The 127,388-nt window shown below is 43.4% G+C and overlaps 7 protein-coding genes, 2 long non-coding RNA genes, 7 other non-coding genes and 1 pseudogene across 16 annotated transcripts; 7 read left to right on the top strand and 10 right to left on the bottom strand.

Annotated features, from left to right (window-relative positions):
• Positions 1–4,553: 4,553 nt before the first annotated feature.
• Positions 4,554–8,813, bottom strand: LOC145527118 (uncharacterized). Its single transcript, XR_014069504.1, has 4 exons — positions 8,541–8,813; positions 7,828–7,966; positions 6,217–6,300; positions 4,554–5,781 (listed from the first exon to the last, which is right to left on the bottom strand). It is a non-coding gene; the product is annotated as an uncharacterized LOC145527118 (long non-coding RNA).
• TRNAF-GAA (transfer RNA phenylalanine (anticodon GAA)) lies at positions 4,762–4,834 on the top strand. The gene has a single exon. It is a non-coding gene; the product is annotated as a tRNA-Phe (tRNA).
• Positions 8,814–8,822: 9 nt separating the features above from the next.
• Positions 8,823–12,779, top strand: LOC145527117 (uncharacterized). The gene is made up of 2 exons (XR_014069503.1): positions 8,823–9,938; positions 12,651–12,779. It is a non-coding gene; the product is annotated as an uncharacterized LOC145527117 (long non-coding RNA).
• Positions 9,168–9,240, top strand: TRNAK-UUU (transfer RNA lysine (anticodon UUU)). Its single transcript has one exon. It is a non-coding gene; the product is annotated as a tRNA-Lys (tRNA).
• Positions 10,003–10,075, top strand: TRNAF-GAA (transfer RNA phenylalanine (anticodon GAA)). Its single transcript has one exon. It is a non-coding gene; the product is annotated as a tRNA-Phe (tRNA).
• On the bottom strand, positions 11,255–11,327 carry TRNAK-UUU (transfer RNA lysine (anticodon UUU)). Its single transcript has one exon. It is a non-coding gene; the product is annotated as a tRNA-Lys (tRNA).
• Positions 12,780–16,472: 3,693 nt separating the features above from the next.
• TRNAL-UAA (transfer RNA leucine (anticodon UAA)) lies at positions 16,473–16,555 on the bottom strand. The gene has a single exon. It is a non-coding gene; the product is annotated as a tRNA-Leu (tRNA).
• A 396-nt stretch (positions 16,556–16,951) lies between these two features.
• TRNAR-UCU (transfer RNA arginine (anticodon UCU)) lies at positions 16,952–17,037 on the bottom strand. Its single transcript is given in 2 exon segments — positions 16,952–16,987; positions 17,001–17,037. It is a non-coding gene; the product is annotated as a tRNA-Arg (tRNA).
• A 282-nt stretch (positions 17,038–17,319) lies between these two features.
• Positions 17,320–17,392, top strand: TRNAV-UAC (transfer RNA valine (anticodon UAC)). Its single transcript has one exon. It is a non-coding gene; the product is annotated as a tRNA-Val (tRNA).
• Positions 17,393–17,753: 361 nt separating this feature from the next.
• LOC145527116 (olfactory receptor 4D11-like) lies at positions 17,754–22,398 on the bottom strand. Its single transcript, XM_081544571.1, has one exon. The coding sequence runs from the start codon at positions 19,803–19,805 to the stop codon at positions 18,798–18,800; it is 1,008 nt and encodes a 335-aa protein (XP_081400697.1). The 5' UTR covers positions 19,806–22,398; the 3' UTR covers positions 17,754–18,797.
• Positions 22,399–31,892: 9,494 nt separating this feature from the next.
• On the bottom strand, positions 31,893–36,676 carry LOC145527115 (olfactory receptor 4D9). The gene is made up of 2 exons (XM_081544570.1): positions 36,627–36,676; positions 31,893–35,099 (listed from the first exon to the last, which is right to left on the bottom strand). Exon 2 carries the CDS (start codon positions 34,338–34,340, stop codon positions 33,405–33,407), a length of 936 nt encoding a protein of 311 aa, XP_081400696.1. The 5' UTR covers positions 34,341–35,099; positions 36,627–36,676; the 3' UTR covers positions 31,893–33,404.
• Positions 36,677–43,992: 7,316 nt separating this feature from the next.
• On the bottom strand, positions 43,993–44,928 carry LOC145527114 (olfactory receptor 4D10-like). The gene has a single exon (XM_081544568.1). The coding sequence runs from the start codon at positions 44,926–44,928 to the stop codon at positions 43,993–43,995; it is 936 nt and encodes a 311-aa protein (XP_081400694.1).
• Positions 44,929–58,967: 14,039 nt separating this feature from the next.
• LOC145526979 (olfactory receptor 4D11-like) lies at positions 58,968–59,903 on the bottom strand. The gene has a single exon (XM_081544079.1). It carries the CDS (start codon positions 59,901–59,903, stop codon positions 58,968–58,970), a length of 936 nt encoding a protein of 311 aa, XP_081400205.1.
• Positions 59,904–66,988: 7,085 nt separating this feature from the next.
• On the bottom strand, positions 66,989–68,949 carry OR4D6 (olfactory receptor family 4 subfamily D member 6). The gene is made up of 2 exons (XM_081538099.1): positions 68,928–68,949; positions 66,989–67,965 (listed from the first exon to the last, which is right to left on the bottom strand). The coding sequence occupies exons 1-2, from the start codon at positions 68,947–68,949 to the stop codon at positions 66,989–66,991; spliced, it is 999 nt and encodes a 332-aa protein (XP_081394225.1).
• A 9,403-nt stretch (positions 68,950–78,352) lies between these two features.
• Positions 78,353–79,306, bottom strand: OR5A1 (olfactory receptor family 5 subfamily A member 1). The gene has a single exon (XM_081538110.1). It carries the CDS (start codon positions 79,304–79,306, stop codon positions 78,353–78,355), a length of 954 nt encoding a protein of 317 aa, XP_081394236.1.
• A 14,675-nt stretch (positions 79,307–93,981) lies between these two features.
• On the top strand, positions 93,982–95,839 carry LOC145525305 (olfactory receptor 5A2-like; annotated as a pseudogene).
• A 19,596-nt stretch (positions 95,840–115,435) lies between these two features.
• LOC145527447 (olfactory receptor 5AN1-like) lies at positions 115,436–116,374 on the top strand. The gene has a single exon (XM_081545490.1). It carries the CDS (start codon positions 115,436–115,438, stop codon positions 116,372–116,374), a length of 939 nt encoding a protein of 312 aa, XP_081401616.1.
• The last annotated feature ends 11,014 nt before the right edge of the window (positions 116,375–127,388 follow it).

Here is a 127,388-nt window from a genome sequence, read left to right as displayed (position 1 = left end):
TTTCTCTGCAAAGTTCAAGGAGGGGAGAAGGTGGGCAAAGCGTTCGAAGGGGCTTGGAGGCCTCGGAGGAGGGCAACGCCAATTCCTGGCCTGAGGGAGCAGCCCCTGTCTGCTGAGCATGTGTTTCTGTGTCCAGGGTCCTGAGATTGGAGTGCTCAATGTTGCCTGGCTTCCACAAAACAATTTTTAAGACGTTCATGTTACAGCTGTCACGCTGAATATGAAGATGCTCAGAAAATAATTTACTCTAGGTCACATAGTTGATGGGTTAGTCACGCCACTGGAATTCCAAGCTGGGTTTGTTTAACCCTGGAGTTTGCGACCTTTGCAACCTTGTGTTCTGTGAGACACTGGGTTGGAAGGCAGCCGGTAGCTAAGTCATTTCTTCCTCCTGGACTATACATCATGAAGAAATGGGTATCCCTCTTTCCAGAAGCTTCTTAATGTGGATAATACCATGTGGGGAGTCCTACCTGAAGGAAGGAGCAGTCTTGAAGTTCTGCCTCCTGATGCCTTCACTTCTCAAGGCTCTCATGCCCACAACATCAGTTGCATTGTCAGGGTTTATTTTTTCGAGCCTGGTTCTTGGGAAGGCCACTTACCTGGTATGAGTCGTCTGCCGATTCCCATCACTGGGCTTGGGGTGAAGGATCAGCAATGGGTTTTTCTGGCTGCTACAACATGGTAGCAGACCCTTGACATTTGTGAGAGCTGCATCCCGCAATCTTGAATAGCATGTGGTGTGTAATTTCCTCCAATAGGGGCAATTGAATGTACCCAAAACATTTCAACATCCCTCTTTATTTTTTTGACTTATTATTTTGTATTGGGGTATAGCTGATGAACAGTGTGATAGTTTCAGGTGAACAGTGGAGGGACTCAGCCATGCATATACATGTATCCATCCTGGGCCCCCCCAAATCCCCTCCCATCCAGGCTGCCACATAACATTCAATAGAGTTCCATGTGCTGCACACTAGGTCCTGATGGTTTTCCATCATAAATAAAATAGAGCAGTGTGTCCATGTCCGTCCCAAACTCCCTAACTGGCCCTCCCCGCACCGCTCCCCACACAACCGTAAGTTCATTTTCTAAGTCTGTGAGTCTCTATGTTTTGTAAGTTCATTTGTATCATTTCTTTTTAGATTCCACAGGTAAGGGATGTCATATGATATTTCTCCTTCTCTCTCTTCACTCAGTATCACGCTGTCTAGCTCCATCCTTTCAACATCCTTCCTTCAGTCCTTTAAGAGGCTACTGTGACATGATGGGCTGGGATAGAGATCCCCAGGAGTCTACCTTCCTCATGATGCAAACTTACGTATGACTCAGCAAAATGATAAATTACTGCATCTGTCAGGGAACTCTGCTCAGTCACTTAGTCGTGTCCGACTCTTTGTGACCCGGTGGACTGTAGCCTGCCAGGCTCCTCTGCCCCTGGGCTTATCCCAAGCAAGGATACTGGAGTGGGTTGCCATTTCCTTCTCCACAGGGAGCTCTGAAGTCCCACAAAAACGTTAAACCTCTACATTTCAAGGATCTGCTCTACTTTCAGCAAGACAAATGAAAATCAACTTATAGTCCTAAAGGGAAGTATAGAAAAATCATCAGAATGTATTCACTATATCTATCTTGTGAAACTCTAAGATTGTTATAAAAACTTGAGAGTTTGCTTCTAAAGGTTTATAAAGCTGTTGCCCAGTGATGTGCCCTGCCCGTGGGTGGGAAGCGTTCCCCATGCCTTCCATGGTTTTCCGTTCCAAAGGTCATTCTCCTCAGGGTTTCCTCCCTACTGGCTTTTCAGGTAAAGCGCTCCTCTTGGGGGTTCACCTTGATTCCCCAGGGGAAGCCAACAAGCTGATCAGATGCAGTTTCCTTAAAGGTGAGAACTAGAGTTCACAGATTCTTTATAAATGGCCTTGTGGAAGTCACACCTGAGTTTGATCCGGTGATTTTAGAACTAAGTTAATAAAGAACCAGATGTTCGGGCTTCCCTGTTGGCTCAGACAGTACAGAATCTGTCTGCAATGCAGGAGACACAGGTTCAATCCCTGGGTCGGGAAATCCCCTGGAGAAGGGAATGGCAACCCACTCTAGTATTCTTGCCCGGAAAATTCCACGGACAGAGGAACCTGGCGGGCTACAGTCCATGGGGTCGCAAAGAGTCGGGCACGACTGAGCGACTAACACACACCAAAAAACCAGTTGGCTCCGAAATAGATATGGCTAAGTATGTCTTCATTCATTCATTAAACACTGACTTCCAGCTTGTTACATAATATACATTAGGGATAACAACGAGCCCAGATAAATGGACAATTACGATCCAGGTTGATAAATGGCACTGTAGAGAGGCAACACGCCCTCAGGGAGTAGGGAGCGGGGGATAAAGACGGCAGGGAAGCCATCCAGAGCTGGGAGAAAGTGTCTGAGCGGAGTTGCAAATTAGAGGAAGAGCAAAGTATAAAATGCTCCATGGACCAAAACCAAGGAAAGCATCCTCAGTTTGGATGGCTACATGAATGGCTGGAATTTAGGGTCAAGGAGAGGACACTGATTCAGCGATGGAGAGAGGTGAGTCCCAAGTCACGGAAGTCTTTGTATACCACATAAAGAAGTCTTGGTTTTCGTTTCAGTGAGGGTATCAGAGAAAGATCTGTAAGCAGGATGATAAGTTCCAGTGTGGAAAATGAGTGATAGGTAGTCAGATAAATTAAGAGGCTGGAGAAATTGTGAGAATGAGAGGTGCAGGAATTCCAGTAATATTGAACAGGAATGAATAGCACTTGACCATGACTATTGGTGGAGAGCAGAGGGAAGGAGGAAGGAATCTGTCTTTTTCTGGCTCTGGAAATGTAGATGGAAGGTGGTAGCAAGCTAAACAAGTCTCGAGGGAAAGATGGGTTCACTTTGGGCATTCTGAGTTGGAGGAGCCTGTGGAGAGGTTAAGGAAGAAATTTAAAACATGGGCCCAGATTCACTTTGCTGTACACCTGAAGCTAACACAACATTGTAAATCAACTATATCCAAATAAAAAAGTCATAGGTCCAAATGTAATGGCTCCATTTTTGTGAAAACTGAGGAATGAGATGCTGAGAGGCTGCACATTGACATCACCTCCAAGTTAAAAAAATATAAAATTCTGAGCCTCATCTGCGGAGACTCTTATTCAGTCAGAGGTCAGAGCTCGGACTAGTGCAATTACATATATATGTAATATATGAGTGCGAAGAGTCAAAAATTATGAAATGGGAGAAGGTGGAATAAATCAGCATATTAGGGGATATTATTAAACTACAGCTTGCTTCTCCGAGTTTGAGAAAGGCCTGAGTCAATTCCACTTTTTGACAATGTCAATACGTTTCAAAATTTTTAAATGCCAAGATGAGATTACAAAAATTGAGGTTTTGTTGTTCAGTTGCTAAGTCATGTCTGACTCTTTCCGACCCCATGGACTGTAGCACGCTAGGCCTCACTGTCCATCACTATCTCCCAAGAGTTTGCTCAAACTCATGTCCATTGAGTCACTGATGTTATCTAACCATCTCATCCTCTGCACCTCCTTGTCCTTCTGCCCTCAATCCTTCCCAGCATCAAGGTCATTTCCAAAGAGTTGGCTCTTTGCATCAGGTGGCCAAAGTATTTGAGTTTCAGCTTCAGCATCAGTCCTTCCAGTGAAAATTCAGGGTTGATTTCCTTTAAGATGGACTAGTTTGATCTCCTAGCAGTCCAATGGACTCGCAAGAGTCTTCTTCAGCACCACAATTAGAAAGCATCAATTCTTTGGTGCTCACCTTTCTTTATGGTCCAACTCTCACATCCATACATGACTACTGGAAAAACCATAGTTTGACTACAAGGACCTTTGTCGGCGAAGTGATGTCTCTGCTTTTTAGTACTCTGTCTAGGTTTGCCATAACTTTTCTTCTAAGGAGCAAACAACTTCTAATTTCATGGCTGCAATTACCATCTGCAGTGATTTTGGAGCCCAAGAAAATAAAATCTCACTGTTTTCACTTTTACCCCATTTATTTGCCATGAAGTGATGGGACCAGATGCCATGATCTTAGTTTTTTGAAGACTGAGTTTTAAGCCAGCTTTTTCACTCTCAGCAAGAGGCTCTTTAGTTTCTCTTCATCTTCTGCCATAAAGGTGGAATCATCTGCATATCTGAGGTTGTTATTTCTCCTGGCAATATTGATTTCAGCTTGTGATTCATCCAGCCTCTCATTTCACATGATATACTATTCATATAAGTTAAATAAGAAGGGTGACAATATACAGCTGCAACAAAATTGAGGTACACTTTAAATATGTAGGTTTAGCAAATCAATGCTTTTAACATACAGATACTATGACCCTAGGTATAATATTTCATCGGGAGGTAATATTGAAAATTTACATTGGAAATCTTTACAAACGGCCTTCCTGTCTGTTCTCTTCCATATATGTCTTGAGACCACTTTGACAATATCTGAAAAATTCCAAATGTTCATAACTTTTGGCTTTGTGAAATCTGCCTTCTCACAAGAGAAACAAATACAAAAGGACAGTCATTACAGTATTGTTTTTAATAATGAAAACTGAGGGAAAAAATAAAAATGTGCATCATTAGGAATTTGATTAAGTAGATTGTGTCATATCCACACAACCAATACTACGTAAGCATACCTCCCGCTAAATGTATATCCAAATCCTTCTTTTGCTACAATGGAGCAGACATTTCATTACAGATACAAGGAAGCCACTTGCCGGAAGTTGCCGAAATAGCTCAGTTGGGAGAGCGTTAGACTGAAGATCTAAAGGTCCCTGGTTCAATCCCGGGTTTCGGCAATGGTTTTAGGCCTCACCACCAATGGATGTTCCACGAATACCCTCCGTTGTTTGCATTCTTGTACCCCTCTTTAGTGAGGGGGGCCTCATTTGCCCTTGGATGGACAGGAAGCACTGGTCCCTACCTGTTTACTTTTAAGCTGGTCAATATCAAGTCAGTGTCCCTTCCCCGCCCTTAAGTCCCTGAGGAACCAGCTCTCCCCATGCACCACGGGCCCTTCGCTTTTTTTAAAATTTATTTTAAATTAGAGGATAATTGCGTTACAATAGTGTGCTCCTTTCTGCGGTCAGCTGTAGGCAGACATGTCCCTCCCTCTTGAACCCTCCTCACTCCCACGCACCCCTCCAGGCGTCCCAGCAAGGATTTGAGCTCCCTGCCTCCCCAGCCAGTTCCCACTGGCTCTCTGTTTGACACGTGATAATGTATATTTTTTTCAACGTTACTCTTTCACTTCATCCCTCCGTCTCCTCCCCCACCGTGTCCACTCGTCTGTTCCCTCTGTCTGCGTCTCCACGGCGGCCCTGCAAACAGGTTCTTCAGTACCATCTTTGTAGAGTCCACACACACGCGTTAACATACATTTGGTTTTTCCTCTTCCTGATTTACTTCACTCTGCATAATAAGAGCCAGGCTCTTCCACTTCATTCCCTTTCTAGTTCATCCCGCCTTCCTGGTTCGAACCACACTCCGCAGCTGCGGCGTTCCAGTCTTCCTCGCGCGTCGCGGGGCGGGTGGCTCCTGGCTCTGCAGGCAGGTTTTGTGGGCAGGGAGCAGCCACGTGCGGGGTGGGGAGCTGTCCTCCGCGGTGGCCACAGCCCACGCCCTCTCTCTGCCAAAGAGATCCTCAACTGCAGCTTGGTTTGACGACACAAGGACAGCTTTCGGTGATGGTGGCAGTGGCCGGGTGAAGTGGGGTGAGGGGTGGGAATTCCTTTCTGGTTTATGTCTGCAGTGGGGTTACCAAATCAAATACAGGGCGCCCAAGTGAATTTAAATGTCAGAGAAACGATGACTATTTTTAGTATAAGCATGTCCCAAAGATTGCATGGGACATAATAATTATATACTCGTTATTTTTCTGAAATTCAAATTTAACTGTATTTTTGCTAAATCGCAAACCGCTGTTGTCCATCACATACCCACACTGCTCTGAATTGGATGCGCCCTCCCACCCTCACCCCCACGCCCACACCGAACGCGCCCCTGCAAAGACACTCAGAAACTCTCATCAGGAGGAACTGGATTTCAGAAAAGACTGGTAGTTTCTTGTTCTTAACAATTTGCAGGTTTCAAAGGGCATCAGTTGATTTGTTCTCATCACCACCAGACAAGACCTCAGGTGGGGATCACTAGGAAACACCCCAGGAATCAGCCATCTTACCTGGTTCCAGGTTTCCAGTGCTGCCCACACTGGTCTGGGATGGGGGCATCAAGGAATGGGAGATTTGAAAGCTCTGGACTGAATCTTGAAAACAAACAGAAATCATCGAAAAATCTGTTGCGATAATGAGCCACTTCATTCAAGGCAGTGCAATGGAACATACAAGTAAAAGCGTTAGCTGCTTCAGTCGTGTGCGACTCTGTGCAACCCTATGGACTGTAGCCCACCAGGCTCCTCTGTCCATGGGATTCTCCAGGAAGAACACTAGGTTGCCACGCCTTCCTCCAGGGGATCTTCCCGACCCAGGGATGGAACGGGGGTCTCTTACTTCTCCTGCATTGGCTGGAGGTTCTCTGCCACTAGGGCACCTGGGAAGCCCCACGGACCACCCACTCTCAGGCAAGTCTCTGTTTTTTGCCAGCTCCCAGGCTGAGACACAGGGAGAGAGGCAGGAGGCCTACACCTCACATTCTGAAAACCCAAGATGTGATGAAAGTCAGCATGGAGGACCTGGAATTTGCTCTCCCCTTTCGGTTAACCTGTGCCGAGAGAGCTGCTGAGGAGCTTCATCCCCCAAATCTTTGTGCTTTGGGGTGGAAGGATGCATTTTGATAAGGGACTCTGAAAAAGTCAATGATGATCAAAAGAAAGGGGAAAAAACGGTGGATTAATGTCAGGCAGAACAAACTTTGCATGATTTATGTCAGCGTGTGTAATGGTGGATTTGATGTGTCAATAGAGCTAGCTCTGGTACATAAATGCCAGGTAAGATGGTGCTGTGAAGGTATTCTTTAGATGTAATTAACATTTAAATCAGTAGACTCTGAATAAAGCAGTGGATTACCCTCCATAATGTGGGTGTGCCTCATCCAATTATCTGAAGGTTTAAGAACAAAGATTGGGGGTTCCTGATGGAGAAGGAACTCTCCTCAAGACTGGAACATTGAAAACCTGCCTGAGCCTACAAATGGCTGCCCTGCTGAAGTTGGCCTAGAGACTGCAAAATCAACTCTTACCTGAACTTCCAGCTTGTTGGCCAACCCAGCAGATTTTAAACTTGCCAGACCCCACACTCCCCTGAGCCAATAAAATAATAGTTGCTCAGTCCTGTGTGACTCTTTGTGACCTTGTGGACTGTAACCTGCCAGGCTCCTCTGTCCATGGATTTTCCAGGCAAGAATACTGGAGTAGGTTGCCATTCCCTCCCTTCTCCAGGGGATCTCAACCCAGGGATCGAATCTGGATCTCCTGCATTGCAGATTCTTTACCATCTAAGCCACCAGGGAAGCCCCAATAAAATAATATCTCAATCTATCCACTGGGACGGCAGGCTTTAAAGTGTTACACACAGGTAAGATGGAAGGGTGAGATAGTTATTATTGCTCCTGAGAAAAAAGTGCTCTGAACAACGTCAACCACCTCGGGACCATGAGGGTGGGCATTATATTCCTAGGAAATGTTGGGCCTTTGCCTTAAAAAAGCAAACTCTTCCCAGTTTCTAGCCTGAAGAATCTCTTCGGGAAGTATGTAGACAGAAGCAAGAGGCCCAGGGAAGACAGGTGTTACTTGCCTGCATCACCAACCTTGAAAGCCTGGCACACTCCTACTCACCTCTCAAGGCATAGTTCTAATTCTCCTTGCACGCCAGCTGGCAGGTCCTTCTCTCCTTGACTTCTATGCATTCCTCTGTGTTACCTGAGAACTTCTATCTTGCTGTATTAAAGCATTAATTACATGGCCCCAAAGGTCCCTAGACAGCATAATAGAAAGTGGAGGCATTACTTTGTCAACAAAGGTGCCTCCAATCAAAGCTATGGTTTTTCCAGTAGTCATGTATGGACGTGCGAGTTGGACCATAAGGAAAGCTGAGCACTGAACTGATGCTTTTGAACTGTGGTGTTGGAGAAGACTCTTGAGAGTCCCTTGGACTGCAAAGAGATCCAACCAGTCCAACCTAAAGGAAATCAGTCCTGAATACTAATCGGAAGGACTGATGCTGAAGCTGAAACTTCAATACTTTGGCCACCTGATGTGAAGAACTGACTCATTTGAAAAGACCCTGATGCTGGGAAAGATTGAGGGTGGGAGGAGAAGGAGATGACAGAGGATGAGATGGTTGGATGGACCGACTCAATGGACAGGAGTTTGAGCAAGCTCCAGGAGTTGGCGATGGACAGGGAAGCCTGGCGTGCTGCAGTCCTTGGGGTCGCAAAGAGTCGGACACGACTGAGCGACTGAATCGAACTGAAATGAAAGGTCTGCTCCCAGCTCTATAGTGGACCCACACCGCAGGGGAGGGAACAGCAGGGATGGGGGGCGGTCACCAAGAGCCTCCCAGGGCGCCGCGTAACGAGGCCCACAGGACCGAAAGGCCACGAAGGGGTCTGTGGCGCCGAATCAGGGCGTGTACGGAGGGACGCGGGGTGGCTTGGCTCCCGGAGCCCAGGGCGGGGGCGCTCCGTGGCTTCGGCCGGAGCCCAGAGCGTCGCCCTCAGGTAATCCGTTTCGTGGGCCCAGGACGGGGACGGGAAAGTGCCGCGTGGCGCTTCTCGGGCGAGGAATTGGCTTCACCCTGCCTCGCGCGCGGAACCGCGGCCTTCGACCCTGCGCGCTCCAGGGCGAGGGCGCCGCGCAGGGTGGGGGCCCTGAGGGCGGGATTCTCCCGCCTCGGGGCTGCGCAGGTCTCAGGAGGCCCGTTTGCCGGGGGGTGTCTACAGAAAGGCGCACCTCTTCTGTTTCAGTGGAGAATCTGCCTTCGGCTGCCACAGAACCACCTAGTCGCCTTCCTTCCGTCCTCCCCACCCGGCCCGCGCCCCGCTGCGGGGCCTGCTGACTGGAATTGGAATCGCGCTGCAGGAGGAAGCCGGAAACGCCCGGAGCGTCTGTCCCACAGTGCTAAGCGCCAGCCTTGGTACCGCTTTCATTCACCAGAGAGCGCATTTTACTCGTGAGCCCGGATAGCTCAGTCGGTAGAGCATCAGACTTTTAATCTGAGGGTCCAGGGTTCAAGTCCCTGTTCGGGCGCAGATTCAACTTTTTTTCTAAAAAAAAATCCGAATTTTTGAAAGTGAGAACCAGCTTTAGGAGCCTCCGTTTGTTAGGCTGTTTCCTTTAGAAAAGGGAGTGAAATGTGGCGCGTGTACGCTGCGAACCCAGTCGCTTTCGGGGGGAACTGCCCGGCAGACCCCGCTGGCCCTGGGGCAGAGGCCCCGCGAGATGCGCCGTGCGTCGCGGACGCTCTAAACCCGCGGGTTTCCGGGCAACCGCCGGCCGGCGGCGCGGCTCCGCTCCTGAGGCCGACGGCGCCTCGGGAAGGCCGGGTCTCCCGCAGTGGCCGCCGCCCTCCGCTCTCACCCAGACCTTTGGAGCGTGGTAGTCCTGCTTCGGTTGTGGATGCTTTGAGGGCAAATTAGTTACTTCATTTAAAAAATACCGTGTTCTGCCACCCAGACGGCGGGGGCGGCGCCTGAAGTGACCCGCGTCGATGACGCGCTGGGCACCCGGCGGGCACTTCGTGGGCGGCTGTCTGTCCTCTTGTTGGCGTCCTGGGGAGAGGCCGGGAAAGCCTTAGGGGACGAGAAAAGGTGGCCTGCGACACGGCAGGACGTGAATGTTCCTCAGGCGACAGGAATGCGGTTTCTTCTTCATTGCCCTGGAAAGCTCGGAGCTGAAAGCGGCGCACTTTGGAAGGTGAAGTTGGCAACTGAAAAAGTAGATGAGAGGCGAGTCATTTTACAATTTTTCTTATAAATTTTCCTCAACAGGATTGAGGAGGCAGCCAACCTCGCCGAAGTAGCTCAGTTGGGAGAGCGTTAGACTGAAGATCTAAAGGTCCCTGGTTCAATCCCGGGTTTCGGCAGGGCTTTTGCTGACCCGTCCTTGAGTGGGTCTGGGGTCTTTTCCTTTCCTTAATGACTTACCAAAGGCAAGCCACCACACACAGTGAAGATGCTAAGACCTTAAACCTTTAAGCGGGGCACCCGGAGCCCAGGAGCCCCCCACCCCTTCCACAGATTATGGAATGACCTGGACCCAGTCCCACAGTCACTCCACTTAAACACTGTTGGATGTTGGGTCGCAGCATGTGGCCTGACTCATTTATGATGTGGTCAGCTCAGGTCTACAGGTGGAAGGTCTTGGGTTTGATGCCAAATATAACCACGTTGGGCTTGCAAGTTTTTCTTATCGGAAGCAGACATGAAGACAGTGTTCAAAAACGTTTCTCTACAACAAGACTGGCAAATCAGGGTCCCACCAGTGCGTTAGAAGTCTGGCCGGGATGGTTCCCGACTGGAGAGGTGATTTATAAGCAATGTCACAACCTAAAATATTTCTTGCAACCTCAGGTTTTCTCACCTCTCCTCATAAACAGTCGGAGAAGGCAATGGCACCCCACTCCAGTACTCTTGCCTGGAAAATCCCATGGATGGCGGAGCCTGGTAGGCTGCAGTCCATGGGGTCGCTAAGAGCCGGACACGACTGAGCGACTTCACTTTCACTTTTCACTTTCATGCATTGGAGAAGGAAATGGCAACCCACCCCAGTGTTCTTGCCTGGAGAATCCCAGGGACGGGGCAACCTGGTGGGCTGTCGTCTATGGGGTCGCACAGAGTCGGACACGACTGAAGCGACTTAGCAGCATAAACAGTGCGTGAACTCTTACTGCTCAGCGCGAATGTTTGCATTATTTCCTGCCAGGAGCATTACCACCATGACTCTGAGGACAGGGATGCAAATGTCTTGGTTATGTGTTTATTGATGTTCTGAATATAAAATAATATTACATGTTAGTGTTAAGGAAAAACTATCCAAAGACCAAGTATCTATCATACAAAGGCTGTAAAAGACTGAGGTTGGGAGAGAAAGTTACCGGGCACTTTCCTCCCCTTTCACTTTCTTCTGCAAAATCCACTCCGGTTTGGCCTGCCTGCCGGGTTGTAAACTCCCTGAGGAACAGAATCGAGTGTTCTGCACAACCTCACTCTTAGAGAGTGGTGTGGACACATTCCAATTTGTTTCAGGATTTTAAAATAACCTCCGCCCGAACAGGGACTTGAACCCTGGACCCTCAGATTAAAAGTCTGATGCTCTACCGACTGAGCTATCCGGGCTCTTGAAAGTACACCCTCTCCTAGTCTTTCCACAGAAAATAGACCGCGTTGCCATTCCTATTGAATTAAAATTCTGAGTCTTTTTGTTGATTTAGTGAGTGGTGAAACTGCAAAATCAAGTTCCAGCAGGCGCTTGGTGGAAGTCTTTTCTGATCCCACCACAGACAGACTATGAAGAAAATATTAATAAGTGCCTGCCAACCCCTGCTCCGACCAAAGCAGGACTCTCACCCCTTGCATCCTAAAGGGAACATCCCAGGAGGAATTCTTCTGATTTAGGACCCTGGGCGGGCCTCCTGGTGAGCAGAGGCTTTTTAAACTCAGCCTTGGTCTGTGAAGAGCCCCAGAGCATCTTGTGGGTGGAACCTTAGGAATGATTGATTAGGCTTCCTGTCTTTATTCATCAGAACCTATCCAGGACCAAGACACGGTGCCCGTCCTCAGTGAGGCGGGAAGACACGCGAAATAGATGGCAAGCGCTTGGGTGATGGGAAGCCGGTCAACAGCAGAAATTACGGGTCCTAACTAGTCTTCCAGCGGGTGATAATGCCCAGCTGAGCTGCCAGTGGTGTCTGGGGGCCTGAAGGCTCAGGAAGACAATTCTGAGCAGAGGGAAGGGCAGAAGGGAAAAGACCTCTGCTAGTGAATCTGAACGTTTTCCTTGAAGCTCTCATTGGAAGGTTTTGATCAGGCTGAATTTTATATTTTTAGGAAGTCCTATCGGAGAAGGCAATGGCGACCCACTCCAGTACTCTTGCCTGGAAAATCCCATGGACGGAGGAGCCTGGTGGGCTGCAGTCCATTGGGTCGCTGGGAGTCGGACACGACTGAGCGACTTCACTTTCACTTTTCCCTTTCATGCACTGGAGAAGGAAATGGCAACCCACTCCAGTGTTCTTGCCTGGAGAATCCCAGGGACGGGGGAGCCTGGTGGGCTGCCGTCTATGGGGTCGCACAGAGTCGAACACGACTGAGGTGACTTAGCAACAGCAGCAGCAGCAGGAAGTCCTATTACCCTGGAGGCAACCCATGTTGCCTACCATTCTGTCAAACACTGAATGTTGCTGCCATCAAGCCATCAGTCAGCGCAGCTTCCCTGTTGGTGCGCTCTAAGGGGAATTCAGAATGCAGAACCAATGGGATATTGGCCCTAGATAGTTAAGAGGCATGTCAAAGGGATAATTTCAATGAGCCGAGATCCTTGCATCATCCCATACTTAGAAAGGCACTAAAATAATTAACTTGAGGTGTCTGTTTTTCTGTGTTTAGCTGTAATCTTTTGATGTTCAATTACATATTTGTTTGTTTTTTTTTCCCCTCTAGAAAAAACTTCTATACATCCTGGGTCCCGCCTTACTTTCTTTGGAACAGTTCCTCAGAGCTGTCTGAGAGTCTGCTTCTCTGGCTATAGTCTTCAGTAAGGTTCTTGAATAAAACATAACTCTTAAGTTGTAGGTTGTGTGTGTGTTTTCAATTGTCACTAGTAGGCCCATTATTTTCTTACTCCTGCTCCTTCATCGCCATTCACTGAGGCGTTGGACAAGATCCCTTGAAAGAGAAAGGAAGGGAAGGGAATCCTGTGGGAGTCGAGCCTCATAAGGGTTTTAGCTGTCCCTGGAATTCGGACACTCGCTCTGTCGGGTAAGAATAATTGCAGTTCTCTTATGGAGAAATGTGTCAGTGTAACCGAGCAGGCTCCTCGGGGGCCTTCCTGGGACACACCCCTCCCCCCCCACTACAAGTGCAACCTGTCTCTTGTTTGTAGAAAAGGTTTCGTCTCCCAGGCCTCCCAAAGGCTAGCTCTAGAGGTAAGGATTGGAAAAGTGTAAACATACAGTAACAAAAGCTAGCAGTTGGGCCAGGACTTTTTATTCAGTCACTCAGTCGTGTCCAACTCTATGCAACCCCATGGACTCCAGCACACCAGGCTTCCCTGTCCTTCACTATCTCCCAGAGTTTGCTCAAATTCATGCCCACTGAGTGGTGGTGTTATCTAACCATCTCATCCTCTGCCGCCCCCTTCCTGGGCCCGGAGAACTGGTGACGATGGAAAGAGATCAGCCACATAAACCACAGAATCTTTAGTTCCTCCCGAAGGACACAGATAACAGTATCTGATGCACATTCCTGAGGTGATTTGCAGATGCTAAAACCACCACCAGAGGGAAAAAGCTAACTGCACAGTGACCAGACAGTAGCCTTGACACAAACGACTCCATCTTGAGCAGTACTGAATCTGTGGCTTGCATACTTCTAGAAATTCGCCTCAAGGAAGTGAAACCAAACTGACCCTGGAGTTGAAGATTAGCTGTGATTAAAACAAGACGAGTCCAGCCAGACCACAGCATTACTCAGTTTGAGGTGACTGTCAGAGCTGGCTGTGCTGTTCTGCACACAAGCCCCACCTGCTCACCCCAGACACTTCCTGGTTTTTCCCTGTAAAATCTTTTTCTCTCCAACTGAAAACTTGGAGATGGTTTGGGGGACACCAGTCTTCTGTCTACCTAGGTTTCTGGCTTCCTGGATAAAGCTGCTTTGTTTCCCACCAGTTCTTGTGTCTCTTGAACATTGACTTTTGAGTGAGAGCAGCTAAACTTGAGTTCATTTCCAGCTCCTGCTGGTAACCTCAGGAACTATGAGCAAAGTTTAAAAAGTAATCCAGCATGGAAAGATATTCATGTTATGTTGAACAAAAATGACAGAAGGTGCCAAACAATATGTATGATATGTGTGGGAAAGTCAAAGGGTATGTATAGGAATATACATCCTTTAAATGTATATATTTGAATATATATGTATCAAATATATGTATATATTAAATATATATTTATATATTTGTTATTTGCATATACATAAGAGATGTTTAAGGATGGAAAACAATCTAATAAAAATGACCACCTTTTGAGGAATGGCTTTGAGGTGTGTGTTTCCTGTAAGTACATCTGTATTGTTGGCTAAAAAAAACAAGCATGTATTGTTTTCAATAATAAAATAAATGAAGAAGAAAAAATGTATCAGATTATTCTATCCTTCAGAGATCACATAGGCAGTCCTTCAGATCAAAGCGTCCCTGATCCTGTGTTTCCTACAGACCCCAGCAGAGAAAAGTGAAAAGTAAACTTTCCTCCTGGTAGGGGCTGGGTCACCCTCTGTGCCTCGGGGTTTTGGAGGGGAGTTACTGGTGTCCAGGAGGAAGGACTTTTTCCCTGTATCCTTCTTAGTTCTTCTGGATGGTCTAAGAATTAAATTGATGAGACATGTTAACAGGAGAAAATAAAAGTTGAATAACATGTATACATGGAATGGACCCAGAAAATCAGTAACTTGCCAAAATGTCTGAAACTCTCACCACAGATATCTTCAGCTAAAGCCAAAAGAGGATGCTAGGGGTAGTGGTTTGGGACCTCAAAAGGGAAGAAGGCAACTGACATGGGGATGTAAAAGCAAATATTTGATAAACCAATTTTTGCTGGGCCATGCAGAGGCCATGGGTAGGACAGAGACGACTTTTAATGCAGAGCCTTTGCTAGGTTTTTCCCGGTCTACACACCTGTTAGTACTCTAGCTGCCTATGGTGATAGCTCCCTGCCTGGAACAAGTTCTCCATCGCCTTTCTTCAGGCAGTTAGGGAGATGGTCAAAAGTCCCACTTTCTTCCAGAGTATTTTAGATCTCAACTGTTTTCAGCTTTAAACAATCCGTGTGCCAAAGACACATTTTGAGGTGGTGAACTTGGCTCCCCTACACTGGTAGTGAAAAATCACCGGTGAAATTAGGAGCATCTTTCCCAAATGAAGATGTGGATCCCTACGAATCATATGACAGGGCTTTAACCAAGAAAACTAAAAGCAGCTCCCCCCACCCCCACCGCAGGAGTTCCCTGTCTGATGAAGTCAGTCCTCTGAGGAGCTGGTGAGCTTTTGGCATAACCTCAGCTTCTACCACAACCCCGGTTTCAAAGTTGAGTATGGCTTTGAATGAAACTTGGGGGAGCATGAAGATCTGTTTGCTGTTCTCCTAAGGCAGACTAGAGGGACAGGCACTGAACACGGAGAACCGAAGTCTCAGACGGCGTAACATCAAGTGTTGATGGTGTGGAACTGGGTTGCTTAGCACAGAGAGACTTAACTGGAGCTGTGTGCAATTACATTTAACAAACTGTAGTGTTTTTTCCCTATGCACTATCCCTCCATCTCTTCATCCTCCATCCTGAAATGCCACCGTCTTCCCACTTCCTAAGTTCTTTGGTTTGGGAAGTTCCCTCCAATCCTTAGAGTCAGGGATCTTGCGTGTCTTTGCCACAGAGATCCCGGCTTGATCCCTTCCAGAGGGAGTCCGGGCCTGAGGACTCCTAGACCAGCGGTATTGCTGCGCCCACCACAGGTAGGCTCATCTTCAACCCCTGCTGACTGGGTCTGTCTTTCCTCCTGGAATGATTCAGCTGTGATTCAGGAACGTTGCACATCTCCAAGGCCTAGGTGAGTGGCTGGCACCACGCGAGCTCTCAAACACTGTGGAATGAATGAGCGCAGTAGTTGCGTGAGGGTCAGAGGTCAGGGAAGGCTTTCAGTGGACGAGGAAGGGCAGAACCGGTCCTTGGAAGCTTTTGTCTGCTGGCGGGAGGGGAGAGACCATTTACGTCAAGGTGAGTGATTTCCACAGTCAAATGGAACAAGTTTGTCCTGAAAAAGTTCTGTGGCCCTCTATTGTGCCAGCCCACTGAATTGTGCATAGCGCTTACCACCATCTGGAATTCTATTTATTTGCTGGTTTCTAAACCATCCCTCTCTCCCCTCTCTCACTCCCCTCTGTAAGCTTGCTGGTAAGGACCTTGTATATCTGTTGTTGTTCATGTTATTTTTTGTTTATTTTTTCAATCTTCGCATTCCCACAGCCTCGGCGTTTAGAACGGTATTTGGCACATACCATGATTTTAAATGGTGACTGTTTCAAAAAGCGAACGTTTTTACTGCACGGTGTACCTCCTGCCCCCTTCTCTACTAAGCGGCATAGCTTCACGCGGACGTGTACTTTTTAACTTTCCAAGCCGTAAATTCTGAAGTTATTGCTACACTTTCCAGGTCTGCTACAAATCTCTCAGATTAAAACGTCATCGCCCCTCAGGCTGGAAAAGCAGGACCCATTGTACCAGAAGTGGGGTTCGAACCCACGAGGATATAAATCCATTGGATCTTAAGTCCAACGCCTTAACCACTCGGCCATTCTGGTACCTGTCAAGTAAGTCTTATTTTTACGCAGATTGAGTCATATGAAGCTACTGCTAAGTTGTAAAACAATAAAAAATTTTATTCCTTTTTAATTTTTAATAAATTAAATTTTTTATTCCTGGTGTAACAGAACAGCAAGGGAATGGGAGTGGGGAGGGGACGCTCAGTAGCTTTCACCACGACCTGCTAATTTCCTCAGATCGAGTTACCAGAAACTCTGGCACCACATCAAAGCGACGGGCAAGACTGAAGAGGCAGGACTCCCAGCGGACTCACGCCTGAGGCCATCACAGCGAAGTGGGACGGGACCCTTTCCAACGTGGGCGAAGGTCACTGGACTTGGTAGGTGATGTGTGTGTCTCCCTCCGAGCTCTTTCCTCATTTATCAAAAGAAAAGCGACTCTGGTGGGACTCGAACCCACAACCTTTGAATGCCTCCGTCTGTCTAGAAGTCCAATGCGCTATCCATTGCGCCACAGAGCCCGGTGCTCCGGCCCCCTCCGCGCAACTGACATCAAGGCAGAGCGGCGGCATCTGGGGGCCGCTGCGGGCGCGTCCCGACCCGCTCTCTGTCCCGGACAAGTGGGGGAGCCCGTGCCGCCGAGGACAAGTGTGGACGGGACTTGCACTGGGAAGTCTGAGGTCCGTCCGAAAGCTTCCCTCCGCGGGCCATCACCGGCCTCCACCCTCCGTCCCGCGGACTGTGCCGAGGAAAGTCTCTGTGCACAGTTCTGTACTCCATCCTAACGGAGGAACGCAGCGCGGGGTTCCATAGTGTAGCGGTTATCACGTCTGCTTTACACGCAGAAGGTCCTGGGTTCGAGCCCCAGTGGAACCACGAGGCGGGGGTCGCTCTCTTTTAGAGGCATTTTAAGTTGAAATTTCTTGGTGCCAGCCGCAGCTTGAGTTTTAACCCGGGAAGAGGCTGACTGCGACTCCCAGCGGTGCTCGGCGCCGCACTCCAAGTGCAGGCTCTCGCCTGGGTGCCCGCGCAGACGGGCCGCCGAGGCTGCCCCTTCGTGGCGCTTCTAGGAGCGTGCAGGCAATCCCGCCCGCCTCAGGGCGTCGCGCGCCGCTGCGCCTGCGCGCTCGCGCCTTTCGGAGGGTCTGCCTCCGGGTCCCTGAGGGGGCTGCGGGCGTCGCGCGCCGCTGCGCCTGCGCGCTCGCGCCCGCTAGTAGATCTGCTTCCGGGTCCCTGAGGGGTCCACGGGCGGCTGAGTGCGGACCGGCGTCATCCGCCCTGCTCCGTCCACACCTGCTTGGCCGCGAAGGACATCCCTACGGTCCTCTCCCTTGTTTGTTCATTACTTCACGTCCGCTGACCTGCTGCTTCATTTACTTAAGTTTACAGTACTTGTTGAAACATTGCGTGCTGATGGTCGTGGACTTGGGCAAACTCTGGGAGACAGTGAGGGACGCGGAGGCCCGGCGTGCTGCAGCCCCTGGGGTCGCGAAGAGTCGGAGACGACTGAGCGCTGAGCAGTAAGACGCTGGTGCTGGAGAATCCACATCAGCCCCTCTGTTTTCACAGTGTTGTTTCCCCCTGGCTAAGAATTTCTCTTTGACCAAATTGTAGCCGGCCCCCCTGAGCCCTTCTCTTAAATAGCCAGTTTATAAGGCTTGAAGAGACAGTAACAACAATATTGCTTTTAGTGAACTGTGGTGTTGGAGAAGACTCTTGAGAATCCCTTGGACTGCAAGGAGATCCAACCAGTCCATCCTAAAGGAAATCAGCCCTGAATATTCACTGGAAGGACTGATGCTGAAACTGAAGCTCCAATACTTTGGCCACCTGATATGAAGAGCTGACTTACTTGAAAAGACCCTGATGCTGGGAAAGATTGAAGGCAGGAGGAGAAGGGGATGACAGAGGATGAGATGGTTTGATAACATCACTGACTCAATGGACATGAATTTGAGTAAACACTGGGAGATAGTGAAGCACAGGGGAGCCTGGTGTGCTGCAGTCCATGGGGTCACAAAGAGTCGGACACAACTTAGCGACTGAACAACAACAACATCATGAGCTAACGGCTTTTGGATTTGAGACTTAAGTTGCAGACAATCTCGCCATGACAAATCCTTACTGAAACAATTATTTCAGACCATGTTTATTAGAAGATTTTGCCATAGGGCAAAGAGGGCCTCATCTGGCCTCATGATGGTCTGTTGATAAGGGTCTTCTACTGTGTGTGAGAAAATACTTTTCAGTTCTGACTCTTCCATTCTAGACTGCATGGTATCTATTCCTTTTCAGAAGGTCCAAGTCTCCTCTTCAGTCTCTTCATGGCTGCCTTCATCTCCTGGTTCCTCAGGGTGTAGATCATGGGGTTCAGGACAGGAATGATGACAGTGAAGGTGATGGAGACAGCTCTGTCCATGGGGAGGGCGGCGAAGGGCCGGGCGTAGACGTAGATGCAGGGCACAAAGTGCAGGGTGACCACCGTGATGTGGGCGGTGCAGGTGGAGATGGCTTTCCTCCTGCCCTCCCCAGAGTGAGACCTCAGCATCGTCAGGATGACTGTGTAGGACACAAGCAGGAAGACGAACCACAGGGTAGAGATCAAGCCATTGTTGGAGATCATCAGGAGCTCAAGGGCAAAGGTGTCAGTGCAGGCGAGTTTGAGGACCTGGGGGACATCGCAGTAGAAACCATCCACAACGTTGGGTCCACAGAAGGGGAGTGGGAGCAGCAGGGAGATCTGCACGATGGAGTGGACGAAGCCCCCCGCCCAGGAGGCCGCAATGAGGGCCGTGCATCGCCCCCGACTCATGATGGTCACGTAGTGCAGGGGCTTGGAGATGGCCACGTAGCGGTCAAAAGCCATCACCGAGAGAGAGAAGATGTCTGCACCCCCGAGGAGGTGGAAGAAAAACATCTGCGTGAGGCAACCACGGAAGGAGATGGTCTTCCTCTCTGAAAGAAGGTCCACCAGGACCTTGGGGGCAGTGATGGAGGAGAAGCAGATGTCCAGGACCGAGAGGTTGCGGAGCAGGAAGTACATGGGGGTCTGGAGGCGAGAGTCGCAGCTCACAGTGACCATGATGAGGAGGTTGCCCAACACGGTAGCTGTGTACACCAATGATAACAAAAGAAATAAGACCCGGCTCAGTTCTCGGGACTGGGTCAGTCCTTGAAAAATAAATTCTTTCACCCTTGTATAATTTCCCTGCTCCATTGGGTCATGTTTTTTCTTCTTTCTCAACTTCCTGGAGAGAAAACAGAAAATAGAATATAGAAAAGATATCATTAAAAACCAAAGGGCTGTGAATTATATGACTGGACTGCCTTGGGTGTTATTCTTGTGGTTATTATCCTTTTGGGGAAAGATGCCAACTCCTGTAGGTGGTGTTTTTTGAGTTATCTCAGAGCAAAACAAAGAGTGGGTTTTCAATGGGTGTAATTAATTAAAATCTTTTCATACTCTTCATGGGGTTCTTGAGGCAAAAATACTGGAGTGGTTGGCTATTCCAGGGGTCTTCCAGCCATGGCACACAGAAGGGGAAAAAGTGGAAGCAGTGACAGATTTTACTTTCTTGGGCTCCAAAATCACTGCAGACAGTGACTGTAGCCATGAAATTAGAAGATGCTTGCTCCTTGGAAGGAAAGCTATGACAAAACTAAACGCGTATTAAAAAGCAGAGACATCACTTTGCCAACAAAGGTGTGTATACCTAAAGCTATGGTTTTTCCAATAGTCAAGTACGGATGTGAGGGTTAGACCATAAAGAAGGCTGAGCAGGAGGAACTGATGCTTTCAAACTGGTGCTGGAGAAGACTTTTGAGAGTCTCTAGAACTGCGAGGCAATCAAACCATCCTAAAGGAAATCTACCCTGAACAGTCATTGGAAGGACTGATGCTGAGGCTGAAGCTGCAATACTTTGGCCACCTGACATGAAGAGTCAGCCCCTTGGAAGAGCCCCTGATGCTGGGAAAGATTGAAGGCGGGAGAAGAAGGGAGCATCAGAGGATGAAATGGTTTGATAACATCACTGACTCAATGGACACAAATCTGAGCAAACTCCAGGAGACAGTGAAGGACAGAGGAGGCTGGTGTGCTGCAGTCCAAGGGATCAGGAAGAGTAGGACATGACTTAACAACTGAACACCAACAAATTAATTAAAACACCTTAATTAGTATGTTATCAAATTCTTATTAAAATTTTTGCAGTCTCATCATTTTTTTCTTGAAAAAACTTCTGAGTGCTTTGAGAAGTGAAGAGACTAGCTTTGTTTTTGTTTTCAATGAACACACAGTATAATACATAGTCTGTGACTCTAATGGAAGCCCATAGCTTCTCCTTCATTTTCTTCCACCGGAGATAGTCTACTTGGCATAGTCTTGCCAGATTTTCATGATCGCAGTAATCAGCACTAAATAAGACCAGAAAACCAGTTTACGTTTTACTTTCTCCTTAGGACAAATAGCTTTGCAGCAGCTAATTCAATTTAATTGAGTGCATCTCGCTCTCTTTTTTTCTTCTTTCTTTCCTTCCTTCTCCTCTTCCGTCTTCTCTTCCCTTTCAGTCTTCCTTCTCTTTGCTGTCTTGTTTTCCTCTGATTTCTGTGGCCCAAGATCAGGACTTGGCAACCACAGTCTCTGCTTCCCATAATGCTCTCGGCAGACGTCACCTTTCTGGCCACTGGACCAATGCTTTTCCTTCCTCAGCCTCCCTCCCTTTCATTGTCTACATTTGTGCGTCACTTTGGTATTTGTAGAGGCTTTAGTTTTGCACAAAGAGCAAAGATGTTAGTATCACACACTGCTATATTTAAAATGGGTAACCCACAAGGACCTGCTGTCCAGCACATGGAACTTGGCTCACTGTTATGTGGCAGCCTGGGTGGGAGGGGCTTTGGGGGAGATGGATTTTGATACATGTATGTGTATGGCTGAGTCCCTTTGCTGTTCACCTGAAACTATCACAACATTTTTAATTAGCTACACCCCAATACAAAATAAAAAGTTCAAAAGAAAGAAAAAGATGGTAGTATCAGCAGACCTGAATTTGTGTGTGTGTATTCAAATTTATTTTATTGAAGTGTAGCTGATTTACAATGTATGCACATGTCTGCTGTACAGCAAAATGACTCAGTTATACACATATTTAGTCATTTTCATTATGGTTTATCACAGGCTATTGAATATAGTTCCCTGTGCTATACAGTAGGACCTGGTTGCTTATCCATTCTGCATTTTGCATCCGCTAGTCCCAAACTCCCGATTCATCCCTCCCCAACCCTCACCCTTGGCAACCACAAGTCTGTTCTCTGTGCAGCAGATCTGAATTTGAATCTAGATGCTGCCACTTAATTGGCAGGTGGCTCTGAGCCTTCATTCATCGTCAGTGAAAATGAGTATCATCGTGTTTGTTTTAAGGACTGTGGAGCTTGAGGAGACTTGCTTAATACAGTTAACCTGAGGTGACACAGACCACATCTCCCCCACGTATAATACACTTAACATTTTGCAGGGTCAGTCTTTTATACATTTTTTTTTTGAAAAACGCTGACAAAAATGCACTTCTTTTTTTTTTTTTTTCCCTTCCCCCCCCAAAAATGCACTTCTATACTTTTGTTATAAAATATGGTTCTTTGAAATAATTGCAACTATTATCTAATCTAGCATCTCAAAAGCAGAAATGTTCTGTACAATGGGATATTATTCAGTGATCACAGGAAATGAGGTACCAAGCCAGCAAAAGATGGGAATGAAATGTTATTCATAGTACCAAGTGAAAGAAGCCAATCTGAAAAGGTACTTACTGTATGATCCCACTATATGATAGTCTGGAAATGATAATATAATAAATCATAATTGAAAGATTATAACAAAATCATAATAAAATGTTATTGGCTGCTGGGGGGTGGGTGTGGAGGCTGGGAGGGATAAATAGGTGAGACAGAGGGAATTTTTGAGGCTTCCCTGGTGGCTCGGACGGTAAAGAATCTGCCGGCCAATACAGGAGACTTGGGTTTGATCCCTGGGTCAGGAAGATTCTGTGGAGATGAAAGTGGCAACCCACTCCTGTATTCTTGCCTGGAGAATCCCATGGGCAGAGGAGCCTGGAGGGGTACAGTCCGTGGGGTCGCAAAGAGTCGGACACGACTGAGCGACTAACACAAACACACACATGGCGTTTTTAGGGCGCTGAAGCTATTCTGTATGCTGCTCAGATTGGGGGTACACGACATCTTGTAAACCCATAGAATGTACAACTCCAAGGGCGGTGTTTAAGGTCGGGATCTCAAGCTTTCAGTGAGTCATGATTGGACTTTTCAAGTGTATGGCACATCTTCATCTTGCACAAGCACACATAATACCATTCTTGCTTTTCAGTAGGTGGAAGGATTTGGGTCACATATTTGAAACAGTTACTGCCGGTGGAAATTCTACACTGAAGCCAAATTTGCACTCATGATTCAGGTTAGCTTAAAATATTATAAGCTGTTACTCTAAAGAGCTTTAAGAACACTCTAATTGTCATGCTATTGTTGTTAGTGATACTTAAAAGAATTTTCAGCAAATGCTTAAAAATGCTTTAAATCATGCTTTTGGGAAGTACTGCAGTTCTTCAACACTAGGTCATTGAAGGGTAGATCTACTTTAAAAAAAATTACTAAAATCATGCAAGTACTATACTCGTCTTATGACATATGTTTTATTATTCTGTTATTATTGGCAGGAAAATTGAAATACTCAGCACTAAGTGAATTAATGGATAGAAGTTAATATCCATTATCTTTTATGGATAAAAACCATAATCTGTTTTTATGATTAACCTCTTAGCACTATTTGAACTATTGTTTGTTTTTATCGGAAAGAATAAGAATGTGATAAGTGTCTATTTCCTCCCTTTTTAAAAGTAGTGCTAAAGTATCATTGTTGTAAACACATCTAGAATATGGAAAACTGTGATTGCAACCAACTTTCTTTTCCTCATAGTGAATGATCATGTGTGGTGTGGAAAGGAAAAGTAAAATTTACTTTAGCTTTCTTAACAAAAAGAGTGAGCCCTCATGCAAACCATGGACTTCAGTTAATAATAATGTATCCTTACTGGTCTGTCAGTTTTTACCCAATGGAGCCCACTGTGTACAGTGGGAGTAATAGGGGCAACTGGGGTGGTAGTGAGGAGAGGTAGTTGATGGGAGCTCTCTGTACCATTTGTCCAATTTTTCTGTAAACTTAAAATTGCTCTAAGAAATGAAATCTATTCTTCTGACCTCCCCCCACCACGCCACCACATATACCAAAGGATAAAACAATTTAGAACATTTCTACTTTGCAAAGGAACACAATTTTTAAAACACTTATCACCAAGCTTCATTTGCCCATCCTAATTTGTTGCTATTCTCCTGTTTCCAACCCTGTTTTAAAGAGAGTATTTAGAATAAATTCTAGTTTGGGTGTTAACAGGCATCAGTCTATTGTGATTTTACCAACAACAAAACTATCCTTTACACCTTTTTTCTTTTTTTCAAATCAGCTTTGTTGAGGTGTCACTTACTTGCAATGAACTGCACACATTTAAAGGTTCGGTTTGATGAGCTTTGACATATACCTATACCCATGAAACCATCACCAAATTAGGATAAGGAATATCTCCCTCACCGCAAAGTTTGCTTGTGCCCCTGAGAACTGCAGAATTTTGGCACCTAAAGACTCTGTCCAAAGCTGCAGCGAGAGATGACCAGACTACCGCATGGCCTCTGGAGACATAAGACAGTGTCCTTAGGATGACCCCAGGCTCTCATTTAAAATGCCTGCCTGGGAAAGCACAAAGCTGCCAGGAAAATTTACTGTTCATTCCAGCCAACATCAGAGACAGGCCCCTGATCTCCCTTGCTTAGAGCATTTATGGGCCAGTCCTGGCAACTGTGACGTGTATCTCTTGCAACTTACAAGCGTCTCTTTCAAGGACCAAGAGCCATTTTTTGAATGTGATCATCATGAAGGAAGGACTCTCTGTCTTCCAGTCTGTGTAGGGGGATGACTTACATAAATGCCAGCTGGCAGACAAACGGCCTGATTGCACTGACACGACCAACTCTGCACTTTCTGGACCCTACCAAGCCCTAGCTTGTCCCCCTCCTTCGAGCCTCCTTTGATCACTCTGGGCAAATAGGCACGGAGCTTAGTCCTTTCACTGCTGTTCTCACGAACATCAGGCTGTGCTCACCTTTGACACTTCTTTTTACTTCCTTCTGTATCCTTCCCACTTTGAAGCATCCTTTTGTTCCGATGTTGTTGTTGTTGAGTCACTAAGTTGTGTCCGACTCTTTGCGACCCCATGGACTGCAGCACGCCAGGCCTCCCTGTCCTTCACTGTCTCCCAGAGGTTGCCCAAACTCATGTCCATCGAGTCGGTGATGCCATCCAACCATCTCATCCTCTGTCGTCCCCTTCTCTTCCTGCTTTCAATCTTTCCCAGCATCAGGGTCTTTCCCATCGAGTCGGCTCTTCACATCAGGTGGCCAAAGTACTGGGGCTTCAGCTTCAGTTAACGACTCAGATCTCTGGATCCCACTGTACTTCATCTCTCATTTTTCTCATTAGAACAGAACTTCACGTTGCTAACTTTTCTCCTACTCTCTTTTCTTTGAAGCTCAAGCCACACAAAGCTAATTTTCTTGGCTTACTCCCAGTGACCTATGAATCCATCAATAACTCCCCAAAGATTTCATCCCCTTCAAATGTTTTCTGTTTTTGAAAAGGCCAGTTATTTTTGTTTCAGAGTAAATATTTTAAAAGATTTTTAAAGTGATCAGAACACATGCAGCTTTTTTTTTTTTTAGATAATGCACAGAGGATTTTTTTTTTTTTTAATTTTGAACTATGGTGGGAAGTATTGTGGCTGAGAAAGAAGATACCAGCTTGGGAGATGTGAACTCTGAGGACTTCATGAAACAACAGTGGAATCTTTAAAGGCATCTAAACTCCCGAATGTTCAGCTCTTCATGAGTGAAATGGGAGCACACACTGCTTTAAGTCACTTTGTAAGTAGACAAGGTCTGCACAGTATTACACGATATTAAATGAATCCTTCGATCCGGGTGATTTCTACACCTTTGCAGCTTTTAAAAAAAATTCTTTTCACTTTTTTTAAATTACAAACATTTTTGACTGCACCATGCGACATGTGGGGGCTTAGTTCCTGACCAGGGGTCAAGCCTGTGCCCCTTGCATGGAAGCATAGTCTTAACCACTGGACTTCCTGGTAAGTCCTCTGGAGCTTTTTAAAAATAGATACACATTAAATTATTTTTTGTTTCAGTATAGTTGACTTATAATATTGTGTTAGTTTCACGTGTACAGCAAAGTGATTCAGTTTTATATATATATATATATGTAAATCGGAGAAGGCAATGGCACCCCACTCCAGTACTCTTGCCTGGAAAATCCCATGGGTGGAGGAGCCTGGTAGGCTACAGTCCATGAGGTCGCTAGGAGTCGGACACGACTGAGCGACTTCACTTTCACTTTTCACTTACATGCATTGGAGAAGGAAATGGCAACCCACTCCAGTGTTCTTGCCTGGAGAATCCCAGGGACGGCGGAGCCTGGTGGGCTGCCATCTATGGGGTCGCACAGAGTCGGACACGACTGAAGCGACTTAGCAGCAGTAGCAGCAGCAGTATATGTAAATATCTATATTCTTTAAAAATATTAGTTTCCATTATGGCGTTATAGTTTATTATAAGATATCGAATATAGTTTTCGGTGCTAGATAGTAAATTCTTGTTTATCTGTTTTAATATATGACAGTGTGCATTTGTTAATCCCAATTTATCCTCACCCCCTACCCCTGCTCTAGACCTTTGGGGCTTCAATTCTCAATTGTTTTAAATAGTGTTGCCCTCAATTATCTTGTGATGAGTCTAAGATTGTATTCTGTCTATTGCTTACCAACATTTGGATCTCAGTTAACCTATAAATCTCAACTGTGTCTTGATAGTTAACTGATGGCTGTTTTGTGGTGCCAAGAAGTGCCAGGGGCAGTTTGTCCTAGTGGTGAGAAGAATGGGCTTTGAAACCCAAATGCAAGAGATTCTGTGCAGAAGAGAGTGGTAAAAGTGATCACGTCACTGATCCAACTGAAAACTGCTGACATGCTGCTCCCACCACCACAGGACATTTGCACAGCTAAGAAAGTGAACACGGAGGGTGGGAAGATAGATGAGAATCTCTGCATATGTGTGTCTGTTTCCAACAGGAAAGAAGAAAAGAAAGCAGACAATTATGGTTTATAAGTTTCCTTTAGTTTTTGCTTTTGGCAAGAACAAGTTCAAGACTCCAAGAGCTTCTTTAGAAATAGGTCTGGGGACCAATCAAGAGGGTAACATTGACCTATATACACAACTATACGTAAAACAGACAGCTAGTGGGGAGCTGCTGTATAGCACAAGGGCTCCTCAAGGCACTCTGTGATGATCAAGAGGGGTGGGGTGGGGAGGGGACATATGTATACACATGGCTGATTCACTTTGCTGTACTGTGGAAACTAACACAACATCGCAATTATATTTCAATTAAAAAATAAAAAAATAAATGCACTACTAAAAAAAAACCCTCATAAAAACAAAATGATAACTTCTAAAGGGAATATTTTAATCTAAATAATACAATTTAAAAAGAATAATAATAACAAAAAGGGCCAGAGAAACCCATTCTGATAAAACAGGCTAGGGAATTCCCTGGCCATCCTGTGGTTAGGACTCCATACTTTCACTGTTGGGGCCTGGGTTCGAACCCTGGTCAGGAACCTAAGATCCTGCGAGGTGAACGGCTCAGCTAAAACGCAAAGCAACAATAGCAACCAAAAAGCGACATGCCCCCAACCAAAACAGGCTTAATGAATTTCATAGAGCCCCCAACTTGAGGGACTCCTCACCCCCTCAACTGTCCACCAAGCATGTGTCACCTGGGCCCTCTTGACAAGCTGACCTCTCTCTGCTCCTCAAGGACCCTTCCTGGTGCTTCAGGGCTAACTGTGCTGCGTCACTGAAGTTTTGAGCTTGAATGTCCAGCATTCTCTACCTTTCAGGAGCGTTATTACCATTCAATGTATTTCTGAAATCCACAATAAGATTTTCCAAGCTGGTAGTGCACGGGCACACAGGCACAGATGTACAGTCAGACACACAAGCCCCAAAGCACCCAAATAATGTCACTTAAAGCTCCTGAGCTCTAGCTCCTACCTGAGAAGTAGTGCTGGTCATCCGGGGGCTTACGCTGGTCCTAGGAGTCAGCGGTTGTCATGAACAGTCCCCTTTAAGGCGGACTTGCAGCTGGGGGTTGGCCGCACAGTGTCTTCGCTCCTGCTGCAAAGGCAAAGGGCAGGCTCCAAGAATCGCCTCTGCGTGGTCCTGCCACCCAGCCCTATGGTGAGGCTGTCCTGAGGGCCAGTCCCTCAGCTCCGGGCATGCTTCCAGATGTGATTGTTGAACTTGTGTAGCCAGACTTTTCTAATGGGATGCCCTTCCCTTGAGTCTTATTAAGAAATTGAACACGCACCGGAAAAGGTATGCGAACGTGCACATTTTGGTTTTGAAATTCTCCCAATGCAGGGAAGGAGTGACTCCTCTTAGACCTTCTGATTAGAACCCAAATATCTTTGCCTGAAGGGCTCATGGGGAAAGACAGAGGATTCTGCCTCTTTCAGAGATGGGAACTCAGGGAAAATAAATAGAACTCCCAGGAGGGTGTGTGTCAGCCTATTTCATTTCATTTCATTTCTTTCTTTCTTTTTTTTAAGGCAGGTAGTTTGCTTGTTGTCCTGATAGTATACATAAGCAGATGTATCATAGACACTTGGAGATGCATTTCTTCTTGTTTCCGCCCGAACTTCTCATACAAAGAAGGCATATAAACAGACAAAGGATGGGTTGGGACCATTCATCCCTAAATATTTACTGAGTGTCTCCCTTGTTCCGGTCCCTATGAGCCCCAAAACTCCATTTCCCCCTCCTCTTATTTTCAGCATCACTTTTGAAACCTTGTCTCTCACCGTATATCCATGGCTTGTCTCACTTGGACGTAGTGCACACCTTCTACTCAAAATATCTAAAGTAGATCTGATCATCGCTATCAAGAACTAAACGCTTCCCGCGCTTCCCTGACGGCTCAGTGGCTGAGACTCTGCTCCCAAAGCAGGGGTGCGGGTTCAACCCTGGGTCAGGGGATTCCACAGGCAGTGACTAATTCTTCACACCCCACAACGAAAGACCCTGAGTGTTGCAACGAAGACCTAGGAGAGCCAAATAAATAATAAATATTTTTAAAGAACTAGGACTTCTTGGTGGTCCAGCGGTTAAGAATCCGCCTGCTAACGCAGGGGGTCTGGGTTCCATCCCGGGTCTGGGTTCCATCCCGGGTCTGGGAAGATTCCACAGGCTGTGGGGAGCTAAGCCCATGAGCCACTAGTACTGAAGCCCCGGAATCCGTGCTCTGCAAGAGGAGAAGCCACAGCCGGAGAGCAGTCCTGACTTTCTGCAGCCAGAGAAAGGCCGAGCACAGCGCGCAGACCCGGTGCAGCCAGGAAAAAAAAAAAGAAAAACCTAAATCCTTCTTTCCATGTCTCTGGCACTATTATTCTCCTTGTCACAAGGACTCAGTATCTCTGAAATACCTCTGACACTTCCCTTTCCCCTGCTTTTTTTTTTTTTTTGTGGGGGGGTCTTTTGAACCCTTCCTGAATCAATTGCTTTTAGGTTTCTTTCATCATTTGCAATCATTTTTTCCTAGTTTATTTGGAGAACTTGTCAGTTCCTGCTCTAACATTCATGCTCTCGTCCAATCCCCTTGCCTTGTGTGTGGGCTGGACTTAACTTGCTTCTAAGGTTGAGACGTTGGCAAAAATGATAGCCTGCCCCTTTCCAGATTAGGCTATAAGAGACCGTGACTTCTGTCTTGCTGACACAGTCTTTTCTTCCTTGTTTGCACACTCTGATGAAGTAGCTGCCCTGTGAGAGAGGCCCACAAGGGTTAGAACCTGGGGATGACCTCCAGCCACAGCCAGGAAGGAACTGCAGCCCCCAGGCCAATGGCTCATGATATGAGTAAGCTTGGAAGCCGATCCTTCCCCGGTCGAAACTTGAGATAAGACATCAGCTCTCAGCTGATGCCTTGACTGTGGCCTTGTGACAGATTCTGTGCAGAAGATGTAGCTAAGCTGTGCCTGGATTCCCAACTCACACAAACTGCGACTTAAGAAATGTGTGTGGCCAGTCAGAATGGCTGCTATCCAAAAGTCTACAAGCAATAAATGCTGGAGAGGGTGTGGAGAAAAGGGAACCCTCTTACGCTGTTGGTGGGAATGCAAACTAGTACAGCCACTATGGAGAACAGTGTGGAGATTCCTTAAGAAACTGGGAATAGAACTGCCATATGACCCAGCAATCCCACTGCTGGGCATATACACCGAGGAAACCAGAATTGAAAGAGACGCGTGTACCCCAATGTTCATCGCAGCACTGTTTACAATAGCCAGGACATGGAAGCAACCTAGATGTCCATCAGCAGATGAATGGATAAGGAAGCTGTGGTACATATACACAATGGAATATTACTCAGCCATTAAAAAAATACATTTGAATCGGTTCTATTGAGATGGGTGAAACTGGAGCCCATTATACAGAGTGAAGTAAGCCAGAAAGAAAAACACCAATACAGTATACTAATGCATATATATGGAATTTGAAAGATGGTAACGATAACCCTATATGCGAGACAGAATAAGAGACACAGATGCATAGAACAGTCTTATGGACTCTGAGGGAGAAGGTGAGGGTGGGACGTTCTGGGAGAATAGCATTGAAACATGTATATTATCATATGTGAAACAGAACACCATTCCATGTTCGATGCATGAGACAAATGCTCAGGGCTGGGGCAATGGGATGACCCAGAGGGATGGGATGGGGAAGGAGGTGGGAGGGGGGTCCAGGAAGGGGAACACATGTAAATCCATGGCTGATTCATGTCAATGTATGGCAAAAACTACTACAATATTGTAAAGTAATTAGCCCCCAACTAAAAGAAAAAAAAAAAAAAGAAAAAAAAAAGAAATGTGTGTGGGACTTCCCTGGGTACAGGGAGTGGGAATCCAGCTGCCAAGGCAGGGGACATGGGTTCTATCCCTGGTCGGGGGAGATGCTACGTGCCGCAGAGCGACTAAGCCTGTGGGCCACGACCGCTGAACCCACACTCTGGAGCCCTCTAGCCTCAACGACTGTGCCTGCTTGCTGCGACAACTGAAGCCCCTGTGCTCTGGAGCCCGAGCCCCACAGCAAGAGAAGCTGCCGCAGAGACAAGAAGCCCGCCCACCGCAGCTAGAGAAAGCCCATGGGCAGCACAGCCATAAATAAATAAATAAAAAGAAAAGTGTGTTGTTTTAAGCCCTAAGTTTTGGGGTAATATGTTATACAGCAATAACTCACGAACATCGTACTGAGCTGATAGTCTATTATCGAGCAAGAGCTATGTGGACAATACTCTCTTTCAGGCTCGAAAGACAAGTTAAGTAACAGTGACAACAACAGAACTCTGCAGACCCCTCCGGGGTAGCGTTCTGTGGCTGGCGTTTCACGGTCGCTTCAATATACTTTCTGTGGTGCTGACGACACGAGCAGCTTGGAAACTAAGCTGAAACAACCTGAATGTTCTTTGAATTTTTCAAAGACATCCAGAATGGCTGGGTCACTACTGAATTAGCCTGTTTGTGTATATACATAGATTTATTTGCTTATGAAAAATATCGTGGAAGTTTAAAGTCAATGTTCCTGGGGTATGGGAAAAAAACACAAATGATAAGACCAAATACATGGAATGTGTGTAGAATAAACTAGAATCAGTTCAATATCTAATAGTTCCCTAAGAAAATGTCCCTACTTGGAGAAAAAATATGTATATGTCTTGATCCAAGTAATTATTTGATGTCATGGTGAAAGATAAGTAAATGTAATGGTGTCTGAATTCAACTGCTTTTCCTCACTGTGTTTTATCAGGTTGTTTTGCAGGTTGTAAATGGGCCAAGTCAGCTTCATGAACCACTTTTGCTAGGTTGCAGTCATTTGTGGGGTCCTACGCTTGCAAACAGGCTTCCCTGGTAGCTCAGCTGTTAAAGAATCTGCTCGCAATGCAGGAGACCCCAATTCGATTCCTGGGTTAGGAAGATTCCCTAGAGGAAGAGATGGCAACCCGCTCTAGTATGCTTGCCTGGAGAACCCTCATGGATAGAGGAGCCTGGTGGGCTGCAGTCCATGGGGTCGAAAAGAGTTGGGCATGGCTCAGTGACCAAGTACGTACACACGAATGCTTGGGAACACAAACTCTGATGATATAGATCTTTGATTATTTAAAAATTTGCCCAGTCATAACAGTTTTGCTCAAGGTAAAGTCAACAGAGAAGTAGGGGAAGAAAAGACATCTTTGTGAAAAGTATAGAGGATCTGGAGAACGATGGTACCAGAGTAAAGATGGAACCAGGCAGTAAGGGAGGATTTATTCTACAGGTGGATCCAACTGAAGACAAGTGTATGTCTTTCAGTTCAGTTCAGTCACTCAGTCGTGTCCGACTCTTTGCGACCCCATGAATTGCAGCACGCCAGGCCTCTCCGTCCATCACCAACTCCCGGAGTCTATCCAAACCCACGTCCATCGAGTCAGTGATGCCATCCAACCATCTCATCCTCTGTCGTCCCCTTCTCCTTCCGCCCCCAATCCTACCCAGCATTAGGGTCTTTTCCAATGAGTCAGCTCTTCGCATGAGGTGGCCAAAGTATTGGAGTTTCAGCTTCAACATCAGTCCTTCCAATGAACACCCAGGATTGATCTCCTTTAGGATGGATTGATTGGATCTCCTTGCAGTGCAAGGGATTCTCAAGAGTCTTCTCCAACACCACAGTTCAAAAGCATCAATTCTGCGGCACTCAGCTTTCTTCACCGTCCAACTCTCACATCCATACATGACCACTGGAAAAACCATAGCCTTGACTAGACGGACTTTTGTTGGCAAAGTAATGTCTCTGCTTTTAAATATGCTATCTAGGTTGGCCATAACCTTCCTTCCAAGGAGTAAGCGTCTTTTAATTTCATGGCTGCAATCACCATCAGCAGTGACTTTGGAGCCCAAAAAAATACTGGGACTTTAATGCTTGGAGGAAGACTGTCTAATATTGGAAAATAATTCAGAACATTTTTGAGTGGTGGAAATAGAACAGAACACAGGAAAGGACAATAAGAAAAAGACACTCATCTCTATAGGAGCCTGTGTATTAATAAATGTTTGCTTCAGCAGGCATTCCCAGGTGGCGAGTATGCCTGCCAATGCAGGAGACGAAAGAGACTCTGCTTCAATCCCTGGGTCAGGAAAATTAGATTTCTTTATCTCATACCTCTTTCACTTCAGTGTGGTTCTCTGTGCATTCCAAGGGTCCAGTACTCCTTCCAGCAAACATTTCTATGTATTAAGAGAATCCTGAACACAATGTCTTAGTCCTTGTAATCTGATCTGATCGTGATTTCTTAGCAGTGAGTCATAAATGTGAAAGAGATTTCTAGTGCTCACCATTTTTCCTGTCCTGTCCTCTTCTTTCTGGGAGCAGAGCTGGAGTACATTTCCCAGGCTCCCTTGCAGTTTTGGGGCTACCGGACTAAAGGCTGGAATACAGTCTACTTTCAGGACTGGCTCAAATGGACCCCTCTCCTGTATATGTATATATATTTGATCATACCAAGCAGCTTTTAGGATCTTAGTTCCCCAACCAGGGATTGAACGACTAGACTACCAGGAAAGCCCCTAATATTTATCTTTGAATTCTGGTATTATCTTGTCCTCACAGATGCTAAACCCTTTCTGAATGCCCTAGCTGTTTCTTTAGTCTCCTCATGGCTGCCTTCATCTCCTGGTTCCTCAGGGTGTAGATCAGGGGGTTCAGCAGAGGAGAGATGACCGTGAAGGTGACAGAGACGGCCTTATCAGTGGGGAGGGCGGCGAAGGGCCGGGCGTAGACGTAGATGCAGGGCACAAAGTGCAGGGTGACCACCGTGATGTGGGCGGTGCAGGTGGAGATGGCTTTCCTCCTGCCCTCCCCGGCCTGAGACCTCAGCATCGTCAGGATGACTGTGTAAGAGATGAGGAGAAAGAAGAATATGAACCAACTGACCAGGCCATTGTTGGAGATCATCAGGAGCTCAAGGGCAGCAGTGTCAGCGCAGGCGAGTTTGAGGACCTGGGGGACGTCGCAGTAGAAAGTGTCCAGGACGTTGGGCCCACAGAAGGGGAGTGGGAGCAGGAGGGAGATCTGCACGATGGAGTGGACGAAGCCCCCTGCCCAGGAGGCCACCACCAGGCTGGTGCATCGTTCCCTGCTCATGATGGTCAGATAGTGGAGGGGTCTTGAGATGGCCACGTAGCGATCAAATGCCATCACAGAGAGAGAAAACACATCTGCTCCCCCGAGCAGGTGAAAGAAGAACATCTGAGAGACACAGCCATTGAAGGAGATGGTCTTTCTCTCTGAGAGCAGATCAGCCAGGACCTTAGGAGCTGTGATGGAGGAAAAGCAGATGTCAAGAACCGACAGGTTACGGAGCAGGAAGTACATGGGCGTGTGGAGACGAGATTCCCAGGTCACCGTGACCATGATGAGGAGGTTGCCCAGCAGAGTCGTCATATAAACCAGAAACAAAAAGACGAACAAGACCCAGCTGAGCTCTTGAGACTGGGTAATGCCCAGGAAAATAAATTCTTTCACTCTGGTATAATTTCCCTGATCCATGGGCTCACAGATTCTTTTTCAAGCATATCTCTGGAAGAAATAACAGTACAGTTAAAGGATGTATTAAGAGATCTACCCTTGTCTCTTCTGTCACTTGGGTTTTGGGGTTGGCCTGGGAAGTCTGTGCAGGCTCTGTGCCTGCAATTCTGTGCGCCAACGTGAGAGAGAAGATGACCCACGTTTCCGACAGGAGCCATTTGAGCAGATTGGTTCTATCACTGTGGCCGCCGAAACACAGGTGACAGCTCTGTGAACCTATTCAGCTCTACATTTACTACAACATATGACACTTCAGATAATAAGGAGTAAGCATACATTTTAGGACACGTAAAGAATTTGGGTTCTCAAAAGACATCACTATGAGAATTAAAAGAACCCTCAAATGGAAGAACATATTTACAATACTTATAGCTGAGAAAAGCTTGACATCCAGAGTATGTAAACAACTTCTACAAATCAGTAAAAGAAGACAGATGAGCAAACCAGAAATTGGCCAAAGACAGGAAGCGAAACTTCACCAAAGGGCTTTTCCTGGTGGCTCCATGGTGGAGAGTCTGCCTGCCAGGGCGGGAGAGACGGGTTTGATCTCCGGTCAGAGAAGAGCCTGTGAGCCCCAGAGCCTGAGAGCCTGAGCAACCTAGAGCCCAGTGCTCCATGGCAGGAGAAGCCGGCGCAGGAGGGGCCGGCACACCACAGCTAGAGAGGGGTTCCTGCTCCCCGCACCTAGAGAGTCTGCACAGCAAGGAAGACCCAGCACGGCTGAAATAATAAACACACATTTATTAGGAAAAAATTCTCAACAGAGTATCCAAAAGCAGATTCAGCTTCATTAATTACCAGGGAAATGCAAATTAAAATCACAGCAAGAAACTACAGTTCATACACAAAATGGCTAAGTTAGAAAAGATGAAAAGTATCAAGTGATGGTGAAGCTATGGGGCAGTAGGAACCCTGCTGATGGGTGTAAAATAACCATTTTGCTGTTTGATTATATCTGCTAATACTGCTATCTATATCTTTATTAGCTATTTTTAAGATGGAGATCTATATGTATCTCTCTGTCATCCATCTACCTATCTCCATCTTAAGAACAATCTATTCCGTTCTTAGGACTTATGGACATATGTTATAGCACTGTTTGTAATTGCCTCAAACTGGAGAATGGCACCAATACCCGCTAACAGTAGAAAAGATAAATTGTTAAATTCACACACTGCTACGTAGCAATGGGAGTGATCTCCCTACATGTAACAACATACACGAATCTCACAAAGATGTTCAGCCAAATGATCCAGGCCCAAAAGATCCACACACTCTCATTTTGTTCATATAAAGAACCAAGATGCACAAAACTAAAGGGACAGGAAGGAGACTTTTGAGGCACTGACGATGTTCTGTTTCTTTGATCTGGGCGCTTGTTGCAAAGATACATTCAGCTTGTGTGAAAATGCATCAGACTCCAGGCTTACGCACCTTTTTTTATATGTATGTACGTTGTATTTCAGTAAAGTGTTAAAAATATAAACATATGGTAATGACTTTATAATATTTTAGTCTCATGTGTAATGGCTGAATTTCATTTCAAGGAAAATTTAATTGACTACTCGGGATGATTCCCTGGAGAAGGAAATGGCAACCGGCTCCAGTGTTTTCGCCTGGGAAATGCCGAGGACGGGAGCCTGGTGGGCTACATACGGCCCATGGGGTCCCAAAAGAGAAGGACACGCCTTAGTGACTAAACAACCACCTTTTCATAATTATTATTTTATCACAAATAAACTTATAGCCTTTACCAAATAGAACCTGAGAATCGCCTTATCTCTCTCTCACTCATTACTCTAGGTCCTCCCAAACCCTTGTCTAATGCAGCTGCCCTGCTACAGTTCCTTCTCTGATTCGGGTTTAATTCCTCTATCCCCACATCCCTACCCCTTTCGCTTTTCTAATCTTAGAAAGTCTTATAAGTTAGTCACTCAGTCGTGTCCGACTCTTTGCAAACCCATGGACTGTAGCCTGCCAGGCTCCTCTGTTCATGGAATTCTCTAGGCAAGAATACTGGAGTAGGTTGCCATTTCTTTTTCCAAATTTTAGAAAAAAATCCTTTAAAGACCACAGTTCCCAAGGCAGCATTCTTCTTTTTATTCACACAGAAAAACAAGATAAGAGCCCCCTTTTCACTTCATGGCCATTAGTACTTGTTGTTTATGTCAACAACATGGAGTGATAAGAATAATGTTATTGCGATAAGAATAAATGTTCAGGATCATGATCACACTAACTACTTACCATAACCAATGGAGAGATTGTCCTCAAAGTCTTTGGTTAATCCGGAACATAGAAATATTTTAGTTGACGACAGCATCTTATTCTAGAATCTTTCTTTCAGATATTGGAGTAATAAGTGAATGGCTTTCAAATCTTCTGCTCAGGAAACCACTGTGACAAGATTAAGAGCTTCTGTGTCAGCTCCTCTCCCTTCCTTCTTGCTCCTGTTTTTCTTCCCTATTTCTACTTTCTTTCCTTCCTCTCTATACCATTTCCATGGCTGTATTAGGGTTCTCTAGAACCCCAATACAGAACCAATAAGATCTATATTTATATCTGTATCCATCACATACATGGGGCTTCCCTAGTAGCTCAGCTGGTAAAGAATCTGTCTGCAATGCAGGAGGCCCCCGTTCTATCCCTGGGTCAGGAAGATCCCCTGGAGAAGGGATAGGCTACCCACTCCAGTATTCTTGGGCTTCCCTGGTGGCTCAGCTGGTAAAGAATCTGCCTGCAATGTGGGAAACCTGGGTTTTCTCTTTTCTTTCCTTCCTCTATATACCATTTCCATGGCTGTGTCAGGGTTCTCCAGAAACAGAACCAGTCAGATCAGTATTTATATTTGTATCCATGTATCCATGTACATATATATATATACACACGTATGCACATTTAGTGAAAGAGAGAATTATGATGCAAAATTGGCTCATGCTGCTATGGAGGCTGAGAAGTCCCTCAGTCGGCCTTCTGCAAGCTGGAGACCCAGGAAAGCTGATAGTGGATTCAGTCCTAATTCAACGACCTGAGGACTAGAGGAGCCAATGGTATAAAATGATGAGATGTCCAAACTCAAGCTGTGAGGCCAAAATAAGGGGGTCCAAGGACTTCCCTGTGGGTCCAATGGTTAAGATGCCACGCTTCCACTGCCGGGGGTGTGGGTTTGATCCCTGGTCAGGGAACTAAGGTCCCACGTGCTGTACTGTGTGGCCAAAGATAAATAATAAAATGGAAACCGGAATTTTTTTCTTTCTTAAAAAAAAAAGAAAGAAAGGGGGGTACATTTCTCCTTCCTCCACCTTTTTTGTTCTATTGGGGTCCTTAATAGGTGGGAGGATATCCACCTGGGGACGGGTGACTAATCTGCTTTACTGAGTCCCCAAATCCAAACGCTAATCTCATCTGAAACAGCTTCTGAGACACACCCAGCAACCAGGTTTAATATGAATCCCTGTGGCCAGTCCACTTGACACATAAAATTAATGTCATAATGATATTGAGTAAATGGTGACTCTAACACAGATCCTCTCCTGAAGGCATTTACAGTTAAGACAAGAAGCGTGTTGCAGCTTGTGGAATTGGCAGAAAGAAAAGTGAGGTGGTACAAAATCACGGGGATATATATGAAAAACCGTCCCACTTGGACATAGAAAATTTGTAAACCTTGTCCAAGAGGCCTGCTGGGACAGTATGACATCCTACACTCCCATTTTGGATACACCTTTGTAGATCATCTGGAGCATTTATGCAATTTGGGATTGACCACATCCTAGCTGGTTTGACCTTGGGCAGGTTACTCAATAATAGTACCAAACTCATGAGAAATACATGTGAGGTTCACAGGACGTGACTTAGAGTCAGTTCTCAGCCTGCACCACTAGAATTGATTTACAATATGGTGACAGTTGGGCATGAACTTAGGCAAACTCTGGGAGATGGTGAGGGACTGGGAAGCTTGGCACGCTGCAGTCTGTGGGGTCTCGAAGAGTTGGACACGACTTGGCGACTGTTACTAAGACCTACGTCATAAGCAGGGTTCTTCTAAGGGGGAGGTGAGACGGCATGTCTGTTTTGCAAACTAGAAGCCGTTGAGGAACCTGAGTTGCCAGTCGCTACACTGTCTCACCAGCTTCAGGCGCATGCTGCTTCCTTACACAAGCCGGGTCCCATTCGGGGTCTTGACAAACAGTGGGTCATCTTGCCACCGACCCTGTGATTCAAAACTCTCTTCCCAGCACTTTGGAATAAGTGCAAAATGCCATTTATCCTCTAGGGAAGTTTTTCTTTTCTTTTACATACGAATTTAAACTAAGGCATATGTTAAAAAAAATCAGAGGATATCACACACCTGCTTATAACCATAGGTAAGTTTATCTCTGTATGCAGTTGTAAATATAGGTATTTATATTAAAAAATCTTTACAGAAAGAAAATAAATTATAACCCTCACTTTGAAACCCAGTCATCTGGATTTTGGCCTCCGGGTGGGGTGGGTTGGGTTGGGAGTCCAGGCAACTTTCAAGGTTTCAGCATTATAGAAATGTGAGCAGAATAATGGAGCTCTGCTTTGCTAATTTTTTCTTCCTTTTTGTGAATATTTATGTTCATTTTATTGCTTCTAAAACCCATCGTGTCCATGTGAAATAAATATCATTATCATGATTTTATAGAGGAGGAGACCGAGGCACAGAAAGATTAAGTAACTTGGTCAAGATCTCACTGCTGGTAGATCCATGTCGCAAACCAAGGTTTGTCTTAATCCAAAGACTGATGCTATTAACTACCACAACTATACTTCTTCCCGGTGTTGATCAGCCCTTCTCAGAAAATCCTGCAGAGAAAAAAAGCTTTTGCAAAGCAAGTGAAAGTAGAACATGGGTGTAAGAAGGTGAAGGTAGAAGCCAGCACACAGTGAGTGAAAGGTTTGACTGAAACTAACTTACATGAGAGGATGTCATAGTGACTCGGGAAAAATGCCTAGTTTGATAAGGAGACTCTGCGTTTTTCAGAGGGACCTTCACCAAGAACCTCCATCAGCCACATAGCGTTCCAGTGCAAGGTGCAGAAATGAGTTCTCAGTAGCATTGCCTCAAGCACAAACTCCTCCTGAAAATCACAAATCTTGTGGGTCCCTACGGATGCTGTCTTTGTTCAGAGTGAGAAGGGTGCTTTGAAACTGTAAGATTATCACATTGCACTGAAACACAGGCACAGGAGGGCGCAGGTAGCGGATAAAGAAATCCAATTGGGGGGAGGGGTAAATTCAGAATTTGGGATTAATATATACACATTACTATGTATAAATTAGATAACCAACAAGGAGCTACTGGATAGCACTGGGAACTAAATATTTTGTAATCATCTATAAGGGAAAATAATCAGAAAAAGAATATATATATGTAGAACTGAATCACTTTGCTATACACCTGAAACTAACACAACATTGTAAATCAACTACACTTCAATACAAAAAGAAATACGATTTTATCTGTTTTTAAAGGTGAAAAGGATCATGAAGTTTTCTTAGGAATCACCCCCTTTGGGGACCATCCTTTGGAAACAGGCTTATCAGACACCTTAGAGCCGGCAACCTCAGGTTCCCTTCCAGCTCAGTCTCCCACTAAGGGTGCTGCCCAGGCCCTACATTGAGCTGAATCTCAGAGAATTCCCCACGTCACAGTTTTCTCTTTCCCAATATTGAAAAGTGTCTACTCTTGATTGAACCCCTGCAAGTTTTAGGAACATTACTCATATTCAGTAGCACACAAGAGTACAGATTAGTTAGCTGTTAAAACACCATACTCAAAGCTTTCCAAATTCCATTCCCAGCCAAGAAGCAGAGCTGGCCAGAGTGCATATACTGAATCAGGAACTGCTGTCTTGGAAAGCAGTTTTTCCAAGGCTGGAGAGCTGGGATATCAGCACCTTCTCAACTACCTTGAAAACAATTCAAATCTCAACATCTCACCAAGTAAAAATGTTTCATGTCCTTAGAGCTACCTGACCTTCTTCTATTTCGCAAGCCCCAATTCCCTTTTTCCTAATAGTGAAAAACTACCATTTTTCTTGGCTTCATTGAGTTTGCTTTCAATAAAAATATTCTACATACTTACACCATTTCTGAAAAGTCAGTGATTTTCCAGTTTCGGTTCACATCCACCAGCACTAATTGACTCAGTCTCCAAGGAAAGAATCGATCCTCTTATGATGCTCCAACTGCATCTTCGAAGAAGTCGGTTCTGGGGAAATTCTATGTTTCCTGGACAGCCTGCCTCAAGGCTAGTGATTTTGCTATGTTTTTCCTTCAGGTGGGAAATGGCAACCTTGGGAAGTCACATCATCTTGTCTCTTCCGTGTTGCCTTGCAGTGCCTTGGTCACCTCTATTAGTCCCCCAGCCACAGCCTCATCAAGGAATTCGCAGTGGGAATGTTGTTGGGTATGAATGCAGAAGCTAAGTGGCCAATTCAGTGCTGTTCTTGTGGGACTCATTAAAAGGTCACCAAGCCTTCCTTCTCTCTCTCCGTCTCCCTCATCCCCACTCTGACCCATCTCACAGGTACCTGCAGAGGCACCAGTGAACACCCAGGTCATATCCTCTTCTCCAGAGGAAGCACGTGAGACAGTGTGTCACCCTCCTTGGCTTAGGAAGAGAACGTCCTGTGAAAACACAGCCTGGGTCACGCAGCTGTCTTCCTCGCCAAGACTGGTCTGCTTGGTCAGCTGGGAAACTGAAACTTCAGTAAAGGGCAACAATAGAAAAATCACACCTCTGTGGCCACAGTCGGGGTGGCTCAGAGACTCTATGGTGTACATTATAGATGCACTTTCTTTTCTTGAAAATTAAGGAATTTGGCTGCAGCAGGTCTTAGTTGCAGAGGCAGGATCTTTGCTCTTCATTGCAGCATGCAAGATCTTTTTTCAGTTGCAGCCATGCAAACTCTTAGTGGCACGTGGCTCCCTGAGCAGGATCGGAACTCCAGCCCCAGGCACTGCGAGCGTGCAGGCTTAACTACCAGGGAAGTCGCAGAAAGCTAGAAATTTTAAGATGATAGCCGCTTTGAATTCAGTGTACATTCCCACCTTTTCCACACTATTGTTTTTCCTAATAATGATGAATATGGGCCATATAGGAGAAGAATGTAACAGGCTGATGGGGGACAGAATGTATGTTAGGAAGAGCAAAAAGGATCATATTAAAATGGACCCATTTGTGGTTTTTACCACAGATGGGCAAAGCAGTTTGTAGGAGATTTTTAACTATCTGCTTTATGCTTTCTAAGCTTTTTGCATTTTAGGTAAGAAATATATAATAAGTGTAATTTTAAAATAAAGTTATTTTCATTTTGGAAAAGAGAGAAGCATGAACACTAATATAAAAATAAATAAATAAAATGGATCCATTTGCCTTTGACTAAGCATTTACTATCTGCCAGGGATTGTGTTTCATATATCATCTCCTGCTAGCCATCACAGCAACTCCAGGAGATCGTGTAAGTACATTTGGATAGGTGAACTGTGACCTGTGAAGGGTTGAAGTAACTCAAGGGACTTCCCTGATGGTCCAGTGGTTAAGAATCTGCCTGCCATATGACCCAGCAATCCCACTGCTGGGCATATACACCGAGGAAACCAGAATTGAAAGAGACGCGTGTACCCCAATGTTCATCGCAGCACTGTTTACAATAGCCAGGACATGGAAGCAACCTAGATGTCCATCAGCAGATGAATGGATAAGGAATCTGTGGTACATATACACAATGGAATATTACTCAGCCATTAAAAAAATACATTTGAATCGGTTCTACTGAGATGGATGAAACTGGAGCCCATTATACAGAGTGAAGTAAGCCAGAAAGAAAAACAACAATACAGTATACTAATGCATATATATGGAATTTGAAAGATGGTAACGATAACCCTATATGCGAGACAGAATAAGAGACACAGATGCATGGAACAATTTTATGGACTCTGAGGGAGAAGGTGAGGGTGGGACGTTCTGGGAGAATAGCATTGAAACATGTATATTATCATATGTGAAACAGAACACCATTCCAGGTTCGATGCATGAGACAAATGCTCAGGGCTGGGGCAATGGGATGACCCAGAGGGATGGGATGGGGAGGGAGGTGGGTGGGGGGTCCAGGAAGGGGAACACATGTAAACCCATGGCTGATTCATGTCAATGTATGGCAAAAACTATTACAATATTGTAAAGTAATTAGCCCCCAACTAAAATAAATAAATTTATAAAAAAAAAAAAAAAAAGAATCTGCCTGTCAAAACAGGGGACACGGGGCTTGATCCCTGATCTGGGAAGATCCCACAATCCGAGGAGTGACTAACCAAGTCCGTGAGCCATGACTGCTAAGCCCACTGCCCTGGAGCTCACGCTCCACAAAAAGAGAAGCCATGCTCTGCTTCTCTGGAGGGTAAACTAACTGGAGGGTAGTCGCCGCTCACCACAGCTCGAGAAAGCCCGCTCACAGCAATGAAGACCCAGTGCAGCCAAAATAAATAACTGAAAAAAAAAAGTTAAATTAACTCAAGATCACACAGTTGATGGGTGGCGGAGGTAGGGTTTAGAGCCAGGTTTGCATGACTCTGAAGTTAGAGCTCTCAGCTGCAATGCTTTACTTTTTACATTGACCATATTTGCAGACAAAAATGGTAGTCTATGCTGCCTCTTGACAAACACTAACCGACGGAAAAATAGACAGTCTGGTTAGAGTTTTATCTTCTTTGACACCTTCTGTCTTTCTCTCTGTTTCCAGTGGGAAGAATGTAAATCCTATCTGAGTTTGGCCCTGGAAAGGTTTGCAACTGAAAAGTAGCCCTTGACTAAGGAGAAAGGGCTCCTCTTTGTGTAGGGTCCCTGAGGTCCTACCTGCCTGTGTCTAAACTTACAAGGATGTGAATCTGGCATGTCTGCTTCTGCATGAGGTGAATGCCTTGAGGCCATCAAGGGAAATCTTCCCAAGCTTCTTCGTTCTGATAGGAATCCAGGGGTGCAACCATTATGTACCTTTGAGGTGCTCACTAGCTTGGGAGCCCATATGGAGTTTAGCTCAGCAGAAAAAATTCCTTAATCTGTGATAGGCCATATGTATTCATATACATGTATTTCAGAGGCACTGATCATGAGAAGTTTCTAGAAGAGCATTGCAATTTGGCATGGACAGATCCACTAATGAAATAAATTGCGTTCATATGGTGACAGCAATGACTGAGTATCTGAAGACTTCTTTCTGGAATTAACTCGAGATGGGAGCTTGAGCAAATCACTCTATCTTTATTCTTCTATTTACTTGCCTTTTGGAAAAGGGGTTAGATTCAGTCAGTCTCTTCATCTGCCATATAGCTTTCATGATTGACACATTGTTACTTTGGTCTTTGAGTAAAAATACATCAGCTTAACCCTATAACACTGATACTTTGTGCTCACCAGAGGCTTGGGTTACCAGTAATCTACTAACTTAAATCCCAAAGTAAAGTGTTACCTAGTACAGGCAGTTGCTTTATTGACAATGTATTTGACTATATAAATATGACTCTATGGGAAAAATAATGAAAGGTGTCCTTGTAGATGAAGAAGTTGAAAAGTGTTACTCTATCTCATTACAGAAGGCCCGAGTCTTCCCCTCAGTCTCCTCATGGCTGCCTTCATCTCCTGGTTCCTCAGGGTGTAGATCAGGGGGTTCAGCAGAGGGGAGATGACCGTGAAGGTGAGAGAGATGGCCTTATCGGTGGGAAGGGCGGAGAAGGGCCGTGCGTAGACGTAGATGCAGGGCCCAAAGTGCAGGGTGACCACCGTGATGTGGGCGGTGCAGGTGGAGATGGCTTTCCCCCTGCCCTCCCCGGCCCGAGACCTCACTAGTAATAATATGACCGTGTACGATACCAGGAGGAAGAGGAACCACAGGGCGGTGAGCAGCCCGCTGTTGGAGATCATCAGGAGCTCAAGGGCAGCAGTGTCAGCGCAGGCGAGTTTGAGGACCTGCGGGACGTCGCAGTAGAAAGTGTCCAGGACGTTGGGCCCACAGAAGGGGAGTGGGAGAAGCAGGGAGATCTGCACGACGGAGTGGACGAAGCCCCCCGCCCAGGAGGCCACTATCATCCCAATGCATCGGCCTCTACTCATGATGGTCATGTAGTGCAGGGGCTTAGTGATGGCCACGTACCGATCTAGTGCCATCAGTGATAAAGAAAATACATCCACTCCTCCAATAAGATGGAAGAAAAACATCTGGGTGAAGCAGCCATTGAAGGAGATGGCCTTTGTCTGGGCCAGAAGGTCCGCCAGGACCTTGGGGGCTGTGATGGAGGAAAAGCAGATGTCGGCAACAGATAAATTCCGGAGCAAAAAGTACATGGGGGTGTGCAGACGCGAGTCCCAGGTCACCGTGACTGTGATGAGGAGGTTTCCCAGCAGCGTGGTGACGTACACCAAAAGGAGGAAGAGAACTAAGACCAAGCTCAGCTCTTGATTCTGGGTCAGGCCGAGGAAAATAAATTCTCTAACCCTGGTGCCATTTCCCAGCCCCATGGACTCATCGTCTTTCTTCTGTTTTGTTTGAAGCTCCTTCACATGAAAGTGCTCAGCTATTTATCTTGTTTTCTTCTATGAATGCAATTCAGGTATTCCTCAGGTTGCTGCATTGTTTGCAAAATGTTGAATTGTCCAAATTTTTAAGATTGCAATCAGTTGGTGATTCAATCAAATTATCATATGAGAAATCATTCAATTAATTGTCTTCCCATGAAACTAGTTTTGAAAAGAAAAAGCATTTGTGCTAAGCAGGGACATTTAATTTACATACAATTTTATTTATATCCTTTTGTTTTAAAATATTATTATCATTTTTAATTTCACCCTAATTAATTTTTTCATTAGATCTTCTCTGTTTTATTTGTATCATGTTTTTCTTTATTTTTTAAAAAACTTTTTATTTTATATTGGCATACAGCCGATTAACAACATTGTGGTCGTTTCGGGTGGACAGCAAAGGGACTCAGCCGTACATGTACATGCATCCATTCTCCCCTAAACACACCTCCCATCCGAGCTGCCAGGTAGCTCAGTCCCTGTGCTCTACAGTAGGGCTTTGTTGGTTTTCCATTGTAAACACAGCAGAGTGTACGTGTCCATCCCAAACCCCAACTATCTCTTCCTGCCCTTCTTCTCCCCTGGCAATCATAAGTTCGTTCTCAAAGCCACACATTGATTGACGTCAGGAGCTGTCTCAAGCATTTTTTGTATTCAAACCATATCTTTGTATTAAAAGAGAAGACAGTTCCAGGCATTGTGGACCCATAGTCTACAAGTTTAACATGCTTTCAGTAAATGTTCTGTTGTTGTGCTTAGTTGCTCAGTCGTGTCCGACTCTTTGCGACCCCGTGGGCTGTAGCCCTCCAGGCTCCTCTGTCCATGAGGATTCCCCAGGCAAGAGGACTGGAGTGGGTTGCCATGCCCTCCTCCAGGGGATCTTCCCAACCCAGGGATCGAACCCAGGTCTCCTGCATTGCAGGCAGATTCTTTACCATCTGTCACCAGGGAATTCCCTAAATATTCTGTTGACTTCCTAAAAAAGATACCACCTCTTTCTGATCACAGTGTTGCTGTGTAGGGGTCAGTTTCCTTTGGCTTGGCCATTTTATACAGAATTTCTTAAAATTACAGTTTATTATCTTGTGTAGGTAACTTGTCACTGTGATTTAGTACTGATGAGACAATGTAGTTAATAATTCTTTTAAAATATTTTATATTCGCTGTTGGAGCACAGACTGAAACGATGTTCAGTTGCTCGACTGTGTCCAACTCTTTGTGACCCCATGAACTGCAGTACTGCAGGCTGAAACAATGTGTAAATCCAAACCTCAAAAGATGTTTTAATATTTCTTATTGTGGTAAAAACACAAACATGAGAGCTACCCTCTTATCAAAAATTTCAAATGCAGACTTAGTTATCATTAACTTTGGCCACAGTTTTGTACAGCAAATCTCCGGAATATATTCATCTTGTATAACTGACGTGATTCTTGTTTGAATCTGAGGGAGACAATAAGAATAGTGGCCCAGTTCTGAGACGTGGTCCAGACTGTATCAGGCAAGCTCTCCTTTGCCTCTCTCCTTCTATGGGTCAAGGATAAAGGGTGGGGGATCACAGCGGGGAGAGACACTGCTATCATTAGAATGATACCTGTTTTTACATAAGATGCTATTAACTATTCTTAGGAGATATTATAATATTATTTGTTCCTCCTTATACTTAGCAAGTGACCACTTTTTGCAATCTTCAAATGCATGTAGAGAAATTGGACCATGTTGTCAAAATGTTTGCAGCCTAATGAAATGAATGATTTGTGTCAGTTGATAAGTGTAATAAATGATGAAGTGTGAAATGTGTTATGAGAAGAGAAGAAGTAGAATGGGGTGGACCAGGACATATGAAAGTGATGTCATGATTTTCGGCACTGACCAAAGGTACCATTTTTTAAAGCCAACTCCGATACTTCGGTGACTTGATGCAAAGAACCGACTCATTTGGAAAGACCCTGATGCTGGGAAAGATTGAAGGCAGGAGGAGAAGGGGACGACAGAGGATGAGATGGCTGGATGGCATCACCGACTCAATGGACATGAGTTTGAGTAAACTCCCGGAGTTGGTGATGGACAGGGAGGCCTGATGTGCTGCAGTCCATGGGGTCGCAAAGAGTTGGACACAACTGAGCGACTGAACTGACCCAAACTGATAGGGAAAGGTATTAAAAGTATTTAATATTACCACCATCCATGGGTAAATATTAATGCTATTCTTGGTTTTCATGTGGAATATATTATGAATCAATGTTTGGTTGAAAGGAAGAAGACATGGAAACAGGATAGAAAGAAACAAAGAAACAATGTCTTTTTAAAAAAACTTCAATCATGTATATATTAAAGACACACACACACACATGTATATATACACATACTAATTTTGTATAACAAAAGTGTTTGATAATCTGTCTGAAGATAAGCCGTTGGCAGAAAGGGGCTCTGAAAATCCCACTGAATGGGTCACATTTCTGTATTCCTCTTAACATAACACTATTCTTTCCAATGATTAACACCCACCTTTGCTGTTTCTGTCACTGAGAAGACCATCTTAGCTCTGAAATATTTCATAGAACTGAGAAGTATTAACATCAAACTATTTTTACAAAATCAGTAATGACATCTCAATTTCTCTATGCATAATCTTTAACCTTAGCTAGAAGTTAAAGGTCTTTACCTAATTCCTTTGATCCTGAAACTCCGTGTCTGAAGTGTATGCCATTGGGTAAGTGCAGAAAAAAATGCTGGTGGCATTAATTCTTGAAAATTTTGTTTCTGAAGGTGAAGCCCTATGGAGACTAAGTATCTTGGTGTCATTTCTCCCCTTTCAGGAGAGAAAGGGCAGATTCAAAGATTCACATCTTCAAGGTTCTTTCACTGTGTCTTACGCACAACTCCCTTAACGTCTGGCCTCATATAAGAACTGGAAAGGGAATATTGTTGGACAAGGAGGGGAAGTCAAGTGCCTCAGCGTGCTCTTGGTGATGAATTTTCAATGGGAGCTATTAAAAAGTCACCAAGATACACACACAAACATACACACATACGCGTGGACACATTTTAATTGGTGTCCAGATTATTTAGAGGCAGTAGGTGAAATCCATGCCTTTGTCCACAGCTCAATCAGAACTTTGTTAACACAAGCCAGTGACTGTTCCTTAAAGGTCCAGTTTTGCTGCGGTGTTAGGCTCAGAGGACATCATAGACAAGTGAGTTTTAATTCCATTGCCAAAAACTAGAAAAAGAAAACTGGACCTCAAATCCTTTGCTGTTCTTCTAGTTTCTGAGTCTACACGGGGTGCTTATAGTCTCATGGGTATCCTCACACAGAGAAACATGACTTAGATGATGTTTGGGGACCACACGATTTTCTTGTTTTCCGAAAGTGTACTCACATGACATCTCTGTTTCCACACAGCAAGATAAGTACATTAGTAAAGTTGTCCACACAATTATAGTAATTTAATATTAATTCAATCTATTAAATGATTTCATTTCACATGGAATGTGCTTTGTTTCTAGAATGCTGATGGGTTTGAATATACCTGCTTTTGATTTTATTTTAGTATATTAAACTAGTCTACATGATAAAAACTATATGTATACTTGTTATGTGTTTGAGATGAGTATTTTTTCCACCTTTGTAGAAATATAATTGACTTATGCCCTGGTAGCTCAGTCAGTAAAGAGTATGCAGGAGACCTGGGTTCAATCCTTGGGTCAGGAAAATTCCCTGGAGAAGGAAATGGCAACCCATTTCAATATTCTTGCCTGGAGAATTCCATGGACAGAGGAGCCTAGAGTGCTATAGTCCGTGGGGTCACAAAGAGTCGGACACGACTGAGTGACTAACATTAATGAGTTAATACAACACTGTGTATTTTTTAAGCATACACAACTTGTTGCTTGATACATTTATATACTCCAAAAATGGTTATTCTTGTTAAATAAAAACTCTATCATCTCACATATATACTAATTCTTTTTTCAGGTGAGATCACTTCAAAGTATTTCATACAGTATTATGAACTGTAATGGAAAAGACCCTGATGCTGGGAAAGATTGAAGGTGGGAGGAGAAGGGGACGACAGGATGAGATGGTTGGATGGCATCACCAACTCGATGGACATAAGCTTGAGTGTGGAGTTGGCGATGGACAGGGAGGCACGGAGTGCTGCCATCCATGGGGTTGCAGAGTCGGACACAACTGAGCAACTGAACTGAACTGATAGTGAACCAGTATCACCACAATGGATATTAGATCCTCTAAACTTATTTATATTTTAACTGAAAGTTTATACCCTTTGAACATCATCCCTTCCTTTCTTTCACCTTCAGCACCTGGCAACCAACTCTGTTTAAATTCAGATCTTTAGATTCCACATATAAATGATATCATACAGTATTTGTCTTGTCTGACGTATTTCATTAAGACTTATTTCATAAGGTCCATCCATGTTGTTGCAAATGGCAGGATTTCCTTCTTTTTATGGCTGATAATATATATGTATTTATCCACATCTTTATCCATTTATTCACTGATGGACATTTAGATTGTTTTTCCATCTTGGGTATTATGAATAATGCTACAATTACCATGGGATTACTTATACTTCTAGATCCTGATTTCATTTCCTTTGGATATATACCCAGAGGTGGAATTGCTAGCTCATTTGTAGTTCTACTTTCAATTTCTTGAAAAACCTCTATATTGTTTTTCAAAGTAGCTGTACCGATTTATATTTCCACCAAGGGTGTGCAAGGATTTCCTCTTCTCCATATCCTTGCTGACACTTACTTCATGTCTTTTTGATTATAGTTATTCTAATAGAGGGCCTCCCTGGTAGCTCAGTGGTAAAGAATCTGCCTGTAACATAGAGACCTGGGTTTGATCCCTGGGTTGGGAAGATCCCCTGGAGAAGGAAATGGCAACCTACTCCGGATGTTGAGTAATATCTCATTGTGATTTTGATTTGCATTTCTCTGATGTTTTGTGACATTGAGCACCTTGTCATATACCTGTTGACATTTGTATGTCTTGTTTGGAAAAAGATCTATTCAGTTCCTTTGCATGTTTTAAAATTGAAAATTTTTTTCCTGCTACTGAGTTGTATGAGTTCTTTATACATTTTGGATATTAACCCCTTACCTGATATATGATTTACAAATATCTTGTCTCATTCTTTAGGTTATTTTTTCATTTGTTGATTATTTGTTTTGTTTTGCAGATACTTTTTGGTTTTTTTCCCCATGGAAATGCATTTTATTGTAATTATAGCACTGTGTACATGTCAATCCCAAATTCCCAATCTGTCGCCTCTCTGGACTCTTCCCCCACTAGTAATCACATGTTTGTTCTCTAAATCTGTGAATCTGATTCTGTTTTGTAAATAAGTTCATTTGTATAATTTTTTTTTAAAGATTCCACGTATCAGTGATATCATATGATATTTATCTTTACCTGATTTACTTCACTTAGTATGATCATCTCCAGGTTTATCTATGTTGCTATTTATGGCATTATTTCATTCTTTTTAATGGCTAATTAATATGACAGCAAATATGGAAAACTAAGCAGTGGCCACAGGACTGGAAAAGGTCAGTTTTCATTCCAATCCCAAAGAAAGGCAATGCAAAAGAATGCTCAAACTATCACACAATTGCACTCATCTCACACTCTAGTAAAGTAATGCTTTAAATTCTCCAAGCCAGGCTTCAGCAATACATGAACCGTGAACTTCCAGATGTTCAGATGGTTTTAGAAAAGGGAGAGGAACCAGAGATCAGATTGCCAACATCCACTGGATCATCGAAAAAGCAAGAGAGTTCCAGAAAAACATCTATTTCTGCCTTATTGACTATGCCAAAGCCTTTGACTGTATGGATCACAATAAACTGTGGACAATTCTTAAAGAGATGGGAATACCAGACCACCTGACCTGCCTCTTGAGAAACCTGTATGCAGGTCAGGAGACAACAGTTAGAACTGGACATGGAACAACAGACTGGTTCTAAATAGGAAAAGGAGTACGTCAAGGCTGTATATTGTCACCCTGCTTATTTAACTTATATGCAGAGTACATCATGAGAAACGCTGGGCTGGAAGAAGCACAAGCTGGAATCAAGATTGCCGGGAGAAATATCAATAACCTCAGATATGCAGATGACACCACCCTTATGGCAGAAAGTGAAGAAGAACTAAAGAGCCTCTTGATGACAGTGAAAATGGAGAGTGAAAAAGTTGGCTTAAAGCTCAACATTCAGAAAACTAAACTCATGGCATCCAGTCCCATCACTTCATGTCAAATAGATGGGGAAACAGTGGAAACAGTGTCAGACTTTATTTTTCTGGGCTCCAAAATCACTGCAGATGGTGACTGCAGCCATGAAATTAAAAGATGCTTACTCCTTGGAAGGAAAGTTATGACCAACCTAGATAGCATATTAAAAAGCAGAGACTTTACTTTGCCAACAAAGGTCCATCTAGTCAAGGCTATGGTTTTTCCAGTGGTCACGTATGGCTGTGAGAGTTGGACTATAAAGAAAGCTGAGCACAGAAGAATTGATGCTTTTGAACTGTGGTGTTGGAGAAGACTCTTGAGAGTCCCTTGGACTGCAAGGAGATCCCACCAGTCCATCCTAAAGGAGATCAATCCTGGGTGTTCATTGGAAGGACTGATGTTGAAGCTGAAACTCCAATACTTTGGCCACCTGATGCGAACAACTGACTCATTTGAAAAGACCCTGATGCTGGGAAGGATTGGAGGAAGGAGGAGAAGGGGATGACAGAGGATGAGATAGCTGGATGGCATCACCGACTCAGTGGACTTGGGTTTGGGTGCACTCCGGGAGTTGGTGATGGACAGGGAGGCCTGGTGTGCTGCGATTCATGGGGTTGCAAACTGTCAGACACGACTGAGTGACTGAACTGAACTGAACTGAATATTCCATTGTATATATGTATGACATCTTCTTTATTTATTCATCTGTTGACGGACATTAGGTTGAGAAGCTTTTAATTTGATGCAGCCCCATTTATTAATTTTTGCTTTGTTGCTGGTGCTTTTGGTGTCAGATAAAAAAATCATTGCCAAGACGAAGGTCAAGGAGATTTCCCCCCATTCTCCTTCTAAGAGTTTTGTGGTATCAGGTCTTATACTTAAATATTTAATCCATTCAAGTGAATTTTTGTGAGAGATGTAAGATATGGGTCCAGTTTTGATATCATGCATGTGGTTATCCAGTTTTCCCAGCAACATTTATTGAACTGAGTATCCTTTCCCCATTGTATATTCTTGGCTTTCCCCTACCCCCACCCTATAAATTAAATGATTGCAACTGCACTGATTTATTTCTGGGTTCTTGATTCTGTTCCATTGGTCTCTATATCTATTTTTATGCTAGTATTATGCTGTTTTGATTACTATAGCTTTGTAGTATAGTTTCAAATGATAAGTGTGATGCCTCTAGCTTTTTTTCTTTCTCAGGATTGCTTTGACTATGGAGTCTTTTATGGTAGCGCACAAATTTAAGGATTGCTTTTCTATTTTTGTGAAAATTACTTTTGGAATTTTGATGGAGATTACATGGAATCAGCAGCTATCTTTGGGTAGAATGTAAATTTTGTAATATGAATTGTCCCTGTCCATTAGCATGGATTATCTTTCCATTTATTTGATTTTATTCAATTTCTTTAATCAGTATTTTATAGTTTTCAGTGAACAGATATTTCATCTCTTTGGTTAAATTTATTCCTAAGTATTTTACTCTTTTGATGCAATTGTAAATTCAGTTGTTTTCTTAATTTTTCTGATAGACTGTTGTTAGTGTATAGAAGTGATGCACGTTTTGACTTTTGTGATTTACAGTTTTATCACAATGTGACTATATGTGATTCTATTCCTCAAGTATTCTAGGATGATGTGTTATGAATCTGAGAATTTGCATTTTTCATTAGTCGTGGAAATTTCCCCGTTATATCCCATAAAACAGTGACCTTTCCTATTATTTTTTCATTCATATTATTTTTTTCATTCTGGAACTCATGTCAGATATATTATTTATTAGATTTATTCATCTTCTTTCCTACGTATCTTAACCATCCTTCTTGTGTATTCTATCTCTTTGTCAATATGTGTCCCATTTCAGGGAGTTATTCAGTTCATATTCAGCTTTCATTTCTAGAAGTTTTAATTTATTCTGTTTACAAATTTACTTTTCTCTTTTATTATCTTTTTTCTTGCTCACTTAAAAACTTTGATTTTTGTTTTTAGCTTTGTATTTATGTTGCGGTCTGTATCTGATTACTTCAGTGTTCAAAGTCCTTGAGGGTCACATTGTGCTTTGGTTGTTCTGCTTATTTATTTATTTGACTGTGTTGGTCTTCGTTGTGGCCTGCTGATTCTTTGCTGCCCACGGGCTTAACTGTCCTGCAGCATGTGGGATCTTGGTTCCCTGACCAGGGATTGAACCCTTCTTCCCTGCATCGGAAGATAGATTCTGAACCACTGGACCACCAGGGAAGTCCTTGGTTGTTTCTTTTGATTCTTGCTAATAACGACTTGTTTCTGCATGCATTTAAAATTTTGTTCTATGAATTTGTGCTCAAGCCATTTATGTGGAAATCTTCAAAGGCTTAGGTTTAGTGCGCATTCCTTCAGATAAGGGAAATATTTGTTTCTTTCAGGCAGCATAAGGCATTATTAACCCTGCATTACTGTTAATTCTTCCTTTTGGTGTTTCCTATTTCATAGGCAGTGCAAACTTGAATCTGAGACTTGTGTCAGGGTTTTGAAGTCTCAGAAGAGATGATTCTTTTTCCACACAAAGTTCAGGTTGAGGTAAACAAGTTTCACTGTGATCTCTGCTAGTGGGACAGCTTTTTATCCAGTTTACCCTTCCGCTGGTGGAGGAGTATTCAATTCTCTGGTTTTCTGCTTTATATTTGTTTTTTGTCCTGAGCCTTTCCGTTCTCTTCCTGTGGATTCGGATTCGTACGTAAGTGGATGTTTGCAAGAAGCAATGCGTGTGCATGTTTAAATCAGGACTTTGTTTCATGATATGTGCTTTTTCATTTTGCCTAAAATACCTCTTGTTACTCTTTCTCTACAGATATTGATGGTGTATTGGAAAACAATGGTGCATGTAATTTGATTTTATGTGTTACCATTGAGTTGAATTCTTTTGTTATTTTCAATAATATTTCAGTGAATTCCTTACAGAACTTGTGGTGTAGCATCTCAACATCTGAGAATAATGACTCCCTCCCGCCCCAGTTTTCCCACATTTATATGCTTTGTTATTTTCCTTGTGTTTTTGAATTGTAAATGAAGTGTAATAATTAATACTAGTGGTGATAGCATGTATTATGCTCTATTTAAGGACAGTAATAAAAACTGTTTCAATATTTAGTCATTAAGTATAATATTTGGACCTGCTTGGGTTGGAAAAACTGGACTGGTAGATTTCCTAGTGATCACTGGGGTCTTCTGTGCAATTTAGATGTAATATTGTGAACTGCTTTTCAAATATGAGTTTTCAACGTTCTGAGCAATTTTGTTCTGTGTACTATGATTTTATCTTGTGGATTGTGTCCTCAGATTTCAGAACTAAATCTTAATCTCTATCTAAACTAAAGCATACCTGTGTTCAGAACATGAAGCCTCTTAACGAAAGGTCATAACGGCTACCAGGGCTTGTAGTGATGCTCCACAGCTGCTGGCTGGATTACAAGAAGGCCCACTTTGCCTGTGGACTAGGCTTTATATTAGATTTATTTTTAAAATCAGTACCCAAATAGTTAATATTTTCAATAAGCCTTCAAAACAAAAAAAGAGATTACTGAATCCACGGGGCTGGATCTTTTAATAATATTTCATAAATCCAGATAATCTTAATCTGGTAGTTATCCTCAGTTCAGTTCAGTCACTCAGTCGTGTCCGACTCTTTGCAACCCCATGAATTGCAGCACGCCAGGCCTCCCTGTCCATCATCAACTCCCGGAGTCCACCCAAACCCACGTCCATTGAGTCAGTGACACCATCCAACCATCTCATCCTCTGTCATCCCCTTCTCCTCCAGCCCCCAATCCTACCCAGCATTAGGGTCTTTTCCAATGAGTCAGCTCTTCGCATGAGGTGGCCAAAGTATTGGAGTTTCAGCTTCAACATCAGTCCTTCCAATGAACACCCAGGATTGATCTCCTTTAGGATGGATTGATTGGATCTCCTTGCAGTGCAAGGGACTCTCAAGAGTCTTCTCCAACACCACAGTTCAAAAGCATCAATTCTGCGGCACTCAGCTTTCTTCACCGTCCAACTCTCACATCCATACATGACTACTGGAAAAACCATAGCCTTGACTAGACGGACCTTTGCTGGCAAACTAATGTCTCTGCTTTTAAATATGCTATCTAGATTGGCCATAACCTTCCTTCCAAGGAGTAAGCATCTTTTAATTTCATGGCTGCAATCACCATCTGCAGTGATTTTAGATCCCCAAAACATAAAGTCTGACACTGTTTCCACTGTTTCCCCATCTATTTCCCATGAAGTGTTGAGGCCAGATGCCATGATCTTAGTTTTCTGAATGTTGAGCTTTAAGCCAACTTTTTCACTCTCCTCTTTCACTTTCCTACTTCAGACTTTTTGTCACTTAACAGTTTTGGTGGCTCAGACGGTAAAGAATCTAACTGCAATGCAGAAGACCTGGGTTTGATTCCCAGGTGGGGAAGATCCCCTGGAGATGAGACTGGCTAACCCACTTGCCTGGAGAATTCCAAAGACAGAGAATTCCAAGGGCAGTTCCAAAGAACCTGGTGGGCTACAGTCTATGGGATCCCAAAGAGTGAGCACAAACATAATACTTCCTATATAGTTCCTGTTAATATTCCTTATTGAGGTGGTCACTTTTCTTTTTTTCAATCCCTGGCTTCTTAAGTATGTTTTGCTTTCCTGTGATGTGGGCTGATTTATGATGAATATTTTTGAGCCACTGAAATAATTGCACCTTTTCATATTTTAATCTAAATTGCAGTGAATTATATTATTTCTTTTTGAAACTAGAATAAATTCCACTTGACCTTGTTGTTATTACATAATGCATTGCTGTGGAACTTGCTAATTTTTTACAAGAATTTTACATCTATCTCTAAAGATGTGATTGGTGTGTTTATGTTAGATATATGACATTATTAGATCAATTATATGCTATTATCTAGTTTGTCAATAGGGTTATGGTATCCTTATAGAATGTATTAAGAAGTGTTCTAAAATTTATAAGAAAATTGGAATTCCTGGATCCTTGAATATTTATTGGAAATCATCCACAAAGTTATTTGGGTCTGATTTTTTTCAAAGGATCTGTCTTTGGCAATTTTTTCAGTTCATCTATAATTATTGATTTGCTAAGGTGTTTTCTCGTTTAGCCAATTTTTATTAACTATATTTTCTATGGAAATTATATGGTCTCTTCCATCCTGTACATTTTTAAGACTACATTTCAGTGCTTTGAGTCTTCTCTTCTTTAGTAGGTTACAAGTTCATAGCATGTATTTATTTGTTCCACCAAAGAAGTGTAACTCTTAAATGTGCCTGCATCTTTGGGGAATAATAGGATCTTTCCTAGAAGGGAATATCTTATCAGGTTTCCATAAGATAAGAGAAATATTTTCCTTACTTCCACGGTGAGGAATTGTAGTAGCAGTATCTTTGGTCCCTAAAGTGAGGAAACATTGGAGTTTCAAAATTTCTTTTAATACTAAGAAACAAATATAAATAATATATAAACATAATGCCCATAATAATAAATGTGTTATAGGTGGTCAGAATCTGGTTAGAAAAAGTCTGTTTTGTACTACTGAATTAATGGCAGTTTTTTTGTGCTTCTAAAACATAGGATTGGCAAAATAAAACTTGTTTGCTTTATATCTGTCTCTCTTTGGGAAAGTGTATGTGTGTATGTATGTGTGTGCATGAGACAGGGACTGATTATTTTGTATTTTTGAATATTGAGTTTGTTAAATTCTAAGACGAATCTTTTCTTTCCTTTGCATTTAAATGTCCCTGAAATTAAGAAGCATCTTAAAATCAATGAGTATGTGTAATATGGTAGCTCTTCTTTTTCACCACCTAGCTGTTATTAGAGTGGCAAATGTATTTTACAGTGGATGACACTTTCAATTAAAATATGGTAAGTGTAGTTGCTATGGAAAATACTTGAAGTTCCATCTGTGTCTCATTTCCTGAAGTAGAAACAATTCACTCGGTATGATATAGGAGCAACAGTGTAATCTACAATACGTGCACTGCATTATCTTTCTACGCTTTAAGAAATTAGAAATTGGAAAACCTACCTGGTCCTAGTACATTAAAATAAAGGGATGTGGTCCTGTATAAAGCCTAGAGTGCAAGATCATAGTACACTCAGATTCAGTCATTTCCTTTTCCTTTGGCTTCCATGAAGGAGCATCTGTTCAAGAAGTAAAGTCAATGTTATTTTATTTTTTATTTTTTTTGGCTGCGTCATACAACATGTGGGATCAGATTCCTAACCAGGGATCACACCTATGCCCCCTATCAAACCTATGCAGTGGAAGTGAGGATTCTTAACCACTGGACCACCAGGGAAGTCCCTGAAGAAGTAATGTCATCTTTAAATACTCAAAGACCAAGATTAAGTAGAATTTGGTGTCATATTCTTATATACATTCATTTCATCCCTTTCCACATATTTGAAACACTTATTTAAAGCTTTTATGAGTCAGACACTATTCTAGACTCTGAGAATATAAAGGAGAATTAGATGCACTAATTTGAAGTTTTATGGAATTTTTAAAACACAGCAATAAGGGAAATGGTAAACAGGTACACATAGGAAAAATAAAAGCATTTATTGGCTTGGATATGCATTTTTCTTCTTTCAACCAAACTTGCTTGTGCCTGAGTCAGTGTTGTGGACTGCAGGGCAGGGAGTCCCATTGGCTGTAGTTATACGTGACCACGTCACAAAATCAGACTGTGTAATTCCCAGGTCACGTCTAAGTTTGACAAAGTCACAGAGAGTGACAGGCAATGGAGATCCTTCAAAAGTAAGACCCTTTACATGTAACAGATGGTTGTGGGGGGGCTATACTGGTGTATTTTATAGATGAGCTGATTGAAAGAGTAGGCCCAAAGTTGCTGACAAAACAGAAATGATAGAGAAGAATGTTCCCAGACGGTGTTTGGTACCTAGCATGTGCTTAGTAAATAGTATTGATGCTTTTGAACTGTGGTGTTGGAGAAGACTCTTGAGAGTCCCTTGGACTGCAAGAAGATCCAACCAGTCCATCCTAAAGGAGATCAATCCTGGGTGTTCATTGGAAGAACTGATGTTGAAGCTGAAACTCCAATACTTTGGCCACCTCATGCAAAGAGTTGACTCACTGGAAAAGACGCTAATGCTGGGTAGGATTGGGGGAGGGAGAAGGGGACGACAGAGGATGAGATGGTTGGATGGCATCACTGACTCGATGGACATGGGTTTGGGTGGACTCCGGGAGTTGGTGGTGGACAGGGAGACCTGGCGTGCTGTGATTCATGGAGTCGCAAAGAGTCGGACATGACTGAGCTACTGAACTGAACTATCGTTGAACTGGGACCCAGAAGCTGTATCCCTGCTTTGTTGAGACAGAGGTCCCCATGGCTTCCTGCCTGCCTGGATGTTAGAGAGCGATCCTTTACCCATTGTCTGGACACCCATCTCTACTACAGTCCGCATCTGTGCCTGGTTTGCTGTCAATTATTCCTCAAGAACTTTGTTCTTCCCCATAACTTCATGCTGGCGTTCCTTTCCGATACAGGTGTTCCAGGTTGCTGGTCCTTTCTATCTGTGCCATCCTGGTCTAGTTAATTGTCTATGTACAGCTGAGCCCCATTATATGACAGCTAATATTTTAAGAAAATATTTCAATTATATACTTACATCTTGATCCACAGTCTATAAGGAGACTATCCCCTTTCGGAAAGCATGAATCTCCTCTTCAGTCTCCTCATGGCTGCCTTCATCTCCTGGTTCCTCAGGGTGTAGATCAGGGGGTTCAGCAGAGGAGAGATGACAGTGAAGGTGACAGAGACGGCCTTATCAGTGGGGAGGGCGGCGAAGGGCCGGGCGTAGACGTAGATGCAGGGCACAAAGTGCAGGGTGACCACCGTGATGTGGGCGGTGCAGGTGGAGATGGCTTTCCTCCTGCCCTCCCCGGCCTGAGGCCTCAGCATCGTCAGGATGACTGTGTAGGACACAAGGAGCAGGACAAACCACAGGGTGGTGACCAGGCCATTGTTGGAGATCATCAGGAGCTCAAGGGCAGCAGTGTCAGCACAGGCGAGTTTGAGGACCTGGGGGACGTCGCAGTAGAAACCATCCACAACGTTGGGTCCACAGAAGGGGAGTGGGAGCATCAGGGAGATCTGCACGATGGAGTGGACGAAGCCCCCCGCCCAGGAGGCCGCAATGAGGGCCGTGCACCGCCCCCGACTCATGACGGTCACGTAGTGCAGGGGCTTGGAGATGGCCACGTAGCGGTCAAAGGCCATCACCGAGAGAGAGAAGATGTCTGCGCCCCCGAGGAGGTGGAAGAAAAACATCTGCGTGAGGCAACCACGGAAGGAGATGGTCTTTCTCTCTGAAAGAAGGTCCACCAGGACCTTGGGGGCGGTGATGGAGGAGAAGCAGATGTCCAGGACTGAGAGGTTGCGGAGCAGAAAGTACATGGGGGTCTGGAGGCGAGACTCGCAGCTCACAGTGACCATGATGGCAGCATTTGCTAACACAGTTGTTACATAAACTATAGTTAAAAGGAAAAATAGGAGCGCACTCAGCTCTTGAGACTGCGTAAGTCCACAAAAGATAAATTCCGACACCCTGGTGTGATTTTTCAAGGCCATTGGATGACATTTATTCCTCCATGTACAGCTTTGATGCTGAAGGGCATGGCAGCCCACTCCAGCAATCTTGCCTGGAGAATCCCATGGACAGAGGAGCCTGGCGGGCTACAGTCCACGGGGTCGCAATGAGTCGGACACGACGGAGTGACTAACACACACATACAGCTTTGAAGGAAATAATGACATTACTGAGAAAATTAAGCAAAGTTTTATCTCTTATGCAGAACTTGGACATACAGAATTTAAAAAGGCTGTGTATCTCAGACTTCCCTGATGGCAAAGAGGATGGGAATCCATCTGCCAATGCAGGGGACATGAGTCCAATCCCTGCTCCTGGAAGATTCCGCCGCAGAGCCACTGAGCCGACAGGCCGCAGCTACTGAGCCCCACGTGCCTAGAGCCTGTGCTCCACGATGAGAGAAGCCACTGCGATGAGAAGCCCGAGAGAAACTCTCTGCAACTAGAGAGGAGCCCACAGGCAACAATGAAGACTCAGTGCAGCCAGAAATAAAGAAAGTGTGTTCACATCAAAAAGATAAATGAAAAAATCACATGAACTTGCTCTGTTACCTGGAAAAATCACTCGGTTCTACTTGCTTCAGCTCCCCGACTAGTACAGGTGGTAGGCTCGTTTCTCTCCTGTCCTCAGTGGGGTCTTCTGATTCTGTTCAAGTCGATTCCAGAAGTTTCTGAGGAAAAGAACTTATGGAAGGTTTTGTACGAGCAGCTGTGGATTCTCTACATCTTCATAAGTCAGAGCCACAACTATTGAGCCTGTGCCCTAGAGCCCGGGAACTGCAACTAACGAGCCCTGGTGCTACTGAGGTTTGAGCACCCTGGAGCCCCTGCTCCATGTCAGGAGAAGCCACTCCCTGCAACCAAGAGTAGTCCCCTCCCACCGCAACTACAGAAATGTCCACACAGCAATGAAGCCAGCACAGACAAAAATAAAAGTCAATACATAAAACTGAAAATAATTAACTCAGAGTTCGAGAAAAAGGCCATCCTCAGCCTTAGCTGAAGTATCTGAAACCACTGTAGAGATAGGTGGTCCCTAGGTAACTGCCCAGCTGAGATTCATCATGCTTGCTTTGTATTGAGACCAGCCTTCAGAGCCCTGAGAAATTATGTGGATAAACAAAAAACATACATTGTCTCTCATTTGCTCTGGAAGATATGACTACTTGTTGGTCTTCCCTGGTGGCTCAGACAGTAAAGAATCCACCTGCAATGCAGGAGATCTGGGTTCGATCCCTGGGTTGGGAAGATCCCCCGGAGAAGGGAATGGCTACTCACTCCAGTATTCTGGCCTGGAGAATTCCATGGACTGTATACTCCATGGGGTCCCAGAGAGTCGGACAGACTGAGCGACTTCTCTCTCTTTATTCCTTTGAAAAGTTTCAATGGTTCCCTATTGTCTACAGAGTAAAGGTCAGACTCCTCTCTTTTTCTTTTTATTGACGCATAGTTGCTTTACAAAGGTTGTGTTAGTTTTAACTGTACAGCAAAGTGATGCAGTTACACATCTACCTATCTAGTCACTCTTTTTCAGGTTCTTTCCCCTTATAGGTCATTACAGGACAGGATCAAACCCCGCTCACAGCGCCCAAGACTGTTTCCCATCTTGGTTATTAATCTTGTCTCTGTTTCCTTTGATCCTATTTCAGGTCTTTATTTCTTTGCTGATTTTTTCAGGTCTTTAAACATGATGCAAATTCTTTCTGGCCCACAACTTTTTAAAAAAATTCAAGAAGATACTTTTAATTCACTCAGTTTCATTTGCTATTGTCAGAGAAGTGGATATTCTTTTCTGACAACCCAAAAACTCTCAAATTATACAGACTTTCAAACTCCGAAAAACGAAATCAGCTCTGAATTATTCTACAACATTTAACAAACGTCTAAAGCTGAAACCTAAACGTGATGACAGGATTTTATTAAATCTTGGCGAAAGACTGTGAGTAAAACTTCAGATTAGCTTGCAAAAGCCAACACACATACAAATCAGATTTCCTCATCCCTAAACCATCGCTGAGTTTTAAATCCCATCGGGCCAGTCTTGGCTGTTACAGTGTTGGTTCCTTTAACCTGTAAATGTCAAGGTCAGTCGGCGGTAAGGGCCATGTGGTCTTAGGGAAAGAGAATAAGAGAATGAGGAAAATATTTCCAAACCTCAGAGGGCAGGTACTTGAGGAAAAAGTAAAAGAACTGCATGATGCATGCTTTTTGCCACATTTTGGATATAAACTCAAATCCAAAGTCTTCTAAGAACACTGAGCACAGGAAAAAGATGAAGTGTTTAGAGATTAACAAACAGTTTACAGATTTCAAGGGAAATTCATGCCCTCGTGGGCAAAGGAAATCTATATCCTGCAGTCTTCAACATAGAGCGTCGCTTTCAGCGTGTTAGGGGAGATTTCTTGGAGGAGGTGACGTCAGAGCTGATTTTGAAAGACTGGTATTACTAGAAGGGAAGGCCTCAAATTTTGGGTCTGTGTTCCTCTTGTTCTTCCCACCTGCCATGTCCTCCCCACTCTCATGATCTCCTCACTGATGAGCAGTGACCTTTCAGAGTCCGGGAGTCGGTGGTGGACAGGGAAGCCTGGCGTGCTGCAGTCTATGGGATCACAAAGAGTTGGACACGACTGAGTGACTGAGCTGAACTGATCTTTCAACACCCAGGTCCAGCGTATCCTCTTCTGGGAACATTTTCCTGATATCCTTTTATGACTCATAATTCCCTGCACTGACTTCTCTTCTGGCACCAATAACAGGTTATTCCATCTAATTTCTCCTGTCTGTGTCTCCTCAGTTCAGTATATTTCCTTGTTATATCTCAAGTCCATCCTGTCTGCTCAGTATTTCATTTATCCTAATGTCATCAAAGCTTCCCTTAGTCTGGGGCACATGTTAGGTGCTCAGTAGTTTTTTCTTTTTTAATTAATGAATAAACTTCACTGGTAAGTGCACATCCTGATTTACAAGCCTTGGTATCGGATTGTGTGTGAATGAGCAAAAAGGATTTAGACAAACTTAAGAAATCCTTTTGTTAATGTCTTTGACTTGGTCTTCGGGATAGAGAGATTTGTTTTCTGCTCCAGGCTATAAAATAGCTCTGTGACCTTGAGAAAGTTCTGTTGCCTCTCTGTGCCTCAGATCCTCAGTTCTAAAATGTAAGAACAGTCTAGAATGATGCACTGTTATGTACTATCCAGTGTGATGTAGCGTAAGACAGTCTTAAGAGCCTTGGAGGAGCATCAGGACTGGAATTCTACCACTTTCTCCCTTGTCACTTGGAGCCAGTCCTTTATTTTCCTGTAATTTCCCCCCTGTAAACAGGGAGGCAGCACACTTACTTCAACGGACAGCACAAGGGATAAACTGTGATCATCTGTGTGTAAAGTGCCCAGGACATAAGAGGCGTTCCAGTAACTTGTTTCACCCACCCCACCCCCTCTGCCAATCCAAACAAACAGTATCTTCCCTGAAGGGTTACTTATGAGGGGTGTGTGTGTGTGTGTGTGAGTCACTCAGCAAAATGCTATTCGATAGAAGAACAGCTTCTCTTTGAACCAACTTGTTTACTATTGTTCTAGTGAACTTGTGTGAATTAAACAAGCAGACAGAGGCTTTAGTGCTGGGTCATCAGGTGTGGAAATAAAGCTGCCTCCAGAGCAAAGACAAAAGAGACCCATTGAGTCACAGGTAATGTACAGATATGAGGCTGCCTTTGAAACCTCCATAGTTTTTAAAGAGAATCTGGGGTTAGGATCACCTTTTTAAAGGAAGCATCCATCTTGTGGAAAGAGGCTCTGTGACCCCTGTGGACAAACCCTGAGTTGGAAAAAATTCTACTCCCTTTATGCAACTCAATCATTCCATCAAATACCAACTGCTTTCTCTCTTACCATGCTGACTCCTTGTCTATAACTTCTTAGGAAGACATTCCTGCTTTCCCAATGTTTAATATTACTTTTTTATGTCCCTAAAGTTTTCAGCTATTTTTGCACTATGTTATACACCAGGTATATTTTTCACGCTCATACCGATTATGTGTAATCCACAGTGCTTCACACTCTGAAAGCTCGATGTCCTTACCTGAATCCTTCAGTATCCAAGCAGGAATCTGCATGTTCTGAGACTGAGTGGCTGGGTGTCAGTGTCTATGCTGCTGGGGAAACAGTGCGTTAGAAGGTGGAGTTCTTCTGAAGATTAGCTATTCTGAACGTCAGCCTCTTCTCTTCAACCTTCACGTTGGAAAAGGCAGCCTCGGGGAGTCATGTCATCACGGCTCTCCTTCTCCCAAAGTGCCCCTGCTGTGCTCACTAGTCCCGCAGGACCAAGCCTGATATGAGAATTAGTAAAGGGAATTTTATTGGATGTGAGTGTGGAAACAGAATGGACATTTTTCTGCTAGTGTTGGAGTTCCAGTGGGCCTCATTATACAGTTCCCAAGTCATTACTGCATGCAAGTCCACACATACACGAAAATGCCGAATTTCTACTCCTTCCAAACTCTTGCAAGACCTCAGACAACATAACTCTACATACATTAATATTGTGTGAGTCTCCAAGTTTTGGGGAAACACTTATATAAAGGTCTAATGGCAATACTTTGGCCACCTGATGTGAAGAGCTGACTCATTAGAAAAGACCCTGATGCTGGGAAAGATTGAAGGCGGGAGGAGAAGGGGATGACAGAGGATGAGATGGTTGGATGGCATCACCGACTCAATGGACATGAGTTTGAGTCAACTCCGGGAGTTGATGATGGACAGGGAGGCCTGGCGTGCTGCAGTCCATGGGGTCGCAAAGAGTAGGACACGACTGAGTGACTGAACAACAACTAATGTCATATGATTCTCAACGTGGGTATGATGCCCATGGGGGCAAAAATTGGTTCTTGTGAGCCAAAAAAATCTTGGACATTTTAGTGAGGTGTGCTTCTTCAGACAAAAAGATGTATGGTGTATATTTGGTATTAAATTTTCTTGACAGAGGGTAATTAGGAAAAATATCTAAAAAAGCTCTTTTGGGGGGCAATAGTTTTAGAAAGCTTGAGAAGCACTGGCAGTATGATTAGAATTCCTCGCCCAATGTCTCTGTCTTATAAAACTCAGAGAAAATCACAGATGTGTGGTCACCTACAAAGACCTTTTTAGCTAAATATTAACCGATCATAAACATTTGCAAAAAATTTCTGTATGTTGCAGTTTCCTCAGCTTCCTTATTTCTCTTGGCCTATTTTTTTTTTTAATTGGAGTTTAGTTGCTTTACAATGTTGTGTTAACTTCTGCTGTACAGCAAAGTGAATCAGCCACATGTATATATATATATCCTTTTTGTTACCACGGAGCGATGAGTAGAGTTCCTTGTGCTGTACAGTAGGTTCTGGTTAGTTAACTTCTCATTAATTATCTATTTTGTACATAGTAGATATGGTAGTCCCAATCTCAATTTATCCCACTTCCCCTTCCCCGTCTTGGTGTCCATAGTTTGTGGGTACAAATGAATTTATTGATCTATTTTTGAATGACTATTGGAGGCAGAAGGGTGGAATTTGATGTGAGTGTAGAAACAGAAAGGAGATTTATTGTCTCCTGATATATTCACTTTCTTGGAATCCTATTCTTGGAAGAGCGTGGTTTATAACACAGGCCCGGTGGCTATTCTTCAATGGTTCTGCATGCAATATGTTATTTTTTTTTTTTTCCTCTCCTAGTACACAGAATGGGGCTTGAGTGAGTCAAAAGTTACTTTTTAGGTAATTTTTTTTTGTACTACATGGATTTGTCCTAAATTGTCTGCATATGTAGATGCAAATTACAGTTTTGCTCCAGCTCTGAATGCTCTGTTGGGGGGGGAGTGGAAAGTGGGGATGGAAGAAAGAAGGAAGTTCAGGTTAACATAAAATAAGTGTGCATTTTGCGCAGATATATCCCCAAACTATACAAGTCCTTTTGAGATTAATTTCAGTGTAAAGAAAGTAGAATGAACCTGAGGACAGGGAATATTTGGTCTACTTCTAGATTTGTTCATGTCTGATTGAAATATGTTTCTTCTCTTTTCACTGGTGAAATATATTGAAGATTTTGTACTCACAATATTAAATCAAAAAGTGATTATTTTAATAATCAACTGGAAATAGTAGTCATTAGAGAGAAAATATATGAAATAAATACATCCACATTCTATGAGTGTGCTAAGTCGCTTCAGTCATGTCCGACTCTTTGGATCCTATGTACCATAGGCTGCCAGACTCCTCTGTCCATGGGATTCTCCAGGCAAGAACACTGGAGCGGGTCGCTCTGCCGTCCTCCAGGGGATCCTCCCGACCCAGGGATCGAGCCCTCCTCTCTTGTGTCTCCTGCATTGGCAGGCGGGTTCTTTACCACTAGCGCCACCTGGGAAGCTATCCCACATTCTATATATATATATACACATTTGGAGACATAAGAGATGCAGGTTCGATCCCTGGGTCAGGAAGATCCCCTGGAGAAGGAGGTGGCAGCCCACTCCAGGATCCTTGCCTGGAGAATCCCACGGACAGAGGAGCCTGGCGGCCTACAGTCCACGGGGTCGCAAAGAGTCGGACACGACTGAAGCGACTTGGGCGCAGGCAGCACAGGCATGTTCAGGAATAGAGACGTGGACCACACGGAACAGAGACTGTGTGCCTGGTTATGCCGGGGGTGGTGAGAACCTGCCCAGCCACAATCCTCTCAACATCGAGCACGTTTCATCCTCGCAGCAACCTTGTAAGTAGACAATGTTATTTTCATATCACAAATGGTGAAAATGAAGCAAGATATGTTGGCATGAGAGCCACAGATTATACCAAAATAGCCCTTAAGTTACTGATTTCAGCTTTACACCTCATACTTCTCCCCAGTCCTCAGTCCGAGAGCTGATGATCAATCTCATCTCTCCCTTTTGTCCTTAGAGTCTCTCTAATAGAGCTTAGTGGATGTGGGGATATACAGAAATGACTGGACAAAGAGCTAGCTGTCTCTGATTCTTAAGCTAGTAGTTTGAGAAAACCTCAAACTAGGCTCAAATTAGATTTCCAGTCTCAATCTGACGGCTCACCCTAGTTGATTGCTCTCAAAAGGCCCAAGCCTCCTCTGCAGTCTCTTCATGGCTGCCTTCATCTCCTGGTTTCTCAGGGTGTAGATCGCAGGGTTCAGCATGGGGGTGATGACCGTGTTATTGATGGACACAGCTGTGTCCATGGGCAGCGTGGTAAAGGGCCGGCAGTAGATGTAAACGCAGGGCACGAAGTGCAGAGTCACCACCAGGACGTGGGAGGTGCACGTGGAGAGAGCTCTGCTCCGGCCCTCCCCGCCGTGAGACCTCAGCATGAGCAGGGTGACGGTGTAGGACCCCAGGAGCAGGAGGAACCACAGCAGGGTCACCAGCCCGTTGTTAGAGATCAGGAGGAGCTCCAGAGCAAAGGTGTCGGTGCAGGCCAGTCTGACCACCTGGGGCACGTCGCAGTAGAAGGCGTCCAGGGTGCTGGGGCCACAGAAAGGGAGCGGAAGCATCAGAATAATCTGGACAGTGGAGTGCAAAGCGCCACCCACCCAGGAAGCCACCACCAAGCCCACCCACACCTCTCTCCTCATGATGGTCACGTAATGCAGGGGTTTGGAGATGGCGAGATATCTGCCCCAGGCCATCACAGAGAGGAAAAAAATATCCGCCCCTCCAGCGAAGTGGAAGAAAAAGATCTGTGCCATGCAGCCATTGTAGGAGATGGCTTTCCTCTCTGATAAGAGATCCACCAGGAACTTGGGAACAGTGACGGAGGAAAAGACGACGTCCAGGATTGATTTGTTCCGCAGGAGAAAGTACATGGGGGTGTGGAGAGGGGACTCCCAGGTGATGGTCACCATGACGAGGGCATTGCCCAGCACGGCTGTGACGTATACAGCTAGGAAGATGACAAACAGGAGAGGCTCCAGTTCCCGGAAGCGAGTGAGTTCCAGGAAGACGAATTCCTTCACGCTGGTGTGGTTGCTCTGGCCCGTGATGGAGAGAGAGCACGCTCTTCCAGGTCTCCCTTTGGAAAAGATACGTCAGGGTGAGCAGCATGGCGCCCTAAGGCAGCGACATCATTGATCACATACTGGGTTTTTCTTTTTTTTGTTTTGACTCGTTTTTAAAGTCTTTATTTTGTAATGGAATGTAGCCGATTAACGATGTTGTGATAGTTTCAGGTGAACAGCAAAGGAACTCAGCCCCATATAGACGCGAATTCATTCTCCCCTCAAGCCCCCTCCCATCCAGGCTGCCGCCTAACATTGAGCGGAGCCCCCTGTGCCCGACAGCTGTGGTTTAGTCACTAAGTCATGTCTGATTCTTTTGCGACGCCACGGACTGTAGCCAGGCTCCTCTGTCATGAAATTTTCTAGGCAAGAATACTGGAGAGGGTTGCCGCTCCTGCTCCAGGGGATCTTTCTGATCCAAGGATCAAGCCCACGTCTCCCGTGTCCCTTGCGTTGCAGGCAGATTCTTTACCAGGCACCACCTGGGAAGCCCTTAGTTGGCTTGGTTGGGCCCCAATTACTATTTTCAAATAATGCTGCTCTCAATATTGGTAAATCCATTTTTGTGTGCCTATGAAAAGCCAGACATAGACATACTGGGTCAAATGAGATGCTGATTTTCCAATTTTAAATGATAACTAAGATACTTTAAAGAAACAGCCTAGGGGCCCGAAGGGCAGCTGCCTACACTGAAGGACACAGGCTCCCGAGTTTGTGCCTTCTGGAAGCTTGAAACTGTGTCAGTCCAGAAACAGATACCCAATCCATTTCACTGGTATCAAAAACTATTTCATCTCTTACACTCTCACTGGGAGAATGAATTGTGTACTGGCCAAGTGCAGAATGAGGCTTCCCTGATGACTCAAGTGATGGAGAATCTGCCTACAATGCAGGAGACAAGGGTTCAATCCCCTGGAGGAGGAAATAGCAACTCACTCCAGTATACGTCTCTGGGAAATCCCATGGACAGAAGAACCTGGCTGAGCAGGCACATGCATGCACGCACATACATGCCACACACATCTGGAGGCACCGTTGTGATAGTCTTACACTGCAAGCATTGATAGTCTTATTCTTCAAGTTAAGACCTGAAACAAAAGCTCCAGCTGTGAAAGCAAGATAAATAGACTCTAAACTGTACCTCATCTGTTAAGTTCCGATGCCTGAAGAAGCTAATGTCAACTCATTATATGATACTCAATTTGTACAATAAATTATGAGCCTGGAAAAAAAGCAAACAGCCTAATGCTATTGTAATTGTGTTTGAATACTTGATTTCTTTTTGTAAGTAGATACTATGAGCTGAAGTAAATGATAATACTTTTAAACTTCTTATGGAAATGGAATACTGAAGATTTTGTCATCTTAAGAACATAAGCATCAAAAAATAAGCTAAAATATTAGAATAAAGTCTAAGTAACTTTTGTTTTATTTTGGGGAAAGAGAAGAACTTTGTAAGCATTACAAAGAAGATGATTAGACTTGGCTAATTAAAATATGAGGATGAACTGGGAGAGTGGTATTGACATATATACACTGCCACGTGTAAAGCGGACAGCTACTGGGGAGCTTCTGTGTGACAGAGGGAGCTCAGCTCGGTGCCCCGTGATGACCTGCCGGGGTGGGACGGGGGCTAGGAGGGAGGCTCAAGCGAGAGGGGATATATGTATACAGGTAACTGATTCACATTGCTGTACCGCAGAAACTAGCACAACATTGTAAAGAAAGTAGACTCCGGTAAAAAATAAGAAATTTCCATGTTTTGGAAAATAAATAAAAAACCTGAGAAAACATATGTGAAAAATATATAAAATAGGCTTAATATTTTAGATATATAGAGTTCTAATCATTTAGTAAGAAATAGATACTTTAAAACAAAAATGGGTCATGATTCAGAGAGAAATAGAGTTGGTCACACCATTCATCAACAGCACAAATTACAAGTGTAATGAGATACCACTTCTCATCTAGAAGATCAGCCAACGATGGAGAGCTCCACTGTCGGCACGGATGTGGAGGCAGAGACACCTCCATCCGTGGTTAACAGGAGTGTATACAGGGACACACTTTTGAGGTCATTCTGGAAGCTTGTGTCAAGACTGAAAATCTGCAATCTTTTGAGTCAAAAATTCTACTGCAGGAATTAATGCTAAAAAGCGAATAAACAAAATGCTTAATGTCATGAGTACAAAGAAAGGTCATCACAGTGCAGTTTAGAAGAGATTAGAATTTAAATTATTATCTGATTTATGAAATTGGTTCAATAAGTTATGGCACAATAGAGTAATTCAATATTTGCAGCCATTCAAATTTACAATGTAGATCTTTATTCTTAGACATGGTAAGATTCTTTTTTAATAAAAGGTTGAAGCACTGAATATATCACATAATGTTATTTTTATTTTTTTGGAGAAAAACTACATGCCTGGGAGAAATCTGGAAAGATGTATACCATTATCTGTGGGCAATTGGATTTTGGTAGTTTTACTTTAAAAAGATATTCTATTGTTTCCTATTTAAAGAAATGACCATAGGCTCTCTCTCGCCTTCAGGATGCCTCGTACTCTGCCTGTGGAGTATTTTCTCTCTAAATATATCCACTTCTTACCTGTCAAAAAAGAAAAAGACTGTAAAAGACTCCTAATCTTAAAAATCAGGAAAAAAAAACCCTCATACACATAATTAAAACTTGAAGTAAAAGATTTTTCCCATTAATTTGAGCTCTGATGTTATGCTTCTTATATTTTTCTTTTCCGTCTCTGTAAAATTGTCCTAAGAAAGATAACTTCTTAAGGAAAGAGGGATGGGGGATGACAGTTCTAATTATTCTTGTGGGGTGTTCTGGTTCCATGAGGCATTGGCTGGAGGCATCTAGGAATCTAGGACCCACCAAATCAGATCTCTGGAAAATGAGATCAAAGATACTTACTGCTAGTTTCTCTTTTGGATTAAGATGATTCCTTGTGCTCCTCTTAAAAAGTTTTGGACGGACGATCAGGCCCAAGATCAAGTTAACATTGAAGGGTGGCCTTTCTGTCTTGTAACCTCACAGTTGCCTTGTAGAACTCAGGTATTTAACAATTCTTTTTGAATAGAGGAATGAATGAATGGATGGTCAGTGCCTGATATGAAGTAGTCACCCAGCAAGAAACTGTTCTTTATTCATCTCCAGTCTCATCTTAAACTTCCCTCTATCACCCCTTATTCACTTTCGCTTCCTTGCAAATCAATTAAATGCCAATTCACAGGAGAGTACATTGCAAACTTCAGAGCTTTATATAATCTTATCATAGTGCTAATGTCATCACATCATCGTCTTTCTTTCCCTGCTCCAAGCTAGCTTTTAATCACTAGTTCTGTTTTTTTAAAGAAAGGGACTGCGCTGGTTACTTTCCTAAACTTTGTAGATGCTCAGTAAATGTTTTTAGAAGTTTTTAAAAAGAATTTTATACTAGTATTTCTTAAAAAAATTTTTTTTATTGAAGAATAATTGCTTTACACTGTTGTGTTGGTTTCTGCCATACAGCAGTGTGAATCAGCCATGAGCATACGTGTGTCCCCTCCCTCACGCGCCTCCCTCCCACTGCCCCCATGCCACCCCTCTGGGTCATCATGGAGCCCAGGCCGAGCTCCCTGTGCTGCACAGCAAACGCCCACCAGCTCTCTGTTTTACACACGGTCGTGCATATAGCTCAGCGCTACTCTCTCAATCGGTCCCATTGTCTCCTCCCCCTGCTGTGTCCACGAGTCCTCCCTCTACATCCGTATCTGTATCCTTGCCCTGCAAACAAGTCCTATAGAATGTTTACATACACAAAATAATCTAATTTTAATGTCTTGAGGAGCCTAATATTTTACGTGAGAAGCAACAGATTTTAATCAGCCTGAGGCTTTTAGTTCTAAATGACACGCCTGCTTCACGAGTCTCACGTGGAACATGTATGGCTGAGTCCCTTCACTGTTCACCTGAAACTATCACAACACCACTGTGTCACTGGCTTTTATTTTATAATACCAAATAAAAAGTTAAAGAAAAAGACTTGCACATGGATATTCTATTTTTCAGGGACTGGACATGGAACACTATCAAAATCATAAAATTATACATCTGCCAAGCTGCAGCTGCTTGCTCTTGTATCTTCAGGATGCTCTCACCTACCTTGCTTTAGAAAGGTGAGCCCACCAGGTTCCCCATCTTCACCCAGACAGATGCATAATCTACACTGCTCCCTGAGGCACGGGACTGGAGTCTAATGATGTAACAATCAGCACGGGGAATAGTGTCAGATATTTGTAGGAAAAGTACTTTTCACTGGAGAAGCTGGCAGTTGCAGATGCAATGGGAGTTATTAAAGCGTTATTAGGCAACATGTATCTCTATTGGAATTTTCCGATCTAACTTTCTGTTATTGCTTTCTTTGTAGTTAAACTCCACTGTAGTCTTAGAGCATACTTTGTATGATTTATGAAGAAAATAAAATGTTTTATGGCCCAGAATGTGATCTGTCCTGGTAAATGTTCCATGTGAGCTTAAGAAGAATGTGTGTTATGCTATTGGTGGGTGAAATATTTTATAATGTTAATTAGCTCCCTTTGATTAATGGTGCTCCTTAGTTCAACTGTATCCTTACTGATTTTCTGCCTATTGGATCCATCAATTGCTGATAGAAGGATATTGATATTTCCAGCTATACAGTGGATTTGTCTATTTTCCCCTGTATTTCTATCAGTTTTGCCTCTTATATTTTGACATTCTGTTGCTAAGTATATACACAGTAAGTATTGTTGTGAATTCTTTGAGAGTTGGCCCCTTTTATCATTATCATTATGAAGACTCTGTCTTTATCTCTGATAATTTTCCTTGTTGTAAAGCCTGCTTTATCTCAAATTCATATACCCATTCCAGCCTTCTTTCGGTATATCTTTCTCCTTTGCATTACTTTTAATCTATCTCTGTCTTTGAACTTAAAGCTAATTTCTTATAGAAAACATATAGTTGGTTCCTTTAAAAAAAAATCCCCTCTACACTCTTTTATTTTTATGTATTTGTTTTTATTTTGGATACTACATTATTTTATTGAGATATAGTTGACATCAGTTCAGTCCCTCAGTCGTGTCTGACTCTTTGTGACCCCATGGACCGCAGCACGCCAGGCCTCCCTGTCCATCACCAACTCCTGGAGTTTACACAAACTCATCTCCATTGAGTCAACATTCTATTAATTTCAGGTATTCAAAAATAATGATCTGATATTCGTAAATATTGTGAAGTGATAACCACAAAGAGATGGAAACCTAACACAAATTACATATATGTACAGAATTTAATTCCCACATCTTTTTTTTGCAAAGTAGACGTGATAATTAAATAGTAATCAACTTCAAGTGAGGGGTGGTGTCAACTTGGCAGAGTTAGAGAATGAAGATGTGAGAGCATAAGTGACGTCCACAAACTGCCAGAGTCGGCAACCGTTGGATCTGAAATTCGAACCTTGATCATCAAGAACTATTCACTTTGCTGATTATATAAAAGAGCAACTGTGAAGTGTCTGGCCCAATGCTCCATGAATACTAGAGAGTCAGGAAACATTAATCCTTTTACGTACATTGTGAGGAGTGGTGGAAAGCATCTTGGGGACTGATCCTTCTTCAGTTAGATAAACATACCTAAATGGATAACACAGAAGAGCTTTATTGGTTGGTGTGCAAGACCAGGATGCTTTACATATGTGACCGTATGTAATCAGCTCTTGCCAGTTTTCAATGTCTTAAAATTTGTGGCTAAGTTTGAGCTTGACCATTTGGGTTGCCAGTTTGGGTTTGACAGGTGTCTTGGCTGTGAGAATGAAATGGCATAAACTGATACCAATGTTCTTCAGCCCGAGTTGAGTCAGACGTTCGTCCGCGATGCGCCCTCTCCGGGTCTGGACCTTGCCCTCTTTTGGTGCGGTGTCTCCCTTTAACTTAGGTGCTTACAGATCTGCTTCGCTTTCCTTTTCAGATCCTTCCTGTAGAAATGACCATGAAACTTAAAGAATACCCTTTTTTTAAAAAGGAAACGTTGGCAGTTTAAAAGGGGACCAGCCTTAAACGAACAGATGACTTTCAGAATTCTAGGTAGTAAGGTGCAAACAATGTGGATGTTAGGGATCTCCCTGGTACTGAGAATATATTCATATGTGCTCAGTCGCTCGGTCATGTCAGACTCTTTGCAAACCCATGGATTGTAGCCCACCAGACTCTTCTGTCCATGGAACTTTCCAGGCAAGAATATTGGAGGGGGTTGCCAGTTCTCCCAACTCAGGGATCAAAACTGTCTCCTGCATTGGCGGATTCTTTACCACTGAGTCACCTGGGATATGCCGCTTACTAATTCTTTGGGGAGGGGTCTAAAGCAAGCAACCTCCTCAGAAAGGTTTTCTTTTAAAGTATTTTTTTTCCCTAGGAGCAAATTTTCACACACGGGTCAGGAGACTCATCAGAGGATTCCATTAGAGGAGCAGAAGCAGAACGGGGAAAATTTGGGTTGAGTTTATAGGAAGGCAGGAAAAACTAGAGTCGTGCCTGGAAAAGAAATGTTAAAGAAGTTCCTGCATCTGGCTGCGACTCAGAGCTCCGGGAGGTCATAAACAAGCCTGGATGGTACACGGTCACACGGGGCAAATACCAGCTGACGGTGGGCAGCCACTCCCAGCCGGTCTGTCCACTAACAGGTTTATATTTTCATTTATTCTTCCTCGGATACAGTCTGATCAGGCACATGTAGCTCCTCCCAGCGCCCAAGCTGCTCTCTAATGAGGCAGGACACTTGAAGCTCATTTCTCCTTCCTCTTGAGGCTGGGAGTGTGTGTTTGTGGGAAGATACTTGAGGTGAGGGGGCTTCCCAAGCGGTGCTAGTGGTGAAGGACCTGCCTGCCAATGCAGGAGGAGCAAGTGATGTAGATTCGATCCCTGGGTCAAGAGGATCCCCTGGAGGAGGGCACAGCACCCCACGCCAGTATTCTTGCCTGGAGAATCCCATGGACAGAGGAGCCTGGTGGGATACAGTCCATGGGGTCGCAAAGAGTTGGACACGACTGAAGCAACTCAGCATTCATTCACTTGAAGTGAGAAGACAAAAAGAGATTGGAGAGAGGCTGCAACTTCTAAGAATTTCTCTTCTGGAAATATCAGCCTGTTAATATCCACAGATCTAGAGAGTAGGGGAGGGAGCATCCAAGTCTATGGTGAGAAGGGCATTGAGGCAGCTGGTTCTCTACATCCTTGCAAACGATTAGCTACATTTACTCCGGGCGTTTCTACAAAGGAAAGATTTGCAAAAAATCCACAGCTTCACAAATTAATCACTCTCTGAGGCGTGAAGGACACATTCTCATTTACATTTGCCAAAAGCAGAGATAATTAATCTCGTCCCAGCCATCAGACCCTGAGATTCAGTGTTAGCCACACTATAAGGAAATATTATAAACACTATACTCTGCAAAAGCCAACATTATGAGGGACAGTGAATAATTCATTTATCAAACAAATATTTACTACGTCCCTACTATGTGCCAGACACTGTGGTAAGTTCTGAAAGAACAGTAGTGAACAAGAGTCACTACTGTCCTTAAGGAAGTTGTAGACTAGTGGAAGGGCTTCTCAGGTGGCTCAGTCGTAAAGAATCCATCTGCCAATGCAGGAGACGCAAGAAATGAGGTTCAATCCCTGGGTCAGGAAGATCCCCTGGAGCAGGAAATGGCAACCCACTCCATTGTTCTTGCCTGGGAAATCCCATGGACAGAGGAGCCTGGAGGGCTGCAGTTCATGGTGTTGCAAAGGGTTGGGCACAACTGAGCATGCACACAGTCTAGTGTAAGGTTACAAGCTGCACAAAGAGAGATTCCCAACAGCACTGTTACTGCATCGACTGGGTGAACCGTGATGTCCTGGGTTGGGGAAGAGGTGGACAGACCTTTATGGAGGAGGTGCTGTCTGAGCAGAGAGACCTGAAGGATGAGAAGCCATCTGGATGGAGGGAAGAGGAAAGGTCTTGTGCACAGAGCTTGAGGGAAAAATGTCCTGGGACAGCATGCCACCCAGATGCCGCAGTGCTGGGGGTGGAGTGAGGAGTGAAGAGCTGGAGAGGGGCAGCAAAAAGCAACAGGGACTTTGCGGTGCCTGGTAAGGACTTCAGTGTGGAGGCAGTGGGGAGCTCGTGAATATTCTTGAGAGCTAGCCTCATAAACTTAAATCAATAAAATGACAAGTGTTAAGAGGGCTAGGGACTTCCCCAGTTGTCCAGTGGTTGGGAATTCTGCCAATGCGAGGAACATGGCTTCAATCCCTGGTCTGGGAGGACCCCACGCACCACAGAGCAATTAGGCCTGTGTGCCGCAATTTCTGAGCCCACATGCTTCAACTACTGGAGCCCAGGCAACAAGAGAAAGCCGCTGCAGCGGGAAGCCCGGGCAATCCAAGTAGAGGGTGGCACCCGCTCACTGGCAACCAGAGAAAGCCCATGTGCATCAGTGAAGACCCAGGGTAGCCAGAAATCAATAAATAGGAACAAAACTCCTGAAAACAGAGAGCAATGTAGGCAGAATAATGCCCCTTCCCCCAAATGCCCAGGCCCTAATTCCAGGAACCTGCTACTACATTGTTGTTGTGTAGCTGCTCAGATGTGTCCAACTCTTTGCGACCCCATGGACTGCAGCACGCCAGGCTTCCCTGTCCATCGCCAACTCCCAGAGTTTACTCAAACTCATGTCCATCGAGTCGGTGATGCCATCCAACCATCTCATCCTCTGTCGTCCCCTTCTCCTCCTGCCCTCAATCTTTCCCAGCATCAGAGTCTTTTCCAATGAGTCGGCTCCTCGCATCAGGTGGCCAAAGTATTGGAGCTTCAGCAACAGTCCTTCCAGTGACCTCTTACGCAAAAGGAACTTTTCAGATGTGATTGAGTTCTCCGTGTTTTTTAAAATAATGTTTTAATTTTATTGTAGTATAGTTGATTTGCAAGAGTTATTAGTGTTGAAATGGGGAGATTATCCTGGACTACCCGGATGGGCCCAGTCTAGTCAAAACACTTTTTAAAAACAGTGAATGTTTCAGGCGAGAGTAGTTGTGACATCACTGGTTTTGAAGACGCGGGAAGGGGGCCATAAGCCAAGAAACGCGGGTGGTCTCCAGAAGCTGGAAAAGGCAAGGAAATGGGTTCTATCTCAGAGTCTCCGGAAAAGAAGGTGGTCCTGCTGATACTTTGATTTCAACCCGGTGAGACTCCTTGCCTACACACACTTCCTTGGTGGTCCAGTGGTTAAAAATATGCTTTCCAATGCAGCGGATGTGGATTCCACCCCTGGTCGGGGAACTAAGATTTCACGTGACTCAGCTAAGACTTCCCTGGTGGCTCAGATGGTAAAAGCGTCTGCCTACAATGCACGAGACCCAGGTTCGATCCCTGGGTCAGGAAGATCCCCTGGAGAAGGAAATGGCGACCCACTCCAGTACTCTTGCCTGGAAAATCCCATGGACTGAGAAGCCTGGTAGGCTACAGTCATGAGGTTGCAAAGAGTCAGACACAACTGAGAGACTTCACTTCACCTCTTCAGCTAAGAAGGTCTGCACGTCCATACCACAGCAGAGACCCGCCCCCGCCCGCAACTCCGCACCCCTGCAGCCCGCAGCCAAAAGACTTCCTACCTGCAGACCTATGAGATAATAAACTTACATTGTTTGAAGCCGCTAGGTCTGTGGTAATTAGTTACAGCTGTGATAGTAGACTCGTACACGCAGATTCTTCCGATAAAACGATGTGGAGGCTACGTTTTATTCTGCTTCTATGTAGGGCTCTCTCATGGGATCAGATGGAAGGTCTAGAGTCTATGAACTGAACAAGTGGAAGCGAAAGTGTTAGTCGCTCAGTCGCGTCCGACTCTCTGCAGCCCCATGGACTGTAGCCCAGCGGGCTCTTCTGTCCATGGGATTCTCCAGGCAAGACTGGAGTGGGTGGCCATGCCCTCCTCGGGGGGGGGGGCGAGGGGGAGTCTCGCCGGCTCCCAGATCAAACCCATGTCTCTTCCATCTCCTACACTGGCAGGCAGGGTCTTTTAAACACCAGCGCCATCTGGGAAGCCCCGTACGTTTACATATATCCCCAGTTTTTTGGATTCCCTTCCCGTTTAGGTCACCACAGAGCGCGGAGTGGAGTCCCCTGAGCTCTACCACAGGTTCTCCTTTTGACTATCCACGGCGGGGTCAGTACACGGAGGACAAGCGGAATGGTGAGAAAATACGGAAGGAGGCGCTTCCATTTTCAAGATGCACACAAACATGTCACCTACCTAAAGGCAGAGGCAGAGGCCATCATGAACCATTTAGGTCTCTGGCAGTTTGGAGACATACGTCTTCAGTCATGACCTAGGAAAACACTCTCTTCTTCCCCAGCATCTTCCCCAGCGCATCCTTGATCTCTCTGTTCCTCAGACTGTAAATGAGCGGGTTCAGCATGGGGATCACCCGTGAGTAGAACACAGACACCACCTTGTCTCTGCCAAGCGAGTGGCTGGAGCTGGGCCGCAGGTACATGAAAAGGGCCGTCCCGAACAAGAGAGTCACCGCCAGCAGATGCGAGGCGCACGTGTGGAAGGCTTTCCTGCGCCCTTCCGCCGAGAGGATCTTCAGGACGGTAGCCACTATGTGACCGTAGGAGACAAGAAGGATGAGGAACGACGTGCCCCCGACGACGGCCACCACGAGGAAATTCACCACCTGACTGGAGAAGGTGTCGGAGCAAGAAAGTGCCAGGACTGGTGGAAGGTCACAGAAGAAATGGTCGATGAGGTTGGGTCCACAGAAGCGGAGCCGGAACATGGAACTGGACTGGATCAGGGAGCTCAGGAAGCCACTGAGGTAGGCTCCAACCACCATGCGCGCACAGAGGCCCTGGGACATGACGGCAGTGTAGACCAGGGGGCTGGAGATGGCCGTGTAGCGATCGTACGCCATCGCTGTCAGCAGGAAGCACTCAGTTAGACCGGCGCCCACGAAGAAGAACTGAACGGCGCAGCCCACGGAGGAGATGCTCTTCCGTTCCCGGAGGAAGTCGGAGAGCATCTTGGGAGCCACTGCGGAAGAGTAGCAGATGTCGACGGAGGACAGGGTGCTGAGGAAGAGGTACATCGGCGTGTGTAGACGGGCGTCACCTCTGATCAGAAAGATGAGGGCCAGGTTCCAGGCCAGGGTCACAAGGTAGATGCCCAGGAAGGTCACAAAGAGGAGGGCCTGCAGGTGTGGATGGTCTGCAAACCCCAGGAGGATGAACATGGTCACCGATGAGCCGTTCCAGGCCCTAGTTGTGGACGTGTTTCCCATGGAGGAGGACAAGATGCAGACCTGGGACCATAATAATAACCCACAGGGCAAATGATGTCAGCAAATAATTATTAAATGCATATGAGGAAGGCAGAGTATTACAGACAGCTGCATGCGTGCGTGCTAAATCACTTCAGTTGTGTCTGACTCTTTGTGACCCTTTGAACTGTAGGCTGCCAGTCTCCTCCGTCCATGGGATTTTCCAGGCAAGAGTACTAGAGTGGGTTGCCATTTCCTCCTCCAGGGGATCTTCCCAACCCAGGGATTGAACCTGCATCTCCTGTGTCTCCTGCATTCCAGGCAGATTCTTTACTGGCTGAGCCATTGGGGAAGCTCACAGAGAATGACAACACAGACAATAACAACTGAGAATTACCACAGAGAATGACAACACAGAGAATGCAGATTCTGTCTCTCTCTTTCCCTTAGGAGGCAAATGACTTAAATATTTGCTTTTTAATATAATACAGAGTGGTTTATATGAGCTTATGCTTTGGATTCAGACTCTCTGGGTTTAACTCCTACCTCTACCATTTGGTAGCTGTGTCACTGTGGGTGAGATGGCTAACATTTCTAGACTTCAATATCCTTTTAAAATCTGTGGGACTTCTCTGTGGGCCAGTGGCTAAGACTCCACACTCCCCATGCAGGGGGCCCAGGTTCAAACCCTGGTCAGGGAGCTAGATCCCCTGTCCCACAGCTCAAGAGCCTGCATGTTGCAGCTAAGACCCGGGGGAGCCAAATAAATAAATAAATAAATAAAAATATTTTTAAAAAGGTGACAGCGCTTGCTTCACATGTTTGTTTTAAGAATAAAATAAGCCAACATGCATAAAGTGACTGGCACCTAGTAAGTCCGCAAAGAGAGTTATTATTAGGAGAGTTTTCTGTGTTCCAGGTGAATTATATCATGCCCTGACATAACTATTTACCTAACATTGTTCCAGTTTCAATATGGGAATGGAGAAACCCACAGAGGGATGGGGCTCAGCTATTTAGCTGGGAAACAATCTATAAGGCATTTTGAATATTTTTAATCCAAAGGATTAGGCCAGACCTGCATAGAAATGCTCTTAATTGTCAAATATCAGGTCTGAATATATTAATGTGGTGTCAGTCTCAAATTTGTCTTCAGTATTACCTCTCTAAGCTGTTTGTTAAGAATGTGGGCCCTGGATTTGGACTGCCTGGATTCAATTCCCGGCTTTACCGCTTAATAGATGTGCAATCTTGGGTAGGTCACTTGAACTCTCTATGACACTCTGTTAAATTAGAGATAATAATAGCTCTATCTATCTATCAATCAGAGCTTCCCAGTGGCATTAGTGGTAAAGAACCTGTCTGCCAATGCAGGAGACATAAGAGACTTGGGTTTGATTTCTGGATGGTGAAAATCCTCTGGAGGAGGTCATGGCAACCCACTCCAGTATTCTTGCCTGGAGAATCCCACAGACAGAGGAGTCTGGCGGGCTACAGTCCATAGAGTCACAAAGAGTCGGACACGACTGAAGAGACTTAGCGTGTTCGCACATCTATCAACTCTTTTACAATTGGCTGCCCCAGGTCTTTGCGCGTGCGGGCTTTCTCTGGGTGCAGCATGCTGGGCTGCTCTCCAGCTGTGGTGTCTGGGTTTCTCCTGGTGGTGGGTCTCTTGTTGCAGAGCACGCGCTCTAGGTGCATGGGCTTCCGTAGTTGCAGGATGCAGGCTCAGTAGTTGTGGCGCATGGGCTTAGCTGCCCCACAGCAGGTGGAATCTTCCTGGACCAGCGATCGAACCTGTGTCCCTTGCAATGGCAGGAGGATTCTTAATCACTGGACAACCAGGGAAGTCCCTCTATCTATCTATCTATCTATCTATCTATCTATCTATCTATTTACCATCTTTCTAATCTGATTTAGGATATTCCTGGCCCATAGTAAGCATTCTACAAGTGTTTGTTGTTGCTATTGTTTACAGCCTCAATTATAAACCATCTTCAATTATATTCTTAGAATTTCCAGTGTGTGAAGTATCTTTCAAGATTAGGGACTTCCATCTAACCCACCTTGGTACGAATTCCCATCAGTATCTCACACGTCTACATGGAATCTCAGTCTTTCCATGTCAGTCAGAGGAGAACTTCTGGCATCAGTCTCTAGGCTGAGGTCCTGTCCCTACAGGAGGCACCAGGAAAAGTGTGGTCAGAGGGTCTGGTAGCTCATGGTTAATGAGCCTTAAATGTTTGGAATATATCTTAATCCTTCTTCACATCTTATCCCAAACAATTTGGAAGTCAACCAAATTACCTTCACTATCTTTTAAGTCATATTTTCAGCCTATTCTATCTACCTCTTAAAATACAGAAAATCCAACAAATTTCATTTCTTTTTCAAAAGGACAATATTATTTTATGAATCTTAAAGCAATATATGAGAACTGCAAAATAATTTGCTCAGCAAACAACTGTGAAATACTAACCCTAAAAACCATGTGCTGTTCCTGATTGATGCAGAAAAACCTCAAAACTGGAAACTGTGACATTCTATCTCCCGAAATAACAGCACTTACACTTTGGTATATTCTTTTCATGTGAAAGTATGTATATATATGTGAACGTGTTATTATCTTGCTACACAGACTCTATAACTTATAGTTACTAGAGAAATTATTCCAGGGCAGTGGCTTCACTCTTCAGGAAATAACACTTTCTATATTTGCTCTGAATTTTTCTTGCTCAATTCAGGAGAGCTACTTCATTTTAATATCCCCAGGCTTCCATAAATCAATCCATTATCTACCCACTGCTGGTCAAGGTCTCATAGACCTTCTTCATTTTCCTCCCGGAGCTTACACAGAGAGATGCTCTTAGAATTGGGGTCCACCCTCTTCCCACTCAGTAGCTCCTGCTACAGATTTTTCAGGACCAAAATCCTAAAATTTGAACAGTGAGACCATGTCAGCTTCATCTTAGCCATCACCACGCCATCATTTGTACAGTTTGGGAGATCTCCTGCAATCCCAATCTTACCAATGTGTTTTTTTCCCCAAAGCCTTTAATTGATTAATTAATTAAATTATTGGAGCATAATTGCTTTACAGTGTTGCCTTAGTTTCTGCTGTACAACAAAGTGAATCAGCTTATGTATACATACATCCCCTTCCTCTTGAGCCTGCCTCCCACCCTCTTCCGCCAGATAAAGATGTAGTACCTATATATACATGTATATACACATGTATAAGGTGAAGTCACTCAGTCGTGTCCGACTCTTTGTGACCCCATGGACTGTAGCCTACCAGGCTCCTCCATCCATGGGATTTTCCAGGCAAGAGTACTGGAGTGGGTTGCCATTTCCTTCTCCAGAGGATCTTCCCAACCCAGGGATCGAACCCAGGTCTCCCGCATTGTAGGCAGACACTTTACCGTCTGAGCCACGGGTCACAACAACATACACATGTATATATGTATGTATATCTATATACCTATATATATTACTCAGCCATAAAAGGAACAAAACTGGGTCATTTTTAGTGATGCGGGTGGATGCAGAGGCTGCCATACAGAGTGAAGTAAGTCAGAAACAGAAAACCAAATATCGTATATTTACCAATGCGGTTTTCAGCTTTATCCTATGTTCAGAGGTTTTGCACCCATTTGTGACAGGTATGTAGAGTTCTGAGAATCAGGAGAGGATTTTTTCCTCTTGTCAAAAAGAAAGGGACCCACAACAAAGTTTAGAATAACCTGCTGCAGGTATGGAACCACCTGGAGGAATCTGGAGGCAAACAGACACAGCTCGGCTGGAGCTCTCACCCTGTTCTAAGCGGCGTCCACCGTCCGGCACGGTAGGGACCTGAGTTGAGTTTATGATGTGCTTCAGGCTGTTTGAGGGCAGCGATTCAGGTTAGAAGAAAGGGGAGTGGGATAAGGTAGTGGTTATGACACTGGCGAGGCTTCAGGACAAGTTTAATGGTTCTAATCCTGACTCAGCCACTCGCCAGCAGTGGGAGATTGAGCAGTTCTTGTAGAAATTCTGAGTCTGTTTCCTCATTTGCAAAACAAGGGGTAACAGTGGCTCCTTAATGGAGTTGTTTAACTATTGCATAAGACAATGTGGGAAAGGTTCATGGATCCTGAGACTGAATGTTTGCTGAATAAGCTGACACTGTGATTGTTATCATCAGTGAATATTCCCTGAAGACTTAAGTTATGAAACATAGCCTTTTTGGGAAACACTTTCTCCTCACATGATAGGTTAAAGTGTGCTTTTCTTGCAGAAATAAGGAATTCACTGATGGCCCATCTGGGTATATAAGAAGTGTCCAGGGTGAGACTGAAGAACTGAATAATCTGAGGGTTGATACGTCAACTGAAAGTCTGTTTTGAATGTTGCCATTAGGAGGGATGGTTGGATGGCATCACCGACTTGATGGACATGAGTTTGGGTAAACTCCGGGAGTTGGTGATGGACAGGGAGGCCTGGCATGCTGCAGTCCATGGGGTCACAAAGAGTCGGACACGACTGAGAGGCTGAACTGACTGATTAGGAGGGAAGATTTTCATATTTAGGAATGAAATTCCCCATCCCCTGAATCAGAAAGTAAAGCCAGACAAATTGAAACAAGAGGAATACATTATCCAGGGTTTTGTTCCAACATATGGATGCCTTGAATGGTATTCTGGAACATTAAATAGAAGGTATCTTAAGGGCTGTGTGAAATACTTTACCTCACTGCACTCTGTTTACGAAGAATGGCTTCCTCCCTTGGGAGAGGAGGAAAATCTCTTTCATTTTGGCAGGAAATCCTGGGAGGTTCAGTTTGCTCTGAACCTCTCATGAACCTGTGGCATAGGTATAATCAGCGCCAGGCCTGTTTTACAGAGTTTGAGGGGCCCAGTGACTTTGATTTATAAATGCTGGAGCTGCATTTCTGTGGATACCATGAGCCTTGAAGGCCGTGGTGAAGATACAGTAATGCCGTAAAATGAAAAACCTAGCACATGACATTCTGCTGTATCTGAAATGGATAAACACCAAGGACCTACTGTATGGCACGGGGAACTCTGCTCAGTGTTATGTGGCAGCCTGGATGGGAGAGAAGTTTGGGGGAGAATGGATACATGTATATGTCTATGTATATGTATGGCTGAGTTCCTTTGCTGTCCACCTGAAACTACCATAACATTGTAAATCATCTAAACTCCAATACAAAATAAAAAATTAAAAGCATAAAATAAATATATTAAAAAAAACAACCTAGCACCTGGAAGACACTCAGGAATTGATGGGATCTGGTAGAATTGATTTATGACTCAACTCATCTTTTATGAAGCATCTTCAAGAAAATGTTAAATTTTGTAACCAAATATGTATGCCAAATCTGTGTCTAACAGGGACTTCCCTGGTGGCTCAGCTGGTAAAGAATCCGCCTGCAATGCGGGAGACCTGGGTTCGACCCCTGGGTCGGGAAGATCCCCTGGAGAAGGGAAAGGCTCCCCACTCCGGCATTCTGGCCTGGAGAATCCCATGGGCTGTGCATCCCGCGGGGTCACAGAGTCAGCTCGGAATGCAAGGAAAGCAAGGCAACGGTGTCAAGGGGAACCTTAGCCGGACTAGCTTTCTGTGATCTTCCCACCATTCTTCCCTTCACTGGACAAGAGCCCAGTGCTCCATGGTCTTTCTCTTCTGGGTCTGTCTATCCTCTGAATGTACCAGTGACTGGTGGGGGTGAACGAGTCCCTCTGGATGTAAGGTGAGAATTCAAAAGGCACCCAGACTTTCATCCAAGAATTAGGACTTAGATGGCAAAATTCAAGCCTTCAGTCAAAAAAGAGAAGGAGAGTTTCAGAGGCTTGAGGTCCCTGCAGCGTTTCAAAAATCTATTACGTGTGCTGTTGCTGCTGCTGCTAAGTCGCTTCAGTCGTGTCCGACTCTGTGCGACCCCACAGACGGCAGCCCACCAGGCTCCGCCGTCCCTGGGATTCTTGAGGCAAGAATACTGGAGTGGGTTGCCATTTCCTTCTCCAATACATGAAAGTGAAAAGTGAAAGTTAAGTTGCTCAGTTGTGTCCAACTCAGTGACCTCATGGACTGCAGCCTACCAGGCTCCTCCGTCCATGGGATTTTCCAGGCAAGAGTACTGGAGTGGGGTGCCATTGCCTTACGTGTAGTCTGGCCCAATTACAGCCTTTCCAAGTTGCTTTGCAGACTGCTTATTCATAACTGGGGCCATGTTCAAGGGTATAGCAATTCTTTCAGGAACTGTAAGTCTTCTTAATTCCCTTCCTAGTTGCAAGGACTCAACATAATTCCAGAGCCCATTAAAGGAGAAGTAAGGGAAAAACAAGATTGGGGATGGTTTGGGGGAAAACAGGCAGGATTGAGAGGTCCATGGGGGAAAAACTGAAAGCCAAGAACTCTTTCCTCATCTATAATCGGCGTGCACATCGCAGATGCACTTTGAAAAGAATGCTCTGTAAGGTAAGATTAATGCGGGCATGAAGACAAAAAGTAAAAGGTGAATGGCCGCACTTACCCCTCCTTCTTGTTCTGTCTGCCATTCAGCTTAGGCTTGTCTTGCCATCTGCTCTGGAAGGCATCAAATCTTGCTTCAGGACTTGCTTCCAGTCCCCAAAGTGCTAACAGGTTTGAAGAGCAAGCTTGAGGTTGGTTTGTTCACCAAAGATTAAAAATATCCACTTATTGCAGAGAATGTGTGTTTGTGGGCAGAAAAGTAGAAGGAGAAGATATACAGGGAGAAGAGGGGGAGGAAGTAATCTTTAAGAAGCTCTTCTGGTATCAACTGTTCATGGGGTTCTCATGAAGAAAGCTGAGCGCCGCAGAATTGATGCTTTTGAACTGTGGTGTTGGAGAAGACTCTTGAGAGTTCCTTGGACTGCAAGGAGATCCAATCAATCCATCCTAAAAGAGATCAATCCTGGGTGTTCATTGGAAGGTCTGATGTTGAAGCTGAAACTCCAATACTTTGGCCACCTCATGCGAAGGGTTGACTCATTGGAAAAGACCCTAATGCTGGGTAGAATTGGGGGCAGGAGGAGAAGAGGACAACAGAGGATGAGATGGTTGGATGGCATCACCAACTCGATGAACACGGGTTTGGGTAGACTCTGGGAGTTGGTGATGGACAGGGAGGCCTGGCATGCTGCGGTTCATGGGGTCGCAGAGAGTCGGACACGACTGAGCGACTGAACTGAACTGAACTGGTATCAACTAATATCTGTACTTGGGATCATTTGGGAAGTGTTTAAAAGCTGGGGTTAGGGGTGAATTTGAGAGAGGGTCTTTTCTTTCTCCTTGGAGATGTTTTATTATATTTGCCCTGGAGGGTCTTATATTTTTTGAAAGAGAAAGGAGTGCATCACCCAGATTTACAGATTTATACTTAATTGACCTCTGGGGTGGTGTGGAGAACATATATTCATATAAATGCTCTGAAGACATTGCTTATTAAGCTCTATCCCTGTGGCCAGCTCCTCTGATCCCCCAAGGCTAATCAAGATCTCTTCTTACAAAAAAAAAAAATCTCTATTGGTATTACTTGGTGCACAAACTCAGGGTGGCTGCAGAACACAAAGGATAAGATAAACACTGCAGGAGGAAACGAGATTGCCATACATACGTCCTTAGTCTCTTCAGTCGCGTCTGACTCTTAGCGAGGCTCTTCTGTCCATGGAATCTCCAGGCAGAAATGCTGGAGCAAGTTGCCATTTCCTCCTCCAGGGGATCTTCTTGACTGAGGGATCGAACCCATACCTCCTGTGTCTCCTGCATTAGCAGGGGGATTCTTTACCCCTGGGCCACCTGGTTATGGACACTTTCATTTTATTTGCTAATCAACACATAATTTCCTAATGACTCATTTTGAGCTTGTCTTATCTAGCTATTCCAAAGAGTATAATACATTCACTTGTTTTCTGGAAGTATCATGTTCACATTATTCACAGATAATTAGTGTTCCTAATCTAATTCAGTTCAGTTCAGTTCAGTCGCTCAGTCGTGTCCGACTCTTTGCGACCCCGTGAATTGCAGCACGCCAGGCCTCTCTGTCCATCACCAACTCCCAGAGTCTACCCAAACCCATGCCCATCGAGTTGGTGATGCCATCCAACCATCTCATCCTCTGTCGTCCCCTTCTCCTCCCGCCCCCAATCCTTCCCAGCATTAGGGTCTTTTCCAATGAGTCAACCCTTCGCATGAGGTGGCCAAAGTATTGGAGTTTCAGCTTCAACATCAGACCTTCCAATGAACACCCAGGATTGATCTCTTTTAGGATGGATTGATTGGATCTCTTTGCAGTCCAAGGGACTCTCAAGAGTCTTCTCCAACACCACAGTTCAAAAGCATCAATTCTTCGGCTCTCAGCTTTCTTCACCGTCCAACTCTCACATCCATACATGACCACTGGAAAAACCATAGCCTTGACTAGACGGACTTTTGTTGGCAAAGTAACGTCTCTGCTTTTAAATATGCTATCTAGATTGGCCATAACCTTCCTTCCAAGGAGTAAGTGTCTTTTAATTTCATGGCTGCTATCACCATCAGCAGTGATTTTGGAGCCCAAAAAAATAAAGTCTGACACTGTTTCCACTGTTTCCCCATCTATTTCCCAGGAAGTGATGGGACCAGATGCCATGATCTTAGTTTTCTGAATGTTGAGCTTTAAGCCAACTTTTTCACTCTCCTCTTTCACCTTCATCAAGAGGCTCTTTAGTTCTTCTTCACTTTCTGCCATAAGGGTGGTGTCATCCACATATCTGAGGTTATTGATATTTCTCCCGGCAATCTTGATTACAGCTTGTGTTTCTTCCAGCCCAGCGTTTCTCATGATGTACTCTGTATATAAGTTAAATAAGCAGGGTGACAATATACAGCCTTGATGTACTCCTTTTCCTATTTGGAACCAGTCTGTTGTTCCATGTCCATTTCTAACTGTTGCTTCCTGACCTGCATACAGGTTTCTCAAGAGACAGGTCAGATGGTCTGGTATTCCCATCTCTTTCAGAATTTTCCACAGTTTCTTGTGATCCACACAGTCAAAGGCTTTGGCATAGTCAATAAAGCAGAAATAGATGTTTTTCTGGAACTCTCTTGCTTTTTCGATGATCCAGCGGATATTGGCAATTTGATCTCTGGTTCCTCTGCCTTTTCTAAAACCAGCTTGAACATCTGGAAGTTCATGGTTCATATATTGCTGAAGCCTGGCTTGGAGAATTTTGAGCATAACTTTACTAGCATGTGAGAAGAGTGCAATTGTGCAGTAGTTTGAGCATTCTTTGGCATTGCCTTTCTTTGGGATTGAAACGAAGACTGACCTCTTCCAGTCCTGTGGCCGCTGCTGAGTTTTCCAAATTTGCTGGCATATCGAGTGCAGCACTTTCACAGCATCATCTTTGAGGATTTGAAATAGCTCAACTGGAATTCCATCACCTCCACTAGCTTTGTTCGTAGTGATGCTTTCTAAGGCCCACTTGACTTCACACTCCAGGATGTCTGGCTCTAGGTAAGTGATCACACCATCATGATTATCTGGGTCGTGAAGATCTTTTTTGTACAGTTCTTCTGTGTATTCTTGCCACCTCTTCTTAGTATCTTCTGCTTCTGTTAGGTCCATACCATTTCTGTCCTTTATCGAGCCCATCTTTGCATGAAATTTTCCTTTGGTATCTCTAATTTTCTTGAAGAGATCTCTAGTCTTTCCCAATCTGTTGTTTTCCTCTATTTGTTTGCACTGATCGCTGAGGAAGGCTTTCTTATCTCTCCTTGCTATTCTTTGGAACTCTGCATTCAGATGGGAATATCTTTCGTTTTCTCCTTTGCTTTTCGCTTCTCTTCTCTTCCCAGCTATCTGTAAGGCCTCCTCAGACAGCCATTTTGCGTTTTTGCATTTCTTTTCCATGGGGATTTTCTTGATCCCTGTCTCCTGTACAATGTCATGAACTTCTGTCCATAGTTCATCAGGCACTCTGTCTATCAGGTCTAGACCCTTAAATCTATTTGTCACTTCCACGGTATACTCATAAGGGATTTGATCTAGGTCATACCTGAATGGTCTAGTGGTTTTCCCTACTTTCTTCAATTTAAGTCTGAATTTGGCAATAAGCAGTTCATGATCCTAATCTAATTAGTGTTAAATAATTAGTGTTCCTAATCTCAGAGTAATAAAAATTGACAGTGATAGCAAAGGTAATTGTTTATAAAAATCACCAGGCCAAGATTTTCTGAAAATAAAAAAGTCTTTTTAAAACTCTGTCCAAATTATTTGGCATTTTAATTAAAATATACAGTTAGCTCATATTTAATGAAAGTATATAGTTACTTCAGAACAATAATAATATAGATTATCATGTGTTTCTAATAAACTGGTATCAGAATATTACAGTTGGAGGTATTTCTTTGGAGACAAATGGGAATTTAAAAATCAAAATGATAATCTGTCCTATTTGAATGGCTCTTATATAATGGTTTTCATATAGGTTGTACATCACATGATCCTCACACAAATATACAATGTTGACATATTTGAACGCATCTCACAGATAAAGCATGAGCTTACGTGAAGTCAGTTGAAGGTCACAAGGCCACATAGATGAAAACAGGTGGGATTCAATCCTATGCTGTGTGATAACATTAGTCCTTTTTTAAAAAAAATCTATGATGCCCTCTCTTTGAGATTGCTGTTCCATTTTGTCTTGATGCCTCTTTTTAAGAATTAAACAATGTGATTTGTTTAAAATGGTACTGTGAATGTGAACTTGCAAATTATCTGTTCTCAATCACATTATTCTTCTCAAAATGTATTTGTTTATTAATGTTACTCACCTTTACACTATGCCCAGGAAATTCCCCATCTGACTGGTCTGGTTTATTTACCAGAACTGACGTATATGAAAGTACCGAGCTCACGTACCGAAGGAGCTCGTGGGAGAGCACTCAGAGCTTGATGGCCTCAGTGTGCACGCTCAGTCATCTCCAGCTCTGCGACCCCATGAACCCACCAGGCTCCTCTGTCCACGGGATTTCCCAGGCCAGAATACTGCAGTGGGTTGCCATTTCCTTCGGCAGGGGATCTTCCCGACCCAGGGATCAAACCCCTTCTCTTACATCTCCTGCATCGGCAGGCAGGTTCTTTACCAGCTGAGCCACCGGTAAGTCAAAATGCTGGGTTCTCGTGTGGATTTTAGGGCTTCCCTGGTAGTTCAGCTGGTAAAGAATCCACCTGCAATGCAGGAGACTCCGGTTTGATTCCTGGGTCAGAAAGATCCCCTGGAGAAGGCAACAGCTCCCCACTCCAGTATTCTGGCCTGGAGAATCCCAGGGACTGTGTAGCCCATGGGGTGGCAGAGAGTCAGACAGGCTGAGAGACTTTCACGTTCCTGCGGATTTTAGTCCCTCAGTCGCCTCTTAAAACTCGCTCTGCATTTCAGGCCCGCTCCCACGAGGTGGCAGCAGCATCCCACGGGCAGCGGTTCACCAGCCATTTATTTTGGCACCAGGGACAGGTTTCAGGGAAGACAGCTTTTCCATGGCTGGGGGTGGGGCTGTTGGTTTCGGGGTGATTATTCAGGCGCATCGCATCTATTGTGCGCTTTATTTCCATCACCTCCACCTCAGAATCTCAGCCATTAGATCGGCAGGTTGGGGACCCCTGCCATACGAGGTCTAAACTAGTTGGCATCTCTGAAAATAATGGCTTGTTAATGGATGCTTTTGTACTGCGGTGTTGGAGAAGACTCTCGAGAGTCCCTAGGACAGCAAGGAGATCAAACCAGTCAATCCTAAAGGAAACCACCCCTGAATATTCACTGGAAGGACTGATGTTAAAGCTGAAACTCCAGTACTTTGGCCACCTGATGCAAAGAGCCGACTCATTAGAAAATATCCTGACGCTGGGCAAGATTGAAGGCGGGAAGAGAAGGGGGACGACAGAGGATGAGATGGTTCGACGGCGTTATTGAGTTAATGGACATGAGCTTGGGCAAACTCCAAGAGGTAGTGAAGGAAGGGAACCCTAGCATACTACAGTCCATGGCGCTGCAAAGAACCTGACAGGACTCAGCTACTGATCAACAATAGCAATACAGTTATCTCAGTTGTAACAGTGTTGTTTGAGCTCTAAAGGTCTTCTTCTTTAGCTCTTTTGTATACATGAAAGTGAAAGTGAAAGTTGCTCAGTCGTGTCTGACTCTTTGAGACCCCATGGACTGTCCATGGAATTCTCCAGGCCATAATATATATATATTTGTATATTAGGAGTGGAAGTTTTAAATTTGTTTTAGAATCTATCCCTTAGAAGCTTATCCTGAGCCAGGAATGGAACTGGGGTCTCCTGCACTGCAGGTTGATTCTTTACCAACTGAGCTATCAGGGAAGCCCTTAAATTTTTTTAGGGCTTTTTAAAAATTGATTTTTGTTGAAGTATAGTTGCTTTAGAGTGTTATGTTAGTTTCTATTGTACAGTAAAGTGAATCTGTATATATATACATATATCTCCTCTTTTTAAATTTTCTTTTCATTTAGGTTACCCCAGAGCACTGAGTAGTTGCATATATATTTTAAAGACCTCCTAAACCTCTAAATGTCCTTTAATATTGTACCTTCTCTTTGGTTGGAGAAGGAAATGGCAACCGACTCCGGTATTCTTGCCTGGAAAATCCCATGGACAGAGGAGCCTGGCGGGCCCCAGCCCACAGGGACACAAAGAGTCGAACACAACTGAGACTAACACAATATTATGTTTGGAATGCCCAGGGAGAAGACTTTGAATCTATGTAAGTCTAATGTGTTTACTTATCTCCAGTGGAAGACATACCTATTGAAATAACTTTTAAACTCCAATTTGAGACTCAAGATCGTATTTTACCTCCAAGCACCTCTGGATTTTTCTCTGGGTTTTGCTTTGAAACACTCTAAGTATCCTTTAAAAATAGGCGAATAAAATGTTAAACAAACATGAAAGCAAATCCTATTTTAAGAGGCGAACAAACTCTAAGAGGCATAGAATCTTGGTGAGTTAAATTTTGGGTTGAATTACAAAGGAATATTTCCTAAATATTTGTAATTCTACGTGGAGTTTCCTTGCTTTTTTGTGTTTTCATACTTTCTGATGTTTGCTTAAACTGCTTTAAATTCTTTAATTTAACCATATTTGAAATTTTATATTTTAAAGTAAGGATATGAGGAGTTTATGGTTATATCTGCTTCCCTGGTAGCTCAGTTGGTAAAGAATCCACCTGCAATGCAGGAGACCCCAGTTTGATTCCTGGGTTGGGAATATCCCCTGGAGAAGGGAATAGCTACCCACTCCAGTATTCTGGCCTGGAGAATTACATGGAATGTATAGTCTATGGGGTTGCAAAGAGTTGGACATGACTTTCATTTCATTTCAATGGTTATATCTAGGTAATTAAATAAGTCAACTTTATTCCTCATTCTTAAACTTTTTATAGAGTAGCCTGACAAACATTCTGCATGTCCCTACCCTAAATTTTCCTGTCCAGTGTAGACATGCTGGTTTATAATTTGATCTTTATGCTTAACCTTTTTTGTAGATAATCATTATCAGCATAATCAGAGTTTGCATGGCAGATGAAATCTATTACCACTCTCTTTTATCAGCCTTTTTTAATTCCAAGAAAAAGTATCGGTCATAATTAGGGGTTTGCCTTCTAAATGACCCCAAATCTGAATTCAGTATCAAAACTCATTCATAGTTAGTTGAGTTTGACTCTCCTAGCCTTAGGATCTCCTGGACCAGTTTATCTTCAAGCCTAGCAAAGAATGTTTCTCTTGACAGGAAAATCTTGCCATCTCTCCTTCACAGTCTATTCTGAGGGTCACTTATCTGCTTTTCTTTGAACAATCTGCATGACTAAAAATTTCCCCTGAATTTGTTTGTTACTGTTTGTCAAGGGCTTCCCAGGTGGTGCTAGTGGTAAAGAACCCAGCTGCCGATGCCGGAAACATAAGAGACCTGGGTTTGATCCCTGGGTCGGGAAGATCCCCTGGAGGAGGGCATGGCAGTCCACTCCAGTATTCTTGCCTGGAGAATCCCATGGACAAAGGAGCCTGGCGGGCTGCAGTCCGTGGGGTCGCAAAGAGTCGGACAAGACTCAGCGACTAACACTTTTACTTTCACCTTCATATAGAATTATTTCTGTCAGCTCATTTTTATTTTCAGACTGAAGATTGCTAACTTGATCTCCATGAAACAGATAAACTTCTTTTGGTAAACCTTATTCCTATGTAAGGGCTTCCCAGGTGTCGCTAGAGGTAACGAATCTCCCTGCCAGTGCAGGAGACAAGAGACTCAGGTTCGATGCCTGCATTGGGAAGATCCCCTGGAATAGGAAATGGCACCCCGCTCCACTATTCTTGCCTGGAGAATCCCATGGACAGAGGAGTCTAGTGGGCTACAGTCCACGGGGCCACAAAGAGTTGGACATGACTGAGCACATTCCTATATAGAAAGTTTCAAAAACAAAAAATCAGTTTCTCAAAATTTCAGCCTTTTGGAGCCTGAGGAATCCTTGGAGAGGGAGCCCAATTTCCTCAGGCCCAGCAGGGGTGAAGGGGAGGGATTAACAGACTCACCCAAAACAACACATCCAGGTTGTATCAATGTTGGGAGCAGTGCCTAACATGTGGAAGGGTCGAGGAGCTGCTTTTTCATGACCACCATGACTTGGCCAATTTCAGTCAATTTTGCTGTTGCTTCCTTCTTCCTCCTCACACCCAAAGGTATGTAAATAGCCCTTGTATCCCATAATGATGCTGACTGAGCTAGTCCAAACTTTGAACTTTTTTGATTCTATGCAGTGATTTGTATAAAAACTTATTATAGGGACTCCCCTGGTGGGCCAGTGGCTAAGACTTCATACTCGCAGTGCAGGGAGCCTGGATTTGATTCCTGTCCCACATGTGGCACCTGAAGGTCCCGCAGCCACAACTGAGACCCGGGGCAGTCAAATACATAAATAAAATTAAATATTAAGAAACCTATATAATTAGAAAAAATGTCTAGTTCTAAGCATGCCTATACTAATACATGTATATATATTGCACATATACGTGTATATATATATATATATATATATATAAATCCCTTTCCCTTTAATTTTGCTACCTAAAAGAATGGATTGTTTTCATTATGGGTTGAATCTCCTCCCTCAAAATGGACATGCAAAATACTATAACCAGTTGTATTTAATTCCTTTTTTGGATTCTTATACTACATATACATAAAGTAGAAGAAATTCCTAACTTTATTATTAATCTGGGTTGATATTTTCAAGTTAGGAAGTCTAAAAAGCCATAAGAAACCCAAGCCTAAAGGAACCCTGAGACCCAGCCTTCTGTTTTTCAACTGAGAAAATGAGGAAACCAAGAGGTTAAATGACTTTTCCACCGTCTGCAGGGGGTAGAGCTGCGCATGGCACTCAGGTTCCTGACTCCCAGCCTCTCCCCTCTACCAGGCTGCTTCTCTGCCTGCCATCAAGGTGTGTAGCGCGCAGATCTTAAACAGTACAGACGGATTAGCATAGGCTGACTTGCTCCGAGAAGGCTGCCTAGCAGGTGGCTAAACTTGGTATCAACCGTGTGATATTATAGGAAATATCCACTGATCACAGGATTGCTTCCCTCCTTTATGCAGGAAGCAGGTCTGCGGCTGCAGGAAGGGGCAGCACCATTGTGACAAAATTCATCCTCCTGGGATTTTCAGGGCAGCCTCAAATGAAGATTTTCCTCTTTGCGTCGTTTCTGGGCACTTGCCTGCTCACCCCAGCCTGGGACCTGAGCCTCATTGCCCTCGTCAGGATGGCCTCCCACCTGCGCCGGCCCAGCACGACTTCCTCAGTAACCTGTCCTCCTTGGACGTCCGCTTTGCGGCCTCCACGGCCCCCAGGACGCTCTCTGGCATCACCACAGAGCAGAAAAGCATCTCCTCCGTGGGCCGTGTGTGCAGCACCTGGTCTCCTGCGGGCTGGGGCTGACTGCGCGCTTCCTTGACCGGGGCGCTGCGGTCCTCGTATCCCACACCTTTGTTTCAGAATGGCGTCTGGAGCCTACACGGGTGGTCCCTCAGTTCTTTGGTTGAAACCTGCGCGGTCTCTCAGCACGATTTCTGCGGGCCCAACGTGATCAACCACTTCTGCGACCTTCCTCCAGTCCTGGTTCTGTCCTGCTCTGATGCTTTCGCCAGCTGAAGGGGTGACCTTCCTCGTGGGTGTGGGCCTTGGGGTGCTATCTGTCCCCGTGACTCTCATCTCTTATGGTTACATTGCTGCTGCCGTCCTGACTGTCAGGTCAGCGAAAGGGAGGACCAAGGCCTCCAGTACCCGTGCCTCTCATCTGACTGTTGGGACCCTCTTGTATGGTTCTGGTCTCTTCATGTACATGCGACCTAGTTCCAGCTACTCCCTGGACGGGGACAAGGTGGTGTCCATATTCTATGCTCTGGTGATCCCTATGGTAAATCCCATCATCTACAGTCTTAGGAATAAGGACATTAAAAATGCCATGAGGAAAGCTGTGTGACCGGATTATGTAATTTCTCATGGGCATTGCTTTTTCTGACCCTGATACAATGTTTGCGATGAAGCTGTGAGCTGGGTCACTTGTTCAGACTCATGTAGTTTAGGACTAGCCGATCTGCATAATTTGTGCTCACCAGGCTTTTTTTTTTCTTTTTTCAGTATTCCTCTAACCAGTTTCCTATTGCTTATTGGAAAAAAGTTTGGCCGTTATTTATTTCTAGAAATAATAGCATTGCATAGATTGAGATTAGCAGAAAACTTCACCATGATGAAGGCTGATCAACTTGGAATATCAGAAACGAGTTTGTGTCTGTAGGTGGAAGACACTGAAAAAAATGTTAGTCCAGTATTCAAGGTGGAGACTCTTCAGGTAGGCCAGGAATATAGCATTGTAACCTGAGGAGGGGGATTGTTGTTTAGTTTCTAAGACGTGTCAGATTCTTTTGTGACCCCATGGACTGTAGCCCACCAGGCTCCTCTGTCCATGGGGATTCTCCAGACAAGAATATTGGAGTGGGCTGCCATGCCTTCCTCCAGGGATTTTCCCAACCCAGGGATCAAACCCCAGTCTCCTTCATTGCAGGCAGATTCTTTACCAGCTGAGCTACCAGGGAAGCCCTATACATTTGCTAACTGTTCTTAAATAATGAGACCTATGGTTATTAATCTAAATGTGCCATCTTTATATTTGTGGCCTTATGCAAGTTACTTACAAGCTCCATTTTCCTCACGTGTAAATGAGAATAATAATTGTATCTATGTCATAGAATTGTCGCAACAATTAAGTGAGAGTGTACGTGAAAGGGCCTTGCCAAGTGCCTGGGATGTGCTTGTGGTGTTGTTGTTTAGTCCCTGAGTCGTGTCCAACTTGTGTGACCTCTTGGACTGTAGCCACGAGGCTCCTCGGTCCATGGGATTTCCTAGGCAAGAATACTGGAGTGAGTTGTCATTTCCTTCTCCAGGGGATCTTCCCAACCCAGGAATCGAACACACATCTCCTGCATTGGCAGATGGATTCTTTACCACTGAGCCACCAGGGAAGCCCCTGCCTGGTATATGATAATATTTAACAAATGTTAGCTCATATTGTTAGCCATTTAGTCAATATTACTAGTCAATTTTGTACGAAGCAGGAGAAATTCAGGTTAATGTGCTAAAAAGAGACAAAGTACATAGCTTTATACTGTCTACTCAAATTGGGACATAATAGTCTCAGTAAAAGGCATGCCTATAATTTCTCACCTTTGCCACTTCTTTTGCGTATTAGGAAGCAGTTCTTTGGGAAGAAGAAGGAACTTAAGCTCGTAGAACTGGCCACGTGTGGAAATCCTATCACTGTGCTAATTTTTTAAAATTAATTTTGATTGAGGTTTAGTTGCTTCACAACGTTGTGATAGTTTCACTTGTATAGTAAAATGAATCAGCCGTGTGGATACATATATCCCTTCCCTTTTGGACTTCCTTCCCATTCAGGTCACCACAGAGCATTAAATAGAGGTCCCTGTGCTATACACACAGTTATCTATCTTGTACATAGTATCAGTTTGTTGTTGTTCAATTGCTAAGTCATGTATGACTCTTTGCAAACCCACGGACTGCAGCACACCAGGCTCCTCTGTCCTCCACTGTCTCCTGGAGTTTGCTCAAACTCACGTCCATTGAGTCGGTGATGCTGTCTAACCATCTCATCCTCTGCTGCCCCCTTCTCCTTTAACCTTCCATCTTCCCAGCATCAGCGTCTTATCCACTGAGTTGGCTCTCCACATCAGGTGGCCAAAGTATTGGAGCTTCAGCTTCAGCATCAGTCCTTCTAATGAATATTCAGGACTGATTTCCTCTAGGATGGACTGGTTGGATCTCCTTGCCGTCCAAGGGACTCTCAAGCGTCTTCTCCAACACCACAGTTCAAAAGCATCAATTTTTCAGTGCTCAACCTTCTTTATGGTCCAATTGTCACATCTGCCCTGACTATTGAAAAACCATAGCTTTGACTAGACAGAACTTTGTCAGCAAAGTGATGTTTCTACTTTTTAATATGCTGTCTAGGCTGTCATAGCTCTGTGCTAACTCTCTCTGCTCCCTGGACACCTTGTCTTTTCCTTATGGCCATTTTCCTCCACCTTTCTTTATATGTACTCCATTTTACTAATTCTCCTACTGCCAGAGTCAGTACACAAGCCTCATGCTTTGGATTTATGTGGAGCTGTCACTGGTCTATTATTATTTCCATTTTTTTTCCCTGAACAAAGATTCTGACTATAAGATCTTTATGAAAATGTCTTTTGTTTGGCCATATATATTTGCTAGTAATGGAAATTTTCTTTTTTCATTGAGAAGATAGATGTTTTTTCAGTTGATCCAACTACCCAGGAGAAAGTAATGCTCATTCATTAGTAATAATGAAATCTAGGGACTTCCCTGGTGCTCCAGAGGTTAGACTCCGTGCTTCCGCTGCAGGGGCTGTGGGTGTGATCCCTGCTTGGGGAACTAAGATCCTGCCTGCCAAGTGGCATGACCAAAAAAAAAAATCTAAGACAGGAGTTGGCACAAAGTTTGAATAAAGCAAAAATGGTCTGATAAGTAAACCGCATGTTAAATAAAACTTCCCAAAGGAGTGCATTCATTACAGAGTATATATGCAGATATACATCAAACAGAATATTTTTGGCTCTAAGAGAATCAGGCATTTTATAGCTATTTGAAACAGGACGAGGTACATCTGACTCCAGGGAGCAGCTAGCCAGATGGAGATAAATCTACTTTACTAAAATTACGCAATCCAGCGTGTGGTGGCCATTTCGCAACAACCCCAAATCTTTTCCAGATGGCCTGAAGTTAACCAAGTTCGGAAGAGCGGCCTGCACAAGCTGGAAGACCATTTTTAGTTTTCAGGGAGAGCAAAGCTGCCACGCTTGTCCTTGGGACAGTGGCACAGTTCTTTGTCTTGTTAAAGAAACCACATGAAAAGGCAGATTACAACTGAAAGTCTATTTGGAGAGAAAGGAATCAAAGCCAAGTGGATAATGTATATCAATGCCAGCTGCTGGGTCCAAGCAGGCTGAGACCCTGGGTTAGAGTCCTACCAGTTTTTCTCCCCAAACATTCATTTTCCTCTCTTCTAAGTGACCATCTTCCGTTTTAATCAAAATATTATTTACAGACTGATTAACTGACAGCTTTTCTTTCTTTTGGCCTAAGAAACATTTTGTCTCTAAAATGTTTCCTTCATGCATTTTAGTTACCTATCGTGATCTTATTTTGTGCTTTGATTTTTAGCATTTCCAAAAATCTGATTACTGTCCATGTGTATCACCTACATTTCTCTAATTTTTGGTAGGTATATATGATCACACACAGACACACACACACATACATGCACACGTGCGTGCGCGCACACACACACACACACACACTGACTCTCAAATTAGTGACTGATGAATTAAATGAGTTCTGATGAGATTTTAACATTTTCCCTAAATATTACTAGTCTCATGTTTCTGGCCTTAAACCTAGGCAAACCTAGAGCCTGCTTATTCTGTGATGACCTGCATGAATAAGTTCGTATTTGCATAGCCCTTCCTGTGTCCAGATAGCTGATTTGAATCTTCCTGATGGGGCTTCCCAGGTGGCGCTAGTGGTAAAGACCTCACCTGCAATGCAGGAGGCACAAGAGACATGGGTTTGATCCCTGGGCTGGGAAGATCCGCTGGAAAAGGAAATGGCAACCCATTCCAGTATTCTTGCCTGGAGAATCCCATGGACAGAGGAGCTTGGTGGGCTAGAGTCCATAGGATAGCAGAAGAGTTGGATGAGACTGAAGTGACTTAGCACCATCTATAAGAACAGGAACAGTCCGAGTCTTACATGGAAGGAGATAAACCACGTGTCTGAGAATTCCCCCATCAGTATGACCTACAGCTACTTTCCCTGAATTCTTATTGTGTCTCCTTGTCTCTAACGTCTCCCAAATAACTGGGAAAGAAAAGCCAGCTGTTAATATCTGACCTTTGCTATTTTTTCCCCACCTTTACTCTTCTTGCTTCCTTCTGCCTTTTTAATGCTGGCCCAGATCTCCTAAGTGCAATGCTGCTGATGGATCTGACCAGGAACGAGATAACCCTCTTTTCTACAAGTAAAAAATAGCCATAGCAGTTTCTTGCAGCCACGGCTCGGAACATTTAGAAACTGGACACGGCAGGATCTTGCATCAGTGTTGCCAGACTAGATGGCTGGCACCATCTGGTTGGAAGACAGACAAACCACACACTTTGGAGGGACCACACTCTAGAAATAAACAGGCCCCTGGAACCCAGGGAGCCCTCAAGGAAGAATGGAAGTTTCATCTCTCTCAAAACAAAGTTTTTCTGAAATAAAATCAGACCCAGAGAAAGAGTTGTGAGTTATTCCTGAGGAGTCTGTATTACCTGATTTGCTACATTTGTAAGGTCAGATTTCAGTAGTTTACAGCACTGTGGAGGGCAATATTCCTGAGCTGAATGAATCCAATGCAGCTTTGATGAATGAGTCAGAATCTAGAGGAAGTGAGGGACTCCTATTCAAAAATAAATTAATATTTGGTCTTCGGAGAGTAATTCTGTCCATACTGTTTTTGATAAACAAAGCTGTCCAGAGTTTGTTTCCTGGCTGACAAACATGTTGAACCTTTAAAAATTCAACCAAGTAAATACTAGGAAGGGCTATTGATGAAGCATCTTAAAGGAGGATCTGAAAGGGACCACTCTTTCATGTCCTCTTTCCATTTCTTCTTCTTTTCATTCAGTAAGCAGAGTCAGGTGGAGAGAAGTATGGGGAAGGGGATATACAACATGTGATCAAGAATGGTGTGAGAAAAAAGAAAACAGCTGGTGTCAGAAAAAGCTGAAGGAAGAGAGCTGACAAAACATTGTCTTTAGTGAATTTTTATCCGAAACAGAAGATAGCTGAGGTGTCCTTGATAAATAAGAGGCAACTAAAACTAAGGCTTGATTAGAAATGATGGACCCTGGGGTGGTGGCTGAGAAAAACGACATGGTAATCACAGGGTGCTCTGAGATTAATAAAACAGCATCGCTGGCTTATCAGTTCTCCGTGTACAGTCGAGTTTGCTGGGGTAATTTTATCTCTTCGGCATCTGTGGACACAAGCTTTGCAGTGGTTGCCATCTGAAGGCCGAGATTTCTCTGTCCTTCAGTTATGCCAGCAAAATGATTCAATGCTTCTCTCTGTGTATCTTCCTCCTGAAAGAAGACAAATGCCTCTGCAGCTTGTCCCACTTACTTGGCAAGGTGTCAGCAGTGCATCTTTGCTGTTCATTTCCTGCAAGGATATCCATATGAAAAGATGCTGTGGTCATGTTACTGACAGCATGTCCAGTTACATTGTCGTTGCCTGTTCATTTGTGCAATAATGCCTCTGAAATAGTCTCTGCCTTTCTAGAGATCTTTTGTGAGAGATTCCTGCAAAGAATATACAGGGGTCTTCCTGGATTTCTAACTTTCTGCCCACATCTGGCTGGTGATCACCACAAAATTCTATGTCTTTATCATGCCACGTATTATCTCTTGCTTTGAATTATGCCTACATGGACATGTTTCTCGGAGAAGGAAATGGCAACTCACCCCAGTATTCTTGCCTGGAGAATCCCGTGGACAGAGGAGCCTGGTGGGCTGCTGTCTATGGGGTCGCACAGAGTCGGACACGACTGAAGCGACTTAGCAGTAGCAGCAGCAGCAGAACATGTTTCTCATCTCTTGTCCTGAGCTCTGTATTCCTTACTGGATCGTTTTCAGAGGTCCCTAACATCCAGAGTCTAATGTCTGATGATCTGAGGTGGAGCTGGTATAATAATAATAGAAATTAAAGTACACAATAAATGTAATGTGCTTGAATCATCCTGAAACCATCCTCCCACCCCTGGTCTGTGGAAAAATTGTCTTCCATGAAACTGGTCCCTGGTGCCAAAAAGGCAGAAAGCACTCCAATTCAGAACACAAAACTTAAACCTGGTATTAACAGAAGGCAAGGTATGGATTACATACTCTTATAATAGATTAAGAAAATGAAAGTAAAAGTGTTAGTTGCTCAGTCGTGTCTGATTCTTTGCGATACCATGTACTGTAGTCTGCCAGGCTCCTCTGTCCATGGAATTCTCCAGCAAGAATACTGGAGTGGGTAGCCATTTCCTTCTCCAGGGGATCTACCCCATCCAGGGATGGAACCTAGATTTTCCTTTAACAAACTTGGATTCATTTGAGCTGGAAGAGACATGGTGATCATCTAGTCCAGTCACTTCAATTTGAAGCCAGTTTAGCCAAGAGATTTGCCCAAGATGGCACAGCTAACTGGTAATAGCTTCAATACAATGAACTTGATACGTAGACACACCTTGTTTACAAAACACATTCATTTCTGTACCATCTGTGCCATCTTGGGCAAATCTCTTAGCTCCACTGGCTTCAGGCCCTCACTGGGAGATGGAAGTTATTGGACTAGATGATCACCACGTCTCTTCCAGCTCACGTGAATCCAGGTTTGTTAAGGGAAAAGCTGTAATTACGAGACCATCATAGGAATATGGGGAAGAGGGGAACTGAACCTGAAGGGACATGGCAAAGCGGTGCGTGAAATTAGCAGGGACAGAGCTCCATGACAACCGTGGCCCCAGAGAGAGAGGACCTGGAGGTTTCCCGCTGCCAGGCTGTCTTTTTCCTTTCACCTCTGCCCTTAAAAACACATTTAAGAGCCTCCCCAGTGCGGGCACCTGTCTGACTGCTAGTGGACAGCCAGTTTCATGGCCCAAATTTTCTGTCCTGAAGGGCAATAGGAAAATTTTCTGGCAAAAGAAAAACAGGGTTTCAACCTTTCTCAAGAACTCTGTCTTTCTGGGTGCTGGGTCAGGGTGAGAGGGCACGAGACTGTCTTGAACTCTGCTGTCTTCTGGTTTTCACCTGTAAAATGGGGCTAAATTATCATTTAGAATCAAATGACATGTCTGTGAAGTTTAACATACTGTAAAAGTTAAATGCTCTGGGAGTTGGTGATGGACAGGGAAGCCTGGCGTGCTGCAGTCCATGGGGTCGCAGAGTCAGACATGACTGAGTGACTGGACTGAACTGAAAAGTTAAATGAATGCTGAATTAAGGTAATATTTTCCTGAATTTCTGGGGAATAAGGTATGATCAAACGTGCTTGTCTATGTTTACCATCTTTCTTCTCTTCTTCTTCGCAAAGACTCTAATTTAATTTATTCCCTTGAGGATCTGCTTTTGTATGATAACAATGGGATTTCCATTTCAAGATATAGTTTTGAGTCATAATTTCCGAAGAGCAAAGCCAAGTTGGTTGCTAACTGATTCGAATAAATACTCGTGTACAATTCCACTGGTCTTAAAAAAATTATTTATTTCAAATTAAAGGATAATTGCTTGATAAAGTCGCTTTGGTCTCTGCCGCACATCAGCGTGGATTAGCCATAGTTGTGCGTGTGTGATCTCCCTCTTGCACCTCCCGCCCCCCTCCCCGCTAGGTTGTGTCAGATCCTTGGTTTGAGTTCCCTGATTCATACAGGAAATTCTCACTGGCTCTGTGACACGTGGTGGTGTGTATGCGTCCGTGCTACTCTCTGCGCTCACCTCACCCTCCCCTTCCTTCCCCCCTTGCCTGTGTCCATAAGTTTGTCCTCTATGCCTGCATCTCCATTGCTGCCCTGCAAATTCATCAGTACCATCTTTCTGGATTCCATACATATGTGTTAATATGTGATATTGGTTTTTCTCTTCCTGATTCCACTGGTCTTTTGAAATATGTCAAGTGGATCTCCAGCATCATCCTTGAAACCTGGGAAACTGGAGACTCTCGGGTAGGTGACGTAAACATCAGAGATGCTCCCCTTCCAAGCACAGGGAGGGTGGACGTAACTGTCCCTTTTAATCTTCTTTTGCTTACCTCGCTCTTCTTCATCCAGCGACGTTCCTGCCTTTCTTCCCCGATTTTGTGCCCTGTCCCACCCTCCCAGATGACCGTGTCCTTAGTAGGTCACACTTGGATAAGGATTTAATAAGCTCTGTATGTCGTTCAGTCTCTGCACCAGCCTTGTGAGGTGGTAAGTATTATTGATCCCATTATAAATGAGGCAACTGAGGCACAGAAATGTTGATCACTTGCCAGGGGTCACACAGCCAGGAGGTATTAATAAAACAAAAGTCTGAAAGTCTATTCTCTGATTGTAATTCTGTCTTTGTCATTTTCCCTCTTCCTCTCTCTATCCTTACAATTAAGGATTAGAGATTTACATATCTTAATAAATTGTTCTTATAAATATGAGTTGTAGAAAATTGAACACCAACAGATAAGTATAAAGAAGAAAATCAAAATGACATCACTCATTACTTTTGGCATTTGTAATTGTAACATGTATTGTGTGCATGAGTGTAAGAGAGAGAGAAGTTGAGAGAGAGAAATTATATAATTTTTTTCTTCCAGGAATGATAGAATTATTTTGTGTACTCATCAGCACTATATATGTATGCCCATCTCTTAGTGACATACTCTTTGTATTCAGATTAAAGGTATTACTATGCTGTCTTTTTGTATACTTTTTGACAATGTTTCCCATTCATTGTGTATTTCAAAATTATATAACCATATTATTAACCAATTATATAACCATATATTATTCAACCATAACCAAGTTTCAAACAGTTATATCATCTTTTTTCTCTTAAAGTTTCTGGTTTATTGTTATATTTCAGAAATTTGTTTTCATCCCAAGATTATACACATGTGTATCTATTCATTTCTCTAATGCTTTTTACTTACAATAAGCCAGGACTGACAGAACACTTTTGAAAGACTTTTCTATCAATTTAAAACTACTAACTTTGTCATATATTAAATTCTTAGCCATATTTGAATTTATTCTTAAACTTCTATTTATTCTTTTGACATATTCCCATTTCTATAAGAATAATGAAATATCAGTGTTTATAAGACTTCTAAATAACTGAAATTTCAAGTCCTTTCTGATTACTTTTTTCTAAATTTTTTTCTTTTTTTATTGTTAATTTCCTCTTTTATCACAAGGGAAGGCAGTTTGCGGCCCAGCAAACTCGCAAAGTTTGATTGCAAAGCTTCCACATGACTGAGGAAGCAGAGACTCTTGGAGGCACGAACAAGACTTGTGTGTGCCAGGACCTCCAGTGATCCCCAGAAGAGACTGAGCCAAACCTGTCTGTGAGTACTGGGGGACTCCTGTGGAGTGCTGGAGTCTCCTGCAGAGTGTCGGAGGGTCTCCTGAGGAGGGTGGTCAGCAGGGTCCTGCTGCGGGGACAGAAGCGCTGGCAGCCGCAGTCCTGGGAGGCGTGGTATGTTGGCATAAGTCCTCTTGAGGAGGTCACCATTAGCCATACCATAGAGCCTGCAGGCTCAGGGACTGGGCTGCCTCAGGCTAAACAGCTGACAGAGAGGGTGCACAGCCCCAGCCATCTGCAGACAATTCGATTCAAATCTTACAGAGCATGGCCCTGCCCACCAGAGCAAGACAGCAAGACCTAGATCCCTCACGGCCAATCCCTCCTGTCAGGAAGTTTGCACAAACCTCTTATCCTCATCCATCAGAGGGCAGACAGAAGAAGCAAAAACTATAATCCCACAGCCTCCAGGATGAAAACCACAAGCAGAGAAGGGTAACCAAAAGCATCACATGGATCACAGCCTCGTGCAACTCCATGAAGCTGTGAGCCACGCTGTGTGGGGCCACCTAAGACGGACAGGTCATGGTGGGAGTTCTGACAAAACGTAGTCCACTGGAGAAGGGAATGGCAAACCCCTTCAGCATTCTTGCTGTGAGAATCCCATGAACGGTATGATAAGACAAGAAGACAGGACACTGCAAGATGAGCTCGCCAAGTCGGTAGGTGTCCAATATGCTACTGGAAAGAGCAGAGAAATAGTTCCAGAAAGAAAGAAGAGGCTGGGCCAAAGTGGAAACAACTCCCAGTTGTGGCTGTGTCTGGATGTGAAAGGAAACTCCAGTGCTACAAAGAACAATATTGCACAGGAACCTGGAATGTTAAGTCCATGAATCAAGGTAAATTGGAAGTTGTCAAGCAGAAGATGGCAAGAGTGAACACTGACATTTTAGGAATCAGTGAACTAAACTGGATGCTGATGGGCAAATTTAATTCAGATGACCGTTATGTCTACTACTGTATATGAGAATCCCTTAGAAAGAATGGAGTAGCCCTCATAATCAACAAAAGAACCTGAAATGCAGCACTTGGGTGCAGTCTTAAAAATGACAGCATGATCTTGGTTCCTTTCCACGACAAATCATTCAACATCACAGTAATTCAAGTCTATGCCCCAGCCACTAATGCCAAAGAAGCTGAAGTGGAATGGTTCTATGAAGAACTACAAGACCTTCTAGAACTAACACCAAAAGATGTCCTTTTCATCATAGGGGATTGGAATGTCAGTGTAGGAAGTCAACAGATACCTGGAGTAACAGACAAGTTTGGCCTTGGAGTACAGAATGAAACAGGGCAAAGGCTAAAAGAATTTTGTCAAGAAAGCACACTGGTCATAGCAAACATCCTCTTCCAACAACACAAAAGATGACTCTACTCATAGACATCAACAGATGGTCAATATCGAAATCAGATGGACTCTATTCTTTGCAGCCAAAGATGGAGAAGCTCTATACAGTCAGCAAAAACAAGACTGGGAGCTGACTGTGGCTCAGATCATCAGCTCTGTATTGCAAAATTCAGGCTTAAACTGAAGAAAGTAGGGAAAACCATTAGGCCGTTCAAGTATGACCTAAATCAAATCCCTTATAGTTATACAGTGGAGGTGACAAATGGATTCAAGGGATTAGATCCGGTAGCAAGAGTGCCCGAAGAACTATGGACAGAGGTTTGTGACATTGTACAGGAATCAGTGACCAAAATCATCCCAGAGAAAAAGAAAAGCAAGAAGGCAAAATGGTTTTCTGAGGAGGCCTTACAGATAGCAGAGAAAACAAGAGAAGTGAAAGGCAAAGGAGAAAGGGAAAGTTATACCCAACTGAATGCAGAATTCCAGAGAAGAGCAAGGAGACATAAGAAAGCCTTCTTAAGTGAACAGTGCAAAGAAATAGAGGAAAACAATGGAATAGGAAAGACTAGCAATCTCTTCAAGAAAATTATAGATACCAAGGGAATATTTCATGCAAAGATGGGCATGATAAAGGACACAAATTGCAAGGACCTAACAGAAGAAGAAGAGATTAAGAAGAGGTGGCAAGAACACATAGAAGACCTGTACAGAAAAGCTCTTAATGACCAGTTAAGCATGATGATGTGGTCACTCATCTAGAGCCATACATCCTGGAGTGTGAAGTCAAGTGGGCCTTAGGAAGCATTATTATGGCCAAAGCTAGAGGAGGTGATAGAATTACATCTGAGCTATTTAAAATTCTAAAAGATGATGCTGTGAAAGTGCTGCACTCAATATGCCAGTAGATTTGGAAAACTCAGCAGTGGCCACAGGACTGGAAAATGTCAGTTTTCATTCCAATCCCAAAGAAAGGCAATGCCAAAGAACATCCTAACTATTGTACAACTGCACTCATTTCACATGCTAGCAAGGTCATGCTCAAAATCCTTCAAGCAAGGATTCAATAGTGCATGAACCGAGAACTTCCAGATGTTCAAGCTGGATTTAAAAAAGGCAGAGGAACCAGAGATCAAATTGCCAACATCTGTTGAAGCATAGAAAAAACAAGGGAATTCCAGAAAAACATCTACTTCTGCTTCATTGACTGCGCTAAAGGCTTTGACTGTGTGGATCACAGCAACCTGTGGAAAATTCTTAAAGAGGTGGGAATACCAGGCCACCTTGCTTGTATCCTGAGAAACCTGTATGCAGTTCAAGAAGCAACAGTTAGAACCAGATATGAAGCAATAGACTGGTTCAAAATTGAGGCAAGAGTACGTCAAGAATGTATATTGTCATCCTGCTCATTTAACATATATACAGAGTACATCATGTGAAATGTTGGGCTGGATGAATCACAAGCTGGGATCAAGATTGCTGGGAGAAATATCAGCAACCTCAGATATGTAGATGCTATCACTCTAATGGCAGAAAGCGAAGAGAAACTAAAGAGCCTCTTGATGTGGGTGAAAGAGGAGAGTGAAAATGCTGGCTTAAAACTCAACATTCAAAAAATGAAGATCATTGCATCCTGTCCCATTACTTCATGGCAAATAGATGGGGAAAGGGTGGAAACAGTGACAGATTTTATTTGCTTGAGCTCCAGAACCACTGTGGACTGTGGCTGCAGCCACGAATTTAAAAGATGTTGCTTCTCAGAAGAAAAGCTGCGACAAACCTAGACAGTGTATTAAAAAGCAGAGACATCTCTTTGCTGACAGAGGTCTGTATAGTCAAAGCTATGGTTTTTCCAGTAGTCATGTACAGATGTGACAGTTGGACCATAAAGAAGGCTGAGTGCTGAAGAATTGATACACTTTAATTGTGATATTGGAGAATACTCTTGGGAGTCCCTTCGACTACAAGGAGATCAAACCAGTCCATCCTAAAGGAAATCAACTCTGAATGTTCATTGGAAAGACTGATGCTGAAGTTGAAGCTCCAATACTTTGGCCACCTGATGCGAAGAGCTGACTCATTTGAAAAGACCCTGATGCTGGGAAAGATTGGGGGCAGGAGGAGAAGGGGATGAGACAGCTGGATGGCATCACCAACCTAATGAGCGTGAGTTTGAGCAAACTCCGGGAGACAGTAAAACACAGAGGAGCCTGGGGTGCTGCTGTCACAGAGTCAGATGTGACAGCAATCGAAAGACAGCAGCAAGGTACACGACACGATGATTTGACACATGTGTATATTGTGAAATGATTACCATGATAAAATAGTTATCATCCATCACTTTCCATAGACATAATGTTATTCCTTGTTATGAGATCTTTTGAAGTCTATTTTCTTAGGAACTTTCAAATGTACAATACAGTATTATTAACTAATGTCATCATGTTGTACATTGTATCCCCAGAACTTATCTTCTAACTGGAAATTTATATCTTCTGATCATTTTTAACCAGTTCCTCTATCTTCTACTCCTGCCTCTGTCAATCACAATCTGATTTTTTTTATGAGATTTAGTTTTAGATTCTACATAAAGGAAGATTATACAGTATTTGTTTTATCTGTGTGACTGATCTCCCTTAGCAGAATGCCCTCAAGATGTATCCAAGCTGTTGCAAATGCCAAGATTTTCTTTTTCATGTCTGAATATTTCGTATGTATGTATGTATGTGTGTGTGTGTGTGTGTGTGACTGTGTGTGTGTGTATACAGTTCAGTTGCTCAGTAATGTTTGACTCTTTGCAACCCCATGAATCGCAGCATGCCAGGCCACCCTGTCCATCACCAACTCTCGGAGTTTGCCCAAACCCATGTCCATTGAGTCGGTGATGCCATCCAACCATCTCATCCTCTGACGTCCCCTTCTGCTCCTGCCCCCAATCCTTCCCAGCATTAGGGTCTTTTCCAATGGGTCAACTCTTCGCATAAGGTGGCCAAAGTACTGGAGTTTCAGCTTCAACATCAGTCCTTCCAATGAACACCCAGGGCTGATCTCCTTTAGTATGGACTGGTTGGATTTCCTTGCAGTCCAAGGGACTCTCAAGAGTCTTCTCCAACACCACAGTTCAAAAGCATCAATTCTTCGGCGCTCAGCTTTCTTCACCATCCAACTCTCACATCCATACATGACCACTGGAAAAACCATAGCCTTGACTAGACGGACCTTTGTTGGCAAAGTAATGTCTCCACTTTTAAATATGCTATCTAGGTTGGTCATAACCTTCCTTCCAAGGAGTAAGCATCATTTAATTTCATGGCTGCAATCACCATCAGCAGTGATTTTGGAGCCCCAAAAATAAAGTCTGACACCGTTTCCACTGTTTCCCCATCTATTTCCCATGAAGTGATGGGACCAGATGCCATGATCTTAGTTTTCTGAATGTTGAGCTTTAAGCCACTTTTTCACTCTCCTCTCTCACTTTCATCAAGCAGCTCTTTAGTTCTTCTTCACTTTCTGCCATAAGGGTGGTGTCATCCGCATATCTGAGGTTATTGATATTTCTCCCAGCAATCTTGATTCCAGCTTGTGTTTCTTCCAGCCCAGCGTTTCTCATGATGTACTCTGCATGTAAGTTAAATAAGCAGGGTGACAGTATACAGCCTTGACGGACTCCTTTTCCTATTTGGAACCAGTCTGTTGTTCCATGTCCACTTCTAACTGTTGCTTCCTGACCTGCATACAGATTTCTCAAGAGACAGGTCAGATGGTCTGGTATTCCCATCTCTTTCAGAATTTTCCACAGTTTCTTGCGATCCACACAGTCAAAGGCTTTCGCATAGTCAATAAAGCAGAAATAGATGTTTTTCTGGAACTCTCTTGCTTTTTCGATGATCCAGCGGATGTTGGCAATTTGATCTCTGGTTCCTCTGCCTTTTCTAAAACCAGCTTGAACATCTGGAAGTTCACGGTTCACGTATTGCTGAAGCCTGGCTTGGAGAATTTTGAGCATTACTTTACTAGCATGTGAGATGAGTGCAATTGTGCGGTAGTTTGAGCATTCTTTGGCATTGTCTTTCTTTGAGATTGGAATGAAAACTGACCTTTTCCAGTCCTGTGGCCACTGCTGAGTTTTCCAGATTTGCTGGCATATTGAGTGCAGCACTTTCACAGCATCATCTTTGAGGATTTGAAATAGCTCAACTGGAATTCCATCACCTCCACTAGCTTTGTTCGTAGTGATGCTTTCTAAGGCCAACTTGACTCCACATTCCAGGATGTCTGGCTCTAGGTGAGTGATCACATCATCGTGATTATCTGGGTCGTGAAGATCTTTTTTGTACAGGTCTTCTGTGTATTCTTGCCACGTCTTCTTAATATCTTCTGCTTCTGTTAGGTCCATACCATTTCTGCCCTTTATGGAGCCCATCTTTGCATGAAATGTTCCCTTGCTATCTCCAATTTTCTTGAAGAGATCTCTAGTCTTTCCCATTCTGTTATTTTCCTCTATTTCCTTGCATTGATCGCTGAGGAAGGCTTTCTTATCTCTCCTTGCTATTCTTTGGAACTCTGCATTCAGATGGGAATATCTTTCCTTTTCTCCTTTGCTTTTCACTTCTCTTCTTTTCACAGCTATTTGTAAGGCCTCCTCAGACAGCCATTTTGCTTTTTTGCATTTCTTTTCCATGGGGATGATCCTGATCCCTGTCTCCTGTACAATGTCACGAACTTCTGTCCATAGTTCCTCAGGCACTCTGTCTATCAGATCTAGTCCCTTAAATCTATTTGTCACTTCCATTGTATAATCATAAGGGATTTGATTTAGGTCATACCTGAATGGTCTAGTGGTTTTCCCTACTTTCTTCAATTTAAGTCTGAATTTGGCAATAGGCAGTTCATGATCTGAGCCACAGTCAGCTCCCAGTCTTGTTTTTGCTGACTGTATAGAGCTTCTCCATCTTTAGCTGCAAAGAATATAATCAATCTGATTTCGATGTTGACCATCTGCTGATGTCCATGTGTAGAGTCTTCTCCTGTGTTGTTGGAAGAGGGTGTTTGCTATGACCAGTGAGTTCTCTTGGCAAAACTCTATTAGCCTTTGCCCTGCTTCATTCTCTACTCCAAGGCCAAATTTTCCTGTTATGCCAGGTGTTTCCTGACTTCCTACTTTTGCATTCCAGTCCCCTATAATGAAAAGGACATCTTTTTTGGGTGTTAGTTCTAAAAAGTCATGTAGGTCTTCATAGAACCGTTCCAGTTCAGCTTCTTCCGTGTTACTGGTCAGGGCATAGACTTGGATTACCGTGATATTGAATGGTTTGCCTTGGAAATGAACAGAGATCATTCTGTCATTTTTGAGATTGCATCCAAGTACTGCATTTCAGACTCTTTTGTTGACCATGATGGCTACTCCATTTCTTCTAAGGGATTCCTGTCCACAGTAGTAGATCTAATGGTCATCTGAGTTAAATTCACCCATTCCAGTCCATCTTAGTTTGCTGATTCCTAGAATGTCGATGTTCACTCTTGCCATCTCCTGTTTGACCACTTCCAATTTGCCTTGATTCATGGACCTAACATTCCAGGTTCCTATGCAATATTGCTCTTTACAACATCGGACTTTGCTTCTATCTCCAGTCACATCCACAGCTGGGTATCGTTTTTGCTTTGGCTCCATCCCATCATTCTTTCTGGAGTTATTTCTCCACTGATCTCCAGTAGCATATTGGGCATCTACCGACCTGGGGAGTTCATCTTTCAGTGTCCTATCTTTTTGCCTTTTCCTACTGTTCATGGGGTTCTCAAGGCAAGACTACTGAAGTGGTTTGCCATGCCCTTTTCCAGTGGACCACAGTCTGTCTGACCTCTCCACCATGACCCATCCATCTTGGGTGGCCCCACACGGCATGGCTTAGTTTCATTGAGATAGACAAGGCTGTGGTCCGTGTGATCAGATTAGCTAGTTTTCTATGATTATGGTTTCAGTGTGTCTGCCCTCTGATGCCCTGTTGCAACACCTACCGTCTTACTTGGGTTTCTCTTACCTTGGATGTGGGGTATCTCTTCACGGCTGCTCCAGCAAAGTGCAGCCATTGCTCCTTACCTTGGACAAGGGGTATCTACTCACGACGGCCCCTCCTGACCTTGAATGTGGAGTAACTCCTCTAAGCCCTCCTGTGCCCATGCAGCCACCGCTCCTTGGACCTGGGGTAACTCCTCTCGACCGCTCCCGGCCTCGGGGCATGGGGTAGCTCCTCTTGGCCGCCGCCCCCCGGCCTCAGGCGTGGGCTAGCTCCTCTGGGCATAAGCAATATATGTATATATATGTGTACTTTTTTTATTCATTCACCTTTCAGACAAGATCAGACACACTCAGGGTAGTATGGCCATAGTGTCTATTCACCTTTCAGTGGACATTTAGGTTGTTTTAATGTTTTGGCTCTTGTAATAATTGTAATTGTAGATAACTCTCTAGTGAGCATGAGCTCTTTATGTATTTTGGGTGCTAACTCCTTACTAGATATGTTTCTGCAAATATTTTCTCCCAGTTCATGGGTTGCCTTTTCCGTTTGTTTATTTCTTTTGCTTTTTAGTTTGATATAATCTCACTTAAAAAAAAAAAACTATAGCTTTGTAATGCAATTTGAAATCAGGAAGCATAATGTCTCCAGCTTTGATCTCTTTCTCAGGATTGCTTTGTCTGTTCAAGGTATTTGTGGTGCCATGCCAATTTTAGGATTGTCTATTTCTGTGAAAAATGTCATTGGAATCTTGATAGGTATTGCATTGAATCTATCAATGGCTTTGGACATTATGGACAATTTAACAACATCCATTCTTTCAACCCATGAATATGGAAGATCTTTCTATTTACTTGTGTCTTTTCAGTTTCTTTGTCAATGTCTTATAGTGAATGTTCATTTTGGAGATCTTTCATCTCCTCGGTTAATTCATTCCTGAGAGTTTTGTTTTTGATGCTACTGTAAACAGAACTGTTTTCTTTTTTCCAGATAATTTGTGCTAGGTAATAGAAATGCAACTGATTTCTATCTGTTGATTTTGTATACTGCACTTAACTTTTTCATAAGATCTTACAGTTTTGGGGTGGAGTCTTTAGGATTTTCTGTATTAAAAATCATGTTGTCCATAAACAGAAACAGTTTCAATTATTTCCAATTCTCATGCCATTTACTTACTTGTTCATCTTTCATGCCTGATTGACCTAGCTTGGATTTCTAGCACTATGTTGGGTAGGAATGGTTGGTTACTTGTCTTATTCCTGATCTTAGGAGATGCTTTCATTCATTTACCCCTGAGTACGTTAGATGAAGGCAAGTTACTCTGTGCTTTATTATGTTGAGATGAAGTCCTTTGATACTTGACTTGTGAATTTTTGTCATGATTGGATGTTGAATTTATCCAATTTTTTTTGTGCATTTATTGAGAGGATTATGTGATTTTTACATTTCATTCTATAAAAGCAGTGTATCACATTCATTGATCGACCCATTCTTGCATCTCAAGAATGAACCCTACAGGATTATGGTGTATGATCCTTTTTATGTGCTGCTGAATTTTATTTGCTAGTCTTTTATTGAGAGTTTAAAAATCTCTGTTTATCAAGGGTAATGACCTGTGATTTTATTTTCTTGTAATTTCCCTATCTCACTTTGGTATCCACGTAATATTGGCTTTGCAAAATTAGTTTGGAAATGTTATTTTTTTCTTTAACTTTTTGGAAGACTTTGAAAGTGATCGGCATTAATTCTTCTTTAAATGTTTGATGGAATCACCATGAAGCCTTCTGGTCCTGGGCTTTGTTTTGCTGGGAGGTTTTTAACGCCTTATTCAATCTCCTCAGTTGTTATTGGCCTGTTCAGTCTTTCTGTTTCCCCTTGATTCAGTTTTCCTAAGTTGTATATTTCTAGAAATTTATTCATTTTTTCTAGGTTGTCCAATTTGGCAGGAAAACCATAGACCCAGAGGCTCCCTCTCGGCATGACACTGAGCCTGCAGAGGGGAAGGGCAGGGCTGTCGGGGAGGCACCTCCCTACTTCCCTGACGTGGTCCTTCTTGGTCAGTGTGGTCCAGAGCGGTGCTTCACGTTCATCTCTGTGTTTTAGGATTTTCACACTGGTATCCTTCCTATGAATAGTTGCTAGTTACTTTTTAAGTGAGGGGAACTGAAATTAGGCATGATCTATATCGCCATCTTGATTATGACACTCAGAACTAAAACTCCAAAGTCTGAACCCTTAACCACAGTTCTCTGCTATTTCCTAAGAAGAAAAATATCATAAAAACAGACCAATAATGGGGGCCAGCAGTGAGTTGTGCTGGCTTATTTTTGAAATATTCTACATGAAGGCCTCCCTGAGAACACTTACCACTTAACTAAATTGGGCATACATGCTGTGTCTCTCCAACAACTCAAGATTGCAAATCATGATATAGTTTTCTAGGCCATTTAGGAGCCATGTAATAAATATATTTGTAAAAAGAGTGAGAGGTTATTATAAATGGAGTAACTTTCCTATGGATAAAAGAAGAAAATATAAAAATCTGTCTAGATGATCATCTAGGAGAAGAGCTACTTCAACTTTATCCTGAAATGATACCACTTACGCTATATTATTATAAAGCAGCAGTTATACAGTATTAGAGGTCTTTGAAAAACCCAGAATTTTAATCAATGATCTCTTTCTCATGTATAATAATCACAAGATTTCTATTGCTTTTTAAAAAAGTTTTCAATCAACTTTTTAAATATATCTTTTAATTATCATGAGATCTCATGAAATAATTGACAACCTGAAACACTGAGGAAGCACTTCCTGACAATTCAAGATGAAAAGCTGAGATCTTTTCTCCAGGGTAGTGGAGCATTTCCTTTTATCCAGTGCTCAATGGAAGAAAAACATGGCATATATGGGAATTGTGATGCTATCGTGTCACCTGAGCCCATGATGCATTCTCTTGTCTCTTTTCTGATTTTAGGAGTACTAAGCCAATGATTGGGGGAGGAAATATTACGAAGATCACGCATTTTATCCTTTTGAGTTTCTCAGATTTTCCCAGAATCATAGACGTGCTCTTTGCTGTTTTCCTGGTGATATACATTTTGACCCTGACTTGGAACCTGTCCCTCCTCATCTTAATAGGAATGGACTCCCACCTCCACACCCCCATGTACTTCTTTCTCAGTAACTTGTCCTTCATAGATATCTGCTACTTGACCTCCACAGCCCCCAAGATGCTCTACGACTTCTTCCAGGAACAGAAAATTATCACCTATGTGGGTTGTGTTGTTCAGTACTTCATATTTTCAACCATGGGGCTGAGTGAGTCTTGTCTCATGACCGCCATGGCTTATGACCGATATGCCGCCATTTGTAACCCACTGCTCTATGCGTCCATCATGTCGCCCGCTCTCTGCAGTCGGATGGTGCTGGGATCCTACATGGCTGGCCTCTCTGCTTCTATATCCCAGTTGTGTGCCATGCTCCAGCTCCACTTCTGTGGGCCTAATGTCATCAACCACTTCTTCTGTGACCTGCCTCAGCTCTTAGTTCTATCCTGCACTGACACATTCTCTGTACAACTCCTGACTGCTTTATTGACCATGATCTTTGGGATAATAAATGCCTCAGTTATCATGATATCCTATGTCTACATTGTCATCTCCATCATGAAGATCACTTCAGCAAGCGGCAGGTCCAAGGCTTTCAACACCTGTGCTTCCCACCTGACAGCAGTCACCCTCTTTTATACCTCAAGTATCTTTGTCTATTTAAGTTCCAGCACTGGTGGTTCCTCCAGCTTTGACAGATTTGCGTCGGTCTTCTATACTGTGGTGATTCCCATGTTGAATCCTTTGATTTATAGTCTGAGGAACAAAGAAATCAAAGACGCCTTGAAAAGGTTGCAAAAGAAGAGAGGGTGTTGCTGAGGTCACAGACTGAGATTTCTGACAGATTTGTCTTGTTAGAATGACCTACATTAACCCTCAGTAATATTTATATGAATGGACTACAACAAAGTTCATCCTGCCCTTGACAAAGAAGACTTAATTTGACCCAGATAATATGCCGAAATGGACCAACAACTGAATCAAACTACACAAACACAATATCTTTAAGTCCTAGAGACCCACTGTTTTTATCCTCCATGTGGAGTGGCCTCTCATTTATTAATCTATTAACAATTATTCATGAAACATCAAGATTTAGAACCCGTTGCTTCTTTTCTACTTCTGACAAACTTCTGACCCTAAAGGAGAGCTACCTGACAGAGGCCCCAGGAGTGTGTAAACATTGTCCCCCAAATATTCTGACGCAGCATAATCCATACATCGTGGTCATTGATGTCCATTCTGTGTTTATGGCCGGAATGAGGACGAACACCCAGAGAAAATGTGTCTTTGGACAGAAACGAGGTATACAGGTGGCCTAGCTGTGCCTTCCCAGAAGACTAGTCCGATACAGCTAATGTTTGAGTAATGCCTCTTTCAGTGCTTATCATCTAATAAGTTACTGATCACATTCTAGCTCCACAGTTGTGGTCTAAATAGGAGGACATGACTTGAGCAATAAAGAGAGGTGGGATGCAGCGTGTGGCCCCTTCAGGGCTGTTAACTTATGATTCTGATGATGCAACACTTTGCATCTAGTGTCCAGTGGGAATTTCTGATGGGGATGATACTCAAAATTCATGTCACATTTAGTAGCAATTTCTGATATTATGGAAGTCAAGCCCCTCTTTCCCTCCCTCATTAAGTCTGGAAAATCTACCCTTGGTTGGCATAGCTAGTGGGATCATACTGTCAAAATAATTCCTGCTATTTTAAGCATCTGAACACATTTCATGTGATGAGAATTGTGTGAGAATTCATGGCAATAATAAAGTTACCAAATATTCAATGTTGCAGAGTAAGAGCCAATATGGAAAACCAATATAAATTCCTTTCTATTGTCTGTGTTCAACATGTCATGTCCAAGAAATTTATGATTGTATGTTCCAGCAAATCTGGAAAACTCAGCAGTGGCCACAGGACTGGAAAAGGTGTTTTCATTCCAATCTCAAAGAAAGGCAATGCCAAAGAATGCTCAAACTACTGCACAATTGCACTCATCTCACATGCTAGTAAAGTAATGCTCAAAATTCTCCAAGCCAGGCTTCAGCAATACGTGAACCGTGAACTTCCAGATGTTCAAGCTGGTTTTAGAAAAGGCAGAGGAACCAGAGATCAAATTGCCAACATCCTCTGGATCATCGAAAAAGCAAGAGAGTTCCAGAAAAACATCTATTTCTGCTTTATTGACTATGCCAAAGCCTTTGACTGTGTGGATCACAAGAAACTGTGGAAAATTCTGAAAGAGATGGGAATACCAGACCATCTGACCTGTCTCTTGAGAAATCTGTATGCAGGTCAGGAAGCAACAGTTAGAACTGGACATGGAACAACAGACTGGTTCCAAATAGGAAAAGGAGTACGTCAAGGCTGTATATTGTCACCCTGCTTATTTAACTTCTACGGAGAGTACATCATGAGAAACGCTGGGCTGGAAGAAGCACAAGCTGGAATCAAGATTGCTGGGAGAAATATCAATAACCTCAGATATGCGGATGGCACCACCCTTATGGCAGAAAGTGAAGAAGAACTAAAGAGCCTCTTGATGAAGGTGAAAGAGGAGAGTGAAAAAGTTGGCTTAAAGCTCAACATTCAGAAAACTAAGATCATGGCATCTGGTCCCATCACTTCATGGGAAATAGATGGGGAAACAGTGGAAACAGTGTCAAACTTTATGTTTTTGGGCTCCAAAATCACTGCTGATGGTGATTGCAGCCATGAAATTAAAAGACGCTTACTCCTTGGAAGGAAGGTTATGACCAACCTAGATAGCATATTTAAAAGTGGAGACATTACTTTGCCAACAAAGGTCCGTCTAGTCAAGGCTATGGTTTTTCCAGTGGTCATGTATGGATGTGAGAGTTGGATGGTGAAGAAAGCTGAGAGCCGAAGAATTGATGCTTTTGAACGGTGGTGTTGGAGAAGACTCTTGAGAGTCCCTTGGACTGCAAGGAGATCCATCCAGTCCATCCTAAAGGAGATCAATCCTGGGTGTTCATTGGAAGGACTGATGTTGAAGCTGAAACTCCAATACTTTGGCCACCTGATGCGAAGAGCTGACTCATTGGAAAAGACCCTAATGCTGGGAAGGATTGGGGGCAGGAGGAGAAGGGAACGCCAGAGGATGAGATGGTTGGATGGCATCACTGACTCGATGGACATGGGTTTGGGTAAACTCCAGGAGTTGGTGATGGACAGGGAGGCCTGGCATGCTGCGATTCATGGGGTCACAAAGAGTCGAACACGACTGAGCGACTTAACTGAATTGGATATAATCATCAAGATGGAATGGTTAGAAGTACTTTAATGCTGATATTTTCCTGGAAACCTCAAACCTCAAGGGACATGAAAGGAAATAGTTTGTGGGATAAGCAGGGTTATCAGCTCTAGCCAATTTTTGTCTTCAGAAACAGGTGTAAATTTATGGTCCCATGGTCTGGTTAAAAAGAAAAACAAGGTGCTGTCCTGACTGTTGAGTTTCCAGATCTCTCAGACTTGAACAAGCTAATTAAATTGTATCATTAATCTGTATTTTATCCTTAGAGAGTCACTGGATTCTTAATGCTGCTTTAGGGTGTCAATGCCAATGGTCCCATGAATTATCCTACTTAATTAACAACTGCAAGTGAAGAAGTGTTTGAAGCCCTTGTACAACTTTCCGTTAGTTCACACATGAATATGACTGAGAGAAGGGGAACTGTTGAACCTTTGCAAGAGTATAATTAGGGCTACCCCATGCCAAAGAAATAGTGCAATATAAATAAAGGATATGTGCCCACTTCACCCCCATCCAAACACAGGTACATTTTCTTAAGCATTGCTGTTTAAAAATGTGTGAGAGTGTATGCAAAATCTGTTTTTAACAGTCTGTGAAGTCTTCAGTAGAAGAGAGACGTCTGCTACATGTTGACAGTGCGGTGTTGATTGTAATCACTATGCTGCACATTAGACTCCAGAACTATTCAACCTCTAACTGCAAGTCTGCGCCCTCTAAACTCAGCTCGTCAATTCCCCTGCTTCTATCAGAGTGGAATATTTTTCTGTTGTTTGTATGTACCACGTCTTCATTATCGAATCATCTGTTGATGAACAGTTAGGTTGCTTCCATATTTTGGCTTTGTGATTAATGTGGCAATAAATACGGAAGTACATATCTTTTTGGTACCTTATTTTTATTTCCATTGGATATATACCCATAAGTGGAATTGCTGGATCATGTGGTAGATCTATTCTTAACTTTTGAGGAATCTCCATAATGTTTTCTGTAGCAGCTGAGCCCATTTGCGTATCCCCACCCACAGTGCCCAAGCATTCTCTTCTCGCCACATCCTTACCGACACTTGTGCTCTCTTTTTTTCTTAATGATTGCCATTCTAACAGTTGTGAGGTGATGTATCATTGTGGCTTTAATTTACATTTCCCTGATGATTAGTGATTTGAATACAAAGAGAACCAAACTGAGCATATCACAAATAAAATGTCAAACGGTAAAGACAAGGAGATAATCTTAAAAGCTGCAAGAGAAAAGCAACTTGTTATATACAAGAGAACTTCCTTAAGGCTATCGGTACCTTTTTCACTAGAATGTTTCAGCCCAAAGGCAGTGGCACTATATATTCAAAGTGCTGAAAGAAAAACTTGCCAACCAACAGTAGTCTATCTGGATAAGTTGTCCTTCAGGATTGAAGGAATGATAGGTAGTTTTTCAGAAAAATGAGTCTGATGATTTTACACTAGATTGACTTTACAACAAATGTTAAAGGGACTTTTTCAAGCAGAAACAAAGGGTCACTAACTAACAACATGAAACATATAAAAATATAAATCTCTCTGGTAGGAGTAAGTAATGTTGAATTCTGTATATGCTAGTGAAATATGCTGGTATATCACTTATAAATCTGGTGTGAAGATTAAAACTCAAAAGAGGTAAACATAACTAACACTCCAATAATTTGTTAATGGGTATACAAGTTAAAATAATGTAAATTGTTACATCAAAAAAAGTAAAACGTGAGAGAGAAAGGTAAAAATCAGTTCTTGTATGCATTTGAATATTAAGTTGTTTTCATGTTAAAACAGACTGTTTTAGAATAAGATCCTTAATGTAAGCCTCATGGTTAATACAAATCCAATCTATAGTAAATTCATGAAAGATAAAGAGAAATGAATCTAAGCATAACACTACATAAAATCAACAAATTATAAAGAAAGCAGAAGAAGAAGAAAGAAAGGAATTACAAAACAGCCAGAAAAATAAACAAAATGACAATAGTAAATTCACATCTGTCAATAATAATTTGAATATAAATACTAAATTATCCGATCAAACACAATGAGCAGTGAACAGACATGAAAGTTGAGCCCAGCTATGTGCACCTACAAGAGACTCACTACAGCTTTAAGAGCTGAAAGAAATGGAAATAGATTGAAAGTGAAGGGATGGAAAAGTAATTCCATGTAAGTAAAAACCAAAATAGAGCAGCGTTAAGCTGTACTTATCTCAGAAAAATTGGACTTTAAGACAAAAAGTATTATAAGAGGCAAAGAAAGTCATTATACAATGATAAAGTATCAGTCCCACAAAGGGATATAGCATTTGTAAATATATATAAACTTAGCATAGAACATGTAAATATGCAAATAAAATATTAACAGACTTGAAGGAAGAAGCAGATAGCATTATAATAATAGTAAGAAAATTCAATATCCCACTTTTAACAATGGATAGATCTTCCAGACAAAATATCAATAACGAAACATTGGAATTAAGCTACACATTAAAACAGAGATGTTTAAATGACACAGAACACACTCACAAAGGAAGTAAAACACACTCTCTTTACAAGTGCATATAAATCATCCTCTAAATGGAGCATATGTTAGGCCACAAAACAAGTCTCAAGAAATATAAGAAGATTGAAATGATAGCAAACATCTTTTCCAGACACAAATGTGTGAAATTAGAAATTAAATACGAAAAGAATACTGGAAAATTTGCAAATATGAGGAGGTTGAACAGCATGCTACCAAACATCATGGGTCATGGAAGAAATCAAATTCAAAATTAAAAAAAATTTGGGAGATCCCGGGTGGTCTAGTGGTTAAGAATCTGCCTTACAATGCAGGGGACATGCCTTTGATCTCTGGTTAAGGACCTAAGATCCCACATGCTGCAGAACAACTAAGCCTGCACACTCCAATGACTGAGCCCATACTCCACGACTAGAGAGTCCATGCAGCGCAATGAAAGATCCCACATGCTTCAGATAAGACCCAATGTAGCCAAATAAATAAATAAATGAATATTTTTTAAAAATGTCTTGAGACAAAGGAAGTAGAAATACAACATATAATTTATGAAATGTAGCAAAATCAGTTTTAAGAGGGAAATTCATAGCAATGAATGACTGTGTAAATAAAGAAGGTCTTTCAAAGTGACTGTATCAATTTACATTTCCACCAACAGTGCAAGAACATTCCTTTTCTCCACACCCTCTCCAGCATTTATTGTTTGCAAACTTTTTGATGATGGTCATTCTTACCAGTGTGTGGAGATATCTCATTGTAGTTTTGATTTGCATTTCTCAAAATGCCAGCAAATATGGAAAACTCAGCAGTGGCCACAGGACTGGAACAGGTCAGTTTTCTTTCCAATCCCAAAGAAGGGCAACGCCAAAGAATGTTCAAACTGTTGCACAGTTGTACTCATTTCACATGCTAGCAAGGTCATGCTCAAAATCCTTCAAGCTAGGATTCAGTAGTGTGTGAACCGAGAACTTTCAGATGTACAAGCTGAATTTAGAAAGGGCAGAGGAACCAGAGATCAAATTGCAAACATCCACTGAATCATAGAAAAAGCAAAGGAATTCCAGAAAAACATCTACTTCTGCTTCACTGACTGCACTAAAGACTTTGTGTGGATCATAACAACCTGTGGAAAATTCTTAAAGAGGTGAGAATACCAAACCACCTTACTTGTGTCTTGAGAAAGCTGTACGCAGGTCAAGAAGTAACAGTTAGAACCAGGCATGAGACAACAGCCTGGTTCAAAATTGAGGCAGGAGTACATCAAGGCTGTATATTGTCACCCTGCTTATTTAATTTATATGCAGAGTACATCACATGAAATGCCAGACTAGATGAAACACAAGCTGGAATCAAGATTGTCTTATGTTTTTAAATCTGTTTTAACAATCTGTCCTGTCTAAATGGTTAAATCATTGGTTTTTATCACAAGGGTATATAACTACTAACAAAGTGAAAGTGAACGTGACTCGGTGTGTCTGACTCTTTGCCACCCCGTGGACTATACAGTCTGTGGAATTCTCCAGGCCAGAGTACTGGAGTGGGTGGCCTTTCCCTTCTTCAGGGGATCTTTCCAATCCAGGGATCAAGCCCAGGTCTCCCACATTGCGAGCAGATTCTTTACCAGCTGAGCTACAAGGGAAGCCCAAGAATACAGGAATGGGTAGCCTATCCCTTCTCCAGCGGATCTTCCCAACCCAGGAATCGAACTGGGGTCTCCTGCATTCCAGACAGATTCTTTACCAACTGAGCTATCAGGGAAGCCAGAAGTGTCAGTGAGTAGTAGTAGTGCTAGCTGCTCAGTCGTGTCTGACTCTTTGGAACCCCATGGATTGTAGCCCACCAAGCTCTTCTGTCCATGAGATTCTCCAGGCAAGAATACTGGAGTGGATTGCCATTCCCTTCTCCAGAGGATCTTCCTGACCTAGGGATCAAGCCTGGGTCTCCTGCATTGCAGACAGATTCTTTACCATCTGAGCTTTACCATCCCTGACCCAGGGAACCTGGGTCTCTATTATCAAGAGTTAAATCACATAATTAACTCATTACCCACCCATCTCTTTCTCCCAAGAAGTAAGATTAGTTGAAGAAGATGAAACTGAGAACGGGGCCTTCCTAGAATATCTCTGTATCCCCAGGAAGGACAGGATAGATGAGCTCCATTTAAAACAAACAAAAAACCCCCAAAGAGTTTGTGAGAATCATCTTAAGTAGATATTTTTAGTGAATGATTAGTAATTCAGAATATTTTGGAAAGAACTCCAATTTAGAACATATTAGTTACACCTGCTATTTGTGGGGGGATAGGGGAGCTGCCTTGTGCAGCAGGCAGGATCTAAGTTCCACAACCAGGGATGGAACCCACGCACCGTGCATTGGGAGCTCGATTCTTTACCACTGGACCCCAGGGATGTCCCCATTATGCCCACTATTAACAGAAGGCATGCTGCATAGTACACACTCTAAGTACTTTATGAGCGTTATCTAACTTGAATCTACTATCAGTCCTATATTATAGGTGATACAACTAAATCTCAGATAGGTTAATTTGCTGGAGGTCACACCCTCATCAAGCAGAAAAGCTAAAACTCAACTCAGTCTGGCCAATACCAATGCCTGTGGCTGTAACCATGATAATTTATGGCCCCACCATGAATTAGTTTTATTGTATTTCTTTTTGCTTAAATTTCTCATTTAGGCATAGGAAATAATGCCATGTCCATCTCTCAAAGTGTTGACTGAGTGAGATTAGGTATTTGAGAAAATGTACGTATGTATATGAGCTTCCCAGGTAGCACTAGTGGTAAAGAAACCGCCTGCAGGAGACATAAGAGACATAGGTCAATCCCTGGGTCAGGAAGATCCCCTGGAGGAAGGCAGAGCAACCCACTCCAGTATTCTTGCGTGGAGAACCCCACAGAGAGAGGAGCCTGGTGGGCTACTGCCCACTGGGTTGCAAACAATAGGACACAACTGAAGTGACTTAGCAAGCATATAGGTATGTGTATATCTATAAAATGAAATTGCTTTGCAAACAGGAAAGTGTTCATATATATGTAGTTTGTTGTGTTCAAAGTATTTTTCCAGCTAACTGTGTCATCTTGGGCAAAATTTTAGCTCCATATATTCAGATCCTCACTTGGAAATCATAGGTATAGGACTAGAGGATCACCATGTCCATTTCAGCTCATAGGACTCCAATTTCATGAAAAGAAAAGCTATAATGATGAGATCATGTCAGGCCCAAGGGAGAGTGAGAACTGAATCAGAAGGGACATGGTGACAAAGGGCAGGAAATTAGCAGGGACAGAAAGCTCCATGACAACCGTGACTCTAGAGAGCAAGTACTTGGAGTTTTTGTCCCCTAATTACCTTCCCTCCCACCTAACTCTGCCCTTAGTAACACATTTAAGAGGATATTCAGTGTGGGCATCTCTCTGGCTGTGAGTGTATAATGGTTTAAAAGTTTCCATCTCAGAGAGCAATAGGACCCACCTGAAAAATTCCTTTGGAAAAGAAATACAAAATTTCAACCTTTGGCAAGACCTCTGTCTTTCTGGGTATCTGGGTCAAGGTGAGAGGGCAAGATTTAGAGAGAACAGTAGACCGTGAGATGTCTCTATAGCCATGTGATCCTTCCAGTAGGACCTCCGCAGAAGAAAATTTATAGTCCTCAGTATTTCCCATCCTTCTAGTCTTCCCCCTCCCTTATGTCCATACCTTCCATTTATGGCTTTTCCTCGAGTTTTCTTTCTCCTTTATACCCGTTCTCTAACCTTCAGTGAAAAGATTAATCTGTAGTGTAAACATCAGGTATTGCTCTGGGGTGACAGGTGGGTGTTGAGTTCCAGTTTTGCAATTTCTTAAGGATGTGATCTTGAACTTAGTTACCTTCTGATTGTTTTTTCACCTGGAAAATGAGGGTAAAGGATCATATAGAATAAAATGAGGTAATGTCTATTAAGCCTACTACATTGTAAAAGTGAATTGTGTTGAATCAAAAATAATCATTTACTGAACTTAATGGGAATTAACTATGGTCTAAACATGTCTGCCTTATTCTTGCCAAGAGCATTTCCAATTTAATTTGTTCCCTTGAGGATGTTTTCATATAATAATAATTGATTTGATATCCATTTCAATATATAGCTTTGAATCATTAATTTATGTACAGGAAAGCCAAGCTAGTTACTCCATAATAATATGTCAGAACTACTCATGTATAATTCCACGGCCTTTTGAATTATACTTCACTAGTTTTCCATTGTCATCTTTGGAAATCCTGGGGCTCTGAGGATGCTAGAGTGGGTGACACAGATATCAGATGTGCCCCCCCAAACACATGTGTGTGTTAGTCACTCAGTCGTGTCCGACTCTTTAAGACCTCCATGGACTGTAGCCCACGAGGCTCCTCCGTCCGTGGGATTCTCCAGGCAAGAACACTGGAGTGGTCACCCTTTTCTCCCCCACCAAACATACGCAGTGGTTGTTTCACTGCCTCCTTTGAGCCTGCTTAACCTACACCGTTCTTTATCCAGCGACATTCTTGGCTTTCTTAACCTGCACAACCTCCCAATGACCGTGTCCTTAGTAGATCAGATTCGGAAAAGATTTTGATATATATGTATGCCCATCCCTTATTGGCTTATGCTTTTTATTTTAAAGGCTTTACCACATTACCTCCTAAAAATATTTTGTGATTATATTTGCCATTTCATCAAGTGTATTTCAAAATTATTTTAGGTAAGTGGAATTTTCAGTCATAATCAACTTTGAAATTGTTATAGTTTTTCTCTTATAGTTTCTGGTTCATTGTTCTATTTCCAAAATTTCTTTTTCATCCCAAGATTATATAAAAACATATCTATTAATTTTACTAATCCTTTTAAAAACTGAAATATAGTTGATTTACAATATTGTGTTAGTTTCAGGTATACAGCAAGGTGGTTCAGCTGTACACTTATATGTAAATATATTCATATGCATTTTCAGATTCTTTTCATTATAGATTATTACAAGATGTGGAGTATACTTCCCTGTGCTATACAGTGTGTTCTTGTTCTCCACCTATTTGACATATATATATAGTGGTGTATAGACGTCAACCCTAACTCCTGAGTCATCTCTCCCCTTCCACCCTGCCATCGCCCTGTTTGTTTTCTATGTCTGTGAGTCTATTCGTCTTTTGTAAAGAAGTTCATTAGTATCATTTTTTTAGATTCCACATATAAGGGATACCGTATGATATCTGTCTTTCTCTTTCTGACATTTCATTTCATATGATAATCCCTAGGTCTATCCATGTTGCTACAAATGGCATTATCTCATTCTTTTTAGTGGCGGGGCAACATTTCATTGTATATGTGTACCACATCTTCTTTTTCTTTCTTTTAAAAAGTTTGGCTTCTTTGCATTGTTTTCCTTTCAGCCCTGATGCCCCCATGTCACTTTTGCACCCAGTAATTATTTATGTTCACATATTTTTAAAAGAAAATGATGGGAAGTTGTGCTTTATTTTACTTAAGATGTAGTTTCCAACCACTAAAACATTTCTCATTCTCTGATTTCACTCACATAGTTTTAAAATTTTCTTTCATTTAATTTCCCTAACAGGTGATACCTTATTGTACTTTTATCTGCATTGTCTAACAAATAGCTATATGGAAAAGCATTTCATGTGCCTGTTGGCCAGCTGTGTGTCTTCTTTGGAGAACTGTTTATTTAGGTCTGCTGCTCATTTTCTGACTGAGTTGTTTGGTCTTTTTGCTGTTGAGTTTTCTGAGCTGTCTTCATGTTTTGGAGATGAAGCCGTCGTTGGTTCCACCCTTTGCAAACCTTTTCTCCCGTCTGTCAGCTCTTTTGGTTTCATTTATGGTGTCCTTTGCTGTGCAAAAACTTCTAAGGGTCGTTTATTTATTTTTGCTTTTGTTTCTTTTGCTCTGGGAGACTATCACTACCATTTATCAGTGAATGTTTTGCCTCTGTTCTCTTCTAGGTGTTTCGTGGTGTCCTGTCTTATGTTTAGGTC

The sequence above is a fragment of the Giraffa tippelskirchi genome, chromosome 11 (assembly GCF_054371585.1).
Source record: "Giraffa tippelskirchi isolate mGirTip1 chromosome 11, T2T-mGirTip1v1.2.pri, whole genome shotgun sequence".
In the NCBI taxonomy this organism is placed as follows: Eukaryota; Metazoa; Chordata; class Mammalia; order Artiodactyla; family Giraffidae; genus Giraffa; species Giraffa tippelskirchi.
Note: the sequence above shows the minus strand (reverse complement) of the source record. Positions and strands in the feature narration are given on the sequence as shown.

Bases quoted from the DNA above. Each gene is read 5' to 3' on its own strand.
- LOC145527116 (XM_081544571.1), bottom strand. From the start codon at position 19,805: ATGATATCTTTTCTATATTCTATTTTCTGTTTTCTCTCCAGGAAGTTG.
- LOC145527115 (XM_081544570.1), bottom strand. From the start codon at position 34,340: ATGGATCAGGGAAATTATACCAGAGTGAAAGAATTTATTTTCCTGGGC.
- LOC145527114 (XM_081544568.1), bottom strand. From the start codon at position 44,928: ATGGGGCTGGGAAATGGCACCAGGGTTAGAGAATTTATTTTCCTCGGC.
- LOC145526979 (XM_081544079.1), bottom strand. From the start codon at position 59,903: ATGGCCTTGAAAAATCACACCAGGGTGTCGGAATTTATCTTTTGTGGA.
- OR4D6 (XM_081538099.1), bottom strand. From the start codon at position 68,949: ATGCATGTGCCTGCTCAGCCAG. The intron at 67,966-68,927 runs GTTCTTCTGTCC...TCTTTTCCAAAG, and splicing joins GCATGTGCCTGCTCAGCCAG to GGAGACCTGGAAGAGCGTGC.
- OR5A1 (XM_081538110.1), bottom strand. From the start codon at position 79,306: ATGGGAAACACGTCCACAACTAGGGCCTGGAACGGCTCATCGGTGACC.
- LOC145527447 (XM_081545490.1), top strand. From the start codon at position 115,436: ATGATTGGGGGAGGAAATATTACGAAGATCACGCATTTTATCCTTTTG.